The 144179-nt window shown below is 34.8% G+C and overlaps 1 protein-coding gene across 2 annotated transcripts; it reads right to left on the reverse strand.

The window, feature by feature from the left end:
* Positions 1-2741: 2741 nt before the first annotated feature.
* POF1B (POF1B actin binding protein) lies at positions 2742-78878 on the reverse strand. 2 transcript variants are annotated; one of them, XM_012790090.2, is made up of 17 exons: positions 78825-78878; positions 78384-78707; positions 64028-64102; positions 60946-61026; positions 51990-52091; positions 46673-46855; positions 34220-34350; positions 30525-30552; positions 28683-28757; positions 23254-23346; positions 22257-22370; positions 20971-21123; positions 20507-20626; positions 16587-16715; positions 15661-15743; positions 5702-5816; positions 2742-2831 (listed from the first exon to the last, which is right to left on the reverse strand). In XM_012790090.2, the coding sequence occupies exons 2-17, from the start codon at positions 78666-78668 to the stop codon at positions 2826-2828; spliced, it is 1773 nt and encodes a 590-aa protein (XP_012645544.2). In that variant the 5' UTR covers positions 78669-78707; positions 78825-78878; the 3' UTR covers positions 2742-2825. The 2 variants fall into 2 exon arrangements, with proteins under 2 accessions (XP_012645544.2, XP_012645543.2); XM_012790089.2 differs by lacking the exon at positions 2742-2831 and having other exon boundaries at positions 5678-5816.
* Between the last annotated feature and the right edge of the window lie 65301 nt (positions 78879-144179).

A 144179-nucleotide genomic window follows, 5' to 3' on the forward strand; every position in this document is an offset into this window, starting at 1 on the left:
AAAAAGAGGTATGTTTTTGTTCTGGACTAAATATTGTTAAAGGTTCTATTAAGAAAGATGCAATTGTTAATTACGTTCTTCACTTAAATATTTTCTATTTACTATTTATCTAGGGTGAGCATGAAATACTTTATATTTTTTTCAATTGGACAAAAAATTATGAAAATCCAGTAAATTTAGTATTAGCATGTAGTGGGGAAGATGGATCTTGTAATTAAATCTTTTCACAGCATATTGCTTACTTTCAAAAGAATCGTTTTCAAAAAAAAGAATTATTTCCAAAAAAACATGTCATTTTTGTAGATTGAAATAATGGGAAAATGGCGTGAGGATGGCTTTTCCTTAAGGTGACCCAAATTGAATAGTGAGATTAAATTTTTTAAAGCTTTATTTTGGTCCTTTTGTACTGTCCATGTTGAGAAAAAGTAATACAGTTAAAGCATAATTATAAGAATGGGATGAATGCTTTGTGAAGTGACGCTTAAAACAAGTGAGTTAGAAAACTAGGTTTGTAAGCAAAGAAATTATAATTTAAAACAGAAACTTGCATCAACTGGAAATTGAACTATCTTAAAGTAGTCTACGTCAGGGAGGTTTTTTTGTTTTGTTTTTTGCTTTTGTTTTCAATGAGAACAGTGTTTATTCATTAGCTCCAACATAAACCTTCACGTGATAATTTCCTGACAAAAATATATAGCTAAGCTAAAACTCCTTCCTGTACATTTCCTACTTGAATTTTCACAAAAACCATACAGATGCTTCACATATTTCACTTAGACATGTAAAAAATTACTCTGCATGTCATCACACAGCCTCCATTTTATTTGACAAATCTAAAGCAAACAAAGCAAACACATACTGGAATAGAAATTAGATAAATAGGCCTCACCTGAAATATGTAGTTTTCATAGATAAGCTGAGTGAAACTTGAGAGGAAAATATATCACTACTATTTCTATTGATCTTAATCACAGATTGGAAAAGAAATACGTATTTAAGCAATCACCATTTAAATACAGAGAATAGCTCTCTGTATTATTAAATTTTGTATTAAAATTTTAAAAATTAAGTATAATAAGGACCTTGTTATGACCCCTATTTAATATCTACGGATCAAGTGGGGCAATAAAGTGCTGACTTCGTAACTGCCCCCAAAATTTGGACTCTCTCATTTTTAGTATTTTGCAAAATTCACACCTGTTCTCATTGTCAAACAGTAATGATGGCAGTTTTCTGTTAAGCTAATAAAAACTTCCCCTTATATCATTTGTAATATTTGGATAACAGTATATTTTTATTACAGTTATATATATGAGTAGTTAGCAGAGGAGAAGCTGCTCTATTGTTCCTACACCAAGGGGAAAAAGTGTAAGGACTATATAGTTTGTGGAGAATATTAACATTTTCTATCACAAGATATTGATAAAATTGGAATTACATCAATTCATGTTACAGAGCTTAACTTTTTAACCAAAGTATTAATATAAATAATGCATTTAGCTTCATATGAAGACCTATTTGAATATATCTGTAAAAGAATACTAAAAGCATTTTTCTCATTTATGGTTTAATTTATTATAGTGCCTCATCTGTTCTTAACAGTTTCTTAGTAAAATGAATAATTGTTAGAATATAATTATAAGGCATAAAAGAATTTTATATGGATATTTGCAGAGATGTTTCAGTGCAAAACTTTATTTACATATAACCTAAATATATTTGTTGCCTTAATCTATACTTTGACAAAGGCAACATTTTAATTTTTGCTAATTCTTAAACTTTAATCAGACAGGTTGAAATTAAGAAATTTTATTCTTGTAATGTTTTTTAAAAATACTTAGGTTCACTTTGTAAGGTCATTAGAGCCCAATCAATTAACCAAATTCTAAATATATTAGATACTCTACTACAAAGTATTTCTCCCAAGTAGGATACAGCTATCAAGTATTTGTTGTTGTTATTTTATTCCCTAAGCCTTATATCTATGTACTATTTCAATGTTACATTTATATACCACTTTGAAAAAGCCTACATTCTTTCCACTCGCTACCACTATATAGCATTATATGTTTTTTAAGGAAGTGGGTGGGCTCATTTGGGGAGGATATGCTTTGAAAGAACAGACTTTCCAAGGCACTGCTACATACTTAGAGCCACAATAACATAATGCACAATTTAGTGGATTTAGTTGTTTAAGAAGATATTATCCCACTTCCCTGCTAAATGAAATTAACCATCACCTTTGATTTAGTTATGTTTCCAAGAGGTGTAATAGCATGTAATAAAGCATATCTTTTAGTCACAAGGCTTAATGTAAGAAAAGCAAATACAGACAATATATCATGCACTAAATTATTTTTTTGAAGTTCAGTTGTCTTTGGCCTCTTTCTGTAAAAAAAAAAAAAGAAGAAGAAGAAGAAGAAAACACCTAATCTTACAGCTGAACTGTTCATCTAACATCAGAGAAATCTTCTAATGGAATAACTTGTAAAATCTTTACCCCAACAAATTAGTTCGGTATCTAAGAAACAGCCTATCTGAAAAAAAACAGGTTATGTTTTACAGTGTCCACAATCAAAGTTTAAACAAGCAGGTCCCTCTTTCAGTTTTTATGTTGTTACACTGAATACATAGATGTTATAGAAATGATTCAGGTTTCACAAATGGCTGTAGAAACTCATTTGCAGAACTAATTCATTTCATTAGGTTCATTAGGTAGTAGCATGGTTCAAATTTTGATTGGCCTTTAGTGATAGAAAAATAGCAAAGTACTAATGTAGACACACAAAACCTCCTTTGAGTTGTATACGTTAAAGTGGATTCATTCATGGCTAGAAAAGAAAAGAAAAGAGAAAAAAAGTTATCTTACAAATGGTTCATAATTAGTTTAAGACATTGTATGTACACAGTTATGGAAAATTATTTAAATTGATATGTATAAAACCAAAGGACATGTATTGCACTTTTGTGGTATTCTTTTATGAGTATATTCAATGAAACAATAATTTATCTGATTTTAGTCAAAGTAGATATTTCAAATGACTTTAAGTAGAAGGGAAAGAAGGTTGAGTAGATTTCCTCCTTACTGACATATTTAGAGGTTAAATATGCCCAGATGTCTCTGTTCAGAAATATAGATCTATCATCTGTGAACTTAAATTAGTTTGAACTTCCTATCAGTGTCTATCATCCTTTCAGATATCAAGTTTGATGTTTATTGCTGCACAGTTTTAATGAATAGAGAAGTAATGTCTACAATTCTATAGACTCTTTGACAAGTACTCACACTGTTGCCACTTCTGGGGCACAGGTGGTCAGTAGTAGCAATTGATTGTCAGTTTTAACTTTCATTATCAAATTATCTCTGAGGGACAAATTTTAAATCCTATGCTGACTTTCTCTTGCTGCTCATCTGGTTCTTGGCCATCAAGTATCCTTTATTGGCCAGTAATTAGTAATAAGTAATTTTAAACTAATTAGTGATCTAAGAAAAACAGCATAAATCAAAGCTCAAATTATGCAGTTATTTTCATTTTGGCATTACTAAACATTGCTTCAGTTGATGATAACCTTATTTACAAGATAAGGTTGTCTTGGTTGTAATTAAAGAAGGCCTTCAGAGCTAAAAACTTTCTGAAATTTTGTTTCCTAAAATATTTGAGCTTGTTTTACCAAAAGATTTTTTAATATTTAATTTTTAATTATTATGGGTATATTTTAAAGTGAGTTATTCAATAGATGCTTAATTTTATTAACTATACATCTAAAGTGTATTTTAAAATTTCTTCAAAATGTTCTACAGAATACTTGGTTGATATTTGTATATTTATCTATTGCTCATCACAGTATACTTAAGCATGTAAGACTTTTATTGAAATATAATAAACATGTAGAAAAAGTGGACATATTATAACCATTCAGCTAAATGAATTTTCCCAAACTAAATGTGCATATGCAACTATCATCCAGATAAAGAAACAGCACATTATTAGTAATCCTAGAATCCCTCCTCATGCTCCCTTGCATTCAGTATCAACCCCTCAATGATAGTCACTTCTTGACTTTAATAAATAGAGTTAGTTTTGCCTATTTTTAGTAGCTAAGCAGATTGATAAGTGGGGAATTTTTTTTAAAAAAAAATCAACAGTTGTCCATTTCACAATGTTTTAAGTCAGTTCTGTATGATTTGAGAGCTGGGATTCTCAACCTTTTTTTCTGTCCATTGCACCTGAAGGAAATCATACATTTCTATGACCACTATCAGTGGCTTACTATTAGAATTTCTTGCAGTAGTGCAGGAGTAAATAATTATGAAAAAAAAACTCACGAGCATTCTGTTCTGTTAGAAGGGTTTCTCAAAACGTCAGCAGTATTAACATTTGGGGCTAGATGATTCTTTGTTTGGGGGGGACTGTCCTGCACAATGTAGTTTGTTTAGCAGCATCCTTGGCCTCTCCACACTAGATGACAATAATACCCACACACCTGCTTATGAAAACCAAAAATTTCTCCCAGCAGTGCTAAATGTCCCTTAAGGAGCAAAAGTGAGAGAACAACTGTGCTAGGGGATGTATATTAATCAGCTCTTCATATCCATGTGTTCCACACTTTATCAATGGACAAAGACTCAACCACCCACAGATTAAAATTATTCGAGGAAAGAATTGTGTCTTTACTGAACATGTACAGACTTATTTTCTTATTATTCCCTAAACAATACAGTATAACAACTATATATATAGCATTTACGTTGTGTCAGGTATTTTTAATAACCCAGAGATGGTTCAAATTATATGAGAGGATGTTCATAGGTTATATGCAAATGCTATGCCATTTTATATAAAGGACTTGAGTATCTGCAGGTATTTATAACCATGAGGGATCTTAGAACCCATCTTATGGATACTGAGGGACAACTGTGTCTCCCCTGTTTGATGATCACTATTTTAAAGGTTAATATATCAATCAGTAAAAGTTTTAGGGAAGTAGTTTTCAATCCTTTATAAGAAGAGAGTTTTAATAATCAGTCCCCTTAGCAATGGATTGGACCATTTAGAAAGATGCTAAGGTCCATGCCACCTGGTCATCTTGGAGGATGTTGTAGAAGGTAGAGTAGATATTAGAGTACATGATGTTTAAAATACTCTTCAGCAGCTTCACTATAACTGTGGAATAGTTATCTATCTTACAATCTAATGGGAAACACCTCTTATCTTCTTTCAAAAATCCTAAAAAAATATAATCTACAGGAATAAGTACTACATTCAAGATTGTAAGACAAATTGTATTAAAACATGCCTCTTCTCCATCCTCCACTTCCCTTCATAATTGTATAAAATGTTTGCTACCTGCTTTAGAAAAAAGGAAACTTTTTTTTAAAAAAAATTTGAATGGAATCAGTTCAATAACTCCTGAGATATACAAGGAAATAACTAAAATTAGCATATTTCAAACATTATTCTTCTTTCTCTTTAGAGTAAAAATCCTATCTATCTTATTATAGCTTAACTAATCAATTATATTACCTCATGTATGAATCTTTCCGAAGTTTCTTAATTCCCACTGTATATTAATAATGGAAACATTGAAAGTTGAGAAAAAAAATACTCAAGGTTTTTAATTTATTTGATATTTTATCTTAATTTTTAAAAGCTGTTAAAAAATAGTCAAAATAGGGCTAGAAATGCCCAAGTGAACTTACACAAGTCCATTTGTCTTCTGTTTTCTCAATTACAATAGTCTGTGTGTCACTACCTGGTGGTATATATTCATAGTCATCATACAGGAGACCTAGGATTGGATACTGTGTCCTATATCTATACACAAGAAAAGAGTTAGTTTATAGGCTGCTTGATAAAATAACTTATTCATTTTTAGTTGCTCCTAGTTTAATTGCCCTTATTCAGCCAATTTGGCTCTCAATGACTTTTAACTGTTTCTAAAAAGAAAAACCCCTTTCAATAGACAAAGATTTACTATCATTATTTGCAAGAGAATAAAGGGAAGGGACTTCTGCTTCTGGCCATAATGAACCACTGGCAACACAGGAAAGTGATCCCAGAGAAGGAAAACAAATGATAGAAGCTCTACAAGTGTGTAGCTCACTGCCTGAAGAGATTTTCTTGGCCATAGGATAGGTAAAGGGAAGCTGAAGAGATTCTAGCAGTTTCACCAAGTTGAGGTGACAGAGTTTAGAGTAAATGTAGGCCACGGAAGTTAGAATTTGTGGGGCAGAATACCGGATAGGAGAGAGCTACAAAGATGAAGAGAGGTCAGGAGATCTGCAGAGGCTTCTTCAGGAGTCTGGGTGAGTACTGATCAGTGTACTCAGTGAGGAAGCTACCAAGACTGAGGAAAGAACTACTGGAAAGGAGCAGTCTGGCAATCCTTGGAGCTCACATAGGGATGGTGGTATTTTGTGTTCCATAACAAGGTGGAAAGATTTCCAAATATAGGGGTCATCAGATAGCTACCACAGGAGAGTGTTGCCTTAGTGGCAGGATGAAATTAGCCTTAGACTACAGTTTGTTCTGACAGAGTTTAAAAGCAAAGCTTAAATGTATTAAATTGTTTCCAAGTAACTTGATTTCATCCCAGAACAAAACCCCAAATATTTTAAGCAATATCAAAAAAAATCTAGACTTCAACAATGTAAAATCACAAGATATATATGACATTCAATATAAAAATTAGTCATGTAATGAAGCAAGAAGATATGACTAATAACGAAGAGAAAAATGAATTCATATTATAGAAACAGATGAAGAAACAACACTGATAAAAAATGAGTAGGCAAAGATACATCTATTCGAAACATACAAAATATACAATGTATATTCAAGAAGTTAGAGAAAATCATAAGCACAATGAACAGAAATGTCGAATATGAAAAAGATCCACCTTGGACTTCTAAAGATGAAAAATACATTTAGATGGGATCAACAGCAGATTAGACACTGTAGAGGAAAATACTAGTACATTTGAAGACATCAAAAAGTCCAAAATAAAACATGAGGAAGAAGACAAAAACTGTATACAGCATGCGTTATCTGTGGAAAATATCAAGTGTCTATATGTATGTAAAGTTGAGGTTGTACAGGATTGGTAGAAGGCAAAAAATAATTGAAGGCATAACAACAAAATCATTTCCAAATTTGATGAAAAACTATAAATACATATGCAAGAAGATCAGTAAACCTCAAGGCGAAGAAACATGAAGAAAAATACAGAGAGGCACATCATTATCAAATTGCTGAAAACCTGTGGTAGATAATCTTAAAAACAGCCAAAGAAAAAAGAACATTATTCAAAGAAGAAAAATCATAAGACCAACAGAAAACTTCTTAGGCACAATGAAAGTCAGAAGACAGTGAAGCGACACCTTTAAAATACTTTTTAAAAAAAACTATCAGCTTACTAGTCTATACCCAACACACATATCTTTGAATAATGAAGACAAGATAAAGACTGTTTACAGAAACAAAAATCCAAAAGAAGTCTTCACCAGAAGGGCAACATGATAAGAAATATTAAAGAAGTCCTTTAGACAGAGGGAAAATGACACAAGCTAGAAATGTGGATCTAAGCAAAGGAATCAATAGCACCAGAAAAGTTAAATATGTGGGTAAATTTACAACATTGTTTTTCTTGTTGTTAATATTTATTTAAAAGATAATTGTTGAAATAAAAAACAACAATGCATTTGGGGCTTATATATAAAAGTAAATATATAACAAAAATAGCAATAAGATCACGAAGGGGAAATGGAAGTTCAGTATCATAAAAATTATTATGCTACATGTGATGGGTATATGATGGTAGACAGTGATGAGTTAAAGAAAGAAGAATACTGTAAACTCTAGGGTAATCATAAAAAAGAAGTATATCTAATTAACCAATAAAATAGGTAAAATGTAACCATGAAAAAACAATCCAAAAGAAGAAAAGAAGAGGGTAAAAGTGAGCAAAGCAAATGTGGATGAATAGAAAGCAAATAGCAAAATGATAATAGCAAGATGAAACTTCCAGAATGGAGGAGTAAGGAGTTTGACAGATCCCCTCCACAATAAAAAATGATTTAACTATGAAAGTTATAATTTAAAAAATCAGTCATTTAAAGTCCCTGGACTCATCTTAAGGGAAGACAGCAAATAGAAAAACATGCAAGAAAATCTATGAAACCTTGTTAAGAACATTGAGAGTCTATGATGACTGGGCCATGATTTTCTCCTTTAACTCCTTCCCTAACTTCATGTTATACAAGTTCTACTCTGGGACCGAACAGCTAAGAAGACAGTGGCCCCCTCTCTCCCATCCCTGCAGCTTCTTGTTTCCCATGCAACTGCCTCCCATTCCCAGCCTCATGTTGCAGGCAAAAGTGGCTGAATATCTTGTGCTCTTTTCCTCTCCCCTGCTCCCACTTATAAGATGGAAACTATTCCAGACATGGCAGGCTGAGAACATTCAGTCCTTGATCATCCCTACCCCAACATGCTTTTTGGTCAAAGGTTGCATGATGAGAGGGGCAAGCTGAGAAGATGAAGGGCTTCCACCTTCCCCCAATGTTCACTGGTAGAACAGGGATGTCACTCTGCTCCAGTTCATGTGCAGTGCCATAGGGATTCTGCCCACCATGAACGGCAGGCTATAAGGGCAAAAACTCCACAGCTCTGTGTGATGAGACTGACCTCATTTGAGAAATATAGGGTAGAAATCCATGTCTAAGAATGTTATCAAAAACAATGGTGATCTTGGTAGAGAGCAATTAAGAGGAGGCAGGGAGTCTAGGATATAAGCAAATGATAGAACAGCCTGAAGTTTAATAGAGAAATAGGGAAAGAGAAGGCTAAGAAGAGCCATCCTGGGATCAAAGTTATCTATGGGACTCGAAAAGGCTGTGCATATGTACTAGACGACAGCTACTCAGGAGCAATCAGAGCAGGATATGGGGAAGACATGAAAGCACTCCACAAGCTGGACAGACCGTCAACACAGGGCAGATGACTCAATGGCAAAGGGGCCTAAATGCAAACTCTGACCAATCAATCATTGGACAATAGGCTATTCTGACACAGGGACAATTCTTAGGAACCAGACTAAAAGTAAAACCAGGTTCATACCTAGCAGTCTGGATAACTGTGTTCATGCTCAAGGCTGCACTCTCTCATGTGCAATCAGAAAGGGAGCTCCAGTCACTACTTCTCTGGGTGAATGTGGAACAAAAAGTGTAAATCCCCTAACTGTGATAGCAGCCTCCATGCCACACACATATCCAAAGTGTAAAAATCTAACTAGCTAAGGTGGCATAAGCACATCTTTTCAATAATAAGCATCTTATACCAATGCAGGGTACCATATAGGTAGTTAGATTAGAAGTAAAAAAAAAAAAAAAGAAAATATCTGAAGCAGGGACATCAGAAGCTGCACACTTTGCGGAAAAAAAGGCTTTGAAGAATTAGTGTAGCTAAATCACTAAACAAACAACCAAGCAAACAACCCCTAGCAAGGGGTGAGAGTGTGGAGACAGGGATCAATATTCCAAGTTGCTACAATGTATTATCTAAAATGTCTAGTTTTCAACAAAAAATTAAGACATGCAAAGAAAGAAGAAATAGTACCACATAAAGAGGATAAGGTAGACAACACATACTACTTTTAAAGAGGGCCAGATGGTAGAATTGGAAGACAAAGACTTCAAAGAAGTTACAATAAATATGCTCAAGAACTAAAAGAGGGAGCAACACATGGAGTAAGATGGCCAAATAGAAACCTCCAGAAACACCTCTGCATAAACACCAAATTCAACAACTATCCATGCAAGGAAGCACCTACAGAAGAACTAAAAATTAGATGAGCAATCACAGGACCTGGTTTTCATATTATACCAAGGAAAGAGCCACTGAAAGGGCACAAAAGATAGCTTTGCATTGTCTATGCCACCCCTCCCTCATGTCCCAGTAGTGTCGTGCCAGGGCACTGAGTGGAGAGAGAATCTGTGTGCCCAGGGGAGGGAGAGTGAAGTGATTGTGGGACTTTGCATTGTAACTCAAAGCTGCCCCATCACAGGGGAACACAGCACAGGGCAAAATTCTGCAGGTGCCCAAGGAGGGATCATTTAGACCAGCCTGGCTAGAAGGAAATCCTCCACCCCAAAACCTGAGTTCCATCTAGTCTCACCACCAGCTGACTAAAAGTGGCCTAGGGGCTGGAATAAATTCATAAGGCAGTCAGACCACAAAGAATGCAGTCCTTGGGCAATTCCAGTGACTGTGTTGGCTCAGACCCAGAGGATATGGGGTGCACATGACCCAGCGAGACACCAGGAGCTGCAGCCAAACCAGTGCCTGTGTCAACCCTACCCCAACTCTAGACAATATAGCTCAGGGAAACCCTTCTTCCACTTGTGGAAAGGAAAGAGAAGAGTTCAGAGTACTTTGTTTTGCAACTTGGGTACTAGCTCAGGCACAGTGACATAAAGTACCAAGCAGACTCATTGAGTCCCTAATTCCAGGCCTTAGTTCCTAGATGGTATTTCTAGACTCACCCTGGCCTAGAGGGAAACATGCTGCCAAGAGGGAAGAAAGATTCACCACCTGTTGATGAAAAAGCCCTGGAGCTTTGAATAAACATCAGAGGCAGCCCGGCAATAGTCACCACAGGCTTTGGGTGAGACTGGGCTGGCCTCAGATGTCAGCTGGCACATGTAGCTGCAATGGCAATGAGGGAGTGCCCATATCGCTCCTTCCCCAACTCTAGCAGCCTAGCATAGAGAGTGAGGGAAGAGAGTGAGAGATTTTGACTGGTAATCCAGGGAATTATTCTGTATTTTACCCAAGTCCACCAAGGCAGTAGTCTGCAAGAGTCACAGCATTACGGGGTTTGGGATGCCCCCAGCACTGATACAGCTGCAGTGTCCAAAAACTTAGATCACAAAGCTCAATCCCCTTTGAATATTTGGAAAGCTTCTTAAAAAAGACAGATTCAAAGAAGCCCAGACTGCAAAAATTAAAATAAATACTCAACTCTTAAATGCCCAGACATTGATGAACATTCACAAGCATTAAGAACACCCAGGAAAACATGACCTCACCAAATGAACTAAATAAGGTACCAGTGAACAATCCCAGAGTGATGGAGATAGCTGTCCTTAAGAAGCTCAATTAACTTCAAGACAACACAGAGAAGGAATTCAGAAGCCTATCAGAGAAATTTAACAAAGAGTTTGAAATAATTTAAAAAATCAAGTGGAAATTCTGGAGCTAAAAAAATCAATTGAAAAAGTGAGAATTGTATCAGAGTCTCTCAAAAGAATAATTGATCAAGCAAAAGAAGGAATTAGTGAGTTAGAAGACAAGTTATTAGAAAATACAAAGTCAAAAGAAAAAATTTAAAAAGAATAAAAATGAATGAAGCACAATTCACAATTGCAAAGATGTGAAAACAACTCAAGTACCCATCAATACATAAGTTGATTAATAATATACCATATATATATACTATGAAGTTCTACTCAGCCACAAAAAACAATGGTGATCTAGCACTTCTTGTATTATCCTTGATAGAGCTGGAGCCCATTCTACCAAGTGAAGTGTCACAAGAATGGAAAAGCAAGCAAAACATGTACTCACCATCAAATTAATATTAACTGATTAGCACTTATGTGCACATATAGCAGCAACATTCATCAGGTGTCAGGCAGGTGGGAAGGGGGATAAGGGGATAAGGAGATGGGTATATTCACACCTAATGGGTGCGTTGCACAGCATCTGGGGGATGGATGCACTTGAAGCTATGACTTGGGTGGGGCAAGGGCAATATATGTAACCTAAACATTTGTACCCCCTTAATATGCTAAAATAAAAAAAACAGTATAAATCATCTAGACCTAACAGACATCTATAGAAATCTCTACCTAATAATAGCTGAATACATATTCTTCTCAAGTACACATGGAACATTCTCTAAAATAGACCATAGGCTATAGAACAAGAAAAAGATTCAATAACTTTAAGAAGACTGAAAATCATACAAAGTATGTTTGCTGACTACAGTGGAATAAAGTTAGAAATAAATATCAAATAGCAACAGGGAATTTGGAAAATTCAAAAATGCATAAGGTATCATTCCTAAATAATGAATGGGTCAAAGAAGAAAGAATAAGAGAAATCAGAAAATACTTTGAGATGGCTGCAGTTGAAAACATAACAGACTAGAATTTATGAGATACAGTGAAAGCAGTGCTCAGAGGGAAATTTATAGCTGTAAACCTTTACTTATAAAAGAAGAACAATTTCAAATCAACAACCTAGACTTCCATCTTAAGCAACAAAAAGAAGAAGAGCAAGCTAAGCCCAAACGACAAGAAGAAAATGAAATAATAAAGATTAGAGAGGAAATAAATGAAATAGAGAATAGAAAACAATAGAAAAAAATCGCTGAAACCAAAATTGGGTTTTAAAAAAGTTAGCAAAACTGGCAAACCTTCATCTAGATTGGCCGCCCCCCCCAAAAAAAAAGAAAAAGAAAAAGAGAGAGAGAAAAAAGGGACTCAAATTGCTAAAATAAGAAATCAGAGAAGAAAAGGTATATAATTACAGAAATAAAAATCAGTAAATAGATAACTTGGATAAAGTGAACAAATTCTTAGGAAGACACAAATTACCAAACCATCTTAAGAACAAATAGAAAATATGTATAGACCTATGACAAAAAAAGAGTTTCAATTAGTAATTAAAAAAAAATCCTATGAAGGACAGCCCAAATAGCTCCAACAAGAGCATTCCATCAATAATTTAAAGAAAAATTAATATTAATCATCATAATGTATTCCAATGAGTAGAAAAGGAAGGACCACTTCCCAGCTTGTTCTATGAGGCTAGTTTTACCCCAATACCAAAACCAAAAAATACAACAAGAAAAGAAAGCTACAGATCAATATCACTTATGAATATAGAAAGAAAAATTCTCAACAAAATGTTAACAAAATAAATCCAGTAACATATACAAATAATTATATAGCATGAGCAAGTGGGCTTTATCCCAAGGGTGCAATGTCGTTGTAACATTTGAAAACCATTTAATGTAATATGCCATATTAATAGAATAATGGACAAAAACTTTATGATATCTCAATAGGCATAGAAAAAGCATTTGACAACTTCCAGCACACTTTCATGAGTTAAAAAAAGAAACATCTATAAACTAAGAATAGATGGAAACTTCCTCAACTTGATAAAGATATCTATGAAAAATTCACAGCTAGCATCATATTTAAAGGTTAAAGAGTAAATGTTTGCCTCTAAGATCAGGAAAATGACAAGAATATCTACTCTTGCCACTTCTATTTCACATTTTACTGGAGGTTGTAGGGCAATTAGGAAAGAAAAAGAAAGAAAATGCATCCAAATTGGAAATGAAGATGTCAAACTATCTCTATTTGCAAATGACAAGATCTTGTATATTGAAATTTTAAGGAAATCCAATTAAAAAACGATTAAATCGAATAGATGAGTGCATCAAGGTTAAAGAATGCAAGGTCAATACAAAAAAAATCAGTTGTAATCCTAGACATTTGTAATGAGCAATCTGAAAACGAAAATAAAACAATTCTACTTACAATAGCATCAAAATATAATATGTATCAATAAATCTATAAAAGAAGTATAAAACATGCAATAAAAACTTCAAAATATTGTTTTAAGAAATTAAAGAGGATCTAAATGAAAAGGGATGCCATGCTAATGGGTCAGAAGACTTAATATTGTTAACATGGTAATACTACTCAAAGTGTTCTGCATATTCAATAACATTCCTATAAAAATTCCAAAAGGATTTTCTGCAGAAATTGACAAATTCATCCTAAAATTCATATGGAAAAGCAAGGGACCAAACATAGCCAAAACAATCATGGAAAAGATGGACAGTTTGAAAAACTCCTACTCCTGATTTCAAAACTTACTAAAAAGCTATTGTAATCAAGATAGTGTGGCACTGGCATAAGGATAGGCAAATAGTTTAATGGAATAAAATTATCAGTCTATGAAATTTGCTCTTACATTAATGGCCATTTGATTATAGATAATGTTGCCAAGTCAATTCAATGGGGAAAAGAATATAGTGCATTCTACAAATGATGCTGGGACAACTCTCTATCCCTTTGCACAAGAATGAATTTGGACCCTACTTCACATCATATAAAAAATAAATCAAAACAGATCATATATCTCCATATAATAGATAAATGATAAAACTCTTAGAAGTAAACATGGGTTTAAATATTTATGACCTAGACTTAGGCAATAGTTGCTTACATATGATACCAAAAGCACAGCAAGAAAAGAAAAAAAGTAGATGAATTTGACTTTTTCAAAATTAAAAACTTATGCTCCAAATGGTACTATCAAGATAGTGAAAAGATAACCCATGGAGTGGGAGGAAATATTTGCAAATCATATCTCTGATAAGGAACTTGTATAAGAATATATAAAGGTCTCTTGCAATTCAACAATAAAAATAATCCAATTTAAAAAATATTAATAGAAAAAAATTTTGAGTAGACATTTCTCCAAATAAGATACATGAAATGGCCAATAAGCACAAGAAAGAATGCTAAACAACCTTAGTTATTAGGGAAATACAAATCAAAAGTACAATTGGATAGAGCATCCCACCACCTAGATGACTATAATCCAAGAGATGAATGATAACAAGTGGTGGCGAGGATGGGGAGAAATTTGAACTCTCATACACCGCTGGTTGGAATATACAATGGTACAGCTGCTTTGGAAAACAGTATGGCTGTTCCTCAAAATGTTAAACATAGAATTACCAGGTGACCCATAAATTCCACTTCTAGATATATATTCAAAAGAAATGAATACATATATAAATTTGTACATAAATGTTCATAGTAGCATTATTCATAATAACCCCAAATTGAAAAGAACCCAAATGTCCATCAACTAATGAATAAACTGTTGTATATATATATAAAATAGGATATTATTTAGCAACAAAAAGGAATGAAGTCCTGACATGCTAAAGCATGGGTACATCTTGAAAACATTATGCAAAATGAAAGAATCTAGTCACAAAACACTACATATGATTCCATTTATATGAAATATCAAAAATAGACTTTTTCTAAAACTATTCATATTTACATAGTTATTTTATACTTTTACTAATTTGCTGAAATTTAAGCTATAGTCATATCACTACCATGAGGGGAGATCCTGATTAAGAATGACATATACACAGGAAAGAACAGAGTCAAGATATAAGGACAGATATATAAAGATATATTTTGAGTACACAAATCCATCTGGATGCTAAGCAATGCCAACTAAATGAATTAACTAGTTCCCAGTTTAAGTTTGTCTCTCTCACATGCAACTGAAAGTGTTATAACTAATGTGGTTGGTTAAACAACTAATTATTTGTTTTTCACTTTCACAGTATTTAATATATTGTAAATGCAGGGAAAGTATGGTACAGGATTTTATTGACTGTAATAGTGATGTTCTTTTGTGCATATTCATTCTTCAGTAGAATGACTAGCCAGTAAAAATCTCTGTCTAGAGATGAATCAATTAAATATGCAATAACTTGGGTTATATAATCACCATAATGATATTCAAATTTCATTTAAAAATACATTACTTTTTAGTAGTAATAGTAGTCCTTCCACCACTTGAGGGTTGGTTATGAGATGAATATATTTCTTGTCTCAACTTTGAGAGTTCCTTATAAATAAAAGACAACATAATCATTTGACAGAAAGTAGAAACATGAGATAAGAGGTATGTTTGGTAGTTTATCAAAGTTACTAACAATAATTATCCCTCCTTAATTTTTTATACTTGAGGTAAGAATGTTCTAATCCCACTTGTTGAGTATCATATAGTGTTGCTTCACAGTACCTAACAAGTTATATTATATGCCTAGGCAGGAACCCACTAACTGATATAGAGTATCTATATGTAGGGGATAATTTGAGATTGAATGGGCATGTTTCTCAAGATGAAGATGTGAAAATTTTTGTCCTAAACAGCTTGAAAAGGATAGCCATAGCAGAAAAGAATTGAAACCTCAATATGGAAGCAGATACAGATTCCTAACAGAAAGTCCATCACTGAAAATTACTACAAGCACCACTTGTTCAATAACAGCAATACAATTTATTAGCCATCATTTTTGGTAATTCCTTCAGTGCCTATTTCATGCCAGATCCTGGGCTACATGCTTTAGATTCAGGGTAAAATATAATACAGTACTTTGATGAAGCAGCTTATAATTCACTAAGAATATCACAGTCTTTTTGGGAGTTTCACTGATAATGAGGTATAAAATCAATGTCTTAAAATATTAAGTGTACTATAGCACTTATTTTTTTTTACCATTTCTAGGTTTAATTTGATATTGCTTCTTCTGAAATATATACCTTCTACTTCTTCACAGGCACTTATATTCTATTTCATGTAATAAAGTGAATCTTGGAAATGTGCCCTTTTTTAGTCCATAGAAAGTATTTATCCTACAGGACTAATTTGTATTATTCCTCTCCACCCCACCCCTTCATTTTTTACCTCTGACTGACGCTTTATAAGGGAATCCTTCTCTTCCAGCAAGCTTGTCAGTTCATGAAGCTTAAATTGGAAGTCACTGCAACTTCCTTCTCTTCTTGAAACATCTTTTTGATACTGGTTTAATTGGGACTAAGGATTTAAAAAGAAATAATTATTATTATAACCTTCATTTACAAAATATGTAACTGAGTTCCAGGGAAGTTTAGTGACACAAACTCACACAGCTAGTTATGAAATGAAAAGTAAAATATTAATGGTTATAAACTTCTATAGAATTTCAGAAAAATAAAATGTGAATTGAAATGCCGATTAGGAATTTCTCCTTTTTTTTGTTAAGGCGCCTTTGCTATTTAGGATTAAACATTATCTAAGTAACAGTCGTAGGCCACAAAATTTAAAATAAAGCTATAAAAACAGTCACTTGAGATTCCTTCAAATACTAATTAAGGTAATACCAATACTAATAACTAATATTACATTCTGATTTTCAGTTCACAAAATATTCTTCCTACATGACTTTTTTATTTCTATCCTCACAGCAGCCTTGTGAGATAAACATTACTATAATCCTCATTTACAAAACAGGTAATGAGTTCCATAGAGATTAAATGACACGGAGTCACACAGTGACATAGCTGCAACTCCAAGACAGGTTTCCTGACTACAAATCTTGTCTGTTGTCCTTTTTACCTCATATGTGTACATAGATGGCTATTAGGTTAAAGTGCTATTAGTAATGTTGGCATGGAAAATAAATCAGTGGAAGAATCTGCTAGAAAAAATGGTAGGTTGTTTTATTTTATTTAAGTTTTTTATTTTTTATTTTATTTCAGAATATTAAGAGGTTACAAATGTTTTGGTTACATGGATTCCTTTTGTACTGCTTGAGTCAACGTTATAAGTGTGCCCATCACCCAGATAGTATACATTGTACCTGTAAGGTATGATTTCACACCTTCCTTCCTCCGCCCTCCCATCTGCATGATTTCCATTGAGTTTTACTTCCATCTGTGTATATAAATGCTGATTGGTTAGTTCCAATTTAATAATGAGTACATGTGGTGTTTGTTTTTCCATTCTTGTGATGCTTCACTTAGGAGGATGCTTTACAGTTCCATCCAGATTGTTGCAAAATGTATTAATTTATTTTTTATAGCTGAGTAATAGTCCATGGTGTACATATAATATACACATACCACATTTTATTAATTTATTCATGAATTTATGGGCACCTGGGTTGATTCCAAATCTTTGCAAATCTTGTAAATTATGCTGCAATAAACATTCTAGCAGCAGTGTTTTTTAATAAAATGACTTTTTTCCTTTGAGTAAATACCCAGTAGTGGGATTGCTAAATCAAATGGTAGATCTACTTTTAGTTCTTTAAGGAATCTCATATTGTTTTCCATAAAGGTTGCATTAGTTTGCAGTCCCACAAACAGTGTATAAATGTTCCTCTCTATCTGCATCCATGCCAGCATCTACTGTTTGCGGACTTTTTGATAAAAACCATTCTTACTGGGGTTAGGTGATATTTCATTGTTGTTTTTATTTGCATTTTTCTGATGATTAGTGGTGTTGAGCATTTTTTTCATATGTTTATTGGCCATTAGTCTATCTTCTTTTGGAAAGCTTCTATTCATGTCTTTTGTCCACTTTGTAATGGGGTTTTTTCTTACTGATTTGCTTGAGTTCCTTGTAGATTCTGGTTATTAGCCCTTTATCAGATGTATAGCATGCAAATATTTTCTCCCATTCTGTAGGTTGTCTATTTGTTCTGTTGATTGTTTCCTTGGCTGTGCATAAACTTTTTAACTTAATCAAGTCCCATTTATTTTTGTTGTTGCTGTGATTGCCCTTGAGGACTTCTTCATAAATTCTTTGTCTATGCCAATATCTACAAGAGTTTTTCCAATGTTTTCTTCTAGAATTACTGTGGTTTCATGTCTTAGATTTAAATCAGTTATAATTCTTGAATTAATTATTGTGTGTGGTGAGAGATTTGGATCTTGTTTCAATCTTCTACATGTGGCTATTCAATTTTCCCAGCACCATTTATTGAATAGGGATTCTTTTCCCCAGCGTATATTGCTGTCTACTTTGTCAAAGATCAGATGGCAATATGTGGATGGCTTTATATCTGGGTTCGCTGTTCTGTTCCATTGGTCTATGTCTTTATTTTTGCTCCAGTACCATGCTGTTTTAATTATGATAGCCTTGTAGTATAGCTAGTATAGCTTAAATTCTGGTAACATGATGCTTCCAGATTTGTTCCTTTTGCTTAAGGTTGCTTGGGTTATTCATGGTCTTTTCTGGTTCCAAACGAAGTGTGCGATTATATTTTTCTGTAAAAAATGACGTTGGTATTTTTATGGGGATTGCATTAAATCTGTAAATCACTTTGGGGCAATGTTAACAATGTTTATTCTGCCAATCCATGAGCATGAATGTTTTTCCATTAGTTTACATCATCTGCAATTTCCTTCCTCAGTGATTCATGGTTCTCTTTGTAAAGATCTTTCACTTCCTTGGTTAAATATATTCCTAGCTATTTTATTTTCTTTGTAGCTATTGTCAAAGGTATTGAATCTTTGATTTGATTCTCAACTTGACTGTTGTTGGTGTATAGGAATGCTACTTATTTGTATACATTGATTTTGTAGCCTGAGAGTTTGCTGAATCTATTTATCAATTCCAGGAGTCGCTTGGCAGAATCTTTGGGGTTTTCTAAATGTCAGATCATATTATCAGCAAGGAGCAATAGTTTGATCTCCTCTTACCCCATTTAGATACCCTTATTTCATTCTCTTGCCTGATTGCTCTGTCTAGGACTCCCCATAACCCTTATGAATATAGATGCAAAAATTCTCAATAAAAATATAGCAAACTGAATCTAGCAGCACATCAAAGTAGGCTTCATCCCAGGGATGCAAGGATGATTCTACGTATATAAATCCATAAATGCGATTCATCATATAAACAGAAGCAAAAACAAAGATCATATGATCATCTCAATAGATGCATAAAAAACATTTGACAAAATTCAGCACCCTTTTATGATAAAAACTCTTAACAAAATAGACATGGATGGAACATACCTCAAAATTATAAAAGCCATATATGACAAACCCACAGCCAACATCATACTGAATAGGCAAAAGTTGAAAGCATTCTTACTCAGAACTGGAACAAGACAAGGATTCCCACTGTCACCATGTCTATTCAACATAGTGCTGGAAATCATAGCCAGAGCAGTCAGACAATAGTAAGTTTTAAAAACATTATTTTCTTATTTTGATATTTTATAAAGGTTGTACAGTGATATTTGGAGAAAAAAATATGTGGTTATTTTGTTTATTAAAATATTTAAGTATATTTTATTACATTCAGGAATCAGTAAATTAATGGTTAGACTAGGTTTATTCAACCTAGAATTACAAGATAAGGAAATGTATACTTATTCTTGTAAATATAATCTTAATCTTGATGCCAATTACAGGTACATAAAATTCAACACTATTTTTATTCTCATGCTTGACAAAGTCCTTGCTATTTAGTATCCCTCAGAGTTGAGGATTTTTATGAATCCAATTGTGGCTTTGCTGTTCTTGCCTGCATCAGCATGCTTTAAGCAAGATCATAGAGAGTCCTCCACTGACATCCAAAAAATAATTTTAAAAAACCCCACTAAAATTAATGTCTTCTTTCACTTTCCTGGAATAGATTAAGCTAAATTAGAAAACAATTTAACAATGATATTTTATATATGATAATGTCTTTTTAAGACAAAAGCTTCTATGGCATATTTCTAAAACTCTACCTTTAGTTGATTTCTCTTGATGGTTAAACTTGAAACCATCATTATCTTGTTAGAAAGTTTGTGCTGACCTGTGTATTTATGCACTGTAGGATCAACATACCCTTAGCTTGCAGATCTCTCTATCTTTCTCCATTCTCAAGTTTTTTACCATCTCCATGTAATGGTTGCCAATCTCATCCATTTTGGCCTGCAACATTGGGCCTGGGCAAGTCTCAGAAACCTACACAAGATAAAATAACTTTCTGTAATTATATTGTTATGAAGAAAATATACATTATGTTAGAAGGCTTATTATTATGTGAAAAACATGTGATTAAAGAAGACACTGAAATAATGAAAGTGATTTTTAGGAACTGCATTATAAAGCTCAAATATCACTGAGATAATATCTAACTATGTGTGAGTTCATCAGAAAGCAGTCCATGTATTTTCTCAAGATGAACAGGATACACACACACACACACACACACACACACACACACACATCTTTTTATTGTTGCCAATGCTAGGATTACAATGGCATAACTAAGGCAATATTATATATTTAAGCCAAAGTCTTAATACCTGCATTCTAAGGTTTTTATTCTCTTGCTCTAAATTACGTTTACAATATTCCAGTTCTTTTAGTCTGTATTCCATGTCTGATAGTGTATGTCGAAGAGAAAGATTGTTTTCTTCCAATGCCTGACATTTTGAGTTTGAGTCTTGAAGTCCTTGCTGTAAGGAAGACACAAGTACATGAGACAAATGCATTTTACTTTTTGCAGGGGAATGCTCTTTTAATTGATTAATTCAGTCAAATCAAGTATTTTGTTTTCATTTTTTAGCAACAAGGTCTCACTCTGTTACCCAGCCTGAAGTACAGTGGCATTATCATAGCTCACTATAGCCTCGAGCTCCTGGGCTCAAGCAATCCTCCTGCCTCAGCCTCCCAAATAGCTAGGATTATAAGTATGTGCCACCATACCCTACTAATTTTTAAAATTTTTTTTTAGAGATGAGGCCTCACTATATTGTCCAGGCAGGTCTTGAAACCTTGGCCTAAAGTAATCCTCCTGCCTTGGCCTTCCAAAGTGCTAGGATTACAGGCATGAGCTACCACACCAGCCAAAATCAAGTAGATTTTTTCCCATGCCCAATTTTCTTATATTCTTGCCCTTAGATGATACATTAAATTAGCCATGTAGGATATTAGAGTCTTGTCTCTAGCCTAACTTGCTTATCTTGAGTGAGAAGGAATCAATACTAGATGAGTTTTGATTGTTCCAATTTAACAATCGGACTGTTGCTACTCTTTAACAATACTATATCCTATGGGCACAAAAATTACCATATGCCTGATTACTTATGTGACAAGTAGCAACTGAGCAAAAATTTGGGACGGTATGGGAGTGAAGATTAGTAAGAAGCGAGCCTTAGAGACTCATTGCAATTTCCTAGGAATCATCTCTGCTCAGACATCTAAAGAAACTCCTCTAGAGTTTATTCATTCATTTATTCACTGCACAAACATATGTTAAATCTGCAAATCCTTTTTTTTTAATTGACATGTTAGTAGATCAAATTAATAAGTAAATCTAGATTTTTGGTATTTACACAATTCTTGATGCCCCAAAACACAGATAATTGTACATCGTATATTCTTTATATTTAAAATATATAAGATTATCTCTTTTTCTGACAGTATTTCAGTCATTGTTACTACCCAAAGCCACTCAATTCTCATATGGACAAATTGTTCCATCATATTTTAATTCTGTCTTGATTGTATCTCATAATTACAATGTGCCAGTAATTGTGCAAATGAAAGCTATCAATCTACTTTATTGTCAATAAAATCATCAACTTACCTGCTGCTGGCGATTATTTGCTCTGACTGATGCCAAGAGTTCTTCATACTCTTTTATTTGAGTTTCTTTGAATATCAAGTCTTTCTCAAGTCTTATCTTGTCATTTTCTAGTGACTGAAAGCATGAATTATTTATTATGACTCAGAATTATAGAAAATTGTCAACAGTCACATAATACCAAGACTTTTTTTTACTTTTGAAGATTTAAATAAGCACTTGTTTCATTTGTACTTGCTTAATAAAGCAGAATTCTTAAGAGTTACGTAGAATATGGGATAGCAAAGGATAGAAATTTTTAAAACCTGCATTGAAAGAGACATTTTTATGGAATGACTAACTCTAAGTGCAATGAAGCAGAATCTTCTGAAATATTTTAATCTTTTTCTCCAAACTACAAAGAATCCTTGTTAATCCCAACAGCTGGGGAGTTTTTAAATTAGAGTTTAAATATGTTCACCATAATGCAGAAACAAACAAACAAACAAACAAACAAACAAAAACTCCTCCAAAATCCTCAAAGAGTTATTTATCATATGAAAAACATTTTGAATATATCTAGCTGATGGCACCAAGAGCACCAATTAAAATAGAAAATAGAAAAGGTTAAGTCCTCAGAGAAAAAAGTTTTCAAGTTATTATGTTTAAAGAGAAATTCACAGTATGCTTTATTATTACAGAAAATGGGGAAATTTGCCTTCAGTGAGCCAGGTTATTTTAATTTTGCAGGCTACTTCCTGGCTATAACCATTACATTACCTTAGTGGTAAACTAAATTATAAGTTCACACCCAACATTTTTTTCATTTACACATTGGACAGCTCTTTGCTCCTCTCTCAACACCAATTAACTTATTCAAGAAAATAATTTAGCTATGTCTGAGTGACCATAATATTGTATTATATTAAACTTTTAAAAGGCAGACTGAATATTTTTATTTCTATATTAGGAAGATAGGGACTAGGAAGGCTTTGGAAAGAAAAATTAAAATAAATCTTACTGTCAAGTCATTTTGAAGATGTCCAAGCTCCTCTCGTATGTTGCTAAATGTGGATAGCACTAGCCGGAGTGACTTATCAGACATACCTCTCATCTGGAGGAAGAAAACGATTGATCGTTTATTTTTGCTAACATTTGAAAACAGGCATGCAAGTGAAAGTAATCTTATTTTTATGTTCCTACCAGCAAACTTACTAATAATTTTAGTTTTGATATGGCAATATTAGAATAGTGATACAAGTCATTTTGTCAATAATGTACTTAAGCACTCTAAGAAATTTTCCTGAAGAGATCATAGCTATGTATTTAGAACAAGGGTTTATTATTATTTCCATGAGAAAGTATCATCTTTCTTACAAGGCAGAATCTTATCAGTAAAATTTCAATTTTCCTTTTATTCTTTATTTAAAAGATTCGAAAAGATGATATAGTTAACCTTCAAATAATAAAGTGAATCTTCCTAAGTGTACTGCCAAGGGCATGGATTTTGCCTGAGGTGAGAAGAATATAATTCTAATTAAGTTTAACTATAAAGTGTAGAACCATGTTGAATTTTAAAGAAGAGGGAAAACCCATTTCATTAAATTATTCTCCCTTTTTCAAAGAAAAATGGTTTAAAAACAAGGTAACTTCAGCTTCTGAAAAGATAGAGTAGAAATACTTTTCCCTAGTCCTCCTGGTAAGTACAACTAAAAACCCTGGATACTATTTATAAAACAAATATAAAAAGACTTGGAATGATGAAAAAAGAAAGAAGACTGGTTAGGAACCTTGAGACCTGAGGAATGGCACAGCAGTGAGTTCCCGAATTTTCTTTTTGCTTCATATATAAGGCTGATGTTGGGAAAGCTGGTAAGCCAGATGAACCAATGGATACAGACAACAAAAGTCCTGCGAAAAGACTCCTCTCTCTATCCAAAGAAGTGTGAAAGGGGCAGCCTAGTAAGACAGAAAATTTTTAGACAGTAACCATTCTACTTCAGCCAAACATCACAGAAAAAGCTGCAACTCTACTCACACCCAAAGCATCAAAGGCCAAGGGGGAGCCTAGACTTCCCCCCTTGTCAGGCTCTAGGGAGGTACACCAACACCATTCACCAGGTTGGTGTCAGAGAAGGCTGAGTAGAAAGATTGGGCTTTCATACCCACTGAGCAAAAATGAAACCCAAGCACTGCGATTATCAGTTCAGATCATGAAAGGAGCTTGGGCTTTCACCGAATCATATCAAGAGAGGCTTAGTGGGGGAAGCTTGACTTCCACTCCTAGCTGGAAGTAATAAGCAGTGCCCATACTTCCTCTGATGTTTCAGTATCATAAAACGCCTACCAAAACAGAATGTTTGATATGAGATCCAGAGTGTCATAACATAATACAAAAAATTCCATGTTTCAACTAAAAATCACATGCTATTCCAAGAACAAGGAAAATCTCAACTCAATAAGAAAAGACAATTAATCGATGGCAACATCAACATAATAGAAATGTTAGAATTATCCAACAAGGGTTTTAAAGTAACCATAACAAAATGTTTCAAGAAGAAATTACAAAGATACTTAAAACAAATAAAAATATAGTGTATTGACAACAAAATAGAAAATCTCAGCAAAAAAATAGAAGATATTAAGAATAAGTAAATAGAAATTTTAGAACTGAAAAGTTCAATAACCAAAACAAGTAAACAAACACCAAACCAAAACAAAAACTCTCAACAAATGAGCTAAAAAAGAAGAACAGAGAGAACAAGGGAAAGAATCAATCAGCTAGAACAATAGAAAGTATATAATCCAAATATCAGAGAGAAACTAGATTGGAAAAAAAGTTAAAGAGCCTAGGAATTTGTGGGAGTATAACACAGATCTAATTTTCACATCATAAGAGTCCTGCAAGAAAAGAGAAAGAGGGTGTAGCTGAAAAAATATTTTTAAAAAATGGTGAAGTACTTCCCCAAATTAGCAAAATCCATCAACATAGATATCCATGAAGCTAAATAAATCCCAAACAGGATAAATCCAAAGACATCTATGCCCAGGAATATCAGAGTAAAACTTCTTAAAACTAAAGACAAATTAAAAAGTTTAAAAGCAGCAAGGAAATCCTTAACTATTAGGAATAGCAAGTCAAATGACAACAGATTTTTCATTGGAAACCATGGGGCCAGAAGAAACTGGCACACTTTATTTTTAAGTAATGAAAGAAAAGAACTGTCAGCTGTAAATTCTGTATCTAGTGAAATCAGCCTTTAGGAATTAAAGAAAAAAATCACAACATTTTCAGATGAAGGAGAATGAAAATAATTGTCCCTAGCCAACTACCCTAAAAAATAGCTAAAGGAAGTTCTCTAAAAAGAAGAATATAGTAACAGAAGGAATTTGGAACATTAAAAAGGATGAAATAGCATTGTAAGCAAAAATATGGGTAAATGCAATAGGTCTTCCTTCTCTTGAGTTTTCTAAATTATGTTAAATGGTTGAAGAAAAAATTATAACACTGATGTAGTTCTCAATATGTGTAGAGGGAATAATTAAGACAATTATAAATATGGAGGATAAAGAGAAATAAAGGAAGCAAACAATTCACTGAAACTGGTAACATACTGACACCATTACACTGAGATAAGTTATGGATATATAATATAATACCTACAGCAACCATTAAAGAAACTATACTAAGAGAAGCACTCAAAAGCATCAGAGAAAAATCAAAATGGAATTCTAAAACATATTTAAGTAATCCACAGGAAAGCAGGACAAAGAAAAGTGGGAAACAGAGAGAACAAATAGAAAACAAAAATATAAAAATATGTATTTTATTAACTTACTTGTAATTGCAAACATTAAACAAAATCAATGTTTAAAAAAAAGACAGATCCAGCGCTAAAATATCAGTAATTACAACTTTTAAAAAATATACCAATTAAAAGACAGAGATTGACAGAGTGGAAAAATAAAAAAAAAATGACTCAACTATGTGTTGTCTACAAGAAACTAACTTCAAATATAAGAAAAAGTATATATATATACATATATATATACACACACACACACACATGGACACAGACACACACCATATAAACATTAATCCAAAGAATTTATAGCAACAAAGAAAGCAGGAGTGGCTATACTGATATTAGATGAAATCCACTTCAGAACAAAGAAAATTACCAAGGTTGGAATTAGATATTACATAATGGTAAAAGAGTCAATCTAATAAGAAGACATAGCGATCCTAAATGTTTATGCAGCAAATAACAGGGCTGCAAAATATGTGAATCATAAACTTATGGAACTGAAATGAGAAATAGACAAATCTACAGTTATAATGAAGACTTCTATATTCCTCTCTCAGCAAGTGATAGAACTATGAGGCAGAAAATGATCAAGAATATAGAAGAACTCAACAATACCATCAAACAAAGAATCTAACTAACATTTACAGAACACTCCACCCAACAATGCAATACAGATTTTTTAAGTGCCCATAGAACATATACTAAGATAGACCATATATTTGATCGTAAAACAAAGCTTAACCATTTTCAAAGAATTGATCTCATACAGAGTTGTCCTCCAACCAAAATGGGATCAAACTAGAAATCACTAACAGAAAGAAAATAGGAAAATCTCTAAACACTTGGGAACTAAACAATACACTTTTATATAATCCTCAGGTCAAAGCAGAAGTCTCAAGAGAAACAAAAACACATAAAACTGAAATAAAATGAAAATACAACATAACAAAATTTATGGGACACAGCTAAAGTCATGATAAGAGGGAAATGTATAGCACTAAATGCTTACAATAGAAAACAGGAGAAGTTTTAAATCACTAACCTAAGTTCTTATGTCAAATAACTATACAAAGAAGAGCAAAATAACCCCAAAACAAGCAAATAAAAGAAATAATAAAGATAACAACAAAAATTATTTTTGTGGTGAGAACATGAAAAATCTGTTCTTTTTGGAATTTTAAAATAGAAATAAATGAAAATGAAACTAGGGAAACAATAGGGAACCCAAATGAAACTAAAATCTGCTTCTTTGAAAAAAATCAATGAAATTGATAAAACTCTAGCAAAATTGACAAAGAAGAAAGAGAGAAGACACAAATTATTAGTATAAGGAATTAAATAGGGGATGGCAATATATACCCTGAAGCCATCAAAAGGATAGAATATTATGAAAACTATATACACAGAAATTTGAAAATTTAGAGGAAATAGACTACTTCCTTGAAAAACACAAGCTACCATAAATCACTCAATATGAAACAGATTATTTGAACAGCCCTATAACTATTAAGGAATTGAATTTAGAATTATTTTCAAACTCCCCAAAACCAAATCTCTAGGCTCATTTTCTCTGGAGAATTCTACCAAATGAAAAAGAACTAACAGCAAACCTAGAGTCCCTTCTAGAAAACAGAAAAGGAAGAAATACTTCCCAATTCATCTTATGAAGCCAGTATTATCCTGATACCAAAAGTAAAGAGAGGAAAGAAAAGAAAGGAAGGAAGGAAGGAAGGAAGGAAGGAAGGAAGGAAGGAAGGAAGGAAGGAAGGAAGGAAGGAAGGAAGGAAGGGAGGGAGGGAGGGAGGGAGGGAGGGAGGGAGGGAGGGAAAACTATAAACCAATGTCTGTCATGCACTTAGATGCAAAAATCATCAGAAAGAGTGTTTCAAAGAAATAGGCCTAGAATGCACTTTGGATGGACATTCCACCACTGGAGATAATATCAGGGAGGTCTTTCAGATTCAGGTTCTAAGGAGCATGTGTTTTTCCCCCACCACTGTCTCTTTATAATACATACTGTGTGTCACTAAAATCATATTTCATTTAAGTTTCACAAATATGATATCAGGTTCAATACTTGGATTATCAACAAAGGTCTGAGACCAAATATCAAATTTAGAAACTGGCCTCACCAGACAAAACTGGATTATCTTCAGAATCCTTTCTTGCAAATACACGTGCTCTTCTTTTTAATCATATTTCCTTAGCATCTATCTTTATCTGTTGTCTCTCTCTCCTTCATAGGGGAATTTACTGCTACAGTGATATTTAGCATTCCACAATTCAGGAAAATCAATGCTCTGGCCTCTCCATCCCTCCCTATCAGTGGTGGGGTGGGGTGGGGTAGAGGATGGAATGGAGAAGAGGAGGGCAAAGATTATGAGTTACAGTCAGGTTGTACTAAATGTTAAGGAGTTAGTAAGGCCATTCCACAGCAGGGAGTAATATTTCTAGAATGTTCTCCTGAACACTAGTCTTTAAATAGTAGTTTTTGGTAGTCAGACTAAAGTCTGATAAAAGTATAGTCAACTCTTGTGTAACAGCATTTTATTTGGGACTTTCTGTTCTTAATTAAAAGAAGTGTCCTAGAAAGCAGTTTGTTAGTGTTGCTCTCACATGTTTACTCCTGACCCCATCTTACCTGCAGAATATAGCGAATCTGTTGTTTGGTAAACTCTGACAATCCTTTAGGAATCAATGATTCAATGTCTTCAGACTGTAAGAAAAGAGAGGCTTATCCATTGAACAGATATATATTAGCATTTTAATCTTAGTGTCAGCAGTCCACAGACTTTGTGTAACGGAGCATATTGTTAGGGTATTAAAAGATTAACTCACCTTTTGAGAAATAGTTTCTATGAATTTCATTTCTAGCCTTATCAGTTCTTACTTTTAAAAAATCAATCATATTACATACACCATAGAAAAAACCTTGAATTCCAGACATTTTAGGGAAAAGCATTGGGCAACCAATCAGATGTTCCATTTCTATTTTTAAAAGGAGCAATTTGAAAAGAAAATGGTCTATTAAACACCATTAAACACTTCATTCATTGTCTCTTTCAACAACTGGAAGTTTTTTTGGTTGATATATATGGCACTTTACAGGCAGATATTTTTAATAAAATAAAATTAGGGTGGTATAGGATTTATTGAGAATTTATATAGAGCTGTGGTAATTTTTGAAGGATTATGACGTTGCCTCAGCAACTCTGAGAATCTTCAACTAATTTTAAGTGAGAAGCTGAATTGAAAGTATGTACTTCTTAGAGACAATTAAGGACTAACTGAATTATTGTAAGGGATGCAGTATACCATTACGTTGGAAATAGAAAAAAAAACACAAAGAGAAAGTTGTGCTTTCTATTGCATTTAAATTAGTTCTTTCTCTGTGTGGTTACTTATTCTGTTAAAAGCAATTATTAACAAAATATACATATGTAACAGGATTAATATTTGAAAATTTTTTACTTCAGGATACTGGCTATTTGGTGTGGCACATACAAGGTTTTGAAGCATTTTTTCTTTTCTTTTTTTATTTCAGCATATTATGGGGGTACAAATATTAAAGTTACATATAGTGCCCTTGCCTCCCCTCCCCCATCGAGTAGAGCTTCAAGCGTGTCCGTCTCCCAGGTGGTGCGCATCGCACTCATTATGTATGTATATACTCATCCCCTCCTCCCACCTCCCACCTGCCCTACACCTGATAAATGTTTTTTTTTTTTTTTTTTTTTTAACATTTTGGTTACCTTTTATATCTTTGCCTCTCCCTAGCAAGGGTTAGGGATATGCCCTCACCCTCCACAATGCTCACCACATCCCTCAGATGTGGGTCTACCCCACCAACTTCACGAATCCCTGGTGAACACCACGACCATTTGAACACCATAGTGTTAATCAGTCAGTACCAATTTGCTATTGCAAGGACATGGAAACAACCCAAGTGCCCGTCAATTCATGAGTGGATTATTAAAATTTGGTATATGTTTACAATGGAATATTACTCAATTCTAATAAACGACAACACGTTAGCACCGCTTATACTATCTTGGATTAAACTTAAGCCCATTATCCAAAGTGAGGCAACACAAGATCAGAAGAATGGGCTCCATATGTACTCACCATCAAATTGGTTTTGAAGCATTTTAAAACTAAATTTGCTATTTATTTAGTTAATCATGTAGATTCCAGTTTTCTAAAGCAGAAAGTATATGATCAATAAAATTTTAAATATTCTGATACACAAGACAAGTTAAATCATAAAGTGATGGCTAAAACATTTTTGTGAATGATTATTACTTTTATAGCCATTACAAAGATGTAAATGGTTATATCATTTTAAAGGCAAAATGATTTTTTCACTAATCTATGTTTTCAGTCTAATAAAGGAGGTCCTAAACTAAAGGAATATTATTAGTGCAAGTATCAGAATCTACTTTGTTATCTACTATATTTAATTTTCAACTATATTTGCACTTACCTCATCTGTAGACTCAAAGTCCTGTTTGCTGCAAGAATGAAAAAAAAGATAGATAGGAAAACATATTCACTAATCATATATAAATGATTGTATTCTTTTAAATTGATATTACTTTTTGATATATCATGACACTGATTTAATTTATAATTACAAATGAAAATAATTTTTCTGGAATTAGCTGATCTATTAAAAATGAACAGCAACTGAAAACCAAAACAATAAAATATGTAGAAATGGTTAGTGCTGTCCATCAGCACCAGTTCATTTGCGGCTACATTAGAAGTCCTTGATGCTTGACAATACTACCTGGGCGAATAAATATCAATAATAGTTTTTCTCTATTTCCACCTTCTTTTTCCCTTTCTTGTATTATCCCTTTTCAGTTCTGATTCCAGCTCCTTTCCAATGTGTTTTTAAATTCTTCATACCATTTTCATCAAAATCAAAACTTGCAATACAAGCCTTAGTAACTTATTCAATCTATACTAGAGTACATTTGGCAGTGATGAGGCTGGAAGGGCATTTGAATCTCTACACAGGGACAAAGCCTTAAGCAAAATGGTCAAAATTCTAGTGGGGTAATAGAATTTCCAGCATCATAACAAGGATTTGGCCATGGGGATTGAAAGGCCTTTTGTGAAGCCATGTTCGGTAGGCAAATTCTGGAGAATTGCTGGTGGTTCCATCAGACTGGCACTTCCTCCTTTAGGAATGGTGAAAAATGGAAAGAACACAGTTCTATTTATTTTTGTCTACTTGTTCCCTCTCCACTTTGTAGAATTGGGCCCAAAATACATATGGAGAACGTACTTCTAAAATAAAAGATCAGTACACATGTTCTGACAGCAAGACAGAATATTTATTTTAAAGTAAAAGTTTTAGTATGTTAGCTCCTACCATTACCATCTAAGTAATTGTTTATGAGTAATATATTGCTTATAGAGCTTAAGTGGGTCACTCATTGTGCAAAATCTCTTGCATACACTTATAAAAATATGCAAAGTAGTATGGAGAAATAGAACTGAAGTTTCCACTTCCTAATGCACGACTTCATTATGTGCAATTATCTGCATGTATGTATATGTTATTTCCTGTGTTGCCCAAAACTGCAGTTGTGGGGAGGCCCTAGCAAAAATTGAAATAACTTCTAGTTTTTTAATGTTTTACTAAAATAACTGCGTGTATATATTCAAAGACAAAGCAAGTTAAAAACCTGTATCACAATGCAGTTTTAACAGCCTTGCATTACTGTTAACTGGAATTACAGTAATATTAATATACCTTTTGTATTTAAAAGATACTAATCCTTCACTCTCCCTATGCCAATGCCACTCTCATATACATGTCCCTAGTCACTTATTTCTTTTTATAAATGAGAAAACAAGACAAGTAGCAATCAATAATGCTTAATTTTGGAATTTTTAAAATATAACCAGAATGGTTTCATGAGACAACCATCCTTAATTCTGATCCTGCAGCCGACTCATTGCTGAGTTGCACTTTGGAAAGAGAAGAAAATTGGAGACAAAATTGGGGGGGGGTAAGAGAAGGAGAAAGTAGAAACAGAACGGATCAGGGAGGTGGAAAGGTCAGTGTGGATTACCTCTCTATTTAACACTGGGGCATAGTGGCTAGAATTACATTGGGCAGAAAAAGAAACAGAGTGGTACTCACATATACTACATCACCTCTTGGAAAAGAAGGAAATAAAGGGAAAGACTTTAAGGTAGTGAACTTATGTAAAGAGGTGAATGTGTGAAGTAGTTGTTTGGGTAACAGGAGAGAGGAAGAGTTGTTTGGGTAATAGATAATAGGAGAGGGTGTTGAGTAGGATAAAACAATGATAAAGGCCTAACTGAAAATGGAAACCATACATTCATAATGGCACCATTTCAAATAAACAACTGTGCTTTTCTCTAGCAGTGAACAACAACATGGGTATAGCAGTAAAGAAAACATTCATTCACTCAACAACATATTAATTTAGCACCACACTAAACCAATCACTATGCTATGCAGCAAGGACATCACGGTAAATAAAACGACCCTCATGGAGCCCTTTGCATTCTAAGGATAGTGTATGTTGGGTGTTGGATGGAGGAAGTGGTGGTAAAAAGAGACAATCAATAAGGCAGAGAGCTAGACTGATTCAGAATTGGGACTTTGCTAAGTGGGAATGACAGTTAGCTAAGGATGCAAAGCAGTTGCAACTAATGGTAAAAGAATGATTGCAGTCAAGAATATGAAAGCAAGAAAAGGCAGGAAGGAGGGAGCAATAAATGGAAAAAAAAAGATAGAAAAAAGATTAACAGAGACTACATTGCAGGCACTAAAATTATTATCGACATGGAAAATATATACCATGTAATTCTGAGTGAAAAGGTGTACAAAATAGTATAAAGGTGTCATCCCATTTATGTAAACCTGTACATTATAAAAAAGATCTAAGAAGTAGAAGAAACTATTTATTATAAAGTCTGAATTAGAAAACAATGTATTGACTTTCATTTATCTTCCAGATTATTCTAAATTTGTGGAACTTTCCCAGATTTTGTTTCATACCTGACCACATATATGTTGTAACGATATAGTAAAAGGCAACTTTTGGGATGTAGCTTATAAAATTCATTTCATGATATAATATGCTCTCATTTGCACATAAGCAGTTTATAAATTACTAATGTGTCTATATTTAATGATATAATTATATGTTATTATGCTATATAAAATTATATAATATATTTATATCAATTTTTATATAATATTAATATAATATACAGAATTGTAATATATTACATATCAAGTATATATTATACTCTGGCCTCCATATCTTAAACACACATAAATGGAAGATTAAACAGTGGTGTGTTGGCAATTACATTGTATCTTATATCATCAATATAGAATCTTAAAACAAATCATAGTATACCATGTATTTTTTGAGCTCCTTGACCAAGAGGTTGCTTTTACCATCAAAGTAAATTATAATAGAAGGTACACAGAATTCTTTACTGATCCTAAAAGGGTTTTGTGATCTGATGATTTTCATAAACTGCATTAACTCTTAAAATGAGACATTTGGTCAGATTTGCTCATATACTGTGTTTCCCCAAAAATAAGACAGAGTCTTATATTTATTTTTCCTCAAGAAGACACCCTAGGGTTTATTTTCAGGGGATGTGTTATTTTTGTTAAGTATGGTACAATCTACGTTTATTCAAATATAGTTAAGTTGTCTCTTCTGGAACATCATCATAACTCTCCAAACCCCGAATTCCATCCTGAATTTCTTGCAACACTATCTCCTTTAGAACCACTGGCCCCAGTCTCTCATGTTGAGCAATAGAACTTTCATGGGGCAGATGAGAAGGGCTGCTCTTCTTCTTTATTGCTCTGTGACAAAATGCATGTGTTGTGCAGATACACTGCGTAGCCATCCCATCACTAGGTCTTATTATCAGGGTAGGGCTTATATTGTGCAAATGCTTAGAAATCCTGCTAGGGCTTATTTTATGGGTAGGTCTTATTTTCAGGGAAACATGGTAGTTGCCCTGTTAACCCATTTAAAGTACTAGAGTTTTGCCATGAACCTAATACTGCTCGTAAAAATAAAGCTTATTCAAAAAGTACTATTATAGAATGTTGTAAAATGTTCGATAGCTACCACATTGAGGCAAACAATATGTTTACGGTACCTTCCTCCAATTCTCTGCAAGTGTTCTAATAAGCAGTGGTATAGATCCATATTCTTACGGCTTAGATCAGCAAGCAACTCTCCAAAATATTTGGGATCTAATTTTTCAGGGCCATCATCCTGAATTACCACCTGAAGCAAATATCAATCACAATTAAAAACAATATTAAGTTTTTCTAAGTTCACAGACATTTTGATGTGAAATGAAAAAAAGTAAAGTAACATATTAAAGTCATCATATAAATCAAGCCACTAAATTTCCTTTGCATCTGAAGTACACATTTTACAATATGGGAGTAATTTAAAGGAAAAATCAACATTGCAATGGCATTTTTAATTTCATTTCACTCAAGTCTATGTGATGTAGCTCAATGCAAAAGTTGAATAACATAAATATTCTTGAACCTAAGTACTTAAATAAAATAGTAAAATCAGTGAATAAAAATCTTTGAATTTTCAATTATCACCACAAAGCTTGCTCATCTAACTCCTGTGGGAAAAGAAAATATGAATTATTAATATATTTTTATTAATTTTTAAATTAAAAAATTTAATTGCCACACAAAAATTGTACATATTTATGAGTTGCAATGTGGTATTTCAATACCTGTGTACAACAGGGTAACTAGCACATCCATCACCTCAAATAATTATCATTTGTTCATATTGGGAACATTCAAAATCCTCTCTTCTAGCTATTCGAAAATGTAGAGTAAATTACTGTTAATTATAATCTTTCTACACTGTTATAAAACACTAGAAATTATTCTTCTATCTAGCTGTAATTTTGAATCTGTTAACCGACCTCTCCCTTTCATTTTTCAGCCTCTAGTTACCACTATTCTACTCTTACTTCTGTGAATTCAACAGATTTAGTTTCCACATATGAGTGAGACATGAAGTATTTATCTTTCTGTGCCTGGTTTATTTCACTTAACATAATGTCCTCCAGGCTCATCCCTGTTGCCACAAATGCAGGATTTCATTATTATCAAGGCTGAATATTATTCTATTGTGCATATATATAACATTTTCTTTATCCATTCATCTACTGATGGACACTTAGGTTGATCTTATGTCTTGACTATTGTGAATAGTATTACAATAGACATGAAGTGCAGAGAACTCTTTCACATACTGATTATTTTAAAATTATACTGACAATAAAATAATTACTTTCATTTGGACTTGCATATTCTCAGTAAAAGCCAGCTTTATTTGTTAGTACATCTTAAAATTAGATTAAGTAAACCCACTCAATTCAATGTGTCTCTATGTATTTCTTGTTGGACTCCTTCCATTTATTATTTGGACTGAATATCTAGTCAATCTGACATGGGAAAGAGTAGCTCAGGGGCAAGTGTAGAAAATTTGTAGACTTCAGAGACATCTGAAATCCTAAATGCAAGTTATTATGAATAGTGTCCAAATAAGACATATTCTATTGGCTTCATAGTCTTTGGTACCAATCTTTTTGATATTGTCAGCCACCTTGCCTCCCATCCTTAAGATACACTACCTGGAGGATAATAACTTAGGTCATACTCCATACTACTTTGATATTGCATGGAGGTCCAAATGCCCTAAAAACACATTTATTCCTGAGTATACAGATGACAAATGGACTTTGAATTTTACCACTGATACTTTTTTAACCTGTCCTCTGAATACAGACCCTACAAAACCACACATTCTGAGGAAAATGGAAGAATTGCAAAGTAAGTAAAGATGAGCTTTCATAATCACATCTGTGACATGAAAAACAATTTACAAGACTAGTCAGTGAAAAAAAGCAGGATACAAACTACAGTGTACTATCATCATATTTTTAAAGGTATGTATAATATAACTTTTAAAATCCTGGATGAGTATAGCACAATGTTAGTTATCTTGTTGATGTACCCTTTGGAGTCGCTTTCCTAGGGAGGTAATGGTTATCTCCTAAACAAAGTAAAGTCTCCTATATGGAGGCATGAGTAGATAGGTAAACCTGTAAAATCAGTATCATCACACAGTATGTTTAAATGTCATAGAATTAATAAGTAGTCCATATATAGAGAGAAAGATAGAGATACTGTATTAAAATAGATATAGATCCATATATCTGTATTTACAGGGTGTTCCAAAAGTCACTATACATAGGGAAAATGGGAAATTGTAGCTAAATGTACCTTTAGTTACAAAATGTTAATTATAAAATTTTTCTTTTGTAGTCTCCATATAAAGGAAAAAAATTGTAAAATTTTATAATGAATATTTTGTAAATAAAGGTACATTTAATTATAATTTCTTTTTTCCCCTATGTATGACAACTTATGGGGCACCCTGTATATATTCAATGTAAATCCTTTAGATGTTTACATAAACATAGTAACACTTTCTATTTCCCAACTTGTTCTGTGCTCCATCCATGGTAGATTTCACTGTCCTGGGCAGACACCATGCTATTCCTGCCTATAGGTCTTCACTCACATTGTTTGCTCCTTAAAATATCTTTTCTACTTGTTGTATGTCCAAATCTTACCCATCCTTTGAAACTCATCTCAAGATATACAACTTCCATAAAAACTGACGCTATGCCAGCCAACAAGCTAATTCAATTTAGCACTTTGTGCACAATTATCTTCAATTGTTTTTATATTATTTTATAAATGTAAGTCTTGTTCTTTTAGTACCTTCTTCCTATCACAAAAGAAATAAACTTAAGAGTAAAAAATGAGTAATACTTTATGGTATATCCCATAGTATCTAGCACAATACTGATTAAACATTCTATAGCTGCTCAATAAATATTTATTGAATTGAAATAAGTCATCTACCTCATTAAAACTGACTTCAAATGCTAACTGATTCTGGAAAGAATTTTCTTACTGGTTTCACTCTTAAGGTAGTCAATGAAGAATGGTTAAGAAAGTCAACAAGAACACATATAGGCAGCACTTCCTCAATAAATTAAGGTAATCCCTTGTACCTTCTTCCTGCATAAGAGAAAGAGGTCAAACTTCAGCAACTAAACTGAACCCCTTGTAGAGGTGGAGGTTGGTATCAGAATTATACCTAGACTTCAGGATCTTGGCTATCAGCTCCTCAGTGACAGGCCCTTCTGAGAAAATGAAGGACAAAATTAAGCAAGTCTTCATTCAGAATTATATCTCATTTTAGGAATTATTGTGTTTATGAAAATTATCTGACAAGTAACACAACAGCCCTTTTAGGATCCCCAACTCAGATGGGTCCAAACATGTGGAGAGGAGAGGACTGATGGAAGTCAGATTCTCATCTATTATTAAGGCTGTGACAGAACTAGTACTCAAGACTGTGGTGAAATTTCCTAACCATAAACTGTCATTGTTGCAGTTAGCAATATTTTCCATTACTAACTCACAGCTCCTTAGAGCTTCTTAATTTTATTAGAACTACTTGTGGATGTGTTTTGGCTCAAATCCATGCTCTTGTTACCTTGAGAAAGCCAAGATAGGGAGCTTCCCAAGGATTCATGAATGCCTTGGGCCAGAATAATAGTAGCACTAATACATGGAGGTTTTCTCTGTGACAATATTGAGTTAATAGGATACTTGAGATATAGCCGCACCCCATATCTACTCATCTGCCTGATGAATGAAAGCTATCTCAAATGTCAATCTTGGATAATTACTTCAGTTGTTCACATTATAAACAGGGCAGGAATACAGACTGTGCTGAAATATAGTTGTTCCAAGATATCTAAAATGTGATATTTCTCCTAAAAGTTAGAAAAGATTCTTGAACATGCATCAACTATAATAATGGCCCACAAGTCCAACCCTTTGTCTCCAATTGTAGGTGAGAAACCTTTGATGAGAATTGCTCCAGTAAACCCAAGGTAAAGCAGCAATGTTTAGATGTGTAACCAGATGCAAATTAGTGCTCATTTTTCAGAAAATCTGTAGAAGGAATTTCTAAAGAGAAACTATGGACCTCACCTCACTACTGTCTTGAAAGTTCTTGTCCTGGTTCCACTGTGGGCTTTTGTTTCTTATTTGTGGTCTATGAGATTCTAGGAGTAAGAGGTGGATTTTTCTTGCTAGCCTATACAGTATATAAACTTTCATATTCAAAGATAATACTTTTGACCAACAATATTTAGAAAGTTCAGTGACAGTGATCATGGTACCCTGCAGGTAGTAGATACACAAAAGTTGCTGATTTTGGCTCTGCTATCTATATTTTCTTGTCTGGTTTACCTCAAGCTTAATGGCACACATTTGTGAGAATGCTTCTCAGGGCTAGGGATAGTTTATGGTCAAGGAACAAATTACACTTCAGTAAGAGAGAGTCTTGGCTTAATTAAATTTATTCCCACTACATAACTGGCTTAAGTGTGTGCATGTTTCTTCTATTTAGAATGGCTGCTTAGCAGATTATAAAGTGCTTAAAATGCCATGTTATATAAAAGTGATTATACCTAAGCACCTAACCTTCTAAAAGGTCATGAACATATAAAGTAACAAGGTCTTCTGTATATGGATCTAACTGAGTAGTAACTTTTGAACTGTTGCATGACAATGGAAAACCTCAGTGTTAATAAAAGGTTATAGCATATTGATTATACCTAGATGTCCAGCAAAGCTCAGGAGGATATGGTGGCATTTGTAAATAAATAAGGTTACCACTTGATTAATTTTGGTTTGATTTGGCACATTTGTTAGATGTCATATTGACTCAAATCATAGTTAATCCAGTAGACGTTAATCTCAGAGAAAATTAAATGCATTTTAGGTACAATGTCATTTGGCTAATAAGGTAAAAATAATAATAATAATTGGTCTCTCCCTATTTTGTACCACAGGTAGCAGTCCTAGCAAAAGAAAAAGTGCAAGAATTATATTTTTAGATTTTGAAAATCCTCACTATTATTTAATCTCCATAGATATTTTAATAAAGAAATGATGCATGATATAGTACTTGGAACATAGTAGATTGTTAATAAATTTTGTCACTGAATTGAATGTACTATACAACAATCACACTTCTAAAATGAAGACTTCTTCTCATAACAGTTGCATTCTTGAAATAAAGAACTAATTTAACTTTTTTTTTACATGAATGAACTTAGACCACAAAGCGTTGTAATGAAAAAAGAATGGAATTTGGAACCAAAAGTAGAGCTCCCACTTCCTAGTTGTGAGTTAAGTAAATTGCTTAACTTCTCTGAACCTCAGATAACTCAACTTCAAAGTGTAGGTAATTTAGTATCTATTTTATAAAGTTTCTGGAGGTAGCAAATAAAATTAAATAGGGGATAAAGTGATTTTTAAACTGTTAAACCATCATGCAAATAATTCTTCTATCTCCAACTAATTTAAAACCATGTAGTTGATTTGTGTTGTCATTTTATGAGAACAGCGATTGAATAATAACATTTATAACAGCTTATTCTTTATCACTGGAAAATAATATGTATGATATTTTCCTATAATACAAAGTGAGTATCGAGAATTTAGAAAGCTTTTCCTCATACATAATCAGAATTTTGCAACAAATCGATTTTTCTTTTTTACCTATGATTTCCAGGAAGTTCACAATCAAGTTTTTTAACCAATTTAATAATGATATAGAATCCTGTGGCCTTCTTTTCTGTGTACTTTCCTTCCTTCCAGTGTTATAGCTCTATTATATTTATACTTTCACTGGCACATTTCTTTTTCTATCCCATTGCATCTTATTTTTTCTCACAATCCATTCCAAATCCTTTTGGAATGAGGTGGGAGGTATAAATACATAGATATACAGTATCTATATTGATGAACTTATTTTTAAACTAATATATATATTTTAAAATACATAATTGGTTGGTAATGCCTTTGTTGCAACATTTTCCCCCTCTCTATTTCTCTATTCTGTCATTATTAGCATATAATTTATTCAAGGGATGTGACTACTTATATTATGCAACCTAGGCCAATGGAGGAACCTACAGCACATATGCACTAGCACTTTTAATGTAATTTATCTTATACTCTATCTTATTTTCTTAAACTTAAGGATAAAATCTATACCCAAGAACCAAATACAGAATTTACAAGGTCTCACAGGCATAAGTCATTCATTCATTCAGAACACATTTATTGAGAATTTACTAAGTATTGTCCTAAGGTATTGTCCTAAGCACTACTAGAAACAAAAGCACATAAGACACTGTCTCCTCCCTCAAGGACTTTATGGTCCTTTAGAAGAGCTAATATATAAACCTAAATAACTTTAATGTATTGAATAGACTGACTAATTGTTAAAATATATAAAGAGAGGTACAGATCAAAAGCTAAAAGAGTTACAAGAAGGAAAACTAACTCTCAGCTCTATGAGAGAAGTTGTATGATGGAAGAATCATCAAACAATGACAACTAATTAGGTGTGGAGTGGCAAAAGAGAGGGAAAAGTAAAAAATGATGTTAAATTTTAAATCTAGTGATTAGAACACTAGAGATATCATTAATAGAAATAGGGGACATAGAGTGAAAAGCTGGTATAGTTAGTTGAAGGTGACTGTGAGACGGCCAAACAGAGATGTCAGGTAGACAATTAAAAATGATCTATTGGAGCTGAGAAGGAAATCTTTGAAAATTTTCCATGTAGAAGTGGTAGCAGAAGTCAAGACTGTACATCATATTGTCAAGCGAGAGACAGTAGAAAAAAAAGGGGGCAAGTATGGGTTCTTAGGGAAGGAGTCCTGATGAAAGAAGGAAGAAGAGCCTGAGAAGAAGACTTAGAAGGGACGGTATAGTATACTGGAAAGAAGGAACATCAAGAATATAATGAATGTACAGTGACAAATGCAGGAAAACTGAAACAAGATGAAGACCAAGAAAAGGAAACAGAATTTGGCAACTTGGAAGTCAATAAATTCAGTTTCAAGAACTTGGCGAAGCTAGAATCTGTTTTGTAAAGTGTTAAGGAATGTGTGTGTAGTGAGGAAATGGCATCAGTGAGCATGAATTCTTACTATGGATATTCTGCAGGTGAAGGAAACAAAAAACATGAGATCACAAGTCAGTAGAATGATAGCCACATGTAGAAGATTGAACAGGATCTGCACTTCTCACCTCTCACAAAAATCAACTCATTGATGGATAACAGCCTTAAACCTAAGGCACAAAACCATAATAATTCTAGAAGAAAACTTTGGAAAAACTCTTATAGACATCAGCTTAGGTAAAGAATTTATGAAGAAGACTCCAAAAGCAATCACAGCAACAACAAATATAAATAAATGGGACCTGATAAAATTAAAAATCTTCTTCACAGCCAAGGAAACAATCATTAGAGTGGATAAAGAACCTGCAGAATGGGAGAAAATATTCACATGCTACACATCTGATAAAGGGCTGATAACTACCATGTGTACAGAACTCAAAAAAATTAGCAAGAAAAAATAGAGCAGACCTATTTAAAAGTGGGCAGAAGACATGAACAGAAACTTTTCAAAAGAAGACAAATGGTCAACATAGGAAAAGTTGCTCAACATCTCTATTCTCAGAAAAATGCAAATCAAAATCACAGTGAGATATAACTTAATTCCAGTGAGAATGGCTTTTATTAAAAAGTCCCAAAAGTACAAATGTTAGCATAGATGCGGAGAGTTCGGAACACCAATACACTGCTGGTGGGACTTCAAATTAGTACAACCTCTATGGAAAGTAATATGGAGATACCTCAAAGAACTAAAAATAGAACTACTACCATTTGATCCAGCAATCCCACTACTGGGTACTTGCCCAAAGGAAAAAAAAAGACATTCTATAATAAAGACTTCTGCACTCAAATGTTTATATTATAATAACAGCACAATTCACAATTGCAAAGATGTGGAATCAACCAACCCATGTGCTCATCAATACTTGAGTGGATTAATAAATTGTGATATATGTATACCATGGAGTACTACTCAGCCATAAAAAATAATGGTGAATTAATACCTCTTGTATTATCCTGGATGGAGCTGGACCCCATTCTTCAAAGTGAGGTATCACATGTACTCACCATTAAATTGGCACTAGTTGATCAATACTTATGTGCACATATGGAAGTAACATTCACTGGGTGCCAGGCAGGTGGGAGAGAGGAGGAGGGGATGGGTAAATTCACACCTAATGAGGGTGGTGTGCACTTTCTGGGGGATGGGGATGCTTGTAGCTCTGAGTTGGGTGTTTCAAAGCCAATATATGTAACCCAAGGGTACCCCCACATTATTCTAAAATTTAAAAAAGCATGCCTACTATTAATATTAAATAAATAAATACAAAATAAAGGTGAGTTTGCCACAAAATAAGAATTCAAAAATACACCATAGCAGGATGCTGCAGAAGGTAGTAAGAGACAGATAAGTTAGTGTTGGGACAAGATTGACCACAAATAGATATGAATTAAATTTTTGTAAGCAATAGCAGTGGATAAAAGTTTGCACAAAAGGCACTCATTTTGAATAACAGGAATGAAGTAGGAAATAAATATGGAGAGGAACTTGAACCACTTTAACGAATGAGGGGACAGGAAGAACTTCTGTGTTTATTGAACTGATCAGCCCTGAAATTCCATCAATAGTGAATGACTTATGTTAAATAAACATTGTAGCTTTTTGGACAGCTGCCAGAAAAAGCACCTGACACTAAGATCTGTGCTGTCTTGATGTTGACGAAAAAGAATTTTTTAATGATGGAAGAAAGGCATCATATCACAAATTGGAATATTTTCCATTTGCAAGAGCACTACCCATGTGAACAAGACTACTCCCTTTACACTTTCCCATGACTCCAAATTGTCCTGGAATCCTCAAGCCAAGAAGAAGAGAGTTGCACACACAATACACATAATTATTTGAGTCTCTCTTATAAACACCACCTGTATAACAACTTGTAAATTATTTCAGCTGTGCTTTTCCCTGTCACTAACATGTTTGAAATTACCCTTTCCTTGCTAATGGCAGAAAAATGATCATAGCATGTTATTCTTAATTTCCCCAGGGAAGACATGTGACTGGTGATACTTTAAATTTGAAACCAAAATGATTATGTTGCTAGGGAGTACCATGGAAAACATACATAAATTAATTTCATAAAAAATATTGTGAAGCCAAGTTTTTAGATACCTGATTTGGAAAAATAATTTAATGTTTTTGCTTTGGGAAAAGCACTTAAATGTGATTTAGTTTCATCAAATTAAACCAATTTCTTATATTGTTGCTGTTAAACATTTGGAGTCTGGGGTTGTGGGAGGAAGAAGATAAATAATCGAACATTCATTTCAGAATCTGTTATGTATTTGGCCCTAAGCTAGGTGCTTCAAATATTCTATGTCTGTTAATCCTCTTGTAGGATCTAATGTACATTAAATTATGATTCTCCACCTTTTACAGATGAAAAAATGAGGTTTAGCCAATTAAGTCAATTGATGAAGGTCATGCAGCTCAGCAGAATCAAGTTTTATAAATTCAGATAATTGAATTGGAAGTCTGTGTTCTTTCCACTTTACCATGCTACCTCCAAATTACAATTAACTCTAAACACAGACTTTAAAAATGGACCATACCTAGCTTTAAAAGAGCATAACTTACATCTATCTGCTCCATCTCTCTTTAAAGAGACTCTTCCACCCACGTGTCACAACTGTAGGGGACACGTAAACATCAAGGAGCCTAGGTTAGAGAACTCTCTCTCTTCCCTCCTTTTTCCAGGTGATCTCTGCAACCAGATTACCCTGTTCTCACTCAGCAGGAATGAATCCAATCCCATGTTCCATAAAAGTGAAACTACTAACTCTAAGCTTCCAAGGATACTGTTCTATTTTGAGCAGCACCTCAACTTTATTCTCATAAAAAAGCAGAAAAATTGTATCCACACAAAAAGCCTCTAGTCTTTAACAAAGCTATATAGGTATCTCAAACGGCAGTATGAATAGTAAAATATGAAAAAAATACATTATTTACCCAACTCTGCCCATTTTCTAAGTAGACAATATACAGTCTGTCAAATATATTGTTAAATGCACAATACTAGTAAAAATAAATCATACTATTACTGTTGCCACCGGACAAAATTCTTAATCCTGTGATATTTTTCTGATCTCTGAGAATTGTTCTTCATACCATTCCTAATGTCATTATTCTAGTAAGTTTTATACATAGACTACTGAAATAACCTCTGATAATCTTCTCTTTGCAAATCTATCTCCCTGACATTATTTTTCATGTTGTAGACATTATACTTTATTAAAAACTTTCAGCATATATTTTCATTTAGTCTTTACAGCAACCCAAATTTTATGGATGGATATGTTGCTATGCGACTTAGTATTCCTAAGAACACATAGTTTGAGAAGGACAGATTTAGGAGAGGAACCCAGGTCTTCCTACCCTGAAGCTAGCCTGCTTTCTGTTTTATTACCAATACCCCATCCAGTGGTAGATTTTTCTTAATTCAGTGCTCTATTCATGTTTACACTATTGATCAAGGACTCTTCATATAAATGACCCAAATTAAAGGGGGAACTATCAATGGGCTGTAGATTTAGGCTGCCTAGATATGAATCCTGGCTCCACCACATGCTAGCTGTGTAAGCCTTTGCAAGTAACTTAACCTTTTTGAACCTCAGTTTCATTATCTGGGAGATTAGGACAATAGTACCTTCCTAATCTGATCATTGTGAGAAGGAAATTAATCAATATGGTAGTCTATCTTGCACAAAGCTGCTAGGGTTAGCCTTCTAAAGAATACCTATCAGTGTTTTCCTACTCAGTAATCTTCACTCACCCTCCATTGCCTATTAAAGAAAGCCCAAACTTTTTAACTTAATACTTAAGGATTATGACCTATGGTGTAATGTATCATGTTAACATTACACCCTAGTACTCCTTGTCATATGTCTTCCCTGCCATACAAATCAAACCACTATTCCTGAAGCCCCAAATATACTTTCCCAAATCCATAACTTTGTTCATATGATTCCCTCTCCCTAGGATGTTATCTTCACGCAATACCACATCACCACATATGGAAATTCTGCCCATTTCAAAACCCAGGTCAATTTCCTCCTTATCAACAAAGCCTTCCTTGAAGTTGCAGATGAAATTAATTTCTTCTCTCTTTTTTTCCCAGAGTATGGTTTTTCTTTATTTATGACAGACACCATTTTGCTTTGTGTTATCTTTTCTGTTTTAGGCCATTTTCTCCTATTAGAGGAAACTAAGGCAAAACAAATTAAGGATTAGATTTAGCTGTATAAAACTGTTGATATTTGACCAATTTTGACATATAATATGACAATTTCAAATGATTTAATCTAATAAAATGACTCATTTATGGTCATTACTAATCCATTTAAGATATAAGGCCTTTTTCTTAGATTGGAAAAACACGGATTTTAAATTTTTATAGTACTTTTTGACCAATATGGCCAAAGTATATACTACAAAGTTATAGTCCTTATAAATAAACTCAGGTATATTTAATATAAAATAATCAAAGTCTTATGTAGGCAGGTTCCTCCCTTATTTTATCTTGTTCTTTTCTTTTGTCTTTAAAAGTTACTTATGAAAGAGGTCAATTTGAGATCTAAATAAATACAAATGATGGTAGATTTTCCATTGTTATAGTTGTTATTTTTAGTTTGACCAAAATCTTTTTTCTTTTAACACTTCTATACCAGATGTTTACAATGCTCCAAAGTCTTCATAACATAAATTAGTCACTGAGGATTATATCCCATATTTTTCATTGGCAACTAAATTTTATTTCCTATTTTGTTGATGTAATATACAATAGAATATATAAATATTCTGACTTGAGTTAGTATAATAGATTCTCAAAGAAGACCTATAGGAGGTAATTACCAGATTGTGAAATGTGACCACTAACTATTACCATAGAAAATATCATTTCCAATTAATTATTCATTTAAATACCATACCTCATGAAAATATTTAATGTTGCACAACTGTTGGGCCCATTTTAGAACTGAGGATGAGTTAGAAATTAGGTATTCATTAACCAGTTCATAACTTACCTCAGAGATTTAATAGATTGCTGGATATAAATTGTTTTGCCTTCTGATAGGAGATGAAAAAATTTGTTTTAAAAATGCTATAACAAAGCAAAAATACCAGTGATATAATTCCTCAATATTTTGAGGATAATTCTTTCTTTCTTTCTTTCTTTCTTTCTTTCTTTCTTTCTTTCTTTCTTTCTTTCTTTCTTTTCTTTTTTTTTTTACAGATGAGGTCTCACTATGTTGCCCCGGCTGCTCTCAAATTCCTGGGCTCAAGCGATCCTCCCACCTCTGCCTCCCAAGCAGTTGGAATTATAAGCACACATGATGGTGCCTGGCTCTTTAATGAAAATTCTTGTGGGTACCTTTATAGTGGTGTGAGAAGGGTTCAAGCATGTTATTCCAGTTTGATAAGGAATCAGCTGATTGATATTACCTGCTCATGAATCTGGCTCAATCCACCATGGCACATTTCATTTCCAATGTTTGTAGAAGTTAAATCACTTCCTGTGGTGGTTTGGATTTGCTGGCTAGAATAGGACTGTTGACAGTGTGGAGAGTGGATGATCTGGGGCTGTTGGACAATGTGATGATGGCATTGGACCTCAGGATGACATTCCTAAGACACACACACATGCCAAAAACAACCACCAAGAATAAAAATTACCAATCAAGAAAAAGCACCTGAAAATATTTTTAAAAATGTAATGTATTCTTTCACTATAATTCAAACTCTAGTATTTATAGTTTTAATTGGTGATATATTATTTTCCAAATTATTTCATTGGGAAAATTTGTATTAAATTCCATTTTTATTTGATCAACTAGTTGTGACCATCCAAATACTTACCAAAATTGGCCAAGGAATTGCATGTTTTGATTAAATTAATATTCCAATTATACTTAACACTAAAACTTTAATGAATATTAATATTTCCTTTTTTAACAGCATAATTTATGTATTTATTTTTAATTTCAGAATATTACAGGGGTACACACATTTTGGTTACATGATTTGTTTTTGTACAGTTTGAGTCAAAGTTATAAGTGTGCCCTTCACCCACATAATGTGCCTATTTTTTCCTCCCCCTTCCCACCTATTTGATTTTCATTGAGTTTTACTAACATATGTGTAGATAAGTGTTGATCAATTAGTTTCAATTTAGTATTGAGTACATGTGGTGTTTGTCTTCCCATTCTTGAAATACTTCACTTAGAAGAATGGTCTCCAGTTCCATTCACTCCAATATTTATAGCAGCACAATTTATAGTTACAAAGATGTGGAACCATCCCAAATGCCCAACAATACATGAGTGGATTAATAAAATGTGATATATATATAAATATATACCATGGGGTACTACTCATCCATAAAAAATAGTGATCTATTATCTTTTATAACAACTTGAATTAATCTTTCTTTGATGATTCAACAGGCACGTCAGCATATGATTACCTAATAATAATACTGAAGATGAAGATGAATATAAAATTAGAAAATAATATGATACAGTGATTTTCAATGTCAGGAATCATATCAGAATAACAGTGGGGATGCAAAGTTCTCATGCTTATGAAACATGAGCACGAATTTTTAAAAAAGATTAAAAACCAATGACTGAAGCTTCAAGTCCAGAAAAAATGGATTTTAACTCTGATTCTACCACTTACTTTATGATCTTAGGAAACTGTATATGCATCCTTTATGAACCTCAGTTTCCTCATTTGTAAAAGTGGACATAGTGCATATCTCATTTGGGTGCCATGAGGAGTAAATAAACTAATGTCTATAAATTACCTAGTACAAAGTAGGTGAGTAATAAGCCTTGCTATTATTATTACATCATCGTCATCATCAACTTTATCATCATCTACCCCACTTAATTTGTAGGTGAAAAAAAATGCTGAGGTCCAGAAAGATAAGATGATTTACTTATAAAGACACAGCTAATTTATGACAAAATTGGGACTGGAACTCATGATTTCTAGCTTACACTTCTTTCAGGATATTAAGCTGAATTTGTACTGACCTCAAAATATTCTGGAATTTGTTGTTCTTAAACTAAATCCCTGATATCTGCTTGTTTATTTGTCATGGCTTTTTTAATGATAAGTATACAGAACAGATTAAGAAAAGACACCTGCGTATTTTAGTTTTAGGGATTTCAAGTAGGCTCGGATTGGCTTATATTATTTTGTTATTATTCTACTGTGATAAAAAGCATCTGGAAGACTGTTTTCAAAGGAAAAATACTCTTTTTTGAACCATAATGCCACCTGCATGCACATACAATTAACTTTGAAAGTGTAGATTCAATGCTCTCTTTCCTTTTGATTATGGAAAGTTAATTTTATTAACGTAGTAAAGCACTTTGCATTTTAAATTTTCATATGAAACAATTTTCAAGGTATATTAAATGGAAAAAAACAAAGTACAGAAGAATGAACATAGTATACTCCTTTTGGTGTAACATTTAAAAAATATACACACATATGTATTTACAAACACATATGATATGCATATATTCATAGAGCAAAAAACTTATGAGTGGCTGATTCTCAGAATACAAACTGGGGATTAGAGAGTCCAGATAAGGAGGCTTATTTTTCATAGTATATCTCTTCATACTCTGAAAAAATTTTACCATGAATAAAAATTAACTTTTCATATATACAAAAAATATTTTGAAATAAAGACAAAATTCATAAAGAAACGCATTTTACAAATAGAAATTGCCTTGGTAGACATATAGATAATAAAGGTCAGAGAATTAGTTAATGAAATCATTTTCTCTGTGCTTTTCAAATATGACTCACTTTACAAGTACACTAGCACTTAGATCTTTACAGTTTAGGAAACTAACTGTATGCCATCAGTAACTTTCATACAAATTTTGAAGGTGAATGAATGTTATATTATTGTCTTTTATGTTACAAACTATCTTCATATACTGAATTAGGGTAAAATCACACTGACAGTCTGAGAAAACTATCACTAAATGGGGAGCTTGTACACTATTGAAATAAAATCCCTTCTGAAGAAGAAAAAAAAAAAACAATGTATTCCTCAAAAATGCAAGTTAGGAAACACTTGGAAAGGACACATCAACAGAGGGCAATAAAGAAAACAAAATTGATTCTTAATCATCTTCCTTTGTTAATATATCAGTTGACTCTTTAATAAAATGCTGACATTCGCAACATCTGGGGTGCCTTGCCGCTTCCCTGAGCCTATTTGGCCTCCAAACCATTCATTGGTACCACTGAAATCTTAGCAGGTTCTCAATTTTTGAATGTTACACCTGACTACTAAAGTCATTGTTCTAAAGCAAGATGTTTGTATATTAATCATAGTTTTGAAGTATGTCATAAGCTGAATTTCCAAAGTACAAAAGATCAAATATTTCTGATTTATCATAGCTTTTTCCTCTTTGGTAGAGAAAAAAGAATTACATAGAGTATTTATCTTGCAACTGGCACCACTTTACCACCTTTCTACTATAAAGGGCTCTTTTTTCTTGGACGAGTCTCATTTGCTAAGAGCTAATCCTATTTGATTTAGTCACATGTGACAGTAAACAGGTTCATCTAGACTCTGGCTTTACTCAACTTGTCCTAGTTTATTTCCATCACTGAGGAAACTCAACCAGGACAAAGCAGTAGAAGTTTGTTCTACTGCATGGTTCCTTTTATCTTGGGCAGCTTCTGTGCTAGTTTCTAAACTCCCAAATTGTTAAAGTTATTAATAAGAAAAAGTGGGCACAAACAAACATTCAAGTTAGTAGTAAATAGTAGCAGTGTACTCTTACAGGAGCTCTTTTTTAATTGTTCCACATGCATAACAATGGTAATGTACACAATATTTAATGTATTACTCTAGATTTTAAGAATTATAAAAGCTTTTTATTCTCTTTAAATAAAGAAACTGGAAGCAACATGAAATGATGTGCCTGAAATATTTCCTGGTATTTAAAATGTGTCATCTCCCATCCAAGTACTAACGAGGCCCGACCCTGCTTAGCTTCTGAGATCAGACAAGATTGGGCGCGTTCAGGGTGGTATGGCCGTGGAAACTCAGACTTGTGGGGAGAGGGGGGAAAGGGCATTTTTTGAAACCTTAAAATTTGTACCCCCATAATATGCCAAAATAAAAAAAAAAGTGTCAAATTTATTTTTGTGGCAGCCAGTTAGATAAAAGACAGATGTTGTAATTTGACAGCTTGAGGAAAACTTCCATTGAAGAATAGACATATTTGATGAAATATTTCTACTTGATATCATAAGGTCCAGAAATATTCTGCTATTCCTCTAGAATATATGTGTTGAACAAATACTATACCAAACCCTTTAGTTTATATCCAGTTTTCCAAGCAAACCAAAATCTTAAAGATTTAGTTGTTTATGATTCTGAGAGTTTACTCAATTTCATTTTTTACTGGACATCAAATAATAATATGTTAGTTTCTATACATCTGGTAACAACTGTCTGTAAGTGCTCATAAAAATAAAATGTGTTTTCATGCCAAGAGGTTGAAAAATGAAAATCTAGTATATGAGAAAAATAATTGTGTTTTCAAAATTGACTTGATATTATTTGACTGCTTATTATGGGTTGGACTGTACCCCTCTCAAAGGTATGCTGGAATTCCTAACCCCTAATAACTCAGAATGTGACCTATTTGGAAATAGGGTCTTTATAGAAGTAATCAAGTTAAAATGAGGTCATTAGGGTGGGCCCTAATACAATATTATTGGTGTTCTTATAAAAATGGAAATTTGGACATAAACACAGGCATGCACAGAGAGATGATGTGAAGATATGCAAGGAAGGTGCCATATGGAGATGGATGATTGGCGTGATGCATCTCTACCTCAAGAAATGTCTGAGGCTGCCAGAAGCTAAGAGAAAAGCATGGAAGAGTTCCTTCCCAGGGGCTTCACATGGAGCATGGGCCTGCCCACACAGTGATTTCAGACTTCTGGCCTCTGGTACTGTGAGATAATAAATTTCTATTGTTTTAAGCCATACTGTTTGTGCTACTTTGTTACGGTAGCCCAAAGAAAGTTATACACTGCCCTAGTTCAAGAATGTCCAAGAGATAAGTCCAAGGCTTTGTCTGTATCGAACATGTTTATATCCACTGAGCAGAGCAATATGAAACATCTGCTGGTTACAGCAGCAACTCTGCATGAAGGACTTGGGGCTCTAGATGCCATAAAATTACCATGGCACTGTTGCTGCTATATACTTTGTACTTGGTCTTTCAATCTGAGCTTAATGTAATTTTTAAAATGTGACTTGAAGCTTTAGTTTTCTAGATTTTTTACAGTATACAGAATTTCACATATCTGTTCATACATATTGGCAATTTAAAATTTATTCTGTATTAAAAATTAGGAAAAAATTATAATGTTTTCAATTATGATTTTTGTAAGGCTAGTTTAAAAGAACACAAACAAGACATTGGGATATCTACACTAAGTTCAGATTCTGCCATTAATTTTCTATGTAACTTCACATATCTTGACTTCAATTTCCCTTTCAATAAAATGGAGATAATAATATTTCCCATAATAAAATGGATATGAAAGTACTAAGGATGGTACGAAGGGCTAAGTACATAATAACGTATTATAATAACTCATGGTAGTCTTGCCTGGCACTTGAAAATCAAATGTAATTTTAGCTCTATTAAAATATTCATCATTTAAAATTATATACTTATTAAACAAGTTTAAAAAAATTAATTACCTGATTCATATTTAGCTTCTCCACTTTTCTTATTGTTTTTTCATAAATAACATTGTTTCCTGGGAAGAAATGTCCTCCTCTTAGGAATGGAGACAGTGATTCCTATAAAGAGATTAAAGAATATGTTTTGTTTTGGAAGTTACCTTTTCAAAGGAACCTTAACTTAAGCAAATATCCAGTCTCTAATAGGCTCTGAGGTAGTGGCAGAGTTTAGGAGGAGGGCAGAATGACATCCTAATAATGTATTGACAGATGCAAGGAAATAGTAATAAAGACAGTTCACTTGATCAAAGTAAAAAATCTGGATTTCTCCTACTACATTTTACTAGGTCTAACAAAGTCTTTTGGGAAAGTTGGTGAGGAGTGGGAAAGACATTTTTTTTTCTGTTCCTAAAGCAAAACATAATGAGTTTCCTCTGAGATACACAAGCATGAGGTCAATCTCATTTAAATTGGGTTCCCTGGCAGGTTTCTTTGTATGCTAAAGTATTGTTGGGGAAATGCAAAATAAACATAATTCAGTACAACTAAGCCATAAAGTAGGTAGAATTATATTAAAGGTCTTTTTGTGGAACTCAATTTGGGTGCCCTTGAAGTGTACAATTCTTACTTATGATTATAAGGAAGGCTAAAACTCTCAGAACAACACGTTTTGAATACTGAGAAGAGAGTAGAGGCTTTAAGAGCCACTGTATCTCCACATAATCAACTAAATTGCTATAGGATTAGCCAAGTGCTTAGAAGATGTCAGCCAATGAAATAAAGGCTGGTTACATGTCCAAGATCTGAAAGAAACTCGGGAAGGGCTAATAAGAATCAGACTAGGATTCTAAAATAAATATAATGTGCACTACATTCTTTTCCCGTCTTTTGTTTTTCGTTTGAGTCTTTACTTCTGTAGGGAGAGCTGGGCTTGCTTTCTTTGTTGTTTTGCAACAAAACAAAAATTGCATTTATTTATATGGTAAAATAGGGGAATAGTAGAGAAGGGTGTATGGCCAACCTTGTTACCAGTTAATGTGCTTAGGACCATTTAAAAATCAACAAAATGTAGCAGTATTTTTTTTTTTTTTTAGTCTGCTATTGTAAATACTCTTAGAACAGTTGGGCTAAAACACTGGTTGTTGAGAAAGCAACATACTCTTGAACCAAAAGCTACATAATTCTTGTAATTCTTGTATTCAAATTTGAATAAAGGGTGCTTTAACTAAATGTTCCTGGGGGACTTTGATAAAACAAATATACAATTGACTAAATTTGACTAGTTGATGAATTATTAAATCCAAAGATGGATATATTTAGAAAGATTCCCATCAAAGCTATTTTGTGTTTGTTTATTTGTTTTTGTAAAAAGAGCCTCTTTGGTAGTTATTTGTAATCATAAAACACATGGTTATATGCTTTCTATGCTTGATGTACTTTGATAAGTGCTATGAGACATAAAAACATGAATCAGACTTATTACCAAGAGCATTTAATATTGATCACATTTAGTCAAACTATGGCAGACTGTTTTTCTACTGCCTTCAAACTATAAATTGTATTTAGATTTTTAAAGGACTATAAATAAAACAAAACAAAACAAAACAAAAACCAAAGAAGACCATGGCTCTATGTGGCCAGCAAGTCCTAAAATATTTACTATCTGACCCTTTAGAGAAAAAATTTTCCAATCCCTGGTTTAGATAATATATTAACACAAACATCTAAAATACAAAGTAGAAAGTGGCGTGTGCCCATAGAAATAACGTATGGGATGGAGTTCAGAGAAGGAAAAACTGTTTCACTGGGCAGTGCTCAGGTAGGATACCTGGCATTTGAAAGGAAATTAAGAAGGTCTTTGAATATGAGGAGATGGAAGAAAATGGTATTCCAAGTAAGGGAAACAAAATAATTTAAGTTACCAACTTGGGAAAAGTGTAAGTTATATGCAGGAGATGTACTTGGCAGATAGAGCTTGGTTCTCTGCAAGCAGTGAGAAGTCTTTAAGTGCTTTTAAACAGAGGTGTGAGGCGAACAGAAATTTACTTCAGGAAGATTAATTAAAGAAGAGAAAGAGTACAAGTGACGAGATCAGTGAAGAGATTATCCTAATAGTCAAGGACAGTACTTTTTAAAGATGGCTCTGAGATCCTGAATCTGAGGAGCGTCCCCCAACCTTTTTGGTGCCAGGGACCAGTTTCATGGAAGACAATTTTTCTACGGACCCAGCAGGGAAGGGGTGGTTTCCGGATGATTCAAGCATATTACATTTATTGTGCAGTCAAACCTCTCTGCTAATGATAATCTGTATTTGCTGCTGCTCCACTGGTTCATGGCCTGGGGATTGGGGACTGCACTACATGGCCAATGGTACCAAAAATGTAGTTTTACGTGCTCCTAGTAAGAATCTAGGTATGATTCATGTTTTCATTCCTCAAAAAATTTAACAAAGTATTCAGTGCATAGTAATCCCTTTAACCATGTGTCAAATGTTTGCAAAGAACTACCAAAGAGGCTCTTTTACAAAAGATGTTCAGTTGGACACTTAGATATAAACGTTCAACACACAGTTGAAAACACAGATCAGGAACTAAACGGGGAGTTCAAAACTGCAGATTTAGATTTCAGGACCACCTACCTAGAAGTACTAGATAAAACCTGGAAATTGTTGAAAAAGCAAGTGAAGATCAAAGAAAGAAATAGACAAGTCTTAAGTGGTCTGAGAATTGAAAGAGAAAAATATCATAAGTCAAAAGAAGAAACATTTTCAGGAAGCAGCAGGAAGTTGAAGGTATAAATGCTTCAGAGAGGTCAACAGGTGAGAATTACAGAGTGAATTGGATTTGGACTACTACAAATCCATTGGGTTTGACTACCAAAATCAGTGGAAGCAGGTCTAATGGGGAAAAAAAGTTGAGAGTCGTAAAGCATGTATTTCAGTTCTTCCTCCATCACCTATGTGCTGTGGAAACTTAAGTAAGCCATCAACATTCTCTGAGGCTCAGCTTCCTTATCACAGGGATAGTAATGCAAGGTATTTTGTATCAAGTAAAATAACATATTTTAAAGTACCCTTAATCTGTAATTTTAATGTACAGATGGCATTAGTGTTTAATAACATAGTAATATAATATTTAAAATCCATACTGTATTTAAAATAATTTTTAAAAATCTTCTTAGAGTTTTCTAGGATATCAAAATTAAAAATATACAAAAGTAGGCTTACTGAGGTCAGGAACTTTACCCATCTTGAATACCCCATAGTGAATGAACAGATGATTGAGTGAGAAGAGATATGAACCTTTATATAAAGGGGGTAATCATCTTCTAAGAAGGGAAAATAAATTTAGCAAAAGCATGACATTTTCTTTTATATAAACTAAAGTTCACTATAAATGCTGAACTATTATTATTTTTTGCTATATTTAATTAATATATTTATTTCAGAATATTATGGGAGTACAAACATTTTTGTTACATGTAATGCCTTTGCCTCATCCAAGCCAGGGCTACAAGTGTGCCTTTTCCCCATACAGTGTGCTCCACATCCATTAGTTGTGAGTTCACTTACCCCCACCCCCCATCTGATCAGCACCCAGTGAATATTACTTCCATGTGAGCACCTTAGTGATGATCACTTAGTACCAATTTGACAGTGAGTACATGTGGTGTTTGTTTTTCCATTCTTGTGATACCTCACTTCAAAGGATGGGCTCTAGCTCTATACAGGATAATATAAGATGTGTTAGTTCACCATTGTTCTTTATGGTTGAGTAGTACTCCATGGTATGCATATACCACATTGTATTAATCCACTTATGTATTGATGGGCACTTGGGTTGATTCCACATGACCTGAATAACATGGTAAACAGTAAGGCCATAGTAGCCGGGAATTTCAACAGCCCCCTGACCGAACTGGACAGATCCTCCAAGCAGAAAATAAGCAAATAAACAATGGACTTAAACAGGGCTCTAGAACAAATGGGTCTAACAAACATCTATTATTATTATTTTTAAAAAAGATGTTTTAGGCACTAGCAGTGTTGATTCTCTCTCGAATGTATGTTGGTCTCATTATTTGAAATGACTTAGTAAAAAAGAAAATCTCCAAAGTTTGGGACTATTATTTTCTCCAAATCTATAACAAATTAAAACCAAATATTAATATAAATAAATCATTCTGAGCAAAAAAAGCTGGCAAAATAAAGATAACCAGAAGTTGTAGATTTCTCAACAAACAAGCTGCTAGACAGTTTTACTATTTTGGCAGCTTTTATTTCTCAATCTGTCCATTTGAATTGGTGCCAGATCCACCCTAAAAATTAACAGGTGTTTTCAAAACGGCTAATCTTATAATCTTAATTGTTACTTGTAGAACCTCTGGCAGCAGTTCTCACATCTAACAAAGTATGTAATCCCCAACATCTACTTTACTGTTCCCAGGCCACAAAGCCTTGCTGAAGAAAATTAAAAAAAAAAAAAAGTTTGCTAATTTGGCTCATTACAAGTTCAAGTTATTCAGCTTCAAGTAGGCCTTCTGACCTTCGTGATCATACTTGTATTCATTAAATTCTTGAAAACTATGGTTACAAATCTTTTCACTTTCCTCAATCTCTTGTGTTCATGTTCCCTCACTTTCCTCCTACTTACAAAGAAAACCAAGATAATCTACCCAACGAGATCTTTGAATTTTCCCTCCACATCTCAAAAATCTCTCTTTTCTGGTCTTTCCATCTCATTAAGAAGAAAGATGTACTCCCTTTTGCTTTTGCCTGAAGTCACTTCTCTGTCTGTACCTGAAATCACATCCCCTCTTGTCTCTCCCATTTCTCTCCTTTCTCTGTTGCATCTTTAGCCTTCCTCATTATTGCTCCTTCCCCTCTATCTATAACTCTCCCAAGTCTTCAAGATTCTCTTTTCTCCTTTAGCTTCCACCATATCTCTCCTTCCTTTGATAGATTTCCTTTTCAAAAGAGTAATCCTCACTCATTTTTCTACTTTATCTTGATCTACTTTCCTATGAACTTCTGGTATCTGGATTTTGCCTCCAAGAGTATACTGAAACAGCTGTCTGAAACATCACTAACACATTTCTAATGGCCCAACCCTATTCTCTAACCTCATCCTCTTTGGCCTTCGGTCATTTGAGATGGTTGATAACCCCTTTCTCTATTTGCTTTAGTTACTCTGTGTTCACATCCCTCTCTGACAATTCTTCTGCCTGTGAAAGTGGCTCCTTCCTTCTGTTCCCTTAAATAGGCATTTCTCAAAGTTCTGAAGTCAACCCTCTCCATTACCTTTCACTAATCTCACTCATTCCCACAGCTTCAATGATAACTTCAAGAGGAATAACTCCCATGTCTCTATCTAAAATGTAACCTTTCTTCAAGTCATTTTTAACTGCCTGCTGGGCATCTTCCCCTTTCATGCACCTCAAATACTACTGGCTCAAACAAATCTCACAATCTTTTCCTTTCCCAAAACAGCTTTTCCTCCCCCTCATTTCCCAATCCTTTTAATTAAGCCACCATGACACTCAGTGTCTTAAGCTGTAAAGCTTAGGGTCATATTTGACTTTTCTTCTTTTAGCCTCCACATCCAGTAAGTTACCAAATTTTGTTAAAGCTACCTCCAAAATAAAGATAGAGTCAAAAAAAGATAGAGTGATGAACTTGAGCCAGAAGCCCGAAGCAAGTCACACTTATTTAAACATTAGTTTTCTTTTTTTCTAGTAAAAGCATACTAATACTGATGTTAATCATATTAATACTTTAAATACCACACTAAATCATTTTTTTGATTTCTCCTAAACAAATATGTTATCTCCAATTTCTGAACTCCAATAAGACTTTATCTGTATTTCTCTCACAGATTCTATTCTACATCCTACCACATATTCTATGTATCTATTTGTGGACATGTCTTATTTCATTTCCCCCCTCAGAGGAACTATAAGCTCCTCTGGCTTGGGAAACATGTCTTTTCCCCTTATTTCTATTTGAAGACTGTATAGTGTTCTCCCCATAGCAGGAGCTCCACAACTATAAAATTCATGAAATTGATTAATATTAATTGGATTCTATCCACTGATAGAACAAAAGTATTTCCTTAATTTCTGGATCAAGTTTTAACTAGAATGCATAAATTTTTTGAACAAAATGACAATAAATAGAGAATAAGGAAGATTAGAAACAACCAAAAATAAAAAGACTGAACAGAGACAGAAGGAAATCATAATGCGAGAAGTAGATTGAGATCATTTTAATTACAGGCAAGAGAAATAAAGATTAGACAAGCCGGGAGGTGAAAGAGGATAAAGTTGCCCTTTAGGAAGTTCAGCTTATTATAAATATTGTAATTAAACTAAAATCTTCTCCTGTGAGATTTAAAAAAGCAAACAAAAAAGGAATACACCTAGATAAATAAAATGGGGAATATATCTAGACAGGATTTTCAAGATACTTTGAAAAATCAGTCAGATTGTTTTTGTTTAAAAAGCATGGAGCTTGAAATTTGTTTTATTCCTCAATAATGGAAAGAGTCAAAAGCTTAAAAATGACAATTTTTCTTCAACCCACTGCTGGGTCTTCTTCCTGAGAAACTATTTGCTTGTTTATAGTTGAATATAGCCATATTGAAGAGCTCTTACAGAGGCAGGCTCAGTTTTTTCTAATATGTTAGATACTTACATACACACTTTTAATTTTTCTGCCTTTGTAACTATAGTATGGGTAAGGAGGTGTGCAGGTGAGTATCTGGATTCTAATTCACCCCCATCATCAATGGTCCTTAATTTGCACATTTCTCTCTCCTAGTTCTGCATTGTTCAATTTCAATTCCAATTCTATGGTTTTGTAATTGAATAGTTTTGTACCAGTTAGGAACATAAGTTGAAGAATGTTGGGATCTTGTTTTGTTAGCTGCTCTATATCCAGTTCTTAGGACAATTTCTGGCACATAGTAGGCAATTGATAAATATTCATTGAATAAATGACCAAATTTCTCTGTGCTTCTGTTTTCTCACCTTTTTTTTTAGGATTAAAAGGTATAGCATATGTAAATTTCATAGTATGGAGTATATGCTAAATAAATATTAATTTTCCTTTCCCCCATTAACTAAAGAATAAAGATTCATCCAAGATTCTCTGGCAATGTGGATTGGAATCCAAATGATTTGATATTTGAAATCTCTTTGGATATATCCCAAGCAAGAACAGCAATTCTCACATTATGAAAAAGAAAGTACTATCTAGAAATAACTCATTGAAAATCAGGGATATCAAGTGTACTATGCATCCAAGTATGCATGCATACCCCAAATTTGTGTGTGAAAGAAAGAAAAAGAGAGAGGAAGAGGAAGAAAGGGAAAGTGTAAAGTGATTGGCTTAGTGAGAGAAAGAGGTATACTCTCCTCTCCTAGGTCCTCTTTATCTCCCTCTCCCTCCCCCCACCTTTTCAGATTTGTTGCTTAAACATTTAATTCTGCTGAAGAAGGAATAGGCAACTGATTTAGCTGTAATCATATTACCATTCAATATTTACATGGATATATGAAAACTCAAGCAAATGTCCAAAGCAATCACCCCTCAACTCAGAGCCTCATAGGTTCATACAAACACACATGCACAACTAGCAGCCTGCCTAGCTAAGGAGATGTGAGAACATGATTTTTAAACAAGTTAAAAAGGGGTAAGGCATGGTGGCTGACGTCTGTAATCCTAGCACTTTGGGAGGCCAAGGCAAGAGTATTGCTTGAGGCCAGGAGTTCGAGACCAGCTTGGGCAACATAGCAAGTCCTTATCTCTACAAAAAATAGAAAAATTATCCAGGCATCATGGTGCAGGTCTGTAGTCCCAGCTACTCAGAAGGCTGAGGTGGGAGGATCACTTGAGCCCAGGACTTTGAGGTTGCAGTGAGCTATAAAGACACCACTGCACTTTAGCCCAGGCAACAGAGCAAGACTCTATCTCAAAAAAGAAAAAGAAAGAAAGAAAAATAAATAAATAAATAAATAAATAAATAAATAAATAAGGAAGAGAGGGGATAGAAACTAGTAGAAATCTAGTCCATCCTTCCCACTCATCTAGAATAGTAGCAAGTGGTACCCTAATTTAACCCTTTACTTTCCACAGCTGAAGCAAATAATTTATTTTGTCTTGTAGGGTAGGGTAGGATTGTTGCATCATGACAGAGAAATAAAGAGCAAGTCAAAGAATTTATGCATTCCTATCTGGATCACACTGTTGCCAATTGTGAAAATAATGTCCTCATAACCTCATCATACTTCCTGTTGCAGCTAAAGAAGGTAGAGGTATGTATGTGTGTGTAAATGTGTGTGTGTCAAGGAAGGCTTACTACTGTGGAAAAAGGTTTTCTTAATTTTCTCCTCAATGTTAGACACAGAATAATATCCTAGTCTGTGAAATGTAAAGTTAGGTATCTCAGTAAAAAAATATAATAATGTAATTTTCTAATCAGCTCATTTCTAGGCACAAAAGTTCACACACCATAGGCAACAAAGGTCTGGAGACATTTTTGAACTTTGACTTTGAGTTTTTATCTTCCTAGTCCATATCTCAACGGCAAATCTAAATAAAGACTTCAACTGCTGATGTAGCAGTTGATAGAGTTTTTATGTGAAGCCTCTGAAAGAACTTTGCCCCTTTTCTTTTGGTTCAAAGTGCATAAAAATTCTCTGTAGCATAAGGGTGGAGCTATACAAGTAGAAAGCCTTTATAATCTAGGAATTTCCAAGCTGCTTGGAGCTGTTGCAATAATGAGTCAGAATGTATGGACACATGGTTGTTTGGAATTAAAGATGGCATTTTTTATACTAATGGTTAGAAATTCACTTTATAACTGTAGGAAAGTTCAACAATATGATATTAAAGATCTGATAACTGACTCACTCTTCTTGTTTAAGCTAACAACTTCTAAGAAATTATATGTTGGGGAAAGAGTTTGCATCTTACCTGTTCAGGATTTTGTACTATGTATCTCCTAATAGTGGTCTGTGGATATGTAGTGACTTTCACTGTTGGGGACTGGAGTTCCTGTGAAGAAAAGATAAAAGCTGCATATAATCATAATTATTTAGTGACCTTGGAGCCATCAATAATAATAGGGAACAATTTTCAGAGTAAAATTTTTAGAGTCATTTTCATGAATGATGCTGTATGATTTTATGATTTATTTAATTTCAGTTTCAGAAACATACAAAAATGTGTCATGTGCTCAGCACTTTGCTGGATACTTGTATTATATTCATTTCATGGTTTTTCATCCCACTTTCTAAACTGTATTTAATGAGAGTTTCAAAATATCTCATTGTAAATGTCACCACGTGATTAAAAGAAAATATAGTTTAATATTGATTAATTAAATCTTTAGTTTGGAAAGAACACCTTATATTTTTAAAAAATAAGAAGAGGTACAAAGAGAAAAAGGTATATGTGTACTTAAACATTTAAATCTTCAATGTATTGGAAGGAGAAGGCCATAGATAACATTAAAACTGAGACAAAGCACTAGAACAAAGTTATTTGTAAACTTTGTAAACAAGCCCTCCATAGGATTCTAATACATAGTCAATTTTGAGAGCCACTAGACTAAGGTTGCACAAATGGCAAAACCTGGGACTAGAATCCACACTCTGAGAACCATTTTTCCTTAGGCAAACCACTTAATCTTTCAATATTATATGTGTGATGTCAGACAAATTATTTAGGATTTTTCAGACAAATTGAATGAATTATCAAATATTTGCATCTTTTAAAAAATTTTTTCATTTAGACGCATTGCCTTCTGTCACTTAGGCTGGAGTGCAGTGGCTCGATCATAGCTCACTGCTGCCTCTAACTCCTGGGCTCAAGCAATCCCCCCACCTTAGCCTCCCAAGTAGCTATGATTTACAGGCATGTACCACCATGCCCAGCTAATGTTTTTAATTTTTTTTGCATAGATGAGGCCTTGCTTTCTTGACCATACTGGTATCAAACTTTTGGCCTTAAATGATCCTCCCACCTTGGTTTCCCAAAATGCTAGGATTACAAGAATGATCCACCATGCCTGGCCTATTTGCAAACTTTTGATGAAAAAATAGTATATATCATCAATAAATAAGACAGCTCTTATGTATCAATGAGAAAAAAAATCTTTACACTAAAGGAAAAATGATGTGAACAATTTATAAAAGAAGAAAAGCAGCTGATTAATAAACTTAACAAAAAGTGTTCAACCAAACTAGGAATCAAAAAAATGTAACAAAAGAATGCCATATTTGTATTGGAAAATTATAAAAAATAATAGCACTGATGAGGGTGCAGTAAGAAAGGTACTCTCCTATGGAGAGGAGAAAGATTATATAATCATCCATAGGTTGAAATATGTAGCCATAGTAATATAAATTTATTTGAAAAACGCTCATGATGTCATGTAAATGTAAGTGAGAAAATTAGGATATAATACTGTATATATGGTATGATTTCAATTTTGTATTTGAATGAAAGAAAACACAACAAAACATTAAGAGTAGTATCTCTGGATGGGGGAGAGAGTCAGGAGTGATTTTTGTTTTGCTTCATTATATTATTTTATACTTCTAAAATTTTCTACAATAAACACATATTTTTAATATCAGAAATAATATGTACGGTAAACCCAATTTTAAAGCCTGCCATGAAAAATAACATAGTTAATAGTTTCCTGACTGAATTTGAGTGTAGTGAACACCCCTGTGATTTTAGTGGACTTACTTTTTGAGGCAATCATACCTTGGTGGTCCTCCCTTGGTTTCATATTCCTTTGATTGGCTGATCTGATTCTCATATGTAAGAATCCACTTTCTTATTTATTTTGTGGTCCTGACATTATGTGAATGTGTAGTCTTACGAGGACCTGAAGATTGCTGAAGATTCCTGAAGATTCCATATCCATATATGTATATGGAAAAGATTTATACAAAAAGAAGAGAAACAAATCTAATCTAATCAATTTCTAAGTCAATCATAGCCTTTATTCCACTGCTGCATGGTTTGTTATGCATGTGACCCATGCTGTTCTATGAGCTCCTTAATAATAGTGATTGGGTCTAATCCACCCTTGTGCAATATTTGGCACATACTTGGCACTCAGCAAATGTTAGCTGGATAAGTGCTTCACTAATTGACCTAGCTGTAGTCTAGGCCAAATTGGGAAGTGGTAGGGAAACTTTCCTTTGATAATCTTTTTATTTGTTCTTCATTATATCACATTTTTTCTTACTGTATTCAAGGTCTAGAGATCACCTTTTATCCATTTTCTCCTCACTGTCCAAATTCACACCCTGATACCTCATATAGTGCAGACTCTTTTCTTAAAACAGCATCTCTCTCCATCCTATCCTCTACATCTCATACCCCCTATACTCCTCTCCCATGTAACTGGTGTGTTTTATGTTTCATTTTCTTAGAATTTACTTCTTGACATATGGCATCAAATTAAACACATATTTTAATATGTTATTTAATTATTATTATAGATACTTTTTGGATACACAATGTGTAATTCAAGAATAATCCTAAAAGTGGGATTATTAGGCTTTAAAGGCTAAGGAAGTTAGAACCTTGTGTGTCTTTCAAATCATAACTTATGGGAAGGGCTAATTCTGACCCTATAAATTATTCTCTCTGAATATAAACATATAGTACTAACACTCACAAAGTAAAGCCCTCAATTCATTCAAGATGTAGATATTTTATTTGTGCTTCAATCAAGGACCCTTAAAATATCCATAACACTAGGAGATCTTTGGCTGAAATTAAACTGTACTCAAACTAAAAACAATTGGATGAGTAGGCAATGAAACTGAAGAATTTCATTCACAGCACTTGTTTCACATTCCTTTGATAGGTTGAGCTGATTCTCATATGTAAGTATCTCCTTTCTTATTTTATGGTGTTGACATTGTGTGAATGTGTAAAGTATTATTCTTATGAGGGTCTAAAGATTGCTTACATATATAAATAAGATTTACATAAGACGAAAAACAAATCTAATCTAACTGATAACTTTTACCTGTTCAGTATTATGGGTTATATGTAGAGCATTTGGGGCACAAGTAGATAGTTTTGGAGTTGGAGAATGGAGTTCCTGTTAAGAGAAACAAAAGAGAGTTCAGAAATTGAAAGTCTTCCGTTAGTACCAAGGCTTGGGCAAGGCAAATGCATTACATGTAACCAAAATGTTTGTACCCCCATAATATCATGAAATAAAAAAAAATACACAAAGGAGTATTATTAAGCCATAAAAGAAATTGAATGTCTTAAGTTCTTGAGGTATTATTTCCTTTATTTTTATATTGACCCGATTAGTTAGAAATAAGAGCATTACTTAGTGCTCTCTTAGGTCATGTCCATCTTTCCAAAGAGCTAAATTACTTTGTCAGCTTTGCAAGTAACCTAATGAAAAAAGAGTTTCTACAGTGCTTTCATAGCAATACATTCTCCATGTACTGTTAGGTTGCATTCTTTTTTTTTTCTTTTCAGCATATTATGGGGGTACAATGTTTAGGTTACATATATTGCCTTTTCCCTGCCCCAGTCAGAGCTTCAAGCTTGTCCATCCCCCAGATGGTGTGCATCACACCGACTAGGTGTGAATATACTCATCCCCTTCTCCCCACTCCCACGTGCCTGACACCCAGTGAAAGTTACTACTATATGTGCACATAAGTGTTGATCAATTAATACCAATTTGCTGGTGAGTGCATGTGGTGCTTGTTTTATCCATTCTTGGGATACTTCACTTAGTAGTATGGGCTCCAGCTCTTTCTAGGAAAATGCAAGAGGTGCTATGTCACCATTGTTTCTTATAGCTGAATAGTACTCCATGGTATACATATACCACATTTTATTAATCCACTCATGTATTGATGGTAGCAATCTTTTTATTTATCCTTTGAGAACTCCACTAATACATACCCCAGTGTTATTATATATTAATATTTGCAATTAACAAGATGTAAAATTGTGTCAAACAAGAATATTAAATCTAAAAATTCTCAAACCAATATAAGAAACTACCTGAGTCGATTAATAAAATGTGTTATATGTATACCATGGAGTACTATGCAGCTTTAAGAAACAATGGTGATATAGCACTTCTTGTATTTTCCTGGATAGAGCTGGAGCCCATTCTACTAAGTGAAGTATCCCAAGAATGGAAAAATAAGCACCACATGTACTCACCAGCAAATTGGTATTAACTGATCAACACCTAAGTAGACATATAGGAATAACATTTATCGGGTGTAGGGCAGGTGGGAGGGGGAGGAGGGGATGGGTAAATAAATACATAATGAGTGAGATGTGCACCATCTGGGGGATGGTCACACTTGAAACTCTGACTCGAGAGGGGAGAGGGGGCATGGGCAATAAACGTAACCTTAACATTTGTACCCCCATAATATGCTGAAATAAAAAAACAACCTCAACTAAGATTATTGCCCTTAGAATACTTCAAGCTGACTCTTAGTTATGCTTTGTCTCATCTGCTTCTAGTTTAATTTCAAAGAGTAGGCTCTGCTATTAAAAATGATCTATAAAAATGAGACAATATGATTTTTAATAATGATCAGATAAAATTGTCACTCTATCCATTATGCTGGCATTGTTTATATTTTTCCCAAATCAGCAAAACTGCATAGCTTTATCAGTGTGCAAAGAGTTGATAATAGTACTCAAGCTCCCTATATCTCACTATAATTTACAATCAATAGGCACAATTCCATGGATATTTTCCCACAAAGGTATAATGTTATTTTCTTTAGAATAAGGGGATTATTTACAAAATTAGGTAAGATGGTCTGAGTAAATGCCCAAAATGAACAAAATCTTGATGATGGAAGATACTTTCAGTGGCATCAAGTTCTAGTCAGGATTATAGTAGTCATCCCACAAATAGCCGTTGCCTGTTCCATAGGAATTAATCCAAATGTTTTTGAATGAATGAATGAATGAAGAGGATGCCTTACTTTTAAAGGTACCCCCAAAATAAGAATCTAAACCTTCCTCTTAATAATCTATATTATTCAATTTTTAATTTTCAGTGTCATTGATCTATATGTGGCTTACCTTAACCTTCATATTGAAATCATTAAATTCAATAAATAGTTACTTTTTTTTTGTTCTTATGCCCTCTGTGCCACAGGCCCACATTCTGGATAATCAATTAATTAAAGTTGGGGATGGGGTGGTGGCAGCTATTATGATATAGTGGAAAGAGTTCTGGACTTAGGAATGAGGAGCCCTGAGTTGTGCTGCTGGTTATACTCTTAGCCAGATGTGTGATACTGGACAACTCATGTCATCTGTCTAAGATTAGTTTCCTCCTGTGAGATATTGGGTGGGGATGTGGGTAAGTATGAATTAGATCTATTTATGATATTCTGTGAATATAGGAGATCATTCCCATCTTATTTTTCCATACAGACAAAAAGTGTCAAATCTTTAAACTTGTCAGTCTTGTTTTCCTTTAATGATGATGATGATAATGATGATGATGATAACTAACACCTACTGAGGACTTATATACCAAACACATTACATAGATCACCCTATTTAACACTCAAAACAACCTCATAAGGAAGATATTATTACAACCCCATTATTCACATTAGTAAAGTTAGACAGAGATACGTTAAGTAACTAGATGAATATCACATAGCTAATACTAAGGTGCTAGATCCCAGCTCAGGTTGCCTGATTCCAGAACTCACACTCTTATTCTCTATACTTTGCCACATGTATAGCTTGCCTCATTATATGTTCTGTTTGTCAAGTTGTATAACCTCATTATATGATTAGGTTCAACTAGTCCTTATAATAGGAGGCTAGATATTGGTCTTTTTATTATTTACTGTCAAAAGAAACTCTCAGATGCCTGAAAACAAGGGACCCACCCAAAAGTGACTGTGTGAGAGAATAGCCCTAATTAGATAATTTAAGATTCTCTAAACTCAGTAGAGGTTGCTTATAGAGAGTGCATGATATATTTATAGAATGCATTCACAGGCCTTTAAACTCAATAAAACATTGAATTTTTTTTAGTACTTCTATCATCCAAGCCCTTCAATTTATCAGGAAAACCTTACTTTTCTAATAAAATATTCAGCATATTATTGAGTCATTTATTCCTGTGGCTCAGACCTGCATAAACATTATACTTTGTTGCTAACTTTCTTTAGGTAGAGTTCTGGTGAAAACACATTTTTTTTTTATAATTATGTGGGCTCAGGCCCAGTGTAAAATCCAGGCCTGTTTTTCCTACATTGCTTCAAGTAATGATTTTCAGCTTCGGTAAAGTCATAACAGATCTCCTCCTCCTCCTCCTTTACTTTTTATGAAGTACATATGGTGTTACCAATTTTAATATCTGAGTGGATTAAAATCAGTCTACTTTTTGGGATACTTTCATTGCAACACTTAAGATAATTGGCCATACTTTAGTATACCCTAAATCAGAGCTGGGAAACTCTGGTTTCCCTAGGAAATTAACTATTTGCAAAAATGTATCTTATTTTCAACTGTTTGTTTTTCAGAGTTAAATCAGATGAAGTTCAAGTGCCCCAAATTTCTGTTATTTATCTTAGTGGAATTGCTTTTGAGTGGTTCAGTGCAATGGAAAAAGGATGGAAAGCAGAAGCTGGAGAGGTATTGTTCTCCTTTATTTATTTTTATGAAAACATTAACAACTTAGGCTATACCCTGAATTCCAGGATTATTTTAGAGCAAGACCTTGAATAGAAACTATTTTTGTCCTCTCATATATTTTTGATACTTTCCATATTGATGAAAGAACATTAAAATGGGAAAAATACAGTAAGGGTAATCATCAAATAATGTGCTGAATTCAAAAAATATAAACCTGTTTGAACTGAGAACACTTGAGTATCTAACTAAGGTTAATTAAGGTAGACAGCTGATGTAATGAAAATATCAGGAGATGGCTTCTAAATTCATGGCATTCATTAACTAGCTGTGCTCACTTGGACAAGTTATTTGGAGCTATTTGAGCCTCAGTTTCTTTATTTGTTTAACAGACAAATATTACACAATGCATACCGTCTTTATCTGTATACTGTATGACTTGTACAATAAGCATAATAATATTTTTATACCTAATTTTGGAGTGCTAGTGAGTAAATAAACGTATATGAAAGAGTTTTTAAAAATAAAAAATCATCTATTAATATGAAAAATTATTTTTACTGGATTGGTTATATATATGGCTAAGTTATTAACTTGCACTTTGTTCACTATGACATAATCGCATTGAGAAAGGTATAAAGGGTGGATAGAGTACAATCACTATCTTCACTAAGATTATACTCAGGGAATAAAAACTATGATTAAAAACAAGAATTAAGTAGACTATCATAAGAACTATAAGGAGTTTACTAGATGAGTTTTGAGGTCTAAGAGATAATTTCAACCTGGGACAATCTGAGACTTGATCACAAAGTTACAATTGAGGAAGGTCTTGAAAATTGGTATAACTTCAGCATGTCTAGATTGGTTAGGGAGGAGGATAGGGCATTTCATATGTAAAAGCAACTGAGTAAAAGAGTTGTGTAAAGTTGGGGGCTATATTTAGAGAACAATGACTTACATTTTGGCTGAAACATAAGACCCTATAAAGAGAGTTCCAGGAAGTAAGGTCCATAGCAGTCAGATCATGCAGGGCTTTGAAAGTCAGATTAAAAAATTTATAGACACTTAGAAGGATTTTGTGGAAGAGGAGTGATATGAGGTGTTTGTAGAGAACTTAAGCAACTTTTCTAGAGAACATATTCTTAGGTATAATTAGGTTTGTGAAGATTTAAAAAAAAATTTATGCAGGAACCAATACATCCAAGTTGAAGTTTATGTTAGAAGAGAAATAGATAAATACTATACTTGAGATAAAAATCATTCCTTGGAAAGTTCTAAATGTGTTTTGGTGTGTGAATGAGTATTAAACAGAAGCACAGGTTGAGTATCCCTAATCTGAAAATCTGAAATCTAAAATGCTCCAAAATCCAAAATGTTTTTAGCGCCAACATGACACCACAAGTGGAAAATTCTATGTTTGCTCTCATGTGGCAGGTTGCAGTAAAAACGCAGTTGAAACTTTGTTTCATGCACAAATTATTTAAAATATATAAAATTACCTTGTCTGTGTATAAGATGTATAGTAAACAGAAATGAATTTTGTGTTTAGACTTGGGTGCCATCCCTAAGATATCTCATAATGTACATGCAAATATTCCAAAATTTGAAAAAATCTAAAATTTGAAACACTTGCAAGCCTCAAGTATTTTGTATAACGCATACTCAAACTATAATAGGATTTATGATGGATTCTATGGGCATATACCTGTTATGCTAAGCTGATAATAGCATAACTGAGTAAGATTCAATTAATAAAAGCACTTCACATAGACAACTTCAGCAGTAGCAGGGGTGGAGGGAGGATATCTCTATAAGCAGACTAAATAGCAGCTGCAATATAATTTGACTAAAGGAAGTATCACAACACGATCCCAGGGAAATGATGTTATGACAGATCAGAATAGCTACCCCTTTAACAAAATTTGCCATAAAAAGTAATGTTAAATATTTGTCCATAGAAAAAGTACAAACCAAATATGAATAAGTCAAATCCAGATGCTTAATGGGGCACAAGAACTAGAGTATAAAACTAATTGACTTATTAAATATCTTCCTTATGTTTATTTCATGTGTTGTTTCTTGTCTGTAAAGAGGCCATTTGTGTCTTATGCATAGAAAAGTGAAGCCCACAAATCATTCCAGTTAAGTCATGTATCTTTACTAAAGCCACTACAGGTTGCCGTGTTCAAGCATTTTTGAAAGCCATAATCACAGAAAAGGAGGGAGAAAGAGAGAGAGAGAGAGAGAGAGAGAGAGAGAGAGAGAGAGAGAGAGAGAGAATGAATCTACATACAATTTCTAGTTCCAATCTATTTCTCATTTATTTTGACTTGTCTTTGAGTTTTGATTTGAAAAAAATCTCAGCCCTCTAGAAGTGTATATAGACCATGGTGGTAGAAAAAAAGAACCACAGAAATATTCTGAATATTATACAAGTCAGTAATATAAGTATCTGTGTCACCTTATACTTAAGTAATGACAAGTGATACTGGCTTTAAAAGGAGACCATGTCTAGGATAGAGATGGCAGTAGAGTACCACATTGAGGAAAGGATGATATGATTCAAGGTTGGGAAAACTTTGAAGAAGACAACTTCCTAGATGAATTTTGAGAAATGGGTGCAATTCCAACGGAGATGTGAGGGAAGGGTGGATGTTGTCAGAGCAGGGACTAGAATGAACAAAGGCTGAGTGGGGAGAGAGGTAAGTACTCAGTTTATTCAAGAAACAAGGTGGGAGGATGTAGGTAATGGGAGATAGACTGTAAAAAATAGGATTGGGCTGTCTTTACAAGGCCCTTTAACATCATCAAGATGAGGAGTTTGAACCTAACCTTGGAAGTTGATTACCAATATTTTTTAAAAGATTGTCAATTCCAATTCAAATGCCATTTTATTGAGATCATAAATTTCATAATAAAGTACAAGCCAATTTTATTTCTGCATAATATTTGTGTCGAAGTTCTCCCAAAGCATTTATGGCTCTTTAAATAATTAAAAATTAATCAGCTTATTACCCAGTGTTAGAGCATTGCATATTTGAATATAAAGCAATCAGCAAAATTTATGATAAAAATATAAAGAATTCTGAAAAAAAATCTGCCTTTTTGGTAAATAATATAATATTTTAAAATCATGTTCATGTACATTATTTATTCCCTGGCTTATGTACTTATTAAAGGATTTTAGGTGGTTTATAATGAGAGCACATGCAAGAAAATGATCATGAAATATAACAATGAACCAGATATTGGAGACTGTGAAACAAATAAGAGTCAAATGTATAGACCAGGAATATACAACATAGCATAATGGTAACAAGTATAGACCTAAATCCCAGTTTTAACACATACTAACTGTATGAACTTGAGCAAGTCACATAACATCTCTGTGCTTCGGTTACCACATCTGTAAAAATGGGAATGATAGCAAACTTTACTTACCAAAGTTAAACACAAATTCAGTAGGTTAAGGGAGGTAGGAGGCAGTTCCAGTGAGAATATGAAACTCAGATTATGTGCCCAAAAGAGCAAAGATTTCTTCTGATTGAGGGGGTTTATTTTTTATCTTTTTCCTATTGTTAATCATTTGCTCTCTCAAAAAATAGGATTCTGGGAAAAATTATATGGATAAAATAATAGATCCATGCATACATCTATAAATCCTTCATTCAGTTCTTCTATTAAAGGCTTATGAATTCAATTCTCCTACTGAAATACTTACTCTAAACTCATACTTTGACAGGGAATAGCTTCATTTTTTGTTTCATTCCTATGTGCTCATTGTATCTGGTCATGTAAATTTCCAGGACGTTGATCACACATTTGTGCCACCACAAATTTCTTTTAATGTAATTATCTTGGGTATTTCTGTATCTCAATAATGAATGGCTTGAACATACAGAGCTGCACTGTTGAGTAGAACTCTCTGCAATGGTGGAAATGTTCTATATCTGTGCTGTGGCCAATATAGTAGCCACTAGCCACATGTGTCTGTTGAGCACTTAAAACAAGGTTAGTGTGACTGAGGAACTGAATTATCTAACTTTATTTGAATTTAATTATTTTAAATGTAAATACAAATAGCCACATGTGGCTAGTGGCTCCTGTATTGGAAGTACATCTCTAGAGAAAACATTAGGTAAGAGGTAGACTGCAAGCAAAGTTTAATGCTTGGTGTCACTTTACATTTAAGAAGGGAAAAAGATGCCAGGCATCATGGTGTATACCTGTAATCCCAGCTACTCAGAAGGCTGAGGCAGGAGGATTATTTCAGGCCAACAGTTTGAGGACATAGTATGTTATGATCGTGCCTGTAAATAGCTACTGCACTCTAGCCTGGGTAACATAGCAAGACCCTGTCTCTAAAAAGTAACTAACAAACAAACAAAACCCACAAAAATAAATAAAAAGGAAAAAGAAAAAAAAATTTAAACTTCATCTCAAATATCAAGGTCCAAGTTCAAAGACTCTAAGAGCATGAGAACTTTCAAATTACTCATCCTAAAAGATAGGCCAATTAACATTAAATACATCCCTGACGTTCTAGTCTTTTGACCATATATCATGCATTTTAGAAAACTTCTTTCGTGATTTTGCTCATTAGTCTTTCTAAGCTAGTAGGGCCCTAGTAAGCCTTTCAAGCACATGTGCTTACCTAATTTTTCCAGTGTCAAGGGAACCTTGATAGTCAGTTTGTTTAGTGTATTATCCTGTCTGTGCAGGAAGGAGTTTTGTTTGGCTTTATTTTTAGAAATCAATAATACGAATAAAGAAAAGAAAATTGAGTGCTAACTTTGTGCCAGACAGAGTACGGGACACCTGCACATGTTATTTTCTTCAATACACAGGATTTCTAAAATCCTGAAGGAAGGTATTCTTATCCCCACTTTACAAATAAGGAAACTGAGGTCCTCAGAGATCAAGTGATTTATTCAAGGTAATATAGTATTTAGTGCTTACTATGTGACAAGCACTGTGCTATGTGTTTTCTACCATATAATATATAATATCACATTTGACTCTAACAATAATCTTATGAATTGTCATTATTGCCCCATTTTACAAATGGAGCAACTGAGGCATATAGCTAGCGAGTACCTAAACCAGGAATTAAACTCAAAAAGTTTGAAACTTAAGCCTTCATTCTTAGGCACTACAACTAGATGGCTTTATAGTTCTGTTCTGCCACATACCACCTCATCATTGCACATTTATTATTCAAGGCTTTCCCTGAGACATTCCACATAGCCCCATTTTTATGGGCATTTTCTTCATACAATGTTCTTTGTGACTGCTCTTTAGACTCTGTAAAATTTGAACCTTTTCAGTCAATACCTATTGGCTTTTGTTTTCCTGTTGATAACTCTGGTCAAAGAGCTCAAGACCCTGGTGCAATAGATAGATATAGGAGAGACTGATGGGAATGAGAATTAGATAATAGACCATTACATACATAGTACAGAATTTTGTTCTCTAAATATTTGGAAGCTTTTTGAATGAACATGGAACTTTTTCATGTTGTTTAATTTGAATTTTAAAGCTTTACTTAAAGATTAATATACAATATAACATTCCAAGCAGGAAAACCATGGGAGCCTTGCGGGTGCTCCTGTCAGTCCCAAATGAGCATGAGAATCACTGAAAGTAATAACAGCGAGTTATGAACAGCCTAGGTTGAACAGTTTCAAAAGAGGTAGTATCTTTAAAAACCACATACTGACAGAATTTGCCAAGGCAAACTACCATTTGAATAAATTCCCTGAACACTATGGGAGATGCTTTTGTTAGAACCTTTCAAAATGAGTAACACGGTTAAACACCTGCCTTAGGTTATTATTGAGATGTTATATTGAACAATGTACAGCAAAAATCATACAAATTATGATGATCTCTCTTTAGATGAAACAAGAACTTCCTTCATTTAGGATAAAATCTGTGATTCTATTGCCATGTAAAGAAAGCAACAGAATGTAATATAATAGAACTATTCCCCTCCCTTCTTCTCCCTAATGCCAATCCCTCATTTAAAAGGCTTATTCCTGGGTTCTTTCTCTTCTTTTCCTGAAGAAAACTAGGAGATGGAAAGAAAATAAAAAATAAAAGAAAGAAAATACAGTCCCTTTGAAGTGCTGTGCAGTCCCTTTTCTATCTTTAAGAACTGTATATATATTCCATTGGAAGTCAGAAAAGGATGTCTGTTGGGATAGCTCCTGTGTGAAGAAAAAGTTGTCTCAAATATATTTGTTTAGAAAAATTTTACCTTTTAAATAAGGATTAAGAGCATAGTAAATCTCCCAGTTGTTTTACCATAAATTGTCAAGAAAAGAAATTTGAACAACAATTGAAGGAAAATTTCCTCTCCCTTCTCCCCTCCCTGTCCCTGCCCACCCCACATATACACAATGACAGCTTGTGAGTGCCATTGACTGAAAACAGGCCCAGTAATTTATAAGACCTCCCTTAAGCAAGAGACAATTGCCATGGGCATTTTCACCCAGCAATTAGTTGCACTGAGAAATTTCTATAGCTTCATTTAATTGTAGGCACAAAAGGGATGACCAAAGCTGAAAACCCAGCCCCTTTATCCTATGACCTCATTCTTTTTTCAGGCAACCTACTTCCTTGAACAATCATTGACTTTAGTGACCACACCCTGGAACAACAATTTATCAAAGCAACACACCCCTCTCCACAGAACAGGAAAATTTTTTGATAGTGTATAGAAATCCTGGCACAGCAGGGAAATGATCCACAATCTTGGCGACCAAAGAAAAAGGGAAAAAATAATATAAACAAAGGTAAGCCCCAGTTGAATAATTATCGAGAATGGAGGCCACTTATAAGCACACATTTTCCCCTAGGCTGCTCTCTAGAGTTAGATTTGGTTTCAAGTTTCAAATTCAAAATAATGGCAACCCTTATAACATATACATTAAAATATCCTTTCTCTCACCAAAATATGTTTCAGTCAATGAAATACTGATAGCCACAGCACAAAATAATCTTTTTAAATGAAATATAGATAGATATAGAGGACATCTACAGACCAGGCCTTGTATATCTGTCCTCTAAGTGAATTCTCCCTGGACAAGAAAATGGTATTTATTCAGAAACTCATAGTGCTTCCTACAAAATAGGCACTTAATAAACATGTGTTCAGTGAACAACTGGTATTAAAAATAACTTATTTTGATCCATTTCTCTCACACACAACAACGCTCCTCTGTATACCTGGAAGATATCTTGAACTTCATGAAAATCTAAATTAGTAGAACAGAAAAATGTAAGTCCAGTGAGTAATTTCTATTGATGCTGTTTTGTGAAGGCAGTATTTCATTTTGAGTTAACTATGGTAGGTTAGTATTTACGCCTTTTTAAAGATTGAATTGTGTTTTGTTTTAAGCCTTATAGAACTCTGTTTATTTATAAAATCACATTCAGTTATAAAATGCCTCTGTGACCTTGATTATACCTGCGTTTGATTATACCTGTTTACAAGGATAGACTCAGTAACTTCAATTCTCCCATTAATTTAGCCAATTTCACCAGCGACTGGTTTCTACATCTAATTTTCTCTGAGAAACACCCTATCAGTCAGAAAAAATAATAACCGAGAAAACCGTAAAATATATCTGATCTGATCAATTATAGAAAAGAAACAAAGCAACACTATATATCTGGCAAAATTTAAAATGTGTTTATATTCATAAACACCATTTTAATGCAAAAGAGGGTAACAGGGGAAAATATGTACTAAAACAGCAGAAATAGAAAACACTAAAGTGCTGTAAAAAGCATTTAGTTAAATCTAAAATGTCTACTACATGAGCTAAAATTAAAATTCAGGAAGCAAAGCAGAATGGCATCAATTTTGATTTCTCAAAGGGAACATATTTCACTACTGGCAATATTTATTTTAAAATCTCATGTCATCCAAATGCCAAGAGGGTAAAAACAAAATAAAAATTTAATTGAATTCATGATAACCAACAGTTTATTGTAATATCCATTTTGATAGCTGCTATGGTTACAAACTCTGGCATCAGAATAATTGCTAGATATTAACTCATCTGAAACATGGCATATTATGGAGAGACTTTATTAAAACATAAAAGGAATAAAAGGGTTTTGAGTAATATGTGCTGTTGCTCATGCTTGGCATGGTACATAATAAAGCTGCCATCACAACTTAACCATTTTGTCAGCATGAAAGTAATTTCAGATCAAATCTAAATACTATTTTACACAATGCCACAATGCCATTCCACTAATAAAAAGGGAGAAAGGAAAATAAAAGAGTCTCCTAGTCACATTCTTTGTGGCAGCCATCTAAAAGCTTTCTTGTAAAAATATCTTATAATTGATTTGTGAATGCCCTTTAATATCAAACTCAGTTTGAAATTTTATAGTCAAATTCCTCTCTTCTTGTTTCACTAAGGGAATAACACTTCTTTTTTTTACCTTTACCACATAGCTAGACTCTCACTTCCCTTACCTATGCCCAGCACTTACTTTTCTTTCTTTTCAATCATAAATAACTTCAGACTTTATAGTACCTTCCATTCCAATCTCTTTACTCCAATGTATATGGCCACACTTACTGCCCCTAATGATCTTTATAAACTCCTCCATGGGAAACTACATTTTAGGATAGAGATAGTCTTGTAAGGATCATTTTGGCAAATATCAGGTAAAAGAAGAAAAATCTTGTAAAAAGCTCACCCAGCTTGGTCCTGGGTCATTTAAAGGGAAAGTTGAACCAAAGAGCAAACAATAAAGCATGATCCTAAAAATTGTTCTATAGTAAATATGTATAATTTCCCAAATTTCAGCTTTTAAATGTATATCTATTTACCTTTCTTTTACTAGCAAGCTGACAAAAAGCTAACTATGTTTAAATAGGTATGACAAATTTTAAAATTCCTATGATAATAGTAATTGTTGTTATTAAACTTCCCATTGTTTTTGAGCTACTATGGAATGAAGGTGACACCCACTTTGTTGTGCATCCTAATACTGAATATTGGAATGTACATTTGCATTATTATTTATAACTTATACAAACTAGTATTTTTTTTTTTTTTTGAAACAGAGTCTCACTTTATCGCCCAGGCTAGAGTGAGTGCCGTGGCGTCAGTCTAGCTCACAGCAACCTCAAACTCCTGGCTCAAGCAATCCTCCTGCCTCAGCCTCCCAAGTAGCTGGGACTACAGGCATGCGCCACCATGCCCGGCTAATTTTTTGTATATATATTAGTTGGCCAATTAATTTCTTTCTATTTATAGTAGAGACGGGGTCTCGCTCTTGCTCAGGCTGGTTTCGAACTCCTGACCTCGAGCAATCCGCCCGCCTCGGCCTCCCAGAGAGCTAGGATTACAGGCGTGAGCCACCGCGCCCGGCCCAAACTAATATTTTTGACCTTTATGTTTTTCTTCCCCTTGACCTCAATACAGGCGGAGTTTTTCTCAACTAGGAAATTACTGACAGTAAATCCAGAGTTTTAAAAAATATTTTCCCTGAAATTAAGCTAGGAGTGAAATAAAGGAGTAAAATTTTGGTATTTGGAGTTTTGAGGTCATCTATATCTTTGAATAATTATTTAAAATAGTTGTATGATGTACTTTAGAAATGTCACTTCGTATCTTACTTAACTTTGTGGTTTTGGGAAAAATAATCCACATAATTCTTGATTGATGAAATAATATAACATAGCATAGTATCTCAATGGTTGCATTTGAGATCTTCACAGTATAAATTGTATCTTGAAAATATAATTTCAGTTTAGACAAAAGTTTCCAGAAAACTTAAAGACATGCAAATTTAATGTAAAGAGAGTCAGAGAAAGAAAATAGAGAAAAGTTGTTAATTTTATATAGTCTTGAAATGTTCTCATTTATTGGCAAGATTATTAGCAGATGTATTGATATTTTAGGGAAAAAAACCCTTAAAAAACAAATTTATTTAATCTTAAATGGTGTCTTAGAATTCTTTTATAGCTTTCATACAATAATTGCTTACATCTTGCCTTCCTCAATCTTATATCCACTCTCTCAGTATTCTTTCTACCAATATTCTATAAATTATTCATCTAGGCTGTCGAATCAATGTGTCATTTTCAGAAGATGAAACGCATATGACAACAAACATTTGCACCTGTCACTTATCCTGGAGCAGGATACTATTTGTTGAACACGAATAATTGCTTATCACTCCATATACGCCATTGTCCTTGCACCACTATATTTGATACAAAAAAGCCTGTTTGCTTCTGTTACAAAATGAATGAGTAGGAACTTGTTTGTAAAAATCTACTGTATTCAAGGCCAGGATCGCTTTGTGGTAGGGGCAAAAGGATAACTTGGATCAGATCTTCCAATCAAATCTAACAGAAAATGAGCCCTCCTATTCTCTGGTTAGATTATGAAAATCATTGGAACTAGAAACAAATAACCACAGGCACTAGTAAATAATAATAATAATAAAAAAAAACAGCCAAGAGAGACATTTGGGTGAGGCGACTATCCAAGGCGTATATATATCTGCAATCCACCAAGAAATAGCCTACACAGAAAATACAAAGGCAAAGGAGCAGAAAGAAAGAAAGAAAGAAAGAAAGAAAGAAAGAAAGAAAGAAAGAAAGAAAGAAAGAAAGAAAGAGAGAGAGAAAATCAGGTTTAAGATCTCCCCTCTCCACTAGCCTGGCATATTTGTCTTTATGGTACCTGAGAATGGTCGCTCCAAACCAAATTTTGGTAGGAGGAGGCGGTTTTGAGAGGGGAGAGTACTTCCCGTGAACCGATGGGGTCCAAGGCCTGCACCACCTTGTTCATGGGCCCACTATAGGTCCTCACTCGCTCATATACCACGTTTTTTTCCGGAGGCTGCTGGGCTTGGTTTGATTGATGGTAGCAGTGGTAATGCTGGGGCTCACACTGCAGCACCTCTGGGGGCTGCTGGGTCCCACAGCTGCTCCTGCTGGTCTCACTCCAATAGCTTGAGCTCATCATCTTCTCAGCCGTCAGCAAGAGACTCCCAAGATGCTTTTCCTAAAGGAACAAACAGAGAAAAACAATAAAAGAAAGGGAAGGCAGGCAGGTAAACCTGTAGAAGCCATTTATCAACCACTTCTGCCCATACTGGTGCCAGAGAGAAATGAGTGTTACCTGAGCAGCAGCAGAGGCAGGTCTGGCAACTGCAGAGGAGACAGCAAAGTATTTGAGTTCAAATGGAAAGGAGCCACCCTGTGAGATTGCTCCAGGAAACGGTACCGACACGCCCCTCAGGGGCGTATTCACCTGACAGGTTTCTGTGCCAGGAGAGGCCCTGCCTTGCACAGAGATAGCTATAAGGCTGCCCAGTAGGTAAAGGAGCCTGGAAAGAGCAGAAATGCAGAATTTCATAGATGAAGCCAGAACTTCCAAGCCCCAGGGCTTGAAAATTTCACAAAGCCATGCTGCCAAAATTTGCTAGAAAAAAGAATCACAAATGTCACATGAAAGTATGTTTTTCGTGGTTCTTAAGCTTAGCAAAGGTAGTTACAAGCATAAGTGTTATCATTCCAGAATCCCAGAACAAAATAAGGGGTATTAATCTAGTAATACACTAATTTTTGCAGATAAATTTACATTCTTTGTCAAACCCCATTGACAATTGCAGTTAAGGGAGAATAGTATGGGATCTCTTTCCAGTACCTCTCTTTAATTTATGGACCTGTTTATTTTGCTCCAGGCCTAGTAAGCTTTTGGATCATACAATGAAGGAGATTTATCTAAATGACTGAATTGCTGTCTGGAAAAGGGTATGGTCAAGAAAACCTAACCATTCCACAAATGCACTATATTTTCGCATTTTTACCTATTGTTTTGCACTTTTTGCAAAGGAATTTATCCTGACCTTATTTGTGCCCCAGGAAACACTGAGTCTGACTGCCTTTTTAATATCTAGTTGTTAAGGGAACTGCAAGTCCTGAGAGGTGCCTTACCTGACATAATGCGATTTAAATGTGTTTGGCACTTATTCCCACTTGAAATTCCAATCATAATGCCTATGTACCCACCAGATTTTGCCTTGCAATATATACTTCAGCACCACTGAACTCCATAATACTCACTGAGGGTGACTTAAGAAGTATCTTCTTGATGTGTATATGGACAATAGGACCTAGCATACCACCAGCATTCTCAAGAATAAGAGAATGTCATCCAGCCGGCTAGCCAGTTTTTTCTGCTGAGTAAACAAAGGGTAATGATTTACTGGTCAATATGTTCAAGGTACTATTCAAGGAGCTTTATATGGATTATTTCATCCTCACAACGACCTTATGGGGGTTTATAGATGAGGAAATGAGGCACAGACATGGAGAGGTTCAGTAACTTCCCAAAGTTATAACTAAGATCTTATCTACATTATACTGCTAGATAATTTTTTTAATTGTTTTGCATCTAGTCATCTAATAACTCTTCCAAATGGAAAAATCAAAAAACACTTCAGAAATGCTAACTTGTAAGTGACTTTAAAAGGAACTTTTTTTTTTTTTTATGGGGGATGTGAGTGCAAACAACTGAAAATCAACCATAAAACAATCTTTAAATTGAGTTGTACATTTACATTTATATTCGTGCACTGTGTGAAGGGCTTTCAAATCTAATCCTTGTTCATTTTAATGCTGTTTCTTAAGAATCAATGAAAAAACAATTAGAAACATGTGACATGTCAAACAGTCTGGTAAAATACTAGATCAATAACTCACTAATATCATTAGCAGTATCATTTTTAATAAACTTTATGTGTGAACAGAGAATGGGTGTCAAGTGGGGTCATCCAGTCAGCTCTGATTGTTAAAATGTTAATTTAAAACAAATACACACACACACACGCACACACACACAGACCTGTGTTCGCACAGAGTGCTGTTAATATCTGCTGCCAGTCAAGAGGTGACCTATTAAATAAAGTAAGAGATTGAGATGAAGAAAAAAATTCCTTCATCTGTAAAAGGGTAACCATACCTGCCCTTCAAATTTCTTGGATATATAGCGTTTTGAGGCAGCCACCTTGATGAAGTTGGGCTACAATTAATGTATAAAACTGATACTTTCACCCAGCCCCTAAATCTCATTCATCACTGGCCCCCATCTCTGGGTATGAAGGACAGAGAGCTTGAAGCTCAAGAATAGTATATAGGAAATGAAATCAGGCACTATCTGGCAGAAAAACCACATCTAACTGTGAAGCAGATGTTGATTACTCTTGTTTACTTCAAAGAAGTGTATGAATCATTATCACCAAAGTTTCTGCTCCTGCTCTGAGAATTCACTTGTGCATTGTATGATCTACATCTCCAATTATTTTATTTCTCCTTTATGAAGATGATGTCAATATTAACTTATTTTTAATTAATAAATATATACATATTTATCCGCTTAACAATAGTACTTGCCCAGGTTTACAACTTGAAAATCCAAGGGATTGACACCCTGTATACTTCAAACTTCATGATTATGCTACCCTTTTCACATTAGTGGGTGGGGCATTAAGAATTTATTCATTATTCTTAGCTCCAGACTTGTTCAGAGATTTCTTAATTACATTTCTAATAGTTCTTTTGTTTCACTAAGTAATATAGATATTTTATGCTTACTATCGAAAAAAACTCATTTACAATGACAGATTTGGGGGACAGAATTGATAACCCCTTAGAAGCTAATTCAGTTCTAATGAATTGAAGAACATCTATAGTTTCTGATTATAAAAATACTGCATTCTTTAAAAAAATCAAATAAGTAAACAAACAAATAAAATTTCAATGGAGAAGACTTATGGGACACTTCAGACACCAATCACAAGCCCCAGGTTGTTTTGTGCCTGTGCTTCCAATGGTCTGGTTATACATGGGAATTCACATGACCCCCTGCCTTGGGTTGATTAATTTGCTAAAATGGCTCATAAAACTCAGAGAAACATGTTTACAGCTTTGTTACAAATGATACTACAAAAGACAAAAGATATTACAAAAGATGAATGAATACCAGATGGAAAAGATGCATAGGGCAAAGCACGCAGGTTCCATGCCCTCTCTAGACGTGCCACTCTCCCTGAACCTCCACTTGTTCAGCTACCTAGAAGCTTTCCAAACCCAGTCGTTATTGGGTTTTGATGTAGGCTTCATTACATAGGCATGATTGATTAAATCATTGGCCATTGGTGATCAACGTAACCTTCACTCCCTTTCCCCTCCCTCCAGGTTGGGGGATAGGACTAAAAGTCCTAACCCTTTAAACCTGCCTAAGTCTTTCCTCTGACCAGCCCCCATTCTGAAGCTATCTAGGAGCTGCTAGCCATCAGTAAACACATTAACATACAAAAAGGACACCTCTTTGTAAATTTCAATGATTTTTGGAAGTTGTATCATAGGAAGGGAAAGGGGGACCAAATCTCTATTTCATAATATCACACCTACCACATAAAAATTCTTAGAATAAAATGTAAAAGTGCTTGTTAATTGTGCTAAACTATTCAGGTATAAGATTTTTAAAATATATTATTTATTATTTACAGATAGTGTGGTCTGATTTTTGTGAAATAGGTTTGAAAACCAAACATGAATGTCCCAGGAGGCTATAGGCCTGGTTTTTAAAAGGCTTAACTACCTGAAACCATTAAGGTAAAACAAATCAGTAATTAATTTATCAAAATTGATGTACAGAACTATCTTAGAATATTAAACAATAAAAGTAATTATAAATTTATCACCAAATACATTTCATCAGCATCAGCAATTTTTATGTGTACAACTAATCTTGTATTCCACCTCTTAGCTTTGGGGGATGATGCTCAAATCTATTTCTAGCCTAGTCATACCACAGAGGCTAATGATATAATGGCAAAAGATAGTTAAAATGAAGTTGTGCAAGTCTTTTTATTAATGCCTTCTCTATGATCAAAGATAAGTATTTACATACTGGAAAGAGTCAACAAGTGTTGGTCAGAAGGAATTGAAGCCCCAAAGTAGATGAGATAATTATATGAAAGCATTTATGCTTTACTAAATGAGTCTAACTCATTTGATCTTGCAGAACTCCATTCCAGCCTTCTGACAGAACTTAAAGTTGAGCTTGTTTAACTGCCATTGAGAAACACATAAACTGGGCAATGTTTCAGAATATAAGATATGAGCAAATCTCTGTCTCGATTTGAAAAAAAAAAAAAAAAAGAGAGAGTGGCAGAGTTTAAAAACTGAGCAAAGGTCCCAGAAAGTCATTTGTAGATACATATCTCTTGATTCCAAAATTTATATGGAAAGATAAAGGAACTAGAATAGCCATACCAACTTTGAAAAGGGAAAAGAAAAAAATTCAATACAAAGATCTAATCTAAAGTTACAATAATAAACACAGTGTGAAATGGGTGAAAACATAGATTAATGGAATCAGAAAAGAGAGCCCAGATATAGACCTACACAGATATGGTCAACTTTTGACAAAGAGGCAAATATAATTTAATGGAGAGAACCAAGTCTTTCCAACAAATGGTCTACAGCAACTACATTTCCATATGTGAAAAAGATGAACCTCAACCTAAACTTCTCATCTTATACAAAAGTTAACTCAAAATGAATTACCAATCTAAATGTAATACATAAAACTATAAAACTCATAGAAGTATACATAGGAACAAATTTCCATAACCTTGGGTTAAGGAGAAACTTCTTAAATATGACACCACAAGCAAAATTTTTAAAAGAAAAAAAAATAGTACATTGGACTTCATTAAGATTAAAATCTTCTGCTCTTTGAAAGTTATTTTTAGGAAAATGAATATACAATCCAAAGACTTGGAGAAATATTTTCAAATTGTATATCTGATAAAGACTTGTTTCCAGAATACATTAAAAAGAAAACAAACCTTAACAATAAGAAAACAAACAACCTAGCTTTGAAAAAATGGACAAGGCAGGATGTGGTGGCTCACACCTGTAATCCTAGCACTTTGAGAGGCTGAGTTAGAAGGACTACTTGAAGCCAGAAGTTCGAAACCACCCTGAGGAAGAGTGAGCCCCTAGCTCCACAAAAAAATAGAAAAATTAGCTGGATGTTGTGGGGAGCGCCTGTAGTCCCAGCTACTTGGAAGGCTGAGGCAGGAGGATTGCTTAAGCCCAGGGATTAGAGGTTACAGTGAGCTATGATCACCCCACTGCATTCTAGCCCAGGCAACTAGTGAGACCTTATATAAAACAACAACAACAACAACAACAAAACAGATGCTCAAAAGATTTTAACAGACAATTCACCAAAGAAGATAAATGGATGGCAAGTAAGCATATGAAAGATGCTCTGCATCAAGTTATTAGGAAAATTAAAATTAAAACCACAATAAGATACCATTAGACACCTATTATGGTAGAAATAAATAGTAATAAAGACCTAACATTACCAAGTGCTTCCAAGGATGAGTAGCAACTGGAACTCTCTACCATTGCTGGTGGAAATGCAAACTCTTGAGTACAGCCACTTTGGAAGACAGTTTGGCAGTTTTATGCTTAACATGTGAACCATCAACCATACTTCCAGGTATTTATCCTAGGTAAATAAAAACATAGGTTCACCAAAAAGCCTGCATTCAAATATTTATTGCAGCCTTATTCATAATCTCCAAAAAATGAAAATGGCTCAGATGCCCTTCCACTTTGATACAGTTATATAATGGAATTGCACTCTGCAGTAACAATGAATGAATCATTTATATATATAACAACATGGATGAATCTTAAGTGAATTTTAGAAAGTAAAAGAATGTGGACTGAAAAGGATACATATTGTATTATTCTATGTATATGGGTTTTATAGAAATGACAAAACCACAGGAACATGGGTTCTGGGGATTAATTCTGAGAAGAAGTTCTGACCATGAAGGCGGGCAGCATCAGGGAATTTTGGGGGGTTTGGAATTGTTCTCTATCCTATTGGTGGTGGTGATTGCAAGAATCCATGCATGAGTTAAAACTCATGAGACAGTACATCAGTAAAAAAGTTAATTTTATGGTATGTCAAATAAAAATAATACAAAACATATTTTAAAAACCCAGATAATCATTAGCACTGTGACTTTGACTTCCACGTAGGCAGGCCAGCCATGTATGGCCCAGGGGAAGCATTCAGTCTTCTTTGTGATTAGATTTTCTTGGAGCATTCTTGAAGAAGAGGATTACCATTAACTGTCAGACTATGAATTACCAAGAGGCTATATTCAATAAAAAATTATACCTATTATTTGGTGTGCAACTCTTACTCTGAGAATACAGAGAAGTTATTTGAAGACCATTTGCTCTGGTTTTCTGTCCTCTCCACACTTTTCTTCAAGTCCCACAAAATGTGTGATTGTGTAGCTATATAAATAGTATGATGTTTGTCAATGTGATATTGTTGGACAAACTAATTACTTGGGAGCAGAGTAACCATGACTACATTTCTACTTTCTTCTCCCTTTTAAAAACAAAATCAAACCATGACAACTGCCATATGCTTCTGTTATAAGTAATTCTTAGGTTAGAAATAACTATAAATATATACATAAATCAGAGGTATAACAGTTCATCCAGAGAATAACCTGCTCACTTTTATGATTTAAACTATAAAAACATAATAATTACTGACTTTTATTTTCAGGAAATGTTAAATAAAGCAGACTAGCTGGGGTTCCAAAATTTTCTATTAATTGATTTTATTAGAACTATTGAAACCCTTCAAAGTTGGTACTCAATGGACATTCCAAATGGGCCAACATTTTACTTTTAAGCATGACAATTGCAACATTAAAATATTCTATCAGCTATGTTTATTTAAAGTTAGAAGTGATTTCCTTAAGAAAGCACAGCACTAGAGGCTAAGATCTAACAAACTTTTTCTCTAAAGCACCAGATAGTAAATAATTTAGGATTTGTAGGGCATAGAATGAAGAGTCTCTTTCTCAACTACTCAATTTTGCCTTCCAGTGCAAAAGCAGTCATAGTTAATGTGCAAATGAATGAGCATGGCTGTGTTCCAGTAAGACTGAATTTACAAAAAATCTGTAGTCCATAGTTTGCCAACCCCTGCTATAGGTGATGACAAGTTTTCATTAGTGCCACTGCTTGGCTTTTTAACTTTTAAGCTTTTTTTTTGAGTCAAGTTATCTTTTTTTCTTATTGGTTTTTTTTAAATGTCAGAATATTAAGGGGGTAAAAGTATTTTGGTTACATAAATTGCTTTTGTACTATTTCAGTTATACTTGTAAGTGTGCCCCATCCCTCAGATAATGTGCATTGTATCCATTAGGTGTGAATTTACCCATCTCCTCCTCCCCCATCCTTCCTGCTTGATTTCCTATGAATGTTATTTCCATATGTGCACACAAGTGTTGACCTATTAGTTTGAATTTAGTGGTGAGTACATGAGGTGTTTGTTTTTCCATTCTTGTGATACTTCACTTAGAAGAATGGTCTCCAGTTCTATCAAGGTTAATAGAAAATATATTAGTTCACCATTTTTTTCTTACGGCTGAGTGGTACTCCATGGTATACATATACTATATTTTATTAATCCACTCATGTATTGATGGGCACTTAGATTGTTTCAACATCTTTGCAACTGAGAATCATGCTGCTATAAACATTTGATTACAGTTGTCTTTTTTACAGAATGTCTTTTTTTTCCTTTGGGTAAATAAATATCCAGTAGTGGGATTGCTGGATCAAAAGATTGTTCTATCTTTAGTTCTTTGAGGTATTTCCATATTACTTTCCACAGAGTCTGCACTAGCTTGCAGTTCCACCAACAGTGTATGAGTGTTCCTATCTCTCCACATCAATGCCAACATTTGCTGTTTTAGGAATTTTTGATAAAATTCATCCTCACTGCAGTTAAGTTGTATTTTATTATAGTTTTGATGTGCATTTCCCTGATCATTAGAGATGTTGAGCATTTTTTCATATACTTGTTGTCCATTAGTCTATCTTCTTTTGAAAAGTATTAGTTCATGTGCTTTGCCCACTTTTTAATAGGGCTATTACATTTTTTTCTTGCTGATTTCCTTGAGTTCTTTATAGATTCTAGTTATCAGCCCTTTATCAAATGTATAGCATGCAAATATTTTCTCTGTTCTGCAAGTTCTCTATACACTCTACTGATTGTTCCTTGGCTCTGCAGAAGTTTTTCAAATTGATCAGGTTCCATTTAATTATTTTTGCAGTTACTGTGATTGCTTTTGAGTTCTTTGTCATAATTCTTTGCTTAGTCCAATATCTATAAAATTTTTCCAACATTTTCTTCTAGAATTCTTATAGGTTCATGCCTTAGGTTAAGCCTGTTATCCATCGTGAGTTGATTTTCATGAGGTGAGGAGATGGGCTGACCACATTTCAGTCTTCTACATGTTTCTATCTAATTCTCCCAGCAATATTGATTGAATAGAGATTCTTGCCCCCATGGTATGTTTTTGTCTCCTTTGTCAAAGATCAGGTGGCAATATGAGGATGGTTTTATATCTGGGTTCTCAATTTTGATCCACTGGTCTATGTCTCTGTTCTTGTGCCAGTAACATGCTGTTTTGGTTACTATAGCCTTATAGTTTTGATGTCAGATAAATTGATGCTTCTCAATTTGCTTAAGCTTGCTTTAGGTGTGTGGGGTCTCTTCTGCTTCCATATGAAGCATAGAATTATTTTTTTCTAGATCTGTGAAATACGATGTTTGTATTTTAAAGGAGATTGCATTGAACCTGTAGATCACTTTGGGTAATATAGACATTTTAACAATGTTGATTCTGCTAATCTCTGTGCATGATGTTTTCCATCTGTTTAGGTCTTCTGCTATTTCCTTTCTCAGTGTCTCATAGTTTTCCCTGTAGAGGTCTTTCACATCCCTAGTTAAATATATTCCTAGGAATTTTATATATTTTTTTGCTATTATGAAAGGTATTGAGTCTTTTATTTGATTCTCAGCTTGATTGTTATTGGTGTATATGAATGCTACTGATTTGTGCACGTTGATTTTGTAACCTGAGACTTTGGTGAATTTATTTATAAATTCCAGAAGTCTCTTGGCAGATTCTTTGGGGTTTTCTAGGTATGAGATCATGTCATCAGCAAAGAGTAATAGTTTAATCTCTTCTGCTCTAATTTACATACTGTTAATTTCCTTTTCTTGTCTCAGTGCTCTGTATAGGACTTCTAGCATAATTTTGAATATAAGTGGTGATAGTGGGCAACCTTGTCTGCATTCAATTCTAAGTGGGAATGCTTTCAATTGTTTACTATTCAATATGATGTTGGCTGTGGGTTTGTCATATATGGGTTTTATCATTTTAAGGTAAGTTCCATCTATCCCTATTTTGTTAAGCTTTGTTATGATAAAAGGGTGCTGAATTTTGTGAAATGCTTTTTCTGTATCTATTGAGAGCATCATATGGTCTTTGTTTTTATTTCCATTTAGGTGGTGAATTACATTTATAGATTCAAGTATGTTGAATGATCCTTGCATTTCTGGGATGAAATCCACTTGGTTGTTATGGATTATTTATTTATTTATTTATTTTGATGAGCAACTTGATTCAGTTTGCTAGGATTTTCTTGAGAATATTTTAATCTATGTTCATAAGGCATATTCATCTGCAGTTTTCTTTTTTTGTCAAATCATATCCTGGCTTTCATATTGAGGTGATCCTGGCTTCATAAAACATGTTGGGGAGGATTCCTTCCATCTCAATGTTATGGAATAATTTCTTCAGGATAGGTACCAGTTCTTCTTTGTAGGTCTGGTAAAATGCAGGCATGAAACCATGTGGCCCAGGACTTTTTTTGTTGGAATATTTTTTATTGCTGCTTCAATTTCTACTTCGATTTCTGTACTTCAATTGGCGTTTTCCAGAATTCTATTTCTTCCTGATCGAGCTTAGGGAAGCTGTGTGTTTCTGAGAATTTGTCAATTTTCCCCATTTTCAAGTTTATGTGCATAGAGATTTTTATGGTATTCATAGATGAAATTATGTATTTCTGTGACATCAGTTGTATTTCAATGGTATCCTTTTTCATTCATGATTGAACTTATTAGATTACTTTATTTTATGCTTCCGGTTTATCTGGTGAGGGGTCTGTCAATTTTGTTTATCATTTCAAAGAAACAACTCTTTGCTTCATTAATATTCTGTATAGTTCTTTTGTTATCAATTTCATTTAGTTCTGCTCCAATCTTGGTTATTTCTTTTTATCTGCTGATTTGGGGGTTAGTTTGCTCATCCTGTTCCTGTTCCTTGAGATGATTTATTAGATTGTTGATTTGTGATCTTTCTGTCTTTTGGATGTAGGCACTTATGGCAATGAATTTTTCTCTGAGGACTGCATTAGCTGTATCCCACAGATTTTGATAACTCATGCCCCTTTATCATTCAGTTCAAAGAATCTTTTGATTTCCATCTTAATTTCCTCCTTGACCCAATTATCATTCAGCAGTGGGTTGTTTAGTTTCCATGACTTTGTGCAGAGATGAATGTTTCTGTCGGAGCCGATTTCTAATTTTATTCCACGGTGATCTGAGAGGATGTATGGTATAATTGTTATTTTTAAAAATTTTTTGCAATATGTTTTGTGGCCTAGTATGTGATTAATGTTAGCAAATGTCTCACTAGCTGATAAGAAGAACATATTAAGTGGTCCACATATATTCAGTGGTTTGGGGGAAGAACTTTCTGTAAATGTCTGTTAGACTCATTTGTTCTAGCATTCTCTTTCAGTGAATTGTTTCTTTGTTTATTTTCTGTTTGGAGAATCTGTCCTGTTCTGTCGGAATGGTGTTGAATTCCCCGGTTATGGTGCTGTTGCATATCATTTTGTTTAAATCAAGTAGGATTTGCATTATGAATCTGGGTGCACTTGTGTTTGATGCATAAATATTTCAAATTGTTATGTCTTGTTGTTGTATTGTTCCGTTTACCATTATATAATGACCACCCTTGTCATTCTTTACTTTTGTTGATTTGAAATCTATGTTATCTGATCTGAGAACTGCCACATCAGCTTTCTTTCAGTTTCCATTTGCATGAAATATTGTTTTCCATCCCTTTACCTTGAGTCTGAATGAGTCCTTATCATTTAGATGTGTTTTCTTGAGACAGAAGATACTTGGCTTGTATATTTTTTATCCATTCAGCCAACCTATGTCTCTTCAGTGGGGAGTTCAAGCCATTTGCATTTATTGGAAGAATTGATAAGTGGGGTGGTTTTCTGTTCATACTGTTGAGTAGAACTTTTTTGCTTTGTTTTATATCTTGAGCCATTGTGATATCTAGACTTTGACCTTTAGCGTTTGGGTGATTTTACCCTTGAGGTTGTTTATTGTGCTGATCTATGTATAATGCAGTTCTGAGTACTTCCTGCAGGGGAGGTCTTGACAAAGTCCCTCAGTGTTTCTGTCTCTCAGAAAGTCTTTATTTCCCCCTTATACACCAAAGTTAGTTTTTCAGGGTACAAAAATTCTAGGCTGGGCATTATTCTGTTTGAAAAGACTGAGAATGGGGCCTCAACCTTTTTTGGCATATAAGGTCTCAGTTGAGAAGTCCTCAGACAGGTTCTCCTTTGTATGTTACCTACTATTTTCACCTTATATTTCTTAGGAGCACCTCTTTCATGTTTATTTAGCACAGTCTGATGACTATGTGTCATGGTATTTGCCTCTTTTCACTGAGTCTCCTAGGAATACTTTGAGTTTCTTCTACCTTGATGTCTAGATTTCTAGCAAGGCCACAGAAATTTTCCTCAATTATTTCCCCAAATAGGTTTTCCAACCCTTGTGTATTTTCTTCTTCACCCTAAGGGATGCCTGTGATCTTATGTTAGGCTTATTTACACAGTTCCATATTTCTTGTAGGCTTTATTCCTTCCTCTTATATCTCTTCTCTATCTTTTTGACTGACTTGTTTAATTCAAAGGTGTTGTCTAGGCCAGGCACAGCAGCTCATGCCTGTAATTCTAGCATTCTGGGAGGCCAAGGTGGGTGGATCAATCAAGGTCAGGAGTTTGAGACCAGCCTGAGCAAGAGTGAGACTCCATCTCTACTAAAAATAGAAAAAAAAATAGCTGGACAACTAAAACCATATAGAAATATTATCTGGGAATGGTAGCACATGCCTGTAGTCCCAGCTGTTTGGGAGGCTGAGGCAGGAGGATTGCTTGAGCTCAGGTGTTTGAGGTTGCTGTGAGCTAGGCTGACACCACGGCACTCTAGCCCAGGCAACAGAGACACCATCTCAAAAAACAAAACAAACACAAAAACAAAACAAAAACAAACAAACAAAACCCAAAAAACCCCAAACAAACAAACAAACAAACAAAAAAACAAAGGTGTTGTCTTCACATTTCGAGGTTCTTTCTTCTGCCTGATGTAACCTATTCTTAAGGCTTTCCACTGTGTTTTGTATTTCCTTGAATGAGTTTTTCATTTCCAGATGTTCTGTTTGATTTATTTTTAATAATTCAATTTGGTTTTTTTAAATCAAAAGTTTAGTTTATTACATCTCAAACAAGAAGCAGTACAATCAGTCAAAGTATGCACGTAAATCATCAACACAGTTTTGTCATCTAATGGTAGCTTGTTTATGTCAGCAGTGAAGAAGCCTGAAAAGTGAGTGGCGATAAAGATGCTTTCTACAGCTTGTAGAGAATTGAAAATTTTTCCTTGCAAGAAGCAGTCGAAAGCCTAGAAGAAGTGGTAGTCATATGGCACAAGGTCTGGTGAATAGGATGGATGACAGAGAGTTTCCAAGTCCAGCCGCTGTAGTTTGAACAGCATTGTTTTGGGAGACATGTAGTCTTGCAAGAGGATTGGTCTGTCTCTATTGACCAATCTTGGTTGCTTAATTGCAAGCATCCTCTTTATTTTATCCAGCTCATTGCAGTAGACATCCATTGTAATTGATTGACCAGGTTTCATGAAGCTGTAGTAGATAATACTAGTGCTGGACCACCAAACAGACACCATTAGCTTTTTTGGATGAATATTCAATTTTGGACTGGGTTTCAGCACTTCATCTTTATCCAGCCATTGTGCTGAATGCTTGTGATTGTCAAAAAGAATCCATTTTTCATCACATGCAACAATATGGTGTAGAAATTTTTTTTTTCAGTTGTGACAGCAAAGAAAGGCAAGCTTTGAGTTGATTTCTCTTGTGAAACTCATTTAGTTTATGTGGAACCTATCTATCCAGCTTCTTTACCTTCCCAATTTGTTTCAAATGGTCCAATATTGTTAGAACAGTGACGTCAAATCTTGCTGTTAATTCATGTGTAGGTTAAGATGGATTTGCTTCCATTACAGCTTTCAGCTCATCATTATCCACCTTGGTCTCAGATCATCCACATGGCTCATTTTCAAGATTAAAATCACCAGAATTAAACTTCTCAAACCATCAACGTACTGTGTGTTCATTAGCCACATCCTTTCCAAACACTTTGTTGATATTTTGAGCTGTCTGTGCTTCACCTTGTCCATGACAGAACTCATATTAAAAAATGACACAAATTTTTGACTTATCCAGGGTTTCACAAAAATTGCTCCAATAAAATTTTTGAAAGATAATCATAAGCCAAAATGTGCATTTGAAAGACTGAGGATGTACCTTCACAAAAAAAATACAAGTGTCAAAGTGACATGTCAGAGATATCAACTGTGAAACTTAGTACTTAATGAAAGCATGTGTTTCCTGCATTCTTTTGTGATTTTTTTGTGTTGGGTTTCTATTTTATCTTGTGTTTCATTGAGATTCTTTATAATCCATGCTTGAAATTCTTCATCTGTCATATCGATATTCTGATTTTGGTTGTTATCTATTGCTAGACAACTGGTGTTCCCTTTTGGAGTGTCCTTTCACTCTGATTCTTCATATTTTCAGGATATATTGCTGATTTCTTCTCATCTGGAGAAGGCATTGCTTCTTACCTCTTTGGATTTTCTTTTGTTTAGAAAATGACATGCTCAGTTTAACCTCTGAGCCAATAGGTGGTTCTTTTGTGTGAAAATCAACCACACTCTGTACGATTGAGCCAGTAAATGCTATAAAGAGTGTGCAAATTTGTCTCCATGGCAGTAGGTGACACTTGCTGGAAGGAACATGCCACAGTGTTCTTTTGGGTCCTGTGACCGGCTCTAGTTCCTTAAGAGAAGCACTTTAATGTTATAGATGCGAGGTGGGTTCCTGGGACTTCTAGGTGAGTCCATACTCTCCTCCATAGCAGAGGTGTGTGGGGGAGTGAGGCTGGCAGGGGTTGGATTCAGGCTATTGGCTGAAGCTCCACAAATATTGGCAAGGGATCTGCTTCAGCAGGGGTCAAAAGTCTGCTCACTACATCTAGGCAAAGCTGCCAGGAAGGGGCTTATGTGGCCCCACTCAACCAGAAAGTCTGCATGTGGAGGTGGGGCTGTCAGAGACCCACAGTTGAGCAGTCTGTAGTGGGCCTTGCTCTTTTCCACAATCCCCTAATCTGTGGTTTCTCCTGCATCTGCTGGCAGGCAGGCCCTCATGCCAGGTGAGCTTCCCTACAACTATGATGCAGGCTGACTGTTTCCCTGCCCATGATCCTTGCCTGAGCTGACAGGCTGGAGTGCAGTTGGATGATCGTAGCTCTTTGTATTGCTGCCCAACCAGGTTCATTTGCCCATTGCCCAGGAGGAAGTCAATGCACTGAGACAGCAGAGTTTGCAACAGAGAAAGAGTTTAATCAGCATAGCACTAAGTGAGGGAGATGGGAGAAATTTCTCAAATCTGCCTCCTTGAGAATTTGGGAGACAGGGTTTTTAAAAACAATTTGACATAGACAATTGGGTCTGCTAATTGGCTGGATTTGGGGAGGAACCATAGGGTTGTAGAAATAGTCTTCTTTGCTGACCAGGTTCTTGGGTGGGGGTTCAAGTCCAGTTGAGTCAATTCCTCAGTATGAGCCACTGGTCTGAATGGGTCAGTCATTCCACTGGAATGTGGGACCTGGAAGATATCTCAGAAACCACCCCTAGGTTTCAAAAAGATGATGTTTCTCTCTATGGAGAAAGCTAAGAATCTTTATGACCACCAGCTATGTTGTTACAGAGTGGCAACTATAGAGAAGCAAAAAGGAGGACAGTGGATAATTATTACCATTATTTTTAGCTAGGCCCTGACCACAGTTCTTGCCTTGTACCCATGTATCAATTTGTAAAGGTGGTTTCAACTGTAACCTTGAAATCCTGGGCTCAAGTGATCCTTCTACCTCAGCCTCCCATATAGCTAGGATTACAGGTGCATGTCACCATGCTTGGCTAATTCTTTTAGTTATTCAATAGAGACAGGGTCTCACTATATTGCTCAGGCTGATCCTGAACTCCTATCCTCAAGCAGTCCTCCTGCCTTGGCCTCCCAAAGTGCTGGGATTACAGGCCTGAACCACCATGCCTTGTGGTTTTAATTGTGGTTTTAATTTGAATTTCCCTAATGATTCTGTGCTGAGCATCTTTCATATGCTTATTTGCCATCCATTTATCTTCTTTGGTGAATGGTCTATTGAAATTTTTTGTTTTTCAAAAGACTGTTTTTATTGTTGAGGGTCAAGACTTTTTGTTTTTGTGCTGCTTCTAGAAGCTTTGTTCTTTAATGGGACATGGGGTGATTTGTTCATCTAGCTGCTTTTGTGTAGCCATACAGTGCATATTTTGAGTGACACAAACTGCACTTTATACAGATGATGTCTTGTTCCCCTCAGTCCTCCATAAAAACAAAAAGGAAGTTACAAAGTGCCTGTTGATTGCATCAGGAAGGTAATCAGTTCTGTGAGCGAAATAAATCATTCTTTTTATAGAATTATTCTATTAAACCATAAAATGATATTATATTTCACAGGACATGTCCTTTACAATACATAATCTTTTAAAAATTTACACTCAGCATACTTATAAATTACTTTAAATCCATTAAAATAATACTAAACTGTAGTCCACACCTTTCCCATAGTAAATACAAATACTTAGTTCAAAAGGTGCAACTTTTATATGACATAAGAGGGCTAATAAATAGGCATTAAGAATGGATGGATAAGCCGGGCGCGGTGGCTCACGCCTGTAATCCTAGCACTCTGGGAGGCTGAGGCGGGCGGATTGCTCGAGGTCAGGAGTTCGAAACCAGCCTGAGCAAGAGCGAGACCCCGTCTCTACTATAAATAGAAAGAAATTAATTGGCCAACTAATATATATATATAAAATTAGCCGGGCATGGTGGCGCATGCCTGTAGTCCCAGCTACTCGGGAGGCTGAGGCAGGAGGATCGCTTGAGCCCAGGAGTTTGAGGTTGCTGTGAGCTAGGCTGACGCCACGGCACTCACTCTAGCCTGTGCAACAAAGCGAGACTCTGTCTCAAAAAAAAAAAAAAAAAAAGAATGGATGGATAGCAAGGTGACAGGCCCATGGATGGAGTTTTTTTGAAAACAGTTTCAACCAATAGACCATCAAGACCTAAGAGATCCATCTCCACAATCATCATTTTGCTATTACCCTTTTAACACCAAATCAAATGAGGGAGTGGTTCCAGAGAAAAGTGGTGAAAAATATTTTATCTAGAAAGACCACTCCCACAAATACCAAGGAACTTTACTACGAAGGCCAGCATGGTGTTGGGGTACAGTGTTGGGGAGTTGTCACCAAAGTATGGGTGGACATAACACACTTTTGTCAATACAGAATGATGCATGCCCCACACCCAGCTCCCCACCAAGAAGGAAAAAGAAAGAGGATGATGAAGAAAGCCATCTGGACTATGTTTCTTTTTAAAAGTAAAACTCTCTTAGCTTTGAACACATCCTGAGAATGTTTTCTTCTCTCTAGTTCACCAAAGTGCTTGTGAAAGGTACACATTCATTAGTTACAGTTAAAAACACACAGCCCACAGGCAGTGAGGTGGGACTACAGAATCTTGCTGGCCCGCATCTTTTCAACACATTTCTGTGACCCTCTCTGTCTTTGTCAGTAAAAGCAACACTACTGTGATGAAACATAGAAGTCTTTACTAACCTTCCAGCAGGGTAAGAGCTATGGCAGGTTTCCAAAGCATGAGAAGGTAAGGGTTCTGGTATTCTAGCCCCTGACCTCAGGTCCTTCTGTCTCTCTCTACAAGGCTCATAGTGGGAGGGCTGTATCTCCCTTGGTGTTTGCAGAAGCCCAGAGTGGCAAAATAATTTAAATGGCAGGAAATACAAAGTACACTGCAAACTAAGCATGTTACCTCCCTGAACCCTGCCTGTATTTGCTGTTAATTTGCTACAATTTGTGATTCAGAATGAAATTACACTTCTCTGTTTCTGTTACATTTTCTAAGATACACACAATTAAAGGGATATGTTGGCTTTAATGGGCAGAATTGACAATCCAGGTTTTGAGGCTGGGAATGTGTGCTGTGACTACAATGCTCTGCATTTGGGAGTATGAACTCCAAATGTGGGGCTGTCTCACTGTTGCCATGCAGAGATTTCCTTTGAGGCATTTGAGAAAGAAAAGAAGCAAAGAAGCAATAGGAAATCACAAAATTGACACATATTAAGATTAAATATCTTAATCCTAAGTGTTGTAGCATCACCTTATGGTGACATAACTTTAACCATGCAGAGAACCAGTTAAGAAGAGATGGAAGTAGATACAGCATTTGGTTCTGAAGGTTTTTAAGAGTATGGCTTCATCTCTTTGTCAGGCCAAGAAGGCCTATTATCGTACGAGAACAGCTTTCTTGCCCTCAAAGGGAGGAGCCCATACTTGCTCACTATTTTTACAACTCTGTGGACCTATCTTCCCCACCCTGATCCCCATTCTGGTAGCTTGTTAAATAACTAGAAATCCACAAATATAGAAACCAAGAAACAAATATTGTTTATTTAATTTTATCCAAATTCAGGTTTCAGGTCCTGGAGAAAAATTATAAAGTCTCTTAACATCCATCACCTAGCTCCTATAAAGTGACCTATATACGTACTTTTTTAAGTGTTAAAAACTTATCTTGCAAAAAAACCTCACAAAGATTTAGAAGGAAAAACATGTGCCAAGATGTGTTCCCCGGGCCATTCCTCTGGGCCAAAGGAAATTATTCAACAAGGATAATCTCTTTTTAAAAATATGGTATTTAACTAACATTCTGGAGCAAGTGGAGAGTAACAGTTAATGCCCAGTAACCCACTACTCTCCCAAGGATACCAACACACACGTTGTGTGGCCTGGCACTGGGCCAAGGAACCAGAAATCCCACTTTGACATACTATGCTGAGGGGTTTTCCTTTAGCAGATTCTTCAAATTTAAGATTATTAAAGGCTTAACATTTATTACTCCTCAGGACAACATGAACAAGGTGGCAGATGTTTGTGGGACATAAGACTTAACATTTACTCATTAACCATCATCATTCTGGAGATTTTACGAGCTTCCTTTCCCTGGCTCAATTCTGAACCTAAACCAGGGAGAAGTAAGACTCCTGCTACCTTTAGCTACCACTCAGAACTATGCTCCATGTCTGACCTCTGGGGCTGGCCAGTAGCCACTGAAGCAGTGGCATGAGGTTCAATGTTGTGTTTACAGGAGAGACTTTGCCTTTAAAAAAACGACTTAATATTTCTATAACTTCAAATTAAAGAAGTATGAAAAGGAAGAATAACCAAAATACAGGTTATAGATGGTAACGGCTCTTTTTCAGAACAGTGCATGTAGTAGCTAGACAAGATGCATTTAGTAACTTTAAAAATAAGCACTTTCACATACTAAAGAAAGGGTATTAGTTTCATTTTTCATATTATAAATGGCAAAACCAGATTTCTAATCCCACAAATTCTAAGACATTTAAATGCTTTATAACTTAGGTGTATGAAGACCACCAGTGGTGAAAATGATGACGAGTGGCTCTCAGCCCCTGTCCAGTGGCCCCTAATCTGTGGGAAGAAATTTCATGGGAAGGAGGGAAGCACAAGGTTAAAAAGTAATATGCCTACTATACATATATACTTACAGTAAACTTCAATAACCAGAATATTAAAAAATGTAGCTTCAAGTAGTCTTTGATTTTTTTAAAAAAATCTATTTAATACTGATGGTCTGAGGAAAAGAAGATAAAAGTTAGATGGGTGATATTAAAAACCTTTTCATTTTTTGCAGCTTTCTGTGACACTCATGCAATGTTGTGTGTGAATGTTTGCAAAGAACTGATTAAATGGTCACATTATTTATCTAAGCCTGTGGTGGGAATCCACCAGTAGATGCATAAGCTCATATGTGGTCTTCAATTTAATTTATACAAGGAGAAAAGCCTGAATGAATTAGGATGAAAACCTCATGTGTAGAGATCACCATGTTTCTGGGAAATTAAAAAAAAAAAAAAAAAAAAAGGAATCTGATCCTAGGACCAGGAAACATAGGAATAGTATGGCTACTGACACTTTAGCCCATGCAATATATTTGTCAGGAACTAAACAGGAGTTAAACCAACAGTGATTATTATGACATCAAACATCATCAAAAAACAAAACATGTACTCTATTCTTCACTGTATAATCAGATGTCTGAGACACATTCTGATGACTTAATGGAAACAATCACTTTTTTACTTTCTCCAGAATATAACATGGAATGTTTTTCAAAAATCTTAAAATAGAGGGCTTGGGTTTTTGTCTATAAATCCTGGGAAAAAATTATATTTCACCCCGCTCCTAAACTATCTCAAAATAAACCCAAAGGCTTTTGCTTTCATGGTTAAGACTTTTTAAATGTATTCTGTTGGAATTGATTTCTAATTTTATTTCATTGTGATCTGAGAAGATATGTGGGTATAATTTCTGTTTTTGTTTTTTATTTTAATTTCTTGAGATCTGTTTTATGGCCTAGGATGTAATAAATTTTAGAGAAACTTCCATGAGCTGACTAGAAGAATATATATTCAGTGTTATTTGGGTGGAATGTTCTGTAGATGTCTGTTAGGCTCATTTGTTCTAGAGTTCTGTTTAAGCTCATTTTCTCTTTGCTTATTTTCTGCTTGAAGGATCTGTCCAGTTCTGTCAGTGGGGTGTTGAAGTCACTGGCTATTAGGAAGTTGCTGTTTATCATTTTGTCTAGATCAAGCAGGATTTGCTTTATGTTTCTGTATGCTACTGTGTTGAGTACATAAATATTTAGAATTGTTAAATCTTCTTGTTGGATTTTCCCACTACCACTATATAGTGACCATCTTTATCTTTCTTTACTTTTGTTGCTTTAAAGTTTATGTTATCTGATATAAGAATGGCTACTCCAGCTTTCTTTGGGTTTCCATTTGCCTGGAAAATTGTTTTATATACCTTCGCCTTGAGTCTGAATGAGTTCTCCTGGGTAAGATGCATTTCCTCTACACAGCAGATACTTGGCTTGTATATATATTTTTTTATCCATTCAGCTAGCCTTCAGTGGGCAATTCAAGCCATTCACATTTATTGAGAGAATTGATATTTGGGGTGCATTTCTGTTCATCCTGTTGGGTGGACTCATATTGTTTGTTTGTTTGTTTGTTTGTTTGTTTATTTATTCAGATAGAGTCTCACTCTGTTGTCCAAGCTAGAGTGCCATGGCATCAGCCTAGCTCACAGCAACCTCAAACTCCTGGGCTCAAGTAATCATTCTGCCTCAGCCTCCTGAGTAGGTGGGACTATAGGCATTCACCACCATGCCTGGCTATTTTTCTATATATTTTTAGTTTTCTAGCTAATTTCTTCCTATTTATTAATAAAGACGGGGTCTCACTCTAGCTCAGGCTGGTGTAGAAATCCTGAGCTGAAATGACTCATCCACCTCAGCCTCCCAGAGTGCTAGGATGACTCATATTGTTTTGTTTTACCTCTTGAGCCATTGTGGAATCAGCGTTCTGGATTTTACAATGGTGGGTGTCTACTGTGCTGGTCAGTGTATAATGCAGGTCTGAATACTTACTGCAGGGCAGGTCTGATCTTTGCAAATTCCATCCATCATTGCTTGCCTGGGAAAGTCTTTATTTCTCCCTCATATAAGAAGCTTAGTTTTGCAGGATAAAGAATTCTAGGTTGGCCATTATTCTGTTTTAGAAGACTGAGAATTGGTCTCGAGTCCCTTCTGGCTTTTAAAGTTTCAGTTAAGAAATATTGAGTCTTTTATTAGATCTGCAATATACAAATATTTCCTCCAGTCTTTGGTTTGTGTATTCATTTTCATAACAATGACTTTAAAAGGACAAATTTTTAACTTTGACATAGTCTAATTTGTTCTTATTTCTTCTTGTATATATTGTGCTCTTGGTTTAATATATGTAATATTTATCTAACACAAAATTGTATTTTATGTTTTCATTTAGTTTGTTGACTTCGTATCTTTTAGTTCTATGTTTAGGTCTATAATCAATGTTGAGTTCATTTTTTCTTAACATTCAAAATTTGTGTCAAGATTCCTTCTTTTTGCACATGGAAGTACAGTTGTTCTACCATTTGTTGAAAATTCTATCCTTTTCTCATTTAATTGCCTTTGCATCATTGCCAAATTTCAATTGACCATGTATGTGTTGGTCTACTTCTAGGTTCTCAGTTCTATTTTATTGATTTATATATTTATCCTCACTCTAATAACACACTGTCTTGATTACTGTAGCTTTATATTAAGTTCTAAAATTAGGTAGTTTGAATTACAGTGAAATTGTTAACTTTAAACATAATGGTTAGAAAAGAAGAATGGCCAAAAGTCAATGAATTAAGACTTCCATCTCTAGATGTTAGGAAAAGAAAAGCATTAAAAACAAAGAAAGGAAAAATAAAAATAAAAAATAAAAAAAAATAGTGAAACAGAAAACAAGGATACAGTTGGGAAGATCAATGCCAAAATTGAACAGTTCAGAAAACGGAAACCACATAAAACAGAGTGAATGAAGAGATGTACTTTATCAGGAGTGGAAAACCTGAAATGAATATATATATTGCAATCATATTAAGATAATTTATATTAAAATAATTATATATTATAAATAACGTTTCACTAAGAAATTTGAAATTTAAGTAAAATAAAAAGCAAATTTCTAATATGTTGAACTTAGCAACTTTATCTGACTCAAAAAGAATTACAAAACACAAATATGTCCACTAAAGAATTTGATTCTGAATTTTTTTTTAAATTCTATGTGCAAAAAAATTACAGGTCAAAATAGCTTTGCTAGCATGTTCTACCAAACATTCAAGGAAGAAATAATTCAAGTAACATACAAATTCTTTTATAAAATAGGAAGTGTATATCTTCTCAGCCACTCATTTTAAGAGGGTAATAGAGCATGATAATGAAATCTGAAAAGAACAATATGACAAAAAAATAAATAATTATAGGCCACATGCATTTTTGAACCTAGATAGAAAATCCTAAATCAAAAATCAGAAATCTAAATTTAATATTCATAACAATATAATGCATTATGACCCAGTATGATTTATCCCAGGAATGCAAGATTTGATTTAACATTTAAAAAGCAAGCAATATAATTCATACATTGATAGACTAAAGCAGGATATGGCAAACCACAGCTCATTGGCCAAATCCAGCCCACTACTTATTTTTACAAAATTTTATTAAAACAGTCATACCCTTTAAAGAAATTTTAATTGACACATAATAATTAAACACATTTATAGGGTACAATGTGGTTTTTCAATATATGTATATATTGTTCAATGATCAAGTCAGAATAATTAGCATATTCATCACCTCAAACAGTTATCATTTCTTTGTGATAAAAATATTTAACATCCTCTCTTCTAGGTATTTTGAAATATACAATACATAATTTTTAATTATAGCCACCCTACCATGCAATAGAACACCAGAACTTATTCCTCTATATAATTGTAACTTTGTATTCCATGACCGATATCTTCCTATTCTCCTCTCCAATTCACCCCCCAACTCCCAGTTTCTGGTAAGCACTATTATATTCTCTACTTCTTTGAGGTAAACCTTTTAAGATTCTAAATATGAGTGAGATCATATGGTATTTGTATTTCTCTGTCTGGCTTATTTCACTGAACACAATGTCCTCCGGATTCATCCACATTGTCACAAATGACAGAATTCCATTTTTTCTTATGGCTGGATAGTATTCCATTCTGTATATATACCATATTTTCTTTATCCATTTATCCAGTGATGAACATTTAGGTTGATTTCATATCTTGGCTAGTGTGAATAATGCTACAATGAATATGGTAGTGCAAGATTGATTTTTGTATATCTGTGAAGAAGATCATTGGTATGTTGATAGGGATTGCATTGAATCTGTAGTTCTTTGTGTAATATCGACATTTTAACAATATTAATTCTTCAATCCCTGAACAAGGAATATATTTATATTTATTTGTGTCATATTTAATTTCTTACATCAATGTTTTATAGTTTTCAGCATAGAGATCTTTCATCTCCTTAGTTGAATTTATTCCTAGATATCTTATGTTTTTGTAGCTAATGCAAATGAGACTTATTTCTTGCTTTCTTTTTCAAATAGTTCACTACCAGTGTATGGAAAATGGTACTAATTTTTATATTTTAATTTTCTATTCTGGAACTTTACTGAATGTATATATTAGTTATAACAGGTTTTTTGGTAAGATCTTTAGAGTTTTCTTTTTTTTTATTAAATTTTACTATTTATTCCTTATTTGTTGAAAAGCCATTTAAAAACTCTGAGTAAATAAAAATAGATGGACATTTTCCTACAACGATTTCATTTAGTTATTTATTATTATTATTTTAGCGTATTATGGGGTTACAAGTGTTAATGTTACTTATGTTGCCCATGCCCCCCTCTCCCCTTGAGTAAGAGCTTCAAGCATGTCCATCCCCCAAACGTTGCACATCTTACTCATTGTGGTTGTATACATCCATCCCCTCCTCCCCCTTACCACCCTCCCGACACCTGATAAATGTTACTCCTATATGTCCACTTAGGTGTTGATCCGTTAATACCAATTTGCTGCTGAGTACATGTGGTGCTGGTTTTTCCATTCTTGAGATACTTCACTTAGTAGAATGGGTTCCAGCTTTATCCAGGAATATACAAGAGGTGCTATATCACCATTGTTTCTTAAAGCTGAGCAGTACTCCATGGTATGCATATACCACATTTTATTAATCCACTCATGAATTAATGGGCACTTGGGTTGTTTCCATAGCTTTTCAATTGTGAATTGTGCTGCTATAAACATTTGAGTGCAGGTGTCTTTTTCATAAAGTGACTTTTTATCTTTTTGGTAGATGCCTAGTAGTTGAATTGCTGTATCAAATGGTAGATCCACTTGTATCGCTTTGAGGTATCTCTATATATAAGATCATATCATCAGTAAACAGAGACAATTTGACCTGCTCTTTTCCAGTTTGGAAGCCATTTATTTCTTTTCCCTTGCCTAATTACTTTGGCTACACTTTCCAGTTCTATGTTGAATAATTTTGGTGAAAATGGGCATCCATGTCTTGTTCCAGGTCTTAGGGGAAAAACATTCAGCTTTTTCCCATTCAGTATGATGTTAACTGTGGAGTTGGCATATGTGTATTACATATGCCTAATTTGTTGAGCGCATTTATCATGAATGAATGTTAAATTTTGTCAAATGCTTTTTCTGCATTTATTAAAATGATCATGTCATTTTAATCATTTTTTATGTTAATGTGATGTATCACATTTTATTTATTTATTTATTTATTTATTTTTATTTCAGCATATTATGGTGGTACAAATGTTAAGGTTACGTATGTTGCCTTCTCCCCCTTCCCCCCCAGAGTCAGAGCTTCAAGCATGTCATCCCCTAGATGGTGCGCAACACACCCATTATGTTTGTATATACCCATCCCCTCCTCCCCCCTCCCACCTGCCCTACACCCGATAAATGTTATTCCTATATGTCCACTTAGGTGTTGATCAGTTAATACCAATTTGCTGGTGAGTACATGTGGTGCTTATTTTTCCATTCTTGGGACACTTCACTTAGTAGAATGGGTTCCATCTCTAGCCAGGAAAATACAAAAGGTGCTATATCACCATTGTTTCTTAAAGCTGAATAGTACTCCATGGTATACATATACCATATTACATCTTTTGCAATTGGTATCACATTTATTGATATATGTATGTTGAATCAATCTCACATCCCTGAGATAAATCCCACTTGATTGTAATGAATTTTCTTTTTAATATGTTGTTCAATGTTGTTTGCTAGTATTTTGTTGGGGATTTTTACATCTATGTTCATCAAGGATATTGGCCTGTAGTTTTCTTTTATTGTTTTGTCCTTGTCTGGTTTTGGTATTTAGATAATGCTGGCCTTGTAGAATGGGTTTGGAAATAGTACTTCCTTTTCAATTTTCTAGAATATTTTAAGAAGAATTTGCATAAGTTCTTAAATTTTTGGTAGAATTTATCAGGAAAGCCATTAGGTCCTAGACTTTTCTTTGGTTGGAGACTATTTATCACTGAGTCAATGTCCTTACTCCTTATTGCTCTGTTCAAGTTTTCTATTTCTCCATAATTCAATCTTGGTAGGTTGTATGTGTCCAGGAATTTAGACACTTTTTCTATGTTATATAATTTTTTGTATAGACTTGCTCATAATAGTCTCTTATGACCCTTTGTATTTCTCTGATATCACTTGTAATGTCTCCTTTTTATCTCTGATTTTATTTGTCTTCTCTTTTTATTCTTTGTCTAGTTAAAGTTTTGTTGACTTTATCTTTCAAAAAACCAACACTTAGTTTCAGTAATATTTTCTATTGTTTTTTTAGTCTCTATTTTATTTATTTATGCTCTGATATTATTTTCTTCCTTCTACTAATTTTTGCTTTAATTTATTCTTATTTCTCTAGTTTTTTGAGGTGCAATGTTAGGTTGCTTATAAGAGATTTTTCTTTTGTGATCTTGTCATGTATTGCTATAAATTTTCCTTAGGACTTCTTTTCGTGTATCCCATAGGTTTTGGTATGTTGTGTTTTCATTTTCATTTGTCTCAAGAAATTTTTAAAATTTCTTTCTTAATTTATTATTTTTTAAAAAATTTCAGCACATTATGAGAGTACAAATGTTTAGGTTATGTATGTTGCCCTTGCCCCCCTCCCCACCCAAGTCAGAGCTTCAAGCATGTCCATCCCTCAGATGGTGTGCATAGCACTCTTTATGTACGTATATACCCATCTCCTCCTTCCCCCTCCCATCTGCCTGATACCCAACAATGTTATTCCTATATGTGCACTTAGGTGTTGATCAGTGAAACCAATTTGCTGGTGAGTACATGTGGTGCTTATTTTTCCATTCTTGGGATACTTCACTTAGTAGAATGGGTTGCAGCTCTATCCAGGATAATACAAGAGGTGCTATATCACCATTGTTTCTTATAGCTGAATAGTACTCCATGGTATACATATACCACATTTTATTGATCCACTCATGTATTCACGGGGACTTGAGTTGTTTCCACAACTTTGAAATTGTGAATTGTGCTGCTTTAAACATTGGAGGGAAGATGCCTTTTTTACAGAGTATCTTTTGTTCTTTTGGGTAGCAATGGGATTGATGGATCAAATGGTAGATCTACTTGTATTGCTTTAAGGTATCTCCATATTGCTTTTCACAGAGGTTGAACTAGTTTGCAGTCCCACCAGCAGTTAGGAGCGTTCCTATCTCTCCACATCCAAGCTAACATTTATTGTTTTGGGACTTTTTGATAAAGGCCATTCTCACTGGAGATAAGTGATATCTCATTGTGGTTTTGATTTGCATTTCCCTAATGATTAGAGATGTTGAGCATTTTTTCTTATGTTTGTTGTCCATTATTCTGTCTTCTTTTGAAAAGTTTCTGTTCAAGTCCTTTGCCCACTTTTTGATAGAGTTCTTTGATTTTTTCTTGCCGATTTTCCTGAGTTTTAAATAGATTCTAGTTATCAGCTTTTTATTGGATGTGTAGCATGCAAAAATCTTCTCCCAGTCTGTAGTTGTCTATTTGCTCTCATGACAGTTTATTTGGTTGTGCAGAAGATTTTTTATTTGATCAGGTCCCATTTATTTATTTTTGTTGTTGCTGTGATTGCCTTTGATGTCTTCTTCATAAATTCTTAGCCTAGGCCAATGTCTAGAAGAGTCTTTCCAATGTTTTCCTCTAGAGTTCTAATATTTTCACAACTTAGCTTTAAGTCTGTTACCCAGAGTGAGTTGATTTTTGTGAGAGGTGACAGGTGTGGATCCTGTTTCAGTCTTCTACCTGTGGCTTTCCAGTTTTCCCAGCACCATTTATTGAATAAGGATATTTTTCCCCAGTGTATGTTTTTGTCTGCTTTTTCAAAGATTAGATGGCTATATGAGGATGTTTTTATTAGTTAATCAAGAGCATTTTGTTTAATTTTTATGTTTGTAACATCCCTGAAATTCCTTCTGTATTGATTTCTAGTTTTATGCTATTGTGTTCAGAAAAGGTACTTGATATAATCTCTATCTTTTTGATTTTCTAAGACATTTTTTGTTGCCTAACATGATCTATACTTGAGAATGTTCACTGTGAAGTTGAGAAAAGTGTGCAGCTGTTGGATAGAATGGTCTGTAAATATCTATTAGGTTGATTTGGTTCAGAGTGTAGTTTATATCTTATATTTCTTTGTAATATTCCATATAGATCATGTGTTCATTGCTGAAAGAATAGTGTTAAAGTCTCTTAGTTTTAGTGTATTGTGGTCTATTTCTCTCTTTTGGTCTAATATTTGCTTTATATAGTTAGATGCTCTGGTGTTGAGTTCATATGTTTTCGTCTGTTTGAATGCTAGTAAAATGCTGTTTTGATGTATATACCTTTGTGATATATTTTGAAATCAGGTAGTGTAATGTTTCTGTTATTGTTCTTCTATGTAAAGACTGCCTTGGATATTTTTGGTCTTTTGTAGTTCCATAAGAATTTAAAAATTCTTTTTTCTATTTCTGTAAAATTGTCATTGGGATCCAGAGGGGGGTGGAGCAAGATGGCGGACGAATAACACCGCCAGACAGAGTGTCTCTGCAGAAAAGACAGATACTAGCAGAAATTAGAGGAAAGAAGCAAGAAGATGAGCATACAGCGGACGAGGGCCAGAAGGAGGGGTACCTGAGACCCCAGGAGACTCCACGGGAGGAGGCTGCAGAGGAGAACTGGAGGCTGAGAACACCGGAGCAGCCCGGAGACCAGCGGCAAGGGTAGGTGGATTTGCTGTTTCCCCTCCCCTGCATTTGGGACTGCTGGTGGGCTCCCCAGCGGGTGGAGAGACCTGCGGACACCAGCCCAGAGACCGCCACCGCCAGCCAGTGGTGAGCCTGTAGCAGACGTGGCACCAGGTTCCCAACTTCTTCTGGGCACCTCCGTGTGCACAGACACGATCCACGTGGCAGGTGCCATATTGCCTCCTCCTCCCCTCCGCCGACCCTACCTGCGGCTGCCCAGAGAGACAATACAGCCACCAGCCAGAGGCACCTCCAGGGAACGGGACCTTCCCTTTTTGGACTCTACAGCTGACTCAGGGGAAGTCAGACTGTGAGCTCCCTACCCGCCCGCCCTCCCAGGTGCTGTTGGCATGGTGTTCCCAGGAGAACAGTGCCGACTCAGAGGCTGAGAGACATAGACCCAGCTTGGGCTCCAAGTGGGTGAATTGGGACCGGAAATCCTCTCCCTGGTGGGGATACAGTTTGAACTCTGAGACCCAGGGGTCGGACCTGCAGACCAGATCCCCTGCACCAAGGGCTAGCATTGCCCGATGCACTGAAGGGTTGTCCGTGAACAGCCTACTGAGGTGTGTGTGCCTCCAGGGGCAGATCGGCGTCCTAGAGGGCAACCCTCCTCTGAGGAGGAGGGCATACGCCCAACCTAGGTGGTGTTCCTGTGCAGGGAACCTCCTCACCAGCATCACAGTCCGGGGAGGCCTGGTGGCTTGTGGTCTGGCCTGCTGGCAGAGGCCCAGGAGTAGCTGTGGAGTTGGGGAGGGTGGAAAGAAGTAAGGCCCACTTCAGACTGGGGGTCTCAGACAGCCCCACCCCCACACACAGACTTCCTGGCTGAGCAGGACCATTCCAGCCCCACCCTGACAGGTTTCCCTGGAAGCAGATAATGGAACTTTGACCCCTGCTAACTGCCTGAGGGCAGGCTTACCCAACCCAGCTCCGCCCACAACAAGAGCTGATAACAGGACACAAAATCAACAACATAGCCTATTCCTCCAAGCAAATGCCACCTACTGACAGGGACGGCATCTTGCACAGCCTTTCCACGGCACCCACTGATTCAATATAAAGGGAGTGGTCCAATTTCACCCACAGACACCACCTGACGCCTCAGAAACTAAACAAGGTGTGTGAATACCCAAACAATAACTTAAGGAAAGAAACAACAACTGATTGACATGGGAAGAAATCAGCGAAAGAACTCAGGAAATATGAAGAAGCAAATGGAAAACACACCCCCAAAGAGGAGCACCAGCCCCCTAGAAATGGACACCAACCAAAATCAGGCAACCAATATGACAGAAGAGGAATTTCGTATGTGGATCATAAGAACACTCACCCAGCTGCAACAACAACTCAATAACCAACACAAAGAAACCACAAAAAGCCTCCAGGATATGGAAAAAGAAATAGACACAATGAAGAAAAGTGTAACTGAACTCCTGGAAATGGACAATCAATTCAAGGAACTATAAAATACAGTGGAAAGTCTCAAGAACAGGGTAGATCAAACAGAAGAAAGAATCTCAGAGCTTGAAGATAACACCCTCCAATTAAATAAATCAGTCACAGAAATAGAGCAGAGAAACAAGAGAAAAGAGCAAAGCCTACAAGAGCTGTGGGATTATGTGAAGAAACCTAATGTGAGGGTAATAGGCTTACCAGAAGGGGAAGAAGACAGCACTCAAGGGTTGGACAAGCTGTTTAAAGATATAATAAAGGAAAATTTCCCAGGCCTTGCTCAAAATCTTGATATACAAATTCAAGAATCTCGAGGACCCCTGGGAGATTCAATGCAAACAGGAAGACGTCACGACATGCAGTCATCAGACTGACCAAAGTATCAAATAAAGAGGCCCTTCTAAGAGCTGCAAGACAAAAGAAGCAAGTAACATACAAGGGAAAGCCAATTCGAATAACATCGGACTTCTCTAATGAGACTTTACAAGCAAGGAGACACTGGGGCCCCATTCTCACTCTTTTGAAACAAAACAATGCCCAGCCTAGAATATTATTCCCTGCAAAACTAATCTTCATATATGAAGGAGAAATAAAAACATTCTCAGCCAAGCAAAGGCTCAGAGAATTCACCAAGACAAGACCAGCCCTACAAGAAGTACTTAAAACACCGTTACGCATGGAACATCAAAATAATAACACACGAATATAAAAACAACCAAAACCCAAAGATATTAAAGGCCAGATATTACAATGGCTCAAGACAGAAATCATAGTAACAACATCCAACTTAACAGAATGATCAGTAATCTACCTTACCTATCAGTTCTCTCAATAAATGTGAATGGCTTAAACTCTCCACGCAAGAGACATAGGCTGCCTGAATGGATAAGAAAATACAGGCCAAGTATATGCTGTCTTCAGGAAACACATGTAACCTGCAAGGATGCATATAGACTAAAAATAAAAGGGTGGAGATCAATATTCAAGCAAATAGAAGCCAAAAGAAGGCTGGTGTGGCAGTGGTAATTTCAGACGATTTAGTTTTTAAACCAACAAAAGTAGTCAAAGACAAAGAGGGTCATTATAGAATGGTGAAGGGCACAGTCCAACAAGAAGAGATAACAATTTCAAATATATATGCACCCAACTTAGGTGCACCCAGATTCATAAAGCAAACCTTACTGGAGCTAAGCTAATGGATTAATAGCAACTCCATAATCGCCAGAGATTTCAACACCCCACTGACGGCACGAGACAGATCCTCCAAACAGAAAATTAATAAAGAAATAATGGACTTAAACAAAACTCTAGAACAATTGGCTCTGACTGACATCTACAGAACATTCTACTCAAAATCCACTGAATATACGTTCTTCTCATCAGCTCACGGGACATTCTCTAAGATTGACCATATCCTAGGACACAAAGAGAATCTCAAGAAATTTAAAAAAATAGAAATCATACCATGTACCCTCTCAGATCACAGTGGAATAAAAGTAGAAATCAACCCTAACAGAAACTCACATTTCTACACAAAAACGTGGAAATTAAACAACCTTCTACTAAATGATTACTTCATAAATGAACAAATCAAGACGGAAATAAAAAAATTCCATGAAGAAAACGACAATAGAGACACAAGTTATCAACTCCTCTGAGACACAGTTAAAGCAGTTCTGAGAGGAAAGTTTATCTCCATAAATGCCTATAACCAAAAGACGAGAAGATCACAAATAGACAATCTAATGAAACGACTCAAATTGCTGGAAAAAGAAGAACAGACCAACCCCAAACCCAGCAGAAGAAGTGAAATCAACAAGATCAAATCAGAACTAAAAGAAATTAAAAACAGTGAAGCTATTCAGGAGAATAATAAAGCAAAAAGTTGGTTCTTGGAAAAAATAAACAAAATTGACACACCATTGGCTAAGCTAACGAAAAGCAGAAAAGAGAAATCTCTGATAAGCTCCATCAGGAACAAAAAAGGAGATATCACAACTGATCCCAAAGAGATACAAGATACAATTTATGAATACTACAAAAATCTTTATGCACACAAACTGTAAAATGTGGAGGAAATGGACAAATTTCTAGAAACACACAGCCTCCCTAGGCTCAACCAGGAAGATATAGATTCCCTGAACAAACCAATCTCAACAGCTGAAATAGAAACAGCAATTAAAAATCTCCCTAAAAAGAAAAGTCCCGGTCCAGATGGCTTCACACCTGAATTTTACCACACTTACAAAGAAGAACTAGTACCTATCTTGCAGAAACTATTCCACAACATCGAGAAGAACGGAAACCTCCCCGACACCTTTTATGAAGCGAATATTACTCTGATACCAAAACCAGGAAAGGATGCAACAAAAAAAGAAAACTACAGACCAATATCCCTAATGAATATAGATGCAAAAATTTTCAACAAAATCTTAGCTAACCGAATCCAGACACTTATCACAAAAATAATCCACCACGACCAAGTGGGCTTCATCCCAGGGATGCAGGAATGGTTCAACATACGTAAATTTATAACTGCAATTCACCACATAAACAGAAGCAAAAACAAAGACCACATGATTCTTTCAATAGATGCAGAAAAAGCTTTTGACAAAATTCAACACCTTTTCATGATATGAACACTTAAGAAAATAGGCATAGAAGGGACATACCTAAAAATGATACAAGCCATATATGACAGACCCATAGCCAACATCATACTGAATGGGGAAAAATTGAAATCATTCCCACTTAGAACTGGAACCAGACAAGGCTGCCCACTATCTCCACTTCTGTTCAACATAGTACTGGAAGTCTTGGCTGCAGCAATCAGACAGGAAAATGGAATCAAAGGTATCCAAATAGGGGCAGAAGAGATCAAACTTTCACTGTTTGCTGATAATATGATATTGTATCTAGAAAACCCCAAGGATTCAACCAAGAAACTCCTGGAACTGATCATTGAATTTAGTAAAGTCTCAGGATACAAAATCAATACACAGAAATCAGAGGCATTCATATACGCCAACAACAATCTAATTGAGAACCAAATCAAAGACTCTATTCCCGTCACAATAGCAACAAAGAAATTAAAGTACCTAGGAATATACTTAACCAAGGATGTAAAAGACCTCTTTAGGGAGAACTATGAAACACTGAGAAAGGAAATAGCAGAGGATGTAAACAGATGGAAATCCATACTATGCTCGTGCATCGGCAGACTCAATATCATCAAAATGTCTATACTACCCAAACTGATCTACAGATTCAATGCAATACCTATTAAATCCCATCAGCATTCTTCACAGATATAGAAAAAATAATTTTATGCTTCATATGGAACGAAAGAAGACCCTGAATATCAAGAGCAATTCTAGGCAACAAAAACAAAATGGGAGGCATTAATATGCCAGATATCAAACTATACTACAAAGCTGTAGCAATTAAATCAATATGGTATTGGCTCAAAAATAGGAATATTGACCAGTGGAACAGATGTGAGAATCCTGATATAAAACCATCCTCATATAGCCATCTAATCTTTGACAAAGCAGACAAAAACATACGCTGGGGAAAAGAATCCCTTTTCAATAAATGGTGTGGGAAAACTGGATAGCCACCTGTAGAAGGCTAAAACAGGACCCACACCTTTCACCTCTCACAAAAACCAACTCACGCTGGATAACAGACTTAAACCTAAGGTATGAAACTGTTAGAACTCTAGAGGAAAAAGTTGGAAACACTCCCCTAGACATCGGCCTGGGCATAGAGTTTATGAAGAAGTCCCCAAAGGCAATCACAGCAGCAACAAAAATAAATAAATGGGATATGATCAAACTACAAAGCTTCTGCACAGCCAAAGAAATAGTCATGAAAGTAAACAGACAACCTACAGAATGGGAGAAAATTTTTGCATCCTATGTATCCGATAAGGGACTGATAACTAGAATATACTTAGAACTCACGAAAATCAGGAAGAAAAAATCAAATAACCCCATTAAAAAGTGGGCAAAGGACTTGAACAGAAACTTTTCTAAAGAAGACAGAAGAATGGCCAACAAACATATGAAAAAATGCTCAACATCTCTAATCATCAGGGAAATGCAAATCAAAACCACAATGAGATATCACTTAACCCCAGTGAGAATGGCCTTTATCAAAAAATCTCCAAACAATAAATGCTGGCGTGGTTGCGGAGAGAGTGGAACACTCCTACACTGCTGGTGGGACTGCAAACTAGTTCAACCTCTGTGGAAAGCAATATGGAGATACCTTAAAGCAATACAAGTGAGTCTACCATTTGATCCAATAATCCCATTGCTGGGCATCTACCCAAATGATCCAATGACACTCTACAAAAAAGACACCTGCACTCGAATGTTTATAGCAGCACAATTCATAATTGCAAGGCTGTGGAAACAGCCCAAGTGCCCATCAATCCAAGAATGGATTAATAAAATGTGGTATATGTATATCATGGAGTACTATTCAGCTCTAAGAAACAATGGTGATATAGCACATCTTATATTTTCCTGGTTAGAGCTGGAACCCATACTACTAAGTGAAGTATCCCAAGAATGGAAAAACAAGCACCAGATATATTCTCCAGCAAAGTAGTATTAACCGAGTAGCACCTAAATGGATACATAGTTACTACAGTAATAGGGTATTGGGCAGGTGAGAGGGGGGAGGGGGGCGGGTATATACATACATAATGAGTGAGATGTGCACCATCTGGGGGATGGTCATGATGGAGACTCAGACTTTTGGGGGGAGGGGGGGAAATAGGCATTTATTGAAACCTTAAAATCTGTACCCCCATAATATGCCGAAATTAAAAATAAAATTTTCATTGGAATTTTGATAGAGACTGCATTGAATCCACAGATTGCTTTGGGTAATATGGATATTTTAACAATAATAATTCTTTGAATCCATGAATGTAGGATATCTTTACATTTATTTGTGTGTTCTGTAATTTCTTTCACTAAAGTTTTATATTTTTTTAGTATGGTGATCTTTCATATCCTTGGCTAAATTTATTCATAAGTATTTTTTGTAGCCATTGTAAATGGGATTTTTGAAAAATTTCTTTTTCAGATAGTTCACTGTTAAGGTATAAAAATGCTGCTAAGTTTTATATGTCGATTTTATATCCTCCATCTATCAGTTTTGTTTGATTGAATCTTTAGAGTTTTCTCTATATAAGATCATGTCACCTAAAAACAAAGACAATTTAGTTTCTTCCTTTCTGAATTGGTTATCTTTTTTTATTTTTTTTCTTTTTCTTGCCTGGTTGCTCTGGCTAAGACTTCCATTACAATATTGAACAGAAGTGGTGAGAGTGTGGATTCTTATCTTGTCCCTAATCTTAGAGGTAGTGCTTTCAACCTTTCCCCATTGAGCCCATAGTTATGGGCTTGTCACACATGGATTCATTGTTGAGGTACATACCTTCTATAACTTATTTGTTGAGAGTTTTTATCATCAAACCCTCTTGAATTTTGTTAAATGCCTTTTCTGAATGTACTGAGATGGTATTATTTTGTCCTCCATTATATTATGTGGTGCATCACATTTGTAATTTTTCCCTATTTCAAGCAATGCTGCAACATACTTGTTAGTTATGGCTACATTTTCAATCTCTGTTATAATATTAAATATCTAACTTAAATGAAATTATATGCATGAAAGCTCTTAAAAACAGTGAATAAAATTGATCTGTGGAATGCTTATAAATAAAGCTATTAAACCTACAAATATTGATTGTGTCCTGTTAAGACTCACAAAAAAGGTTTTGTTCAAAACAACAATATGAAAGAATAAAAGCAAAACTATTAGGTAGGGTAGGACCATTCAAAATAGTATTACTGAGCAGAAAATGACTCAGTTACTAAAAGCAAAACTGCACCATGAGAAATACCAAGTAACGTACAGAGTACTCAAATTGCATGGAAGTAATAAACAGTCTGCAGTTGGCTGATAAACACTAGGGTAAGTAATTATAACAGTATATTATAAATGGTAGAGGAGGAGATAAAAATACTGAGAAAAATCAACATAGCCAAGGAAAATAGATTGACCATGTTTTTGTACTTACATAAGAACAGGTGATATTCATCAAACGGTAGTGTGCTCAGCATTGTCCCAAGGAAAACGTAATGCTAGATACAATCATATTATAAAGATTAGTTCTCTCTTAAAAGCTCCTTTCATAAACAACAACCACTACAACAGGAGGTTGACTTGATGATGTAAACTGATTGTGAACTCCTTGAAGCTAGCAACTGTGTATAATTACATTTCTAGTTCCAAGGGTATGGCTGAAAGTGAGTTCTTAATCTATAAATGTATGGGGATTTACCAAGAGTGCATTGACTCACAGGATATAGATAAATCAGAAGCAGTTTTAAATGGCTACCTCCTATCCTCTCTAGATCCAATGGAGGAAGTAAGGGGAGAATCCATAGATGGGATAAGGGTCATAGTTCTCACCTCTAGATGACATATGAAATATCCTGTGGCAAAGAATAGTGGAGTTGTTTTGATAGCCTGAGAGTTATCAAGGTGATTGAGTCCTTTCATATCCATTTGGGTGAGGAATAGAACCTCCACTAGGGATAGAGTAGCAGCCACACTATGATCTGTTGCCTCAGGGTGACTTGGAGAGACAAACATTGGGACCTCACCTTCACAGGATCACTGGGTGAAGTCATTATTCTTACTGACTTTTAATGACAGTGGCCAGGCAATAAGAGGCTTAGCTGCCAGAGTAAAATTAGCCCACTAAACTTTTATTTTTTATTTTTTATTTTTTTTTTGGCATATTATGGGGGTACAGATTTTAAGGTTTCAATAAATGCCCATTTCCCCCCCTCCCCCCAAAAGTCTGAGTCTCCATCATGACCATCCCCCAGATGGTGCACATCTCACTCATTATGTATGTATATACCCGCCCCCCTCCCCCCTCCCACCTGCCCAATACCCTATTACTGTAGCACCTATGTGTCCACTTAGGTGCTACTCAGTTAATACCAGTTTGCTGGAGAATATATCTGGTGCTTGTTTTTCCATTCTTGGGATACTTCACTTAGTAGTATGGGTTCCAGCTCTAACCAGGAAAATATAAGATGTGCTATATCACCATTGTTTCTTAGAGCTGAATAGTACTCCATGGTATACATATACCACATTTTATTAATATGCCAGATATCAAACTATACTACAAAGCTGTAGTAATTAAAACAATATGGTATTGGCACAAAAACAGGAATATTGACCAGTGGAACAGATGTGAGAATCCTGATATAAAACCATCCTCATATAGCCATCTAATCTTTGACAAAGCAGACAAAAACATACGATGGGGAAAAGAATCCCTCTTCAATAAATGGTGCTGGGAAAACGGGATAGCCACCTGTAGAAGGCTAAAACAGGACCCACACCTTTCACCTCTCACAAAAACCAACTCACGCTGGATAACAGACTTAAACCTAAGATATGAAACTATTAGAACTCTAGAGGAAAAAGTTGGAAACACTCTCCTAGACATCGGCCTGGGCAAAGAGTTTATGAAGAAGTCCCCAAAGGCAATCACAGCAGCAACAAAAATAAATAAATGGGACATGATCAAACTACAAAGCTTCTGCACAGCCAAAGAAATAGTCATGAAAGTAAACAGACAACCTACAGAATGGGAGAAAATTTTTGCATCCTATGCATCCGATAAGGGACTGATAACTAAACTTTTAATTCACATAGCTAGAAATCAAGCAGAAACTTCAATTTTAAACATAGCATTAGTGCTTAAAATTAAACTTGCATATTAAAAACAAGTTGCCTTAGTGAGGTTTATATCTAAGGACTACAGCTTCAAGTAATTTATGGAAAATGTTGATAACCAAATAAAGAAAATGACATTATGAAGTAACATTTACTTCAGGAGGCACAGGGCCCACAAAGAAAATGTCTCAGGGTTACCTTAGTAAGACATAGCTCAAGACTGTTAACTGCTTATTTCATAGCAAATCATGGAACAAAGGTGAGACTGGTAGAGATTCAATTTATCTTACTCCACTATTAAGGGAAGTATTTAATTTGTACCTCATGGGACCAATAATTGGAGATATGGCCCAAGAGAAAGGGAAGGAAATTGACATTCTTTCAAGGACTTACTCTGTGTTGAACTAGACATTATTTTAATCAGGAAAATTACATTACCACTTTTTTGAATCTCCATGAATCCTGTTCTAAGATGATCCTGCATGGATTCTTATAATAACCTTAAATTGGTCTCTGTACTTCTGCATTCTAAATTCATTTCTTCTCCACACACATCCTCACTCTTCCCATCCCAACTACCCGTCACACCAGAACCAGATTAATCTTCTTAACACTTTGTCTTTCTTTGGCTAGGCCTTAGCTCCAAATGTTTTAGGATCACACTATACTTCTGTGTAATTAAGTCTGAACTTCTTAGCTTTACTTTCAAGTGCCTTGTACTTTGAAATCAAACTCCATCTTTACTTTTATATGCTCCCTTTAACTCAACAGCCCCCCCAACACACACTGAACCTTCCACCCCATGGCTACTTTATTATGGCTATTGAATGTTATGAAGACATCTCAACACTTATTTATAACACAGGATAAGAAGAAACCCTCCTTGCCAGTACTTTTATCTCAGACTTCTAGCCTCCAGAATTGTGAGAAAATAAATTTCTGTTGTTTAAGCCACTCAATCTGTGGCACTTTGTTATGGCAGCCCTGGCAAACTAATACACTATGTATTCATTTTTTGTTGTGTGAAATAAATTACCACAAACTTAGCACCTTAGAACAACACTAGTTTATTATCTCTAAATTCTATAGGTCATAAGTCTGGCATTGTGTGACTGGGTTCTCTGTTCAAGGTATCATTCTGCTTAGGGTATAACAAATGCTGAAATCCAGATGTTGCCTGGGCTTAGTTCTAGTCTAGAGACTCTGAGGAAAATCCACTTACAAGCTTATTACTGTTGTTGGCAGAATTCAGTTCCTTGAAGTTGTAAGACTGAAATCCTCACTTCCTTGCTGGCCATAGCCAGGGGCTACTCTCAGGCCACCTAGAGGCCACCTGCATTTCTTGCCACATAGCCTCTCCATCTTCAGGCCAGCAATGGTGCATAGGCCCCGTCCCTATGCTTTGAATCTCTCTTTCTCTTTTGTTACCAGCAGGTAAAAAACAAAACAAAACAAAAACTCTCCTTTTTTAAAGGGCTCATCTTATTAGGTCAGCCCCACTCAGATAATCTCCTTATTTTAAGGTCAGCTGATTTGGTACCTTAATATATCTGGAAAACTCCTTCATAACATTACCTAAGTTTTAGTGTCAGAATAACTGAGAGAAGGTGTGTCTATACCAGAGGCCAGAAATCTTAGGGGGCCAGCTTAGAATTCTGTCTAGCACATACTTCTTTTTTTTTTTCTTGTCTTCTTATGATCCATTAAGCACATAATTCTCGTGAGATATTTTTTAAAAATGTAAATCATATATTACTCCCTTGCTTAGAACACTCCAAGAGTTTTCTATTGCACTTGGAATAAAATTGAGCCCTCTACTTGTCACCCCCACTGAACATGGATTTTTCTATTACTGTGTCAACTCCGATGAAATGTCTTGATCTGCATTTGCGGCAACTGTTTGATGTTGAGACTGATACTTTTTTATAATCTTCCACTGTCACACTCTGATCCCCCCTACTAAATCCCATTTTCATCTATGATTTCTATATTAATGACTCCTTATTTTATATCTATAGTTCCAACCTCTCTTCTGATTTCCAGTCTTATATATTCAACTATCAGCTTAGCATGACTCCTTACATGGCTAAGAGGCACCTCACACTAAAAACATTCAAAATAGAGCTCTTATTCCCACACACCTCAATAAGAGAACTTGCACTTGCCCATCACTGTCAATGGTACTATCTCCAATGCAGTTGCTCCAGATACAAACTTCAATCATTCTTTATTCCTCTTTCCTTCATAATCCACATAACAATCCATCATCAAGTCTTGTCAGCAATATCTACAAAATGTATCCTGAATGCATTCACTTCCCTTTATCTCCGCTTCCACCACACTGGTCCAAGACACCATCTTATTTTGTCTAGATTAGTGCAACATTCCTTTAATGGGTTTCCCTGCTTCCATTCTTTGCCCCCCTAAAACCTACTCTCTATAAAATACCCAAAGGAATTTTTAAAATGTAAATGAGATCATTCTCTTTTCACATTAAATTATCCAATGGCTTCCTATTGTACTAACAATAAAATCCAAACTACTTACTATGGTTCCCAAAAGCTTAAATGGTCTGTCTCTTCCCTGCCTACTTCTCTAATGCTTTAGTCACTTTTACCAAACTTGTTCTAATCTCAGGGGTTTTGCATTTGCTGTGTCTTCAGCCTAGATCTTCTCATGCCTGCCTCTTTCTCATCATTTAAGTCTCAGCTCAAATGCCCCCTTGATCCTCATATGTAAAGTGGCCTCCTCAACTCAAGTCCCATTCCCATCCTCAGTCACTGTCTATCACATTATTCTGTTTTATTTCTTTGATATTATTTATGACAATCTGAAACTGTCTCATTTACCTGTTAAATGTCTTTCTCCTCCCACTAAATTTAAAGCTCTATGAGAACAACTTCGACTGTCGGGTGGAGATCAGCACTTGAAACAGTGCAGGGGACAGAGTAGTCACACAATAAATACTTGTTGGATGAACAAACAAATGAATGATGGTATGGATTGAAATGTACTTCCTCACATTCTTGAAACTTGGTGATATGGATTATGTTCTTCTCTAAAGGAAGATAGTTCTTTTTCCCTTATTCTTTCCCCAGTCTCCACCTTAGACCAATGTCAGTTCCCCTCAGTCTTAGCACCTTCCCACCTCCCCACTGAGAACTATTGACATGCCTAATGGTCAGAACTGGCACTTTTATGACATAGGCTTTTTATGGATTTTGGTAAGTGGTTGCATTTAACTCAAATCAATAATGCACTCATTATCAGAACCCTGTATAAGACAAGTCTGGTGGAAGTCCCTTCTCAAACAGAAGTTCCAATGAAGGGACCATTTTATGGTGGTGTTAAATATATATACATATTTTTTTTCAGCCAAAATGTTTTCCCCTATTAAGAAAGAATTGACACCCAAGAAATTCAGGGTTATTATTGAAGAAAGACAATAAGATTATTTTAGCATTAGAACCACAAGTTTCTACTTATTAGAAGCTATTGCAGAAACAGCCTTCTCAAGAGAATCACTAGTAACAATGTTATTTATCATCATTTTGCTTCAAGGAAGGGAACAAAACAGAAAAGCTTTATGTTTGCTTAAAGGTCATAAACACCTTTATGTATTGCCAAACGAGAGCAATACATCTGGGAATTCCACCTGCCCACAAGCATAGGTTTCCATTCAACGAGATCCATTTTAACAACAACCCATCTTAATGACTGGCTAAGCACTAAATTCTAGGTGGCAATTCTAATCATACACTGAATTATAAATTTCTTCTTTGTAGAGGTGCTACAAATGAGTATTTAATGAAAACATATCAACTAGTGTATAATGTTCTGGAATCTTGGGGTTATTATCTCACCTAAAGACTGAATAGAAGCTAATATTATTAGCAAGGAAGAATAATTGGAAAATTCATGACATTGACTATAGTTTGTAGTTCTATTGAAAATAAATTATCTGTTAGTTTAAGACAGTCTAGGATTGGATATTTTTTTGTAGCTTATTCAGGGCAACTAACAGAGAAAAAATATCAAGGCTATATAAGGTTGCAAGTTAACTACCTGCTGATTTTTTATTATTTTGCAGTAAAACTGAATTTTTCTTTTGGTGTAGTTTTATGAATTTTAACACATGTATATATTTGTGTAACTACCACAACAATAAGGATACCAAACTTTTCCTTCTCTCCTAAGAACTTCATTATATTATTTCTTTATAGTCTCACCCTCCTCTGACTCCTAATTCCTGACAACCACAGACTTGTTTTCTACTTCTATAGTTTTATCTTTTCAAGGATATCATATAAATACAATCATACAATATATAGATTGTATTATTTAAATTGTCTTATATATTTAAATTATTATGGGTAAATAATAGTTTTGTGTATTTATGGGGTACTTGTGATGTTTTGATACAGGCATACGATGTAAGTCAGTCAAATCAGGGTAATTGGTGTATCCATCACCTCAGGCATTTATCATTTCTCTGTGTTAGGAACTTTTCAATCCACTCTTTTAGTTATTTCAATGTATATCCTAACTTATTGTTGATTAAAGTCACTTTGTTGTGCTATTAAATGTTGTACATTTTATATAACCATATTTTTGTACCAATTAACTGTCTCCACTTTATTCCTTCTCTCCCTGCTACACATATCAGACTCTGGTAACTATCGTTCTACTGTGTCTCCATGAGATCAATTGTTGTTAATATTTATCTCCAACATATGAGTGAGAACAAGTGAGATTTGTCTTTCTGTGGTTGGTTTATTTCATGTAACATAATATTCCCCAGTCCCATCCATGTTGTTACAAATGGCAGGATTTCATTCTTTTTGTTGTTATACAATATTCCATTGTATATATGTACCATAATTTCTTTATCCATTTATCTATTGAAATTCCAAATTGTGGCTATTGTGAATAGTGTTGCAATAAATGTGGGAGTGCAGATATCTTTTCGATATACTGAATTCCCTTGTTTTGGATATATACCTAGCAGTGGGATCGATGGGTGATTTTGTAATTGTAGTTTTAGTTTTTTGAGGAATCTTCATATAGTTTTCCATAGTAGTTGCACTAATTTACATTCCCACCAAAATTATATGAGTTTCTCTTTATTCACCTTCTCATCAGCATTCATTATTGACTCTCTTTTTTTTATAAAAGTCACTTTAACATGGATGAGATGATATCTCATTCTAGTTTGACTTGCATTTCTCTCATAAGTAATGATTGTTGAGAATTTTTCTATGTATCTGTTGGCCATTTGTATATCTTCTTTTGAGAAATGTCGATTCAGATCCTTTGGCCATTTTATTTGGATCATTTGATTTTTTCATATGGAGTTGTCGGAGGTCCTTATATATTATACTTATTAATCTCTAGTCAGGTGGGTAGTTTGCACATGTTTTCTCCCATTCTGTGGGTGGTATCTTCATTTTGTTGATTGTTTCTTTTGATGTGCAGTAGCTTTTTAGCTTGCTGTGAACCCATTTGTCCAATTTTGGTTTGGTTGCTTGTGCTTTGAGGCTATTATTCAAGAAGTCCTTGCCCAGACCAATGTCCTAAAGTGTTTTCCCAAAATTTTCTTTCAGTAGTTTCATAGTTTTAGTTCTTAGATTCAAGTATCTGGTGTCTCCAGGAAATGCATCTTACCCATAAGGATGCATTCATATTCAAGGTGAAGGGATGGAAAATAAATTTCCATGTAAATGGAAACCAAAAGAAAGCTGGAGTAGTCATTCTTATATCAGATAACATAAACTTTAAAGCAACAAAAGTAAAGAAAGACAAAGATGGTCACTATATAGTGGTGGAAGGAAAATTCCAACAAGAAGACTTAAGAATCCTAAATATTTATGTACTTAACATAGGAACACCCAGATACAGAAAGCAAATCCTGCTTGATCTAAACAGCATGATAAGGCCAGGCGCGGTGGCTCATGCCTGTAATCCTAGCACTCTTGGAGGCCGAGGTGGGTGGATTGCTCGAGGTCAGGAGTTCGAAACCAGCCTGAGCAAGAGTGAGACCCCGTCTCTACTATAAATAGAAAGAAATTAATTGGCCAACTAATATATATAGAAAAAATTAGCCGGACATGGTGGCGCAGGTGTGTAGTCCCAGATACTCGGGAGGCTGAGGCAGGAGGATCGCTTGAGCCCAGGAGTTTGAGGTTGCTGTGAGCTAGGCTGATGCCACGGCACTCACTGTAGCCTGAGCAACAAAGCAAGACTCTGTCTCAAAATAAATAAATAAATAAAATAAACAACATGATAAACAGAAATGCCATAATGACTGGGGATTTCAACATCCTATTTACAGAACTGGATAGATACTCCAAGCAGAAAATTAGCAAAGAAACAATGGACTTAAACAGAACTCTAGAAAAAAAAATGGGCCTAATAAATATCTACAAAACATACCACCCAAACAACACTGAATATATATTCTTTTCATCAGCTCATAGAATGTTCTCTAAAATTGATCATATCCTAGGCCACAAAATAGATCTCAGCAAATTTTAAAAAATAGAAACTATGCCATGTATCTTCTCAGAACACAGTGAAATAAAATTAGAGATAAATTCCAATAGAAATACTCACCTCTATACAAGGTCACAGAAATTAAGTGATCTATTACTGAATGACTATTGGGTCAAGTTTTAAATCCAGTTTGATTTGATTTTTTTTAATGTGCTGAGAGATAACGTTCTAGTTTCATTCTTCTGCATATGGATATGAGTTTTCCCAGAACCATCTATTGAAGAGACTGTCATTTCCCCATTGTATGTTCTTGGCAACTTTGTTGAAGATAAGTTCATTCTAGATGCGTGGATCTATTCTGGGTTCTCTATAGTGTTCTATTAGTATGTGTCTGTTTTTATGCCAATACTATGCTGTTTTCATTACTACATATCTGTAGCATAATTTGAATTCAAGTAATGTGATTCCTCCCATTTTATTCTTTTTTCTTAAGATGGCTTTGACTATTCTGGCTCTTTTGTGGTTCTATACACATTTTAGAATCATTTTTAAGATTCTGTGAATAACTTAAGTGGTATTTTGATGGGGATGGCATTCAATCTGTAGATTCCTTTGGACATTTTAACAATATTGATTCTTTTAATTCAAGAATATAACATATCTTTCTATTTGTGTGTGTTCTCTTCTATTTCCTCCATCAATGTTTTGCACTTTTCATTATAGAGATATTTCATTTAATAGGTTAAGTTTCTTCCTAAGTATTTTATTTTATTTCTAGCTATTGCAAATGTGATTACTGTCTTAATTCTTTTTCAGATGGTTTACTGTTGGCATATAGAAACACTACTGATTTTTGTGTGTTGATTTTGTAATCTGCAACTTTATTGAATTTGTTTATCAGTTCTAAATTTTTTTTTCTTTTTTTGGACTCTTTAGGTTGCTCTAGATATAAGATCATATAATCTGCAAATAAGCACAACTTGCTTTCTTCCCTTAAAATTTGGATGTCCTTTATTTCTTCTCTTATCTGATTGCTCTAATTAGAATTTCCAGTACTATATTAAATAACAGTGGTGAAAGTGGGCATCCTTGTCTTGTTCCAGATCCTATACAAAAGGGTTTCAGTTTTTCCCCATTCACTATGATACTAGCTGTGTGTCTATCATATATGGTTTTTATCATGTTGACATATATTCCTTCTATACCTAGTTTTCTGAAAGTTTTTTTATTTTTTATTTTTTTTTATTTTGGCATATTATGGGGGTACAGATTTTAAGGTTTCAATACATGCCCATTTCCCCCCTCCCCCCAAAAGTCTGAGTCTCCATCATGACCATCCCCCAGATGGTGCACATCTCACTCATTATGTATGTATATACCCGCCCCCCTCCCCCCTCCCACCTCCCCAATACCCTATTACTGAAAGTTTTTAATATGAAAGGATGTTGAATTTTATTAAATGATTTTCTCAGAATCAATGGAAATGATCATGGGGTTTTCATCCTTCCTTCTGTTGCCATGATGTGTTACATTGATTTGCATATCTTGAACCATCGTTGTATCCCTGGGATGAATCCTACTTGATCATGATGAAAAATCTTTTTCATATATTGCTGAATTTTGTTTGCTAGTATTTTGTTGAGGATTTTTGCATCGATGTTCATGAGAGGTATTGGCCTATTCTTTTCTTTGTTTGCTGTGTCTTTGTCTGTTTGTGGTATCAGGGTGATACAAGCCTTATAGAATGAGTTTGGTAGTATTCCTTCCTTGATTTTTTGGAATAGTTTAAGTAGGATTGCTATTAGTTCTTTGAATGTTTTGTTGAATTCAGCAGTGAAGCCATTGGGTCCTGGGTTTTCCTTTGATGGGAGATTTTTTTTTTATTTCAAAATATTATGGGAGTACAATTGTTAAGGTTACATACATTGCCCTTGTCTCCCCTGCCCCCTCGAAGCAGAGCTTCAAACATGTCCATCCTCCAGATGGTCTGCATCACACTCACTATGTATGTATATACCCCTCCCCTCCTACTTCCTCTCCCCTGCCCCACACCCGACAAATCTTTGTTTTTCTTTTTTCTTAAAATTTCGGTTACATTTTATATCTTTGCATCTTCCTAGGAAGAGTTAGAGGTATGTCATTCCCTGCCACAATGTTCACCCCATCCCACAGATGTGGGACTACCCCCCCAAACCCCGAATCCCTGGTGAACACCACCACCCTTTGAGCACCATAGTGTTAATCAGTCAGTACCAATTTGATGGCGAGTATATATGGAGCCCATTATTCTGATCTTGTGTCACCTCACTTTGGATAATGGGCTTAAGCTCAATCCAGGATAATAGAAGCGCTGCTACAATCCAGGATAATAGAAGCGCTGCTAGCTCGCTGTCATTTCTTAGAATTAATATTCCATTGTATAGATATACCAAATTTTAATAATCCACTCATGAATTAAGGGACACTTGGGTTGTTTCCACATCCTTGCTATAGTGAATTGTGCTGCCATAAACATTCGAGTGCAGATGTCTTTATTATAGAATGTCTTTTGCTCTTTGGGGTAGATGCCTAATAGTGCTATTGCTGGATAAAATGGTATTTCTTTTTTAGTTCTTTGAGGTATCTCCAAAATCTTTTCCACAGAGGTTGCACTAATTTTCAGTCCCACCAACAGTGTAAGAGTGTTCATCCTCACCAGCATTTGTTGCTTTGGGATTTTTTGATAGAGGCCATTCTTACTGGAGTTAGGTGATATCTCATTGTGGTTTTGATTTGCATTTCCCTAATGATTAGGGATGTTGAGCATTTTTTATATGTTTGCTGGCCATTATTATGTTTTCTTTTGAAATGGGGTTGTTTGATTTTTTCTTGTTGATTTTTTTTTGAGTTCTAGATAGATTCTTGCTATCAGCCCTTTATCGGATGTGTAGAGAGCAAATATTTTCTCCCATTCTGTAGGCTATTTGATCTAATGATAGTTTCCTTGGCTGCACAAAACCTTTTTAATTTGATGAGGTCTCATTTATTTATTTTTGTAGCTACTGTGACTGCTTTGGGGGTTTTCTTCATAAATTCTTTGCCTAGGCCAATGTCTGAAAGAGTCTTCCCTACATTTTCTTGTAGGATTCTTAAGGTTTCATGTCTTAGGTTTAAGTCTGTTTTCTATCTAGAATTGATTTTTGTAAGAGGTGAGAGGTGGGGCTCCAGTTTCAATTTTCTGCCTGTAGCTATCCAGTTGTCCCAGCACAATTTATTGAAAAGAAATTCTTTCCCCTAATGTATATTTTTGTCTGCTTTTTCAAAGATTAGATGAAAATATGTGGATGGTTTCACCTCTGGATTCTCCATACTTTTCCAAAGGTCTATGTCTCTATTCTTGTACCAATTTAATGCTGTTTTAGTTACTATAGCCTTGCAGTATAGTACAGCTTAAAATCTGGTAGACTGATACCTCCAATTTTGTAGTTTTTGCTTTGGCTATGTAAAGTCTTCTCTGGTTCCATACAGAGCATATAATTATTTTTTTCTAAATCTGTAAAGAATGATGATGGTACTTTGATGGGGGTTGCATTAATTCTGCAGATCACTTTAGGTAGTATGGATATTTTAACAATGTTGATTCTACCAATCCGTGAGTAAGGTGGATTTTTCCATTTGTTTACATCTTCTACAATTTCTTTTCTTAGTGTTTCATAGTTTTTCCTTTATATGTCTGTTACCTCTTTTGTTAAATATATATCTAGATATTTTATTTTCTTTGAGGCTATTGTAAAAGGTATTGCATTTTTTATTTGAATTTCAGCTTGACTGTATTGACGTATAAATATGCCTCTGATTTGTGTGTATTAATTTAACTATAGTTCATCCATGAAATGAAATATATTCAACAATAAGAAAGAAGAACAACTTAGATAAATCTGAAAAACACTACATTAAGTAAAAGAAGCCAGTCTCAAAAGGTTACATATTTGTATATATGCACCCAACACTGGATCACCCAAAAATATAAAGCAAATATTGTCAGAACTAAAAGAGAAAGGCTTCTCTCACTACTCCTTTCTTTAATCTTTTGAAACTTGTTTTGTTGCCTAGTAAATCCTTGAGCATGATCCATGAGCTGAGTAGAGAAACATGTGTTATATAGCTTTTGGATGAAATATTCTACAAACATCAATTATATTCATTTGGTCTATGGTGCTGATGAAGTCCAGTGTTTCCTTGTTGACTTTCTGTCTAGATGACAAAATTCTGTCCAGTGCTGAAAGTGGAGTGTTTAGGTTTCCAATGATTATTGTTATTGGGATGTAACACTCTTTTAGCTGCACTTTAATTTATTTGCATATCAGTTTCATCATTTGACTATTAACTTCTAGCAGAGTGTCTGGACAAGTTGGTCATTCCCTCCCCCTGGAGTTGTGAACCTAGAAAATACCTCAGATATATTCCTTATCACATTATATAGGAGTTTTTTGTTCATATATCTCTCTAACCCAAAGGATGTAAGCTGTTTTTTCAGTGACCAGATTAGCACTTGGCACATACTAGATGCTCAATAAATTCCTGTTGAATTCATGAATGAATTCCATGTAGTAGCAAGTGGGCTGAGATAATGGTGTAGTACGGGTGAAGGCGCCATGAATTTTATAAGCCATGAGAATTACCATCCCAAGGGCAATTGATTCTTCTCCCCATAAATTGCGGATTAGGACAATGGCTACATGTTACATTCACCTAAAGAACTTTTAAAAACTGTTGATACCCAGAAATGAGCCCCAAAGATTCTTATTTAATCGGTTTGGGAAGAGCCCAGATATTTATCTCTCTCATAAAAACAGTTTTATTGAAGTATACTTTACATACCATAAAATTCACTCATTTGAAGTGTACAATTCAGTAGTTTTTAAATAAATTTACAGAATTGTGCAACTGCCACCACAATCTAATTTTAGACAATTTTCACCAGTCCCCTAAACCCTATTGTCTGTTTGCAGTAACTTTCTATTTACACCCCCAGCCCCAGGCAAACACAATCCTACTTTGTCTATAAGTTTTCTTTTCATTGAGGTATAATTCACATGCGATACAGTTCACTTACTTAAAGTGTACAACTAAGTGTTTTTTGGTATATTCATGGAGTTGCACAAGCATCACAAATGTCCAATTTCAGAACATTGTTATCACCCTAAAAAATAACTCTTTGCTTGTTAGTAGTCACTCTCCATTGCCTCCCAATCCCTGACAACCACTAATCTACTTTCTGTATCTATGGATTTGCCTATTCTGAACATTTTGTATCAGTGAAATCTTACAAGCCTTTTCTGTCTGCCTTCTTTCACTTACCATAATGTTTTCAAGGTTCACCACATTGTAGTGTGTATCAATACTTCATTGCTTTTTATGGTTGAATAATATTCCATTGTGTGGATATTATAACATTTTGTTTAGCCATTTATCAATTGATGGGCAATTGGGTTGTTTCCACTTTGGAGCTATCATGACTAATGCTACTATGAACATTTTTGTGTGAACATTTGTGTTTTTATTTTTCTGGGGGTAGAGTCCTAGGGATGAAACTGCTGGGATATATGTTAATTTTGTTTAAATTTTGAGAAACCACAACTACTTTCTGAAATGACTGCACCATTTTACATTCCCATCAGCAATGTATATACGTTCTAATTCCCCAAAATCTTTGCCAATTCTTGACATTTTCTTTTTTTATTATAGCCATTCTAGTGGGTGTGGAGTGGTACTCCTTGTAGTTTTAATTATAATTCTCTAGTGAATAATGATATTGAGCATCTTTTCTCACAGATTTTTTAAGTTCCAGAAATGTGTCTTCTCTGTAACCAGAATTCAAGAATCGCTTATTTAGAAAATGTGATTCCAGGACCTTAGGAAAAGCACTATGGGCCCCTGTGTCTCTTAACTGGCTGGAGTTTTTTTTTTTTTTTTTTTTTTAGATCAGAGCCAAGGATCTTCACATGTGATAATAACTGGATGAGCTGGGGCTAACAGATGCCTCCTCAGACTAAGGACACCAGACTTGTAATGGAAAAAGAGTAACTACTTGATTTGTACTCTTAGAATGTTAGCTTAAAAATGGAGGCACGGATGCATAGGATGCAAAAATTTTCTCCCATTCTGTAGGTTGTCTGTTTACTTTCATGACTATTTCTTTGGCTGTGCAGAAGCTTTGTAGCTTGATCATGTCCCATTTATTTATTTTTGTTGCTGCTGTGATTGCCTTTGGGGACTTATTCATAAACTCTTTGCCCAGGCCGATGTCTAGGAGAGTGTTTCCAACTTTTTCCTCTAGAGTTCTAATAGTTTCATATCTTAGGTTTAAGTCTGTTATCCAGCGTGAGTTGGTTTTTGTGAGAGGTGAAAGGTGTGGGTCCTGTTTTAGCCTTCTACAGGTGGCTATCCAGTTTTCCCAGCACCATTTATTGAAGAGAGATTCTTTTCCCCAGCGTATGTTTTTGTCTGCTTTGTCAAAGATTAGATGGCTATATGAGGATGGTTTTATATCAGGATTCTCACATCTGTTCCACTGGTCAATATTCCTGTTTTTGTGCCAATACCATATTGTTTTAATTACTACAGCTTTGTAGTATAGTTTGATATCTGGCATATTAATGCCTCCCATTTCGTTTTTCTTGCCTAGAATTGCTCTTGATATTCGGGGTCTTCTTTGGTTCCATACGAAGCATAAAATTATTTTTTTCTATATCTGTGAAGAATGCTGATGGGATTTTAATAGGTATTGCATTGAATCTGTAGATCAGTTTGGGTAGTATAGACATTTTGATGATATTGAGTCTGCCGATCCACGAGCATGGTATGGATTTCCATCTGTTTACATCCTCTGCTATTTCCTTCCTCAGTGTTTCATAGTTCTCCCTGTAGAGGTCTTTTACCTCTTTGGTTAAATATATTCCTAGGTACTTTAATTTCTTTGTTGCTATTGTGAAGGGAATTGAGTCTTTGATTTGGTTCTCAATTAGATTGTTGTTGGCGTGGTTGCGGAGAGAGAGGAACACTCCTACACTGCTGGTGGGACTGCAAACTAGTTCAACCTCTGTGGAAAGCAATATGGAGATACCTTAAAGCGATACAAGTGAATCTACCATTTGATCCAGCAATCCCATTGCTGGGCATCTACCCAAATGATCCAGTGACACTCTACAAAAAAGACACCTGCACTCGAATGTTTATAGCAGCACAATTCATAATTGCAAGGCTGTGGAAACAGCCCAAGTGCCCATCAATCCAAGAATGGATTAATAAAATGTGGTATATGTATACCATGGAGTACTATTCAGCTCTAAGAAACAATGGTGATATAGCACATCTTATATTTTCCTGGTTAGAGCTGGAACCCATACTACTAAGTGAAGTATCCCAAGAATGGAAAAACAAGCACCAGATATATTCTCCAGAAAACTGGTATTAACTGACTAGCACCTAAGTGGACACATAGGTACTACAGTAATAGGGTATTGGGCAGGTGGGAGGGGGGAGGGGGGTGGGTATATACATACATAATGAGTGAGATGTGCACCATCTGGGGGATGGTCATGATGGAGACTCAGACTTTTGGGGGGAGGGGGGAAATGGGCATTTATTGAAACCTTAAAATCTGTACCCCCATAATATGCCAAAATAAAAAAAAAAAAATGGAGGCACGGACTTACTTTGAGAAAAATTAGGTGAAAGGTAGTGATAACTTCTGTTCTAGTCCTGGGAAACTGTGATAAATCTCTAGAGCACAGTGACTCGTAACTCATTCAAGGTGTGGATGAAATGAAAGAGCAACATCTATGTTCTAAAAGTTGACTGGAAACAGAAAGCATGAGGTGCTTTTGCTTTGTGTTACTGTAACAGTGCAGATGATGGGTAGGGGAGAGATGAGGAAGTCCTCTTGCTCAGTTTAGTGTCATGACTGTTGAAATAAAATCTTGGCTATCTATGTAAATGAAGCATCAGGAACAGTGTAAAAGCATCAGTAATAAGAAGAGGTGATTTCATGGAAGTATCATGGAAGCTTCAAGTGGCCAACAAGTCAAGGTAGGAGTGGCAGACACAGTGATGGGAACCACCTGTAGAAGTGGGAACCTATGATTTGTGAGTATATGTAAAACACCTCAGAGTCTTCCTTAAACCAGAAAGAAGACATTTTCAGGACTAGATTTTTAGTGAGTTAGTCAAAGATTATTTTGTTACAAATTCACCCAATTTTATTTGCATGCTGATACTGCTAAAACTAATTATGGTTATGCTATCATATTGCAATTCATTCAGGCAAGACAAATAATCTGGCTTCTAGCCTGCCAATAAATAAACCCAATTTTCCTTCTTTGCCCTTCCCTTCTTCTCCTGAACATACTGAGGTCAATTTAAATTTGTCTTTCACTTATGGTGTTTATTTTCCTCATGCCTATTAAGTAACTCCCAAGTATAAACACTACTCCAGACCACATTCCTCTCCAAATCCTGGCTTTGACTAAGACTAGTTCCAGTTTTGACTGACCTTTTCTGTACCATTACTCAACAGTGTCTTTTGTTATGATTTTTAAAGAATATCTTGATAACATACTTTAGCCATAATATTAATTAAATTGGCTTTAGTGTGCTACCCTGGGAATCTAGTCACCATTTATGCCATTATTCTTATGGGGAATTCACTACTAATTCTAAAAATTGACTTTTAAGAGATGATTTAGAGCAATATTGTTCTAGGTTGAGATTTTCCAACATGGGAAATATAAGAGTCGACAATAAAGATAAATCAGGTGAAAATCATGCTGATGACTATACATATGTCCAAGAAAATCAGAAATGACACAATGAAATACATAGGACAAAATTTCAGGTAAATATTTTTCCTTCTTTAGTTGATTTTACTCCATCAGGATAAATATCTACCTAAGTTGGTCTATGAAATATTTGAAGTGAGTAGGTATATTATTGTATAGATTTGGGTAGATTTAATCATTTTCATTCTTTTTTCTTGTTCTATTTACAAAAAAAAAAATCATGAGATGATGTAAGTTGAAGCAAGTTTGAACTCTTGTTCCTTGTATCCTGTCTTAGGTTTGGTTGTGATTCATTTTCTGAAATCTTTCTTGAATCTTATTTTCTAACCAAAGGCATGCACACCACTTTCAAAGAACCTTACTTTTTACCCATTAGGAGACTGAGAACTTGGGACTATCAGAGATGGAGGCAATGTTAAATAATATAATTTAATAAATAGTATGGAAGGGATAGTTCATAATGAAATTATTTAACAGAGGAGGAAAGAGGCCCCAAGTGATTTCTTCATTGTCATACAGCAGAGCCATTGCTAAGAACTGTGACACCTTGACCTTAATTAAGGTTTTCTTGCTCAATACATTGTCTCTGTACATGCATATTTGCAAGAGATACTTCTCTCTAGATTATGCACCTCCAGGCCTGTGTTGAGAACTTCAGAACACTCTCCGAAGTCTGAGAAGATTTAAAAGTATGAATGAGTTTCATCATGGGTGGTTTCAAATGCATTTCCAGGAATATTCCCCAATGTACAAAATGTTAGATATAACACAACCCTGGTAAAGATTTAAGGATTCATTATAGAGACACGGTCATGATTAAGAAAGGTATTAGAAAAAAACTACAAAGTATTAACATTTTCTAATACAAACCATAATGTACACACCTGGAACGTTATGTATAAATTTAGTCACTCTATCTCAAGGAAAACAATAGAAGTGTCAAGGAAAAGTTACAGGAAAAATAAATAAAATTATCTAAGGAATAGATACTTCCATATAAAAACTTTCTAGTCTAGGAAAATTAAAATATTTGTATTTGGTAGAGACAAAACCACAAATATTTATTAAATCTTTTAAGTTTAAAATTTAGGTGAACATAGCCTATTTGTACTAGAAGCTTGAAAGATGAAGCTTTAGGACTCTTTTAGCAGATAATTAATGCATTGAATGAATTAGTTGGGGGTCCCATGTTCCCTGTTTTTGTTTCAATCCCCTTAGGAGCCTTTGCACATACACCAAGGACTTACAAAGTAGGCTGCTTTAAAGGACCACCATAGTAATAAAAAGAGTAATAAGAGGTAGGAAAATATAATTTGGAGGGTCAGGGAGAGTAATGTACAATCCTTGCTCATCACACCCAACTCTCTCCCCAGGTTAGTACAATATGTGATATGTGAGTATGAACTTTATGGTGAGAAACATGCACAGTGTGGCTGAAATAATTAGATTTATTGGTGACAAAGATACTGTCCTTGATCAAACTCTACCTGGGCCTTTTCTTGACAAGGCCTCAACTTTGGCCTATAATGACTGGAATAAAACACTAATTTAGCTTCTGACAGCTCAAGGTCACATCCCTAAGGTGGCTTTAGCCCCACCTAAAGTGCTTGCCTGAGAAAACTCAAGGCTGCTGAAAAATTTACTCTTTGTTCCAGTCAACACCTGAGGATAAGGCCCCTGCTTCCAGTCTCTGTGAGAGGATAGAATTCTGACTTCAATAACTGCAAGGTAAGATCCGGCATGGTGGCTCATGCCTATAATCCTAGCACTCTGGGAGGCAGAGGCAGGAGGATAGCTTGAGCTCAGAGGTTTGAGACCAGTCTGATCAAGAGCGAGACCCTGTGTTTACAAAATATAGAAAAGGGCTCGCATGTGCTTGTAGTCCCAGGTACTCGGGAGGCTGAGGCAGTAGGATCACTTGAGCCCAGGAGTTTGAGGTTGCAGTGAACTACAGTAATGGCACTGTACTCTACCTGGGGCAACAGAGTGAGACTCTGCCTCAAAAACAAAGATAATAATAATAATAATAATAATAATTACAAGCTAGCAGACCTAACTGGCCTAATTACATTTACACTGATTAACTCTTTGTAAATTTTCACTTTTTTTACTCTACTGAGCCCCTACTCATACCTCCTGCCTATTCCTTCAGTCTGTCTTTATATATATATACACATATATATGTGTATATATATATATATATATATTTATATACACACATATATATATTAATTTCAGAACATTACGGGGATACAAATATTTTGGTTACATGAATTGTACACCTCTGCCCAATGGAAGTTGAGTTCAGTTCACACTGTACACTTTTTCCCTTTTGCAATAGTTATTACTGACTAAAATCTTTCCTTACCACTTTAGTGTCCAAAATTATCTTTGACATTATACAGATGTTATGGTGCTCAGATTTTATCTTCTATCTTATTTAAAATGTGAGTTTCACATTGTCACAGAACGAATTGAAGAGGTAATTTATATTAAGTACCTGACGTCAGATGCTTTTGATAAATCCATCACATTTTCAACACAGTTACAAACCTTTTATTCTAGAAAATTTAGCAGATGTGTGTGCTGTGTGCCCATCTCTTCCCTTCTGTGCTTATGGTAAGAACAGTAAAGCTTATACAACTCTTCTTTCTCTTCTACTTTCTTGATTCTTTTGGTGATAATACAGTGAGAGGCTACTTTGTTGGCCTGGGGTATATTCTGTCTGTTAAGTCCGCTTAAATCTCCAGAGTGGGGAGGGAGTATCAAAGAGGAAAGAAAGCAAGGCTTTCTTGTCAGAGCTGGCTTTAAGTTCTACAGATTTTGGGAAGAGCAGTAGAGGGATTTATTGACCAGGTCAGCTAACCAGAGTAGGAAAATAGTCAGGGCTGGGACCAGAATCCCTGTCCAAAAATACATAGTGCATTTCGCAGATGTGTAGTCAGTGAGGCATATCTCAGGAGTTGGAAGGGAGGAAACAGAGACTAAGGGTAGCAAGCCACCACCAGACATACAGGAAGGCAAATAGCTTTAACCTACTCCCTCTCCCCATTGATACTATTTTTAGCGGAGAGGAAAAAGAGATAATTATAATGCTGGAGTAAAAGCTCTTCCAGGTATCTTACATGCCCATGCCTTCACTGGTAAAAAGTATCAATTGCTATCTTTTGCCCCTAATTTTTAAAACAACACACACTTATTTCAGAAAACTGGGAGAACATAAGAAAGAAAAAAGATAACATAAGTCACCCATAATTTCACTACTTGAAGACAGATACCATTCCAGTCTCTTTTTTGTGCATATGTATAGAGATTTAAGAACAAATGGTAACATCTGAACATACTATCTTGTTACTTGTTTTTTCAACTAGCAATATTTTATAAATATTCCAATGCTAATAAATATTACCCTTCAAGAAGATTTTAATAGCCATGTCATATAGCTGTACCATACTTTAATCAACATACTTTAATATATTCCAAAACATTTGGTTTATCATAAACATCACTTTGATAAATATTTTGTAAAGAATTCTGTGTATTTTACAATTATGCATTAGCATAAATTAATTGAAATAAGCCAAACATAATATGTAGTATTATTTTAATATTATTATTTTTATTTGCTTTTTGGAACTGTACAAAATTGTACATCTGCCATCAGTTTTTAAATGTGCCTGCCTCACTGTAACTTCACCAAAGAAAACGAACATGTAGACTTTGTTTTTTGAGGAGAACATAAGATTAATTGATCTGTACACTACTCTGTCAGATGTAATTACCACTAATAATAGTTCCCATTTGTTCAATGTGTTTCATATAAAGTATATCTTTTCCCAAAATGTTTTTCATCATCTTAAAGAAGGGAAAACAGATTAATAAACTACTAATATGCACGAACGTGTAGAGAATAACATATATAGTAATCTATGCTAATCACATGAGTTAACTGTAAGAAATGGCCTAAGATGAAAGTTGAGTTTCAGAGTTACTGCAGGAAAAGCTTCCTGCAGATGTCATAGTCATTATTATTATCATCTTTACTTAAGTAGCCATCAGGCACATGGTATTGAATTAAGCACTTCATATATTTTACTTACTGTATAATGAAATAAATGACTACCTATTAATTTTTCTCCATAATAACAGTTGCTGTTTTTAGGTACCTCTTAAAGGATTCAATTCTAAAGACAGTATTTATCCAGCCTTCCCCTTATTCCTAGTGCCTTATCTCTAACATGGTTTTATTGTTAATAGCTGCTAAAAATCAATGCAAAGGCAATTATTTTGAAAGAGGTCAAAGGGCTATTTGATTAGATTAATTTCAGCACTAAAACACAAATTAGAGGTACAAATGTAATCAAATATGTGCTTGGTCAGAAAGCACTTGAAAGAAATCTATTCTAAAAAAATAAATAATAAAATTCAATCTCACAGATGGGTGAAAGATATTTTATTTTTAATTAGTGTTTCTGTTTGGTTTGAAAAAGGAAGCTGACTGAAGGCTATTTTGGAATGATCTTGTTTATTACTGTGGCATGGATTGAGTAGAATGGCTGCCCACATGGATATTGAAAATTGAAGACTGAGAAATTATCTTTGACTCAGATACTATTAAAGTAAACATCAAAGGTTATTTAATTTCTTCTATATATCTAGACATTTCCCTAAATTTTTAACTAAGAGACAATGTGTCTCTGATGTTGCAAATAGTTCCTGGAGCATAGCTCACTAAATTTCAAGAAATTGGCATATTCTTTTACTACTCAAAAGATTAACTAACACATACCTTGCATGCAAAATAGCAAATAAATCTTTCAGTAAGTAGCTGGAACACTAATTTTCAGGATGAATTCCTAAATGTAAGAACTCATGTTGCCCTACCAAATACTTCATTTGAAATTTATTTTCAATCATTATGTCTATCACATTAAGGGAAATTTCCAGACAAAACTGTATTAATTAGATGATGGTGTGCCACACCCAGGCATGTTCTCATCCAGCTTTTCTAGGTTACTGCAAACAGACACATGTCAGACATTTATCTCACATAGATATAGCATAATCATGTATTTTATGAAAGATCATGCCAAGTCTCTCTCTTTTTAAAGATTATCAAATATCAGGGCTCAGCAAAGAAGTTTTGTAAAAGTAGAGCCTTAAATGAGAGGAGACAAAGTTGAGTTTGTATTTAAGTAGTACAGTCAGTTCTCAAATATTCATATTCATGAAAGAAAAAATGGTACAGATTATAAAAAATAAAATATAAAGCTTCTTTCCATCAGGGTGAATAACTTGGGATAAGACAATTTTAAGAAACTGGTGAGGATGGTATTCAGCCAATTGGATGTGGGACATTTCATCTAAGATGAAAAGATGATGGGGTCCCCAGAAGTCAGGGAAGAATTAGGGATGAGTTTGTGTGTGTGTGTGTGTGGGGGGGTGTGTGTGTGTGTGTATGTGTGTGTGTGTTAGAAGGGTCAATACACCATGGTTTGGGTTTTCACTGGTAGTTTGAGGCCAAATGGAATAGAACTGTCTGCTATCTATTACATCTTTGGGACCACTTTCTCACTACATATTTCCTCATGCTCTTAGCATTAATTTTTATGGTACATTTATGAATATCACCACCTTCTTGTTTGATTGGAACATTTTTGTAGATTAATTAAGTAAAAGATAAGTAAAATCATCTGCAGATACAGGACATTATTTGCCTCTTTAGAACTTGGACAGATCTTCTCTGGTTCCATACAAAGTGTAGAGTTATTTTTTCTAGATCTGTAAAGAATGATGATGGTACTTTGATATGGATTGCATTAATTCTGTAGATCACTTTAGGAAGTATGGACATTTTAACAATATTGATTCTACCAATCCATGAGCAAGGTATATTTTTCCATTTGTTTACATCTTCTATAATTTCTTTTCTTAGTGTTTCGTAGTTCTCCCTGTATATGTCTCTCACATCTTTCCTTAAATATATTCCTAGATATTTAATTTTCTTTGAGGCTATTGTAAAAGGTATTGTATTTTTTATTTGAGTTTTGGCTTGACTGTTATCAGCATATATGAGTGCCTCTCATTTGTGTATATTGATTTTGTAACCTGAGACTTTACTTAATTCATTTATCAATTCTGGGAGTCTCTTGGATGAATCCTTGGGGTTTTCGAGATATAATATCATATCATTGGCAAAGAGCTAGAGTTTGATCTCATCTGCCCCCATTTGGATGCCCTTAATACCTCTCTCTTGTCTAATTGCTGTAGCAGGGACTTCGAGCACTATGCTAAATAGAAGTGGAGATAGTGGGCAACCTTGTCTTGTTCTGGTTCAAAGTAAGAATGGTTTCAATTTTTCCACATTCAGTATGATATTGGCCGTGGGTTTGTCATAAATAGACTTGATAATTTTAAGGTATGAGACATCTATGCCTATTTTGTTAAGAGTTTTTATCATAAAGGTGTGTGGAATTTGTCAAATATTTGTTCTGCATGTATTGAGAGAATCATATGGTCTTTGTCCTTGCTTTGGAGGTATCAGTCTATCACACTTCAAGCTGTACTACAAGGCTATAATAATTAAAACAGTATTGGATTGGCACAGAAACAGAGACTCAGATCTTTGGAACAGAACTTAGAATCCAGAGATGAAACCATCTACATGTGGTAATCTAATCTTTGACAAAGCAGACAAAAATATACATTGGAGGAAAGAATCTCTTTTCAATAAATGGTGTTGGGAAAACTGGATAGCTACATGAAGAAGAATGAAACTGGATCCCCACCTCTCACAAAAATCCATTCAAGATGGATGGCAGACTTAAACCTAAAGCATGAAACCCTAAGAATTCTAGATGTTGGGAAGACCCATTCAGACATTGGTCTAGGCAAAGAATTTTCCAAGAAGACCCCCAAAGCAGTCATCATAGCAACAAAAATAAATAAATAAATGGGATCTGATCAAATTAAAAAGCTTTTGCACAGCCAAGAAAACTATCATTAAAGTGAATAGACAGCCTACAGAATGGGAGAAAATATTTGCTCTCTACACATCTAATAAAAAGCTAATAACAAAAATCTATCTAGAACTTAAAAGACTCAACAAGAAAAAATCAAACAAGCCCATCAATAAATGAGCAATGGAAATGAACAAAAACTTTCCAAAGAAGACGAATAATGGCCAAAAAACATATAAAAAAATGCTCAACATCTCTAATCATTAGAGAAATGCAAATCGAAACCACAATGATATATCACCTAACCCCAGTGAGATTGGCCTTTATCAAAAAATCCCAAAACAAATGCTGACGAGGATGAACACTCTTACACTATTTGTGGGACTGCAAATTAGTGCAACCTCTGTGGAAAAGAATTTGAAATACCTCAAACAGCTAAAAAAGAAATACCATTCGATTCAGCAATAGCACTATTAGGCATCTACCCAAAAGAGCAAAAGACATTCTATAATAAAGACATCTGTACTCAAATGTTTATGGCAACACAATTCACTGTTGCAAGGATGTGGAAACCCAAGTGCCCATCAATTCATGAGTCAATTATTAAAATTTGGCATATATATACAATGGAATATTACTCAATTACAAGAAACGACAGTGATCTAGCACTTCTTATATTTTTCTAAATTGAGCTTGAGCCCATTATCCAAAATGAGGTAAGACAAGATCGGACAAGAATAGTCTCCACTTGTATTCACCATCAAATTGGTACTGACTGATTAACACTATGGAGCTTACATGGTAGTAATATTCTCCAGGGATTAGAGGGTTTGTGGGGGTAAACTCACAACTAAAGGACATGGTGAACATTGTAGAGGGGAAGGGAATGCCTCCAACTCTTGCTAGGGAGAGGCAAAGGCATAAAATGTAACCAAAGTGTTTGTACTCTCATAATACCCTGAAATAAAAAATAAATAAAGAAAAAAAAAGAAGTAAAAAATTTGGAGAGCAGGATGATAGGGAGGAGAGATACTAATGTTACTATTATGGAATTTGCATGCCTAAGAAGTAACTTCTGTTTTCCCCTCAATTCCTGTAAATTTTACTTACATTGCCCCAAACCCATCATTTTGATTCTGAAATGTCTAATCAATTATTTTTACTCTTAATTCATTAATTACTCTTAATTCTATGCTCTTGCTAGTTTCTATTCATAATCAACTGTAAGATCTTTATCTTTATTGTGTCTCACCTTGTTTCCTTCCTTGCTTTTGAGACTTCTTGTGTTATTAATATTTTATTAGATTTACTTCATACAGTTTTGGTAGCTCACTTTTCACTTTGGGGACTTTCCCCCGCTCCAACACTTTTGTCTCCTATAAACATAGTAGATTTTGATTTACAATTGCTTACAGAATCTAATTTGTTTAATGTGTTTATGTGATTAGATGACATTAGCTTTATGCTATTTTGATTGTAAATAAAAGTGAGAAATAATGACAGTAAGTATAAATACAAAAAAAAAAAAAACCCGCTCTTATCTTGAGAACATTTTCATTTAGAATTCATTTTGTTCAGGTAATTGCCAATGACATATTTATTTGTCTTTCCCAGTGAGAAACAAGACAGTACAGAAAGGAAACTGTTGGGGGAGGAGTCAATATCAAAAATTAAACCATATTATTGAAGTGAAGAAAGAAGGGAAGCTCAAGATAGGGGAGGTGATAGGAAGATAATCCTGAGTCCTCTTTTGTAGATGCAAATATCCAACTCAGAGAAATTGAAAGAATTTGCTGATTGGGTTGCTGAACCACTGTCAGTAATTTTGAACAAATCATGAAAGTATAAGATGCCAAGAGACTCGGGAGTTGGATTTTGGAAGTTATACATAGGTAAGATTTAACCTTGATGATTGAAAATTCAAGAATATCATATTGTGAATGATTTGTACATACTTAGAAGAGATCTTGGAGGCAGAAAAGGTCTGGGGGGAACAAGTCATACTAAATGAGTCTTATTTCCTTTCTTGATGAGGTAACTATATAAGGAGAAAAGGAAATGCCCCAGATATTATATCTGTTATTCTCAAAAAGTCATTTGACAAAACATCTTATAATGTCCTAGTCAATAAGAAAAGAAAATGAGAGCTGAATATTAGAGTTAGGTGAATTAAACAACAGAACAGTGTTGATTTATGTTACTCTGGAAAGAGTGACTGAATGTTGTCCTATAGAGCTCTGTTCATAACCTTATTCTCTTTAACATTTTTATTATTATTTGGATTAATATGCAGCAGGCAAGATTACCATATATGTAAAAGAAAGCTGGGAAGGGCAGTCAACATTTTGAATAACAAACTCAAGATTGTAAAAAATGTTGAATGTTTATTTAGAAAAAAAATAGGATTTTATGAACCTGCTAGAAATATGGCGAGACCTATTTGTAAGAGCAGACTTAAAAGCATATAGAGTAGGCACCACCATCAACAAAATAAGATTTTATATCTGGGTTCTCTGTTCTGTTCCACTGGTCAATGTCCCTGTACTTGTGCTAGTTGAAAGCTATTTTAATTACTATAGCCTTGTAGTATAGTTTGAAGTCTGGTAAATAGATACCTCCCAGTTAGTTTTTATTGTCTAGGATTACTTTTGCAATACAGGGTCTTCTCTGGTTCTATACGAAGCATAAAATTATTTTTTCTGTATCTGTGAAAAATGATGATGATATTTTAATAGGGATTGCATTGACTCTGTAGATCACTTTGGGTGTATAGACATTTTCACAATGTTGATTCTGCCAACCTACGAGCATGGTATGGTCTTCCACCTGTTTACGTCTGCTATTTCCTTCCTCAGAGTTTCATAGCTCTCCCTGTAGAGGTCTTTTACCTCCTTAGTTAAATATATTCCTAGGTACTTTATTTTCTTTGTTGTTATTGTGAAGGGAATCGAGAATTCGATTTGGTTCTCAGTTTGACTGTTATTGGCATATATGAATGCCTCTGATTTGTGTGTATTGATTTTGTATCCTGAGACTTTACTGAAATCATTTATCAATTTAAGGAATCTCTTGGTTCAACCCTTGGGGTTTTCTAGATATAATATCATATCATCAGCAAAGAGTGAGAATTTGATCTCTTCTGCCCTCATTTGGATGCCTTTAATTCCGCTCTCTTGTCTGATTGCTATAGCAAGGACTTCCAGCACTATGTTGAATAGAAGTGGAGATACTAGGCAACCTTGCCTGGTTCCAGTTCTAAGTGGGAATGCTTTCAATTTTTCCCCATTCAGTATGATGTTGGCTGTGGGTTTTTCATATATGGCTTGTATCATTTTTAGGTAAGCCCTGTCTATGCCAATTTGGTTAAGCATTCTTATCATAAAAGAGTGTTGAATTTTGTCAAATGCTTTTTCTGCATCTATTGAGAGGATAATATGGTCTTTGTCTTTGCTTCTTTTTATGTAGTGAATTACAATTATAGATTTGCATAAGTTGAACCATCCCTGCATCTCTGGGATGAAGCCCACTTGGTTGCGATGGATTATTTTCTTGATAAGCACCTTGATTCAGTTAGCTAGGATTTTGTTGAGAATTTTTGCGTATATATTCATAAAGGATATTGGTCCGTAGTTTTCTTTTTTTGTAGCATCTTTCCCTGGTTTTGGTATCAGGGTTATGTTGGCTTCATAAAATGTGGACCTTGATCAGTGTAACAGAACAGAAAATCCAGATATAAAACCAGCCTCATATAGCCATCAAATCTTTGACAAAGCAGACAAAAACATACACTGAGGAAAAGAATCCCTTTTCAATAAATGGTGCTGGGAAAACTGGATAGCCACATGTAGAAGACTGAAACAGGACCCACACCTTTCACCTCTCACAAAAATCAACTCATGCTGGGTAACAGACTTAAACCTAAGTTGTAAAACTATTAGAATTCTAGAAGAAAATGTTGGAAACACTCTTACAGACATGGGCCTAGGCAAAGAATTTATGAAGAAGTTCCCAAAGGCAATCACAGCAGCAAAAAAAAATAAATAAATGAGACATGATCAAAGTAAAAAGCTTCTGCACAGCCAAAGAAACTGTCATGGAGCTAACAGACAACCTACAGAATGGGAGAAAATTTCACAAGCTACACATCTGATAAAGGGCTGATAACTAGAATCTATTTAGAACCTAGGAAAATCAGCAAGGAAAAATCAAACAACCGTATCAAAAAGTGGGCAAAGGACATGAATAGAAACTTTCCAAAAGAAGACAGAATAATGGCCAACATACATACGAAAAAATGCTCAACATCTCTAATCATCAGGGAAATGCAAATCAAAAGCACAATGAGATATCACTTATCTCAAGTGAGAATGGCCCTTATTAACAAGTGCCAAAACAATAAATATTGACATGGAAGTGGAGAGATAGAGCACTCCTACATTGCTGGTGGGACTGCAAACTATTTCAACCTCTCTGGAAAGCAATATGAAGATACCTTAAAGCAATACAAGTGGATCTATCATTTGATCCAGCAATCCCATTACTGAGCATCTACCCAAAAGAGCAAAAGTCACTTTATAAAACAGACACCTGCACTCAAATGTTTATAGCAGCACAATTCACAGTTGCAAAGATGTGGAAACAACCAAAGTACCCATCAATATATGAGTGGATTAATGAAATCTAGTACATGTATACCATGGAGTACTATTCAGCTATAAGAAACAACGGTGATATAGCATCTCTTATATTTTAGATAGAGCTGGAACCCATTCTACTAAGTGAAGTATCTCAAGGATGGAAAAATAAGCATCACATGTACTCACCAGCAAATTGGTTTCACTGATCAACACCTAAGTGGACATATAGGAATAACATTTATTGGACATTGGGCAGTTGGGAGGGGGGAGAAGGGGGTGGGTATATACATACATAATGAGTGCTATGCGCACCATCTGGGGGATGGACACGCTTGAATCGCTGACCCGAGGAGGGAGGGAGGCACGGGCAATATACCTAATGTTAACATTTGTACCCCTATAATATGCTGAAAGAAAAAAAAGAAAAGAGAATAAAACGAAAAAAATGGCATTAAAATTATAAGAAATGTGATAGGTACACATATGAAGTTCTGTGTTTAGTTTTGAAAATCAGAGATATGAGAGAGAAATTTGACAGCAGTTCATAAGAAAAAAGAAGATCTAGAAATTTTATTGATGACAAGTAATCTTTGAGCACACTAATACAACAAAATGAAACAAAAAATATATATAATGCAATCTTAGGTGACACTAGTAAGAACCTGGTAAGAACCAGATCTGTAAAATTGGGGTAAGAAAAATAGTACCTTCCTCATAGATTGTTGCATGGATTAAATGATTAAATCCATGTAAAACACTTAGCACTGCATTAAGTGTAAGAATTCAATGCATTAATTATTATTATTAAAAATAAATATGATATTCTTAATTTACTTGTGCCAAATCACATCTGGAAGAATATGTCCATGTGAGGGATACTGAGAAGGGTAGAAATATTAGAACCAATATGAGAACTAGAGAAAACTTGAGGTGGGGAAGATGAGATGACGGTAGTCTTCCAAAATATTGAGGGCTAGTAAAAAAGAATTCGATTTACTCTTCATGACTCCATGTATTACCAATAAGAGAAATAGGTGAAAGTTAAAAGGAGACTCATTTTAGCTAGGGACAAACTATCTAATAATCAGAGCTATTCACA

This window comes from Microcebus murinus, chromosome X (genome assembly GCF_040939455.1).
Source record: "Microcebus murinus isolate Inina chromosome X, M.murinus_Inina_mat1.0, whole genome shotgun sequence".
Lineage (NCBI taxonomy): Eukaryota > Metazoa > Chordata > Mammalia > Primates > Cheirogaleidae > Microcebus > Microcebus murinus.

What these genes read in the sequence shown, in the direction of transcription:
- POF1B (XM_012790089.2), bottom strand. Translation starts at nt 78,668, where the DNA reads ATGATGAGCTCAAGCTATTGGAGTGAGACCAGCAGGAGCAGCTGTGGG. An exon ending in TTTGGAGCGACCATTCTCAG is followed by an intron (nt 64,103 to 78,383) that starts GTACCATAAAGA and finishes TTCTCTTAACAG; the next exon opens with GAACTCCATTCTCCAACTCC. An exon ending in ACTACTATTACTACTAAAAA is followed by an intron (nt 5,817 to 15,660) that starts GTAATGTATTTT and finishes TCTTGTGTATAG; the next exon opens with ATATAGGACACAGTATCCAA.